We start from the raw sequence: 144179 nt of genomic DNA on the forward strand, positions 1-144179 counted from the left end.
GCCCCTGAAAAAAGATCTGGTGCAACCAATTACCTTCAGAAGTCACATAATTAGTTAAATTAAGTCCATCTGTGTGCAATCCAAAACATTTTTTAAATATTTTTTTATAATTTTTATAAATATAACACTCAACTGGTTGAAGGGGAAACATTTAAATGTTTCATAACGGCCTAGTCAAAGCCCAGACCTCAATCCAATTGAGAATCTGTGGTATGACTTAAAGATTGCTGTACACCAGCGGAACCCATCCAACTTGAAGGAGCTGGAGAAGTTTTGCCTTGAAGAATGGGCAAAAATCCCAGTGGCTAGATGTACCAAGCTTATAGAGACATACCCCAAGAGACTTGCAGCTGTATTTGCTGCAAAACGAGGCTCTACAAAGTATTGACTTTGGGGGGGTGAATAGTTTTGCACTCTCAAGTTTTCTGTTTATTTGTCTTATTTCTTGTTTGTTTCAAATAAAACATATTTTGCATCTTCAAAGTGGTAGGCATGTTGTGTAAATCAAATGATACAAACCCCCCAAAAATCTATTTTAATTCCAGGTTGTAAGGCAACAAAATAGGAAAAATGCCAAGGGGGTTGAATACTTTCGCAAGCCACTGTCAATATAATACATGAATCAAAGCATGTTAACGCCCTAGTTCATGAGTTGTCCATAATTTATGAGTTGAACGCTAGGAGTCTTCACAGATCGTGTGACATAAAACGATACCTTTCTTTCCTTACACTAATTATACTTATTACAGTGTTATATTAAGCATTTAACAATTGAATGGTATATGCTTTGAAAGCATTGAAACCCTCTAAGAATCCTGGATCTTGGCGATATCGCTGTGCTGCACTATAAGTGTAGCTATGCCTACGTAACATGTCATTCTGTTTTGCTGTGAAAACAGTTCTCATGGGCACATAAATCCAAAATATGTAGGCCTATGCCATTGCAAAATGGAATGGTTCTAACCAAAAGAGTCGACTAAGGGCCTAGTCCTAGTGTCATTACAATCCTGAAGAGTCTATTGACGCACCCATGCGTCAATCTAATTAACATGATTTAAAAAAATCTCCATCAAAATCTTTCTGTTGAAGCAAGAGATATGTCTTGCATAGGCTCCTTCTCAATCTACCACATCCTCCTATGTCGGCCTTCTGCATCTGTAGTGGGAAGTGGCAGAGCTACAGTGCTGTTTGTCAGACCAGGAGACATACCGAAAAATCGGTGATGTCTGTAGCATCCGAATGGTTTGGACTCTCATGAACATGATGGTGTTTTGCTCTATGACCCCCACAAGTGTCACTGACTGGTCTGAAGGTAAGCCATACATAGGTAAGCCATGACCATCTTAAACAATTGCATATGTTATCTTAGTAGAACCCCCACCACCCTTAAAGTTAAATAAATGGTCTACTTCTTCTGGCCACGGAGGGCACGGAGAACACCAATACCCATGCGCACCTGAAAACCAAAGCAATGAGCGCTCTAATCAGCTGACTGATAAAAGCAAATGATTATAAATCAACAGATATATCCAATGCAGTGGAATAAAGGCAATGTTTATCAAGGACGCATTGGTGTACAAATGGAGAAATTTGGGAAGTACAGTGGGGGGAAAAAGTATTTAGTCAGCCACCAATTGTGCAAGTTCTCCCACTTAAAAAGATGAGAGAGGCCTGTAATTTTCATCATAGGTAGACTTCAACTATGACAGACAAAATGAGAGAAAAAAATCCAGAAAATCACATTGTAGGATTTTTTATGAATTTATTTGCAAATTATGGTGGAAAATAAGTATTTGGTCACCTACAAACAAGCAAGATTTCTGGTTCTCACAGACCTGTAACTTCTTCTTTAAGAGGCTCCTCTGTCCTCCACTCGTTACCTGTATTATTGGTACCTGTTTGAACTTGTTATCAGTATAAAAGACACCTGTCCACAACCTCAAACAGTCACAGTCCAAACTCCACTATGGCCAAGACCAAAGAGCTGTCAAAGGACACCAGAAACAAAATTGTAGACCTGCACCAGGCTGGGAAGACTGAATCTGCAATAGGTAAGCAGCTTGGATTGAAGAAATCAACTGTGGGAGCAATTATTAGGATATGGAAGACATACAAGACCACTGATAATCTCCCGCGATCTGGGGCTCCACGCAAGAGCTCACCCCGTGGGGTCAAAATGATCACAAGAACGGTGAGCAAAAATCCCACAACCACACGGGGGGACCTAGTGAATGACCTGCAGAGAGCTGTGATCAAAGTAACAAAGCCTACCATCAGCAAGCGCATTGAAGATGAAACGTGGCTGGGTCTTTCAGCATGACAATGATCCCAATGAAGGGCAATGAAGGAGTGGCTTCGTAAAAAGCATTTCAAGGTCCTGGAGTGGCCTAGCCAGTCTCCAGATCTCAACCCCATAGAAAATCTTTGGAGGGAGTTGAAAGTCTGTGTTGCCCAGCAACAGCCCCAAAACATCACTGCTCTAGAGGAGATCTGCATGGAGGAATGGGCCAAAATACCAGCAACAGTGTGTGAAAACCTTGTGAAGACTTTTCTGTATTTTCTTTTCTCATTTTGTCTGTCATAGTTGAAGTGTACCTATGATGTAAATTACAGGCCTCTCTCGTCTTTTTAAGTGGGAGAACTTGCACAATTGGTGGCTGACTAAATACTTTTTTGCCCCACTGTAGGTGGCAGGGAAGTCAGGCGCAGGAGAATTGAACTATATCAATGGATCAATGGAGTAGTTTAGTAACTTAACAACATAGCTCCAAAACCATGGTACATAATAAAAGCAAAGTGCGTACGAGGACCCATCGCGCACCAATACAACCTTCACAAACATGAAAACAAACAATCTCTGACAAGGACATGAGGGGAAACAGAGGGTTAAATACACAACAGGTAATGAATGGGATTGGAACCAGGTATGTAGGGAGACAAGACAAAACCAATGGAAAAATAAAAAATGGATCAATGATGGCTAGAGGACCGGTGACGTCGACCGACGAGCACTGCCCGAACAAGGAGAGGCATCGACTTCGGCAGAAGCCGTGACAATGACATAGAGGTGGGGGTGTTCATTTAATTTGGAAGCTTTTATTTTCATATTTTCATGTTACATGGTAATGGCTGGAGCAAAATAGGTGGAATGGTATCAAATACATCAAACACATGGCTTCCATGTGTTTGATACCATTACATTGGCTCCGTTCCAGCCATTATTATGAGCCACCCTCCCCTCAGCAGCCTTCACTGACCTAATCCCATAAGCCAATAATTATGCTTTGATTTTAAAAACACCTCTCCTTTCCCTTTCTGACAAATTCCTTTCAGGATTAGTTTATAGCCGCCCTCTCCACATCTATCCCCATGTTGAATACAACAATGTACATTGTAGTATGTACAGTACTGTAGTAGTGTTTGGTGAGAGGGTAGTCCAACTTATTACAGGGTTCCATGTCATGTGAAGGCATTAGCACATCGATCGGTGGACCTTAGCTTGAACGGGCTTCTTGGAACTACATTCATATTTTAACAGGCCAAGCATATTTCTGTGCATGACGAGCCAATGTGAAGTGAGAGCTTCAGATCTAAGTCTAATTTATCCTCCTGTTCAGCCTGGTAAAATACCAGGGAGAGGGAGTCGCAAGCCACAACCGCTATGAGGAGAAAGTAAGTTTCTATTGGCCTCGATATGAACGTGCCTGAATAGGACAGTCCCTTAAACTCTTCATATTTAATAATATGTTTCCTATAATATTCTTTATATAGTAAGAAATAGCTTTGGTTTAAAGACACTGGGAAACCTTGGGACTGTGTTGGATGAGCAGTAGACTGGAGCCTCTCCAGTAAGCCCACTGTTCCGTCTGCTACTACAGTCCCTGGGTAATAACCAGGCCCGGCTCCAGGATTACATACCTGAGGGGCCATTTTAAATCCACGGGGGGGGGGGGGGGGGCACAACTAGTATTGCTTTAGAGCCTTAAAAACACAAGGTAGGTTGGTCCTGCCACTATTCAAATGTACAAACATGTACAAATATGTATCTGAAATGTAGCCGTGCACATCGACAAACGTTGGTTTATATGATAACACGAGAAAGATATGGGGCCCACTACAACATGTGTATATGAAATGCAGCACTAGCTGCAGTAGGCCTACATATAATTAGCGCATACAAACACTCACATTTCAGCTCGACAGGATGAGCATCACTAGCTTATCAAAAACTCTTACAGGCTTCATAACTTAAACTTCAATAATTTAAACTATAGGCTACATTTCTGTTGAATTTGTGACATTTCGTATTAAGCGTAACAAGCCAAGAGTTTCAGAAAACCTAACTAAATCAAACTAAGTGAATATTCTATAGTCATAGCTGTTGTGAAATGTCCTACATGGCAGTAGCTCATTTGAATCTGCAGTGAATAAGAGTAAATGCCCATTCTGAGAGCAACACACACGCTATAGCAAGAGAGCAGGGAGGGGGCGAACAAGTAGGCTGTGTCATTTTCATCGTATTGACATGCCTTTTACAGTAGCCTATCATACAATGACTGTGTAATGGAAATGAATGAAAACAGAGTGAACATTTGTCTACTTGTTTCAGTAGGCTACACATGATATTGCTCCTGCAAATAAAATTTAAAAAACTTGTGCCTATCTGAAATTCAAGACAATGGACAGAAGGCTACTGCCAGTCAGCCTGATGAAAGGATGCACTTCCAATTTCAGCGTCACCTCAGAGCAAAACCAATCGGCAACATTGTTCCAATTCCCGTCAAATAACGCAAAGTTGTATATCTATCAATAGCAATTAGACCTGCAAAAGTAAGCAATGACATTAAGAATCACAGATAATTCTAAAATATGCATTGAAGTCAAAAGCAAAGGCCTAAACTGTACATTAAATGTAAAAAATCTGGCAAACAACCAGTAGGCTTACATGAGGGAAAAACTATTCATGAATAATTCTGGCATGATGGCCAGGGACATAAAGGTTGTAGTTTACCATTTAGACGAGTTGCAGCCTCCTCCATTCTGTGTTAAACCTCATGAGAAGTTTGAATTCATTGGCCTTCCTGGCGAAATTTACTTGTCAGGTCTTTCTCAATTGCCAACTGGACAAGCTGGGCTTTTCGTTGATATAACAGGCTGTGTCTGTGTTCACTGAATACGTTCTTCAGAGCGGAGAAGGAATTTTTGCACATTGCTGTAGATGTCCCAAATGTTAATCCAAATTCATGTTTCAGTGCCAACAGCACAGCTGGCATTGCTTGCAAAGGCCCGCCGTATCTTTGAAGAACACTGAGTGGGGTCCATTTGTTGTTGCTGGCTGTGGTTGCGATTTCACTTTGCAAGAATAAAAAAACTCAGCTTCCACTGGTTCTGTTTTTGTTAGATCCAACAGGCCGTCAGGTGGTAGGGGCTGGGGTAACGGAGGTACAGGTACTGTGATGCTACCCTCCTGCTGTTGGTCAGCAGGCAGTGTGGGGGATGGGCAAGTACTACATTTGCTGCTAAGCTCCTCAACCTCGGTGGTCAGGTCAGCAGGCTGCCCGGTGAGCTCAGCATCGCAGTCGACATGGTGGTCCTCAGTTGTTTTGCTCTTGGCAGTGCCCAGCCATTTTCGGATATCCATTCTGATTAGTCGGCTATAATTATTCAGCACACCACTACTAAAACGTAACAGATCTAGTAGCTACTAGCTAGTCTATTATTAGCTGTAGCTCTCTGGTAAGGTAAACAACTTCTTTCCCTCTCTGTGACAAATAAAAACATTACATTTGACCCCGTCCTGGGTGGGATCCAATGAGCTTCATAAATGTTTATTTATTTTATTTTTTATTTAACCTTTATTTAACTAGGCAAGTAAGTTAAGAACAAATTCTTATTTACAATGACGGCCTACCAAAAGGCAAAAAGGCCTGCTGCGGGAATGGGATTATTATAATTTTAAAAAATTCGACAAACACACATCATGACAAGAGAGACAACACAACACTACGTAAAGTGAGACCTAAGACAACAACATAGCAAGGCAGCAACACATGACAAAACAGGATGGTAGCAACACAACATGACAACAACATGGTAGCAACACAACATTGCAGCAGCACAACATGGTAGCAGCACAAAACATGTTACAAACATTATTGGGCAAGACAACACCACAAAGGGTAGAGACAACAATACATCATGCAAAGCAGACACAACTGTCAGTAAGACTGTCCATGATTGAGTCTTTGAATGAAGAGATTGAGATAAAACTGTCCCGTTTGAGTGTTTGTTGTAGGTTATTCCAGTCGCTAGCTGCAGCGAACTGAAAAGACGAGCGACCCAGGGATGTGTGTGCTTTGGGGACCTTAAACAGAATGTGACTGGCAGATCAAGGGTTTTATGTGGAGGATGAGGGCTGCTGTAGATATTTCAGATTGGGGGGAGTGAGGCCTAAGAGGGTTCAACCAGTGTGTCTTGCAACGGGTATATAGAGTTGACCAGTTTACAGAGGAGTATAGAGTGCAGTGATGTGTCATATAAGGAGCAATGGTGGCAAATCTAATGGTCAAATGGTAAAGAACATTGAGAGCACCCTCACCTGCCGATCTATAAAGTATGTCTCCCTAATCTAGCATGGTTAGGATGGTGATCTGAATCAGAGTTAGTTTGGAAGCTGGGATGAAGAGGAGCGATTACGATAGAGCAAACCAAGTCTAGATTTAACTTTAGCCTTCAACTTTGATATGTGCTGAGAGAAGGACAGTGTACCATCTAGCCATACTCCCAAGTACTTGTATGAGGTGACTACCAAAAGCTCTAAACCCTCAGAGGTAGTAATCACACCTGTGGGGAGAGGGGCATTCTTCTTACATGACCTTTGCTTTGGAGGTGTTCAGAACAAGGTTAAGGGCAGAGAAAGCTTGTTGGACATTAAGAAAGCTTTGTTGTAGAGTGTTTAACGCAAAATCTGGAGCGGGGTCAGATGAGTATAAGACTGTATCATCTGCATATACATGGATGAGAGAGCTTCCTACTGCCTGAGCTATGTTGTCGATGTAAATCGAGAAGTGTGTGGCCTAGGATTGAGCCTTGGGGTACTCCCTTGGTAACAGGCAGTGGCTGTGACAGCAGATTTTCTGACTTTATACACTGCACTCTTTGAGAGAGGTAGTTAGCAAACCAGGCCAAAGACTACAAGAATGCAATGGTCTACCGTATCAAAAGCTTTGGCAAAGTCAATACAAATAGCAGCACAACATTGCTTAGAATCAAGGGCAATGGTGACATCATTGAGGACCTTTAAGGTTGCAGTGACACATTCATAACCTGAGTTGAAAGCAGATTGCATACCAGATAGAATAGTATAGACATTAAGAAAGCCAGTTGATTATTGACAAGTTTTTCCAACAATTTTAATAAACTTGGCAAAATAGAAATAGGCCTATAACAGTTAGGATCAGCTTGATCTCCGCCTTTAAATAAATGATGAACTGTGGCTGCCTTCCAAGCAATGGGAACCTCCCCAGAGAGGAGAGACAGGCGGTCAGAGATAGGTTTGGCGATGATAGGAGCAGAAACCTTAATAAAGAAGAAAGGGTCTAAACCATCTGACCCAGATGTTTTTGGGGGTCAAGTTTACGGAGCTCCTTTAGCAGGTCAGACTCCGTCTGCAGGGAGAAACTTTGTAGGGGGGTAGGGGAGAAATAGGGAGGAGCATCAAGGCTAATCACATTAGGAGTGGTGGGAGATGAGGAAATGTTGGACGGGCAAGGAGGCATGGCTTAGTCAAATAGGAATACTGACTTAATGAAGGGGTGATTAAAGAGCTTAGCCATAGCAGTAGCCAGTAGCAACCACATCATCAACATTAAGGGACAAGGGCAGCTGTAAGGAGGAGGGTTTATTCTCCAGGTCTTTCGCAGTTAGACCCACAGAGAGAGAGAGAACTGCTCCTTAAAGTAACTAACTTTGACCTTTTGGATAGCCTGAGTGCACTTATTTCTCATTTTCCTAAACGAGAGCCTGTCAGCCTGAATCTGTGTGTGCTGAGCCTTTCGCCATATGCAATTCTTGAGATCACGTCGAACCAGCGGCTGAACCCGTTTTTATTTCTCATGTTCTTTATGGGACCGTGTTCGTTAACAATACCACTGAAAATATAAAAAAGGAGGTCCAAGCATCTTTGACAGAGGGGATCAATCTGATTTTATATCATTTTACAGAGGACAGTTAATGAATTAAGGCTTGCTCATGAAAGTTTTTTAGCAAGCATCTATGACAAATCAGGACAGGTAATTTCACTAAGCAGCCATTACGAATGCAGGCTGTAAAATAGTGATCACTAAGGTCATTACAGAAAACACCAGACTGATATCTATCAGGATTATTTGTGAGGATAACATCGAGGAGAGAAGCCTTTTCTGTGTGTTTGGAGTCACAGCCTTGTGGGATTGGTAATAATGAGAAGGATGTAGGGAGTCCCATTGCTTTAGGACTTAGTCAGGTGGTTTAAGCATATCCCAGTTTAGGTCACCTAGCAGGACAAATCCAGACTTAGTGTAAGGGGACAGGAGAGAGCCTAGGGCAGGTAGGGTACAGGCTGGTGCTGATGGCGGACGATAGCACCCAGAAACAGTCAACAAAGACCGATTTGATAGTTGAATGCTTAAAACAACCGAGCATTGAAGGTGATCCTTGGTAAAGATTGCCACTCCCCCACCTTTGGAAGATCTGTCTTGCCGAAAAAGGTTATAACCAGAAAGGTTAACATCAGTAACCATGTCTCAGTAATGACCAACACATCTGGATTGGATCTGTGAACCCATACTTTCAATTGATCCATTTTAGGTAATACACTTCTAGTGTTAATGTGCAGAAAACCCAGGCTTTTACGAGAGCAGAAATCAGTGAAGCAGATATCAGAGCACAAGTCAGAATTGGGGCTAGCAACAGTACATGGGCCAGGGTGTACATGTACATTTCCAAATATCATCAGCAGTAATACAATGAAAGCACGGCAGAGTACAGGGAGAGCTCTGCAATGTTGATTTATGACATTTGAATGTTCATTAGATGCCAACAAGATCATATTGTACAGCAATTTCATCAGGTAACATGAATACAAAGCCGGTGAGAGGTGGTTAGAATAGGATGGGAGGCCAAAAGTCTGTGTAACCAATAGAGAGTCAGAGTCCCAAGTGTGGGAACAAACATAGTCTGTCCCACAGTTGGCTAAATAAGAAAGTTCATAGTCAACAAAGCCTTCAGGAGTCATGAGGCAAACAGCAAAATAGCAAAAAGCACAATAAAAAACAGAAAATATATAACGACTTGGGGCCATTGTAAGTTCAGAGTAACTTGCCCCAACAGTGCCTGTGTGCTGGAGGCGAGCGAAAGCTCAGGAGAGAGGAGGGAATGTGGTGGGGTACCTGTACCAGACAGGGGGAGACAGGGCAGACGGTGAACAGGTGGAATCCAAGCAGCAGTGCAGTAGACAACGGGAGTTGGTGTCACAGTCACTTGGGAGAAGCTTTTATTTCTGGAGGCAGATTTCTTGTAGATAATACCAGTGGATGGTCTCTGAACAGCGGCAGAGGGTTTCAAAGGCCTCTGGATTTTGGTGGGGCAAGCTGCAAGAGACTCCTGTCACTTGCTGGGTCCAAAGGCCTCAACACCTCTCACTTCACACCTCAGTGCTAATTGAAGTTGTATCTGGTCTGTCCTAGCAGACCTGGCATCCTTTAGTCAGCATTAAGTCCCCACAAAGTCAAATATATCATCGTAATGTACTTTATTTTTCATTTTTCTTCTTCTTCTTGGCTTTCAAAATAGCATCAGACAAAACACTACTCACTCAGTTCCAGGTTGGATGGTATCCTCAGGTCTCTGCTGTTTGTTTGCCAGAGCACCCTCTGTATAGCATGGAAACAGGAAACCTCACATGCAGCTGTGTCTCTTTCATGACCTCTATCTAAATAAGGTAATGAATGCCCAATCAGAATGCATTTTTTAAATGTAACTACTACATATGGCATTATCACATCCCCCCTCCCTCCACCTCCTCAAATCATGGGGGGTCGATGTCCGGCTTTGCCACCCCGTAGAGCCGACTCAGGTAATAACTGCCATCAGAGCTGAAGTCAACAACTGCCCGCTGTTTTTTCTCAAAACATCTCTCCAGCAAGAACATTTGAACAGCATGAAGTCCACCGGTCAAATAAGAGCTTCCCTGGGATCAGTCAGTCTTGTGGGGAAGTGGAAAACACACATCGCTTGTCCCGGTGACACAACTCACTGCCCAGATTGACAAACGAGCACATTGGCTTGACATAAGTTGTCTGTAGCAATATGTTAGCATTCTGCTCCCTGGGTGGCCTTTCATGTGCTTAAGCTTTGAGTGGCTAGGAAGAATTGGCCCTGAGGACTCCAGGGCTTGAGAGGGCATGGAGGAGGAGGATTTTCCCTGCTTGACTGGTTATGAGACTCTGGAGGAAGAAACAATATGGAGGGATATCAACAAGTATGAGATACAGTAGAGACAGAGGGGAAGTCAGTGGGTTAATGAATTTACTCACAACACAGTGGGAATATGACATAGAGCAGATTGGCCTCTTAAGAGGTATGGCTGGTTGAGATATAATATTACAGAGAAGACAAGCACAAACCACATGATCTTCTCTTAGGAATTCATGGCTGTCAGCAATTGATTCATTTAAACATGCAATGGTAATGGATGTAAACACATGAACATAAAAGCTGTTGTATTGTACATACTGTATGTAGTGAATAGAGATGCTTCTGTTTGTGTCTGTGCTGCTGTTGTTGTAGTAGAGGGACTGCAACTTGTGTTCTGCTGTGTTGTGAGTTTTCTGCAGGACTGTACAGTATGTTCTAGTTTTGTGTTCTACTATGTGTTTAGCGTTGTAGGATTGTGTGTTCTGTGTTCTGTTGTGTGTTGTGTGTGGTCAGGACTGGGCCTTGCAGGAGTACAGCGGGGGTATCCTGTTAATGTCATGGCACCAGTGCTGCTGACATATTACCACCCCGGCCTCCGCAGGCCCTGTGGCAGGTAATAAACCCTGCTAACTGCTAAGCTGCTACTGTTCACCATCCTACCAGCGTGCAACACCAGTGAAATGCTGCATCTACCCTGTATATTTACCAACACACCTTCTATGACAGCCCTTACACTATACTCTTTCTCCACCCACATATTGTCTATGCCCTCTCCTTCCACCGTAACACACACACACACACACACACACACACACACACACACACACACACACACACACACACACACACACACACACACACACACACACACACAATCAGCCTCTGTATCCCCCATCCGGCCCCATAACAAACCCACACCAGCTAGCTCCTGAGCAACAATCTGAACCAACCTAAGGACGAGCAATATAATTGATGTCTTCTTCAGTAGGAGACATTAGTTGAGGCCCAAAACTGTACAGTTGAAAGAGATTGGGCAAAACCGTAAGTCTAGCTGCACATCTGATTGGCCGACGTACAGCAAATTGAGAAATGATGTGACTAAACTCAACAAAAAGAAAAATAAACTGTATTATGAAGCCAAGATCAATGATATAAAGAATGATGGGGAAAAAAACTTAGTAGTACTTTAAATGAAATTATGGGCAGAAAGAGAAATTCAACTCAATCTTTCATCGAATCAGATGGCTTTTTCATCACAAAACTATTGATTTTGCCAATTATTTTTTATAATTACTTCATTGGCAAAGTAGGGAAACTGAGGCAGGAAATTGACCCACAGCGATCAGTGAGCCATTGTATTCATTATTTAAAAAAAAAAGATTAATTATGAAAGAATTTTGTCAAGTTAGTATGGGAGAAGTGGAAACATTATTGTTATCCATCAATAATGACAAACCTGCTGGCATTGACAACTTAGTTGGAAAGCTACTGAGGGTGGTGGCTGACTATAGCCACTCCTATCTGTCATATTTTTTTATCTGAGCCTAGAGGAAAGTGTTTGTCCTCAGGCCTGGAGGGAAGCCAAAGGCATTCCGCTACCCAAGAATGGTAAAGCGGGCATTACTGGCTCTAACAGTCGACCTATCAGCTTGCTGCCAGCTCTTAGCAAACGGTTGGAGAAAATAGTGTTTGATCAAATACAATGCTATTTCTCTGTAAACAAATGAACAACAGACTTTCAGCATGTTTATAGAGCAGGACACTCAACATGTACTGCACTGACACGAATGACTGTGGGAGCGGCACTGTTAGATGTCAGGGATTCTATTGACCATAACCCGTTGGAGAAACAATGTATGTGTTATGGGTTTTCAACCTCTGTCATATTGTGAATTTTGAGCTATTTTTATAATAGAACACAGAGGGTTTTCTCCAATTGAAGCTTATGTTAAACATGTAAAGTGTGGTGTGTCTCAGGGCTTTTTACCAATGACCTGCCACTGGCATTAAACAAAGCCTGTGTGTCCATTGTCATAACTCTCCTGTGATGATCTGAAGGAACAGGTTACAGTGGGTCCGCTCTACAGCGTGCTCTCTCTCATAGAGGGGGGAGAGCGGGAAGTCCGCTGTTTTATGGCGGTCCTAAAATACACTGTATCTATGCTCTGTAGTGTTTGAGATTGGAATGTAAACTGTAACACAGAGAGAGACTTGGACATCAACATTTTGAATAATTAAACATTATTTATATTTTTGAGAATGTGGGAGTGGTCCGTCGACACTTAAGGGACAGTCATGTCGAGTTTGTCTCATTTGGCGATCTCATGAAGGATAGGAAACACACATTACTGTGCCTTTGCCTGTGTCCACTTCTCAATTAGGGGGTTTACATCTAAATGTTGTGAAACGTATATGATTACACATGAAACTATTTGTGAAAAGATGAAATGTGACGTTAGCCTTCTAAATGAGAGTATGGATTTTCATATAAAGTTTAACTAGTCAGTGGTCACGCCCCCGTGAGTACAGAAATTTACATCGGCGTCATGGAATCACCCCCATCTTCCACAGAGTACAAAACCCTCTCGTGACGAAAAGTTATAATAACAATTGAGTTAATAAAGCTTCACACAAACATGGTCTCTTTTTTGCCTTCTAGAGTAAGGCAGTTAAAAAATGCAGGCATTTCAGGCTAGCTCAGTGTTTTTTGGAGGACAAAGAACGCTGAGTTGCATCCAAAGAACACCATACCTACTGTGAAGCATGGGGGTGGAAACATCATGCTTTGGGGCTGTTTTTCTGCAAAGGGACCAGGACGACTGATCCGTGTAAAGGAAAGAATGAATGGGGCCATGTATCGTGAGATTTTGAGTGAAAACCTCCTTCCATCAGCAAGGGCATTGAAGATGAAACGTGGCTGGGTCTTTCAGCATGACAATGCTCCCAAACACACCGCCCGGTCAACGAAGGAGTGGCTTCGTAAGAAGCATTTCAAGGTCCTGGAGTGGCCTAGCCAGTCTCCAGATCTCAACCCCATAGAAAATCTTTGGAGGGAGTTGAAAGTCCGTGTTGCCCAGCAACAGCCCCAAAACATCACTGCTCTAGAGGAGATCTGCATGGAGGAATGGGCCAAAATACCAGCAACAGTGTGTGAAAACCGTGTGAAGATATACAGAAAACGTTTGACCTCTGTCATTGCCAACAAAGGGTATATAACAAAGTATTGAGATAAACTTTTGTTATTGACCAAATACTTATTTTCCACCATAATTTGCAAATAAATTCATTAAAAATCCTACAATGTGATTTTCTGGATTTTTTTCTCATTTTGTCTGTCATAGTTGAAGTGTACCTATGATGAAAATTACAGGCCTCTCTCATCTTTTTAAGTGGGAGAACTTGCACAATTGGTGGCTGACTAAATACTTTTTTGCCCCACTTTAATTTGGTATTGAAAATCACATCTTTTCGATTTAGTGTGATCCTTGTCCCTGCTTTCCATCGCTAAGCCGCGATGGGCTATATTTGGAGACTTTGGAGACTTTGAGCTGCACACAGGCCTCTGAGTGGTCCGTTGTCAGCCGCCTGCGAGGGGGCTCAGGATTGACTTCATGTGTAAAAAGTTCCTTTCACATAGATACGTGGATCCAAATGCTGAAGGCATTGCACATGCAACCTTCAGACTGTCAAATTTCATTGGCAGGCTCTTCCAACAGTGAATAAGGGAGGACCCTTGATCTTTCTCAGTCCCTTCCAGTTCTTTGCACAGCTCCGTGAATTTTGATGACCAAAGGGAGGATGCCTTTAGCTTGATCTGCTGCATTTCAAAGTCCTCGGTACACTCCGATAATGTCAGTACTGATGGTGTGTCGCGTTGACAGCCCTTTGAATTACCTGAAGTAGCGGAACTTTCCACTTTGAATATCCCGCAAGTAGATGTCTAGCTTGGCAACGATTGGCTTGCACCCTTGAGCTCATTGAGGTGACCTGTTATGTCAGTGAGAAACATCAGTTTTACAAGCCAATCCTCCTCCTCAAGCACTGGGTAGTTTTGGCCCTTTTCAGACAGACAGGTTTTAACCGTATCCAAACACTTCACAAACCGTTCCAGAACCTTCCCTCCACTTAACCACCTGGCGCTGCAGTGGAGAGGCAAGTCTTTGTGAATTTGTTCCATCTTTTCCAGCAGTGACCGAAACTGTCTGTGTGTCAAAGATGAGCGAGCAACAAGGAAATTCACGATTTTAACTATAGTATTGGAATTTGAAATCTTGGGACACAGATTCTCTTGGTGAATGATATAGTGAAATTTAACCACGGGGTGGCCAATCTTATCTTCAATCAACTTTGCGAATCCTTTATGTTTCCCCACCATAGCATGGACACCATCAGTTGTAATAGAGAATATGTTTTTAACATCGACACCCTCTCCTCAAAATGATCAGTGAAGGCTTTTGCTACATCTTCCTCTTCAGTAGTACCATGCATGGGTTATAGACAAAGCAGGTCCTCATGTACCTGCTCTGAGTCACAGTATCTTGCAACACCTGCCAGACATGGAATGTCATTCACATCCACACTCTCATCAAGGTATAGACAATCTTGATGGGAAACTATTAAGAATAGTAGCATATCTTTAACCAAAACCTAAAGGAGTGTGTTTGTCCACATGTGGAAGGAAGTTAAAGTAATTCTGCCTAAAAATAGTAAAGCATTATTAACAGCCGCCGATCAGTTTGCTGCCTGTTCTTAGAAAACTGATGAAGATAATTGTGTTTGACCAAATACAATGCAATTTTTTAGAGAGCAAGTTAACTATGGACTTTCAGCATTCATACATCAAAATGTATTTGCCACATGCGCCATATACAGCAGATGTAGCCTGTACAGTGAAATGCTTACTTACAAGCCCTTTTCCAAAAATGCGAGTTAAAAAGTACGAAAAAAGTGCAAATAATTCACAAAGGAAATAGTAACTCAATAATATAACAATAACAAGACTATATACAAGGAGAACCGAAACCAAGTCAATGTGGTAAAATGTACATATTTCTGTCCTGTTGCCTTGCCACTTTGTCACTACTTACAGTACCAGTCACAATGTTGGACACACCTTCTCATTACAGAGTTTTTCTTTATTTTTACTATTTTCTACATTGTAGAATAATAGTGAAGACATCACAACTCTAAAATAACACATATGGAATCATGTAGTAATGTACAAATATTCTTCAAAGTAGCTACTCTTTGCCTTGATGAGAGCTTTGCACACTCGTCACTGTCACAGTCGTCCTCCTCTTCATCTGAAGAGGAGAGGCGAGAAGGATCGGAGGACCAAAATGCGGCGTGGCAGGTGTTCATGATGAATATTTAATAAAAGAAAACACTGAACACTGAATACAAACTATACAAAAACAATAAACAAATAACGACCGTGAAGCTATAAATGAGACCTGCAACTAACATAGACAATCACCCACAAACAAACAGTGAAACCCAGGCTACCTAAGTATGATTCTCAATCAGAGACAACTAATGACACCTGCCTCTGATTGAGAACCATACTAGGCCGAAACATACAAACCCCAAATCATAGAAAAACAAACATAGACTGCCCACCCCAACTCACGCCCTGACCATACTAAATAAATACAAAAACAAAGGAAATAAAGGTCAGAACGTGACAGTACCCCCCCTCAAAGGTGCGGACTCCGGCTTCAAAACCTTAACCTATAGGGGAGGTTAACCTATAGGGGAGGGTCTGGGTGGGCGTCTGTCCGCGGTGGCGGCTCTGGTGCGGGACGTGGACCCCACTTCACCATAGTCTTAGTCCGCCTCATTGTCCACCTCCGTGGCTTCCTTTGGGGGGTGTGTTTCTATGTTTTGGTTGGTCAGGGTGTGATCTGAGTGGGCATTCTATGTTGTGTGTCTAGTTTGTCTGTTTCTGTGTTTGGCCTGATATGGTTCTCAATCAGAGGCAGGTGTTATTCATTGTCTCTGATTGGGAACCATATTTAGGTAGCCTGTTTGGTGTTGGGTATTGTGGGTGATTGTTCCTGTCTTTGTGTTTGTTGCACCAGATAGGGCTGTTTCGGTTTTCCACGGTTTCTTGTTTTGTATTATGTTCATGTTTAGTTTTCTTATTAAAAAACATGAACTTCAACCACGTTGCATTTTGTTCCGCCTCTCCTTCCCAGGAAGAATCTCATGACAGAATCACCCACCACTACAGGACCAAGCGGCGTGGTGACAGGCAGCAGCAGCAAGAGCAGCGCAAGGAGGACTGGACATTGGAGGATGACACCCTCCTGGACGGTAAAGGACCCTGGGCACAGCCAGGAGAATATCGCCGCCCCAAAGAAGAGCTGGAGGCGGCGAAGGTGGAGAGGCGCTGGTATGAGGAGGCAGCACGGCGGCGTGGATGGAAGCCCGAGAGTCAGCCCCAAAAATCTCTTGGGGGGGAGGCACACAGGAAGTGTGGCGAAGCCAGGTAGGAGACCTGCGCCAACTTCCTGTGCTTACCGGGGGGCTAGAGAGACCGGGCAGGCACCGTGTTATGCTGTGAAGCGCACGGTGTCCCCAGTGCGGGTGCATAGTCCGGTGCGGTACATACCAGCTCAGAGTATCGGCCGGGCTAGAGTGGGCATCGAGCCAAGTGCCATGAAGCCGGCTCTACGCATCTGGTCTCCAGTGCGTCTCCTTGGGCCGGCTTACATGGCACCAGCCTTGCGCATGGTGTCCCCGGTTCGCCTGCATAGCCCAGTGCGGGCTATTCCACCTCGCCGCACTGGCAGGGCAACCGGGAGCATTCAACCAGGCAAGATTGGGCAGGCTCGGTGCTCAAGAGCTCCAGTGCGCCTGCACGGTCCGGTCTATCCGGTACCACCTCCATGCACCAGCCCTCCGGTGGCAGCCCCCCGCACCAGGCTGTCTCTCCGTCTCATCCCTACAGGTGCTCCCGCCTGTTCAGCGCTGCCGGAGTCTCCCGCCTGTTCAGCGCTGCCGGAGCTACCCGTCTGCCCAGCGCCGCCAGTCTGCAAGGAGCCACCAGCGCCGCCAGTCTGCAAGGAGCCGCCAGCGCCGCCAGTCTGCAAGGAGCCGCCAGCGCCGCCAGTCTGCAAGGAGCCGCCAGCGCCGCCAGTCTGCAAGGAGCCGCCAGCGCCGCCAGTCTGCAAGGAGCCGCCAGCGCCGCCAGTCTGCAAGGAGCCGCCAGCGCCGCCAGTCTGCCAGGTGCCGCCAATCTGCCAGGAGCCGCCAGTGCCGCCAGTCTGTAAGGAGCCGCCAGTGCCGCCAGTGAGCCAGGATCCGCCAGAGCCGGCAGTCAGCCAGGATCCGCCAGAGTCATCAGCCAGTACGGAGCTGCCCCTCTGTCCCGAGCTGCCCCTCTGTCCCGAGCTGCCCCACAGTCCAGTGGGTTCATTTAGAATGGTCGCCGTGGTTAGGAGGCCACGGAAGCAGACAATGGGGGGTACTGTCACACCCTGACCATAGTTTGCTTTGTATGTTTTGGTTGGTCAGGGTGTGATCTGAGTGGGCATTCTATGTTGTGTGTCTAGTTTGTCCGTTTCTGTTTTTGGCCTGATATGGTTCTCAATCAGAGGCAGGTGTTAGTCATTGTCTCTGATTGGGAACCATATTTAGGTAGCCTGTTTGGTGTTGGGTTTTGTGGGTGATTGTTCCTGTCTTTGTGTTTGTTGCACCAGATAGGGCTGTTTCGGTTTTCCACGGTTTCTTGTTTTGTATTATGTTCATGTTTCGTTTTCTTATTAAAAAACATGAACTTCAACCACGTTGCATTTTGGTCCACCTCTCCTTCCCAGGAATAATCTTGTGACAGTCACACTTTTGTCTGTAGTGTCTTTTTCGTTGTGTAGGACCCCAGTATGACTAGCTGTCATCATTGATGTCAGATAATGACGATTATAGTACAATACATAAATGGACAGGAGAGAGGGTGATGGAGAGAGCAGGAAAGATGGATGTAGAGAACAAGAGGGAGAGAGACTACTGTATATGTACACATCTACCTCAATTACCTCGTTCCCTTACACATCGACTCAGTACTGATACCCCATGTACTGTATATAGCCAAGTTATCATTACACATTGTGTATTCATTCCTCGTGATATAATTAAATTGTTGGGAAGGGCCTGCATTGTTGGGAAGTGCCTGTAAGTAAACATTTCACTGTTAGTCTACACCTGTTCGTTACAAAGCATGTGACAAATAAAATGTGATTTGATTTGATGTAGGTACGTGTAAAAGTAACTAGGCTATCAGGATAGATAAGAAACAGAGTAGCAGCAGCATGTGTGAAAGTGTGTCTATATGTGAGCTCGGACCCAGTGATGTACTGTGCCGTACGCACTACCCTCTGTAACTCCTTACGGTCAGATGCCAAGCAGTTACCATTCCAAGTGGTGATGCAGCCAGTCAATATGCTCTCAATGGTCCAGTTGTAGAACTTTTTGCCAAATCTTTTCAGCCTTCTGAGAGGGAAGAGATGTTGTCGTGCTCTCTTCACGACTCCGTTGGTGTGTTTGGACCATGAAAGTGATGTGGACATCGATGAACTTGAAGCTCTCGACTGCTCAGTCGATGTGAACGGGGTCGTGATCTGCCCTCCGTTTCCTGTAGTCCACGATCAGCTCCTTTGTCTTGCTGACTTTGAGGGAGAGGTTGTAGCCTGGCACCACACTGCCAGGTCTTTGACCTCCTCCCTATTGGTTGTCTCATCGTCATTAGTGATCAGGTCTACCACCGTTGTGTCGTTGGCAAACTTCATGAGAGTATTGGAGTAATGCGTGGCAATGCACTCAAGAAGGGCACACACATTGTAGTGCACTGACTCAGATGACAGATGATTGGTTAAAATAAATGGATAATAAGATGATAGTTGGAGCTGTATTGTTAGATTTCAGTGCAGCCTTTGATGTTATTGAAGAAACTCACTTGCTATGGCTTTACATCACCTGCCATCACATGGTTGGAAAGTTATTTATCCAATAGAACCCAGAGATTGTTCTTCAATGGAAGCTTCTCTAACATCAGATATGTACAGTGTGGTCCCTCAAGGCAATTGCCTTGGGCCATTACTCTTCTCTATTTTTACATGATTTGCCACCGGTCTTACACAAAGCTAGAATGACTATGCATGCGGATGACTCCACACTCTACATGTCAGCACCCAAAGCCAGTGAGCTCACTGAAATAAGGAGTTACGATCAGTAACGGGTGATTAATAATAAACTGGTATTAAATACATATAAAACAATTGTATTTGCTTCAAAACATTCTCTAAGAATGGAGTTTTGTGCATAAAGGGTGTGACCGTTGAGGTAGCTAAACTTCCAGGTGTGTAACGAGTGCGCTGAGAGTTGGGAAGCAAGTTCAGGGAGTGAGTGTTTTAATAAATAAAAGAAACAATGAACAAAACACAACTAACGCACCAACATGAAAACAGAGTTAATAACACCTGGGGAAAGAACCAAGGGGAGTGACAGCTTTAGGGAAGGTAATCAAGGATGTGATGGAGTCCAGGTGAGTGTCATGAGGCACAGGTGCGCGAGAAGATGTTGACAGGTGTGCGGGATAATCAACAGCCTGATGACCTAGAGGCCAGAGAGGGAGTATACGTGACAAGGTGTAACATTGGATGGTCAATTATCATGGTGATATTGACCAAGTTACTGTGAAGAAGTGTGTCTGTTATAAAAAGATGTTCTCTATTTTTTACACAAAAAACAACTGTACTAGTTGTTCAGGCTCTGGTTTTGTCCCATCTTGATTACTGTCTGGTAATATGGTCAAATGCAGCAAAGAAAGACAGGACAAAGTAGCACGCCTTGCCCTTATGTGCACATACAGAACTAACATCACCAACATGCATGCCAGTCTTTCCTGGTAGAGGGTTGATGATTTAACTACATCTCTTGTAGTTTTTATGATAAATATTACTGTGATGAAAATTCCAGATTGTTTGCATTATCAAATAACATTCAGCTCAGACACCCATACTGTACACGCCCCACAAGACATGCCAGCAGGGGTCTCTTCACAGTCCCCAAGTCCAAAATGAATTCAGGACAACGCACAGTATTATACAGGGCCACGGTCGCATGGAACTCCCATCACCAATTACTCAAGCAAACATCAAAATGACCTTTAAAAAATGTATTAAACAACATCTCATGGAACGGCAGGACACAACCACAAGCACCCGCACACACAGACACTCTAACACACATTATCTCTAAGTTGTATTGTTTGTATATAGTTGTATTTAAAATGTGTGTGACTGTCCTTGTCTATCAGTGTATCAGTGTTTTGTTACTGGTCATGTGTTGTGTGCTTTGTGGACTACAGGAAGAGTAGCTTCTGCAAAAGTGAATGGGGATCCAAATAAACCAATAATGAACAAATAAGGTACATATAGAACCCAAAAGAATCAGTGGACTAGCCAAACCTCTCATTATATATCTCATCCAATCCCATGAAGTACTATACGATTACTGAATATGATGAATAATGTAAGAAACTGTAATTACTTTTAAGAGCTCCCCAATGAATGGAAGCCCTAACCAGGGGATGAGGTCGTTTTAATAAGAGAGAGAGTGTGTTTACCGTCTATTATTGTGCAGGACAGCCCAACACATGAACATCAGCCACTCACATGTGAGTGATCCGTATATATATATATATATATATATATATATATATATATATATATATATATATATATATATATATATAGAGAGAGAGAGAGAGAGAGAGAGAGAGAGAGAGAGAGAGAGAGAGCATTCAGTTGTTGAAAGGCAATGTTGGTAAAGTGACCCCAGAGATTCATGGATAAGTAAGCCTACACATCCATAATGCATACAGAGTAAATACTGTGCACAGAAAAGAGAAGTAGCAAATTCACTCCCCCCAAAACACATCCTTCTGAAAATGGTATCTGTTAGGAGACTTGGACATTGTTTTTTAGTTATAGATGTTGATAGTCAGTGGAAAAAGTTGCAAGTCTTGTGTAATAGTACCAAATGCCATTTCAGAATGGAGTGTTCTGCTGCAGGCTCTCTCGCCAAGGCTTCAAAGTAATATGAGGTCCCGTTTACTTGACAAGGGTTTAATATTGCAACACTCCAAGTACAACAAATATTTCTATGCCTGTGAACACAATTTCAGATGTCTTTGTTTGAGAAGTTCTAATGTTAATATCTCAATCAAATGTAATAACATATACTGCTCTGCTTAGAGCATATTGTTAGTGCAGGTGTCATTTTTCATTATCACTCTGATTTCATACATAATCACCAACTCGCTTGTTTCAGGAAGCAAATAAATTGTACTCATCGATGAAATTTGTTCCTATCTAGCATTGGCAGGCAATGAAATAACCGTGATAAACCTCTCAATGCGAAGACAGCTGGCAGGGAGTGGTAACTGTTGTCGTGACTTGACTTTAACATTAATCTGAAGACTTATTTATTTCATGAACTAACTATGTTTAATTGTTACCCGATTAAATTCATCTTATAACAATTAACTCATTAGGATCAGGGGCACCACGAGAGCATTCTTTAAAGAGTTACCATCTCCCGAATTAAACTCTAAAAGGTCTTTACCTATCACATCTATAAACAGTCAACTTATTAATCATAACCTCGTATTATATCATCATTCTGAACAGTCGTAACCTCCTTGCATCTGCAAAAACCTGAGCCTTACTTATGATTCAGTACTACAGAAATTGTTTAAATTATTTATTTACTAGCTAATTAAATGGGAACACAGGAAAAACATACACACTCTGTATCAGGTATCAAGGTAAGACCCAGATGCAGACCATGTTAAAGTAAGAATGTTTATTACAGCAACAGGGGCAAAGGTACAGGACGACAGGAAGGCTCAGGGTCAGGTCAGGCAGAGGTCGGTAATTCAGAGGTGGGGCAAAGGTACAGGATGGCAGGCAGGCTTAGGGTCAGGCAGAGTGGTCAGGCGGGTTGGTACTGAATCAGGACATGCAAGGGTCAAAAACCAGGAGGACTTGAAAAGAGAGACTGGGGAAAAGCAGGAGCTGACACAAAAACGCTGGTTGGCTTGACAAACAAGACAAACTGTCAACAGGCAAACAGAGTACACAGGTATAAATAGACAGGGGATAATGGAGGCAAACACAGGTATAAATACACAGGGGGGTGGAGACAATCACAAAGACAGGTGAAACAGATCAGGGTGTGACACTCTGCACCGGTTATTGACTGGAGACTTAATACACTGAAAACAGGTCCCTAGTGGAATGACAACAACATGGCTGCTTGTTAAAGAAGAGATGGAGATGGAGAGAGAGAGGGACAGAGACACTTGGTACATTCAGAAACAACTTTCGCCTACAGTAACCAAATACGAACCGCTGCCCGCTTTGAGTAAAAAATGAATGTATTTACGTGAAATGCCTGGGTTCGCCATGGATCTCTCGGTGAACAGGGCAGCCTTGGAAAGGGGGTTGGACTTTTTTGTGGCACGCTTGTAAGGCTCTGATTGTCCGAAATGGTTCCAACAAGTCTTCTACTGTTGTCCTTCTTTGTAGTTGTCCGTTATCCGGTGACTTGTCATGTAGTCCTGAGCAGAATTACAGAGTTAATTTTCACGCTTGAAAATTCGCTCTTGAAGATGCATAATTTTTCATATTACATGCACAATGCATAGTATGGAAACTTCATATATGTTGTGGGTATACTTTCCAAGTTACAGTATTTCCTTTATAACATTTTTAATGACATTACAAAATAACAAAGAAAATTACATTCATGTTCTATATGGCCTCTGACTATTCCCCACATTCTACATTAGAAATATTGTTCAAGTATTTGCTTTTGAACATGTTAGAGTTTCAGCAGGAAAAAGGTCTGTTGAGACAAGCACATTCCTTTGGTGAATTTGGAGAGCGCAAGCCTGGATTTTCTCCCTTGAAATACAACAGGACGTGAGTTTTTAATCCTCACAAGTTCTTTCCTTCCCCTCTATGGGTGAAAGGGGGTCTGATTGAAGTTATTCATTGCAAACCTAATCTGACCTATTTGGAGTCTCATGGTCAGTCATGACAATGTCTTCATGAACTCTCCTTCCCAGGATCCACTGGGCCAGCAGTGAAAAAAAATGGTACCCTGCCCCAGATCTGTGCCTCAACACAATGCAATCTCGGAGCTCTACGGACCATTCCTTCAACCTCATGGCTTGGTTTTTGCTCGGACATGCACTGTCAACTGTGGGACCTTATACAGACAGGTGTGTGCCTTTCCAAATCATGTCCAATCAATTGAATTTACCACAGTTGGACTCCAATCAAGTTGTAGAGACATCTCAAGGATCATCAATGGAAACAGGATGCACCTGAGCTCAATTTTGAATCTGATAGCAAAGGGTTTGAATACTTATGTAAATAAGGTATTTCTGTTTTTATTTTGAATACATTTACAAAAATGTTGTCATTATGCTGTATTGCTGAGTAAAACATGTTGTTGTGTTGACTAAACATCCACTTGAGAGGGAAATGGGGTTGCTCACAGATATGTAAAGACGTTTAATGTGATTGAATTATCTCTGACATATAGTACAGTGCACACTCTGTTTGCTTTGTGGAAATGTTTTCATTTAGGGCCCGAATCCAACCAGAGTTTAGCGCAAGTAAATGGAAAGTAATTTATTTTTCATGCACTTTACTCTCTATGTGTATTCTGACCTTGAACTTTAGCATGAGAATAGCGTGCTATTCACCTGCTATTCATTTTGGGAGGATATCTAAAACATGAAGGTGTGGCTGAGGTGTGTCCACCTTATTCTGCACTTGACGTAGCCCTTTCCACCAGTCAATGACCAAAAGTGCCCTCTTTGGCCTCATGTGTGGAATGTTTGAATATTTTTCATAATAAAGTTGTTGTTTTTAAAGATGAAAATCCAATGTTTCTATGTAAAACCATTTTGTTTTATTTCAGACTTCTGTGACGTATATCAAGTGTAATATTGGGATGCAAACTTAAAATTGAATACATTTAAACTACATTTAAACTATATCTGACATGGTACAGGTGCCTTATTCTTTGCAAGCCCTTGTGTGAAGTGTATACTTTTGCTTCAAAGTATACTGAACAAAAATATAAACGCTACATGCAACATTTTCAATGATTTTACTGAGGTACAGTTCATATAAAAAAGTAAGCCAATTGAAATGAATGAATTAGACCCTGATCTATGGAGTTCACCTGATTGGGCAGGGGTACAGCCATGGGTGGGCTTGGGAGGGCATAGGCCCAGCCACTGGGGAACCAGGCCCAGCCATTCAGAATAGGTTTTTCCCCACAAAGGGCTGTAATTACAGACAGAAATACTAATCAGTTTCCTCAGCAGTCCGTGTGGCTGGTCTCAGATGATCCTGCAAGTGAAGAAGCCAGATGTGGAGGTCCTGAGCTAGTGTGGTTACACATGGCCTGCAATTGTGAGTCAGGTTGGACGTACTGCCAAATTCTCTAAAACGACGTTGGAGGCGGCTTGTGATAGAGAAATCAACATTCAATTATCTGGCAACAGCCCTGGTGGACATTCCTGTAGTCAGCATTCCAATTGCATGCTCCCTCAAAACTTGAGACATCTGTGGCATTGTGTTGTGTGACAAAACTGCACATTTTAGAGTGTCCTTTAATTGTCCCCAGAACAAGGTGCAAGACAAAACTACCTAGAATCACTCTGACCCTCATTTAGCCCACTGCAGTAAAAGGTTAATTCCCTAATAATTCTACCTCCTTTACGCACAAGGAAACCATGAATAAGGTCTAGCAAACCTACAGGTTCAAAGTGGAAAAAGCATAGACTAAATTTTTCCCGATATAAATAACACCATTCTCCATGCACTGTAATCTACAACTAGATAAGAGTGTTTGATAAGAACTAGGTAATTGAGTAATCTTGTTTGGATAAGTGAAGGGTAAATGACACTTGTATTAGATATTTGTTTACCTTATAATCGCTGTAAACAAATGTTAAACTAGTCATATGGCAGCCAACTGAAGCATATCAACACATCAACTTTTCCACAGTAAAATGTAGACAATGCTGCAATTGTACAGCCTTTTATCTTGCAGGGATGGGCACTCTTGAATGTCTTAATTATAGGGTACCCCAACTTTCTCGGTTTCCTATTTCTATCCTGTTGTTTTATGATTCATGAATACTTCTCTAACGCTAAATAATAATCTACAAAATCAGAGTATTTTTAATTCTACCAATTGGTGCTGAAACTGAGATGAAAATGATATATTCTATTGAGTCTGTCATCAAAATTCTAACTTAAAGCTACACCATATTTAAAGGGATGGCTTAAGACAAACGTACTGAAAACCCTAGTGAATAAAAACTCCACAATAAAATATGTTGGCCAGCAAGTGGGAGGGATTTCAGTGGTTGAATTACATTTATTCCACATGCGCACAAGGGAACTAAGCCTGCAAAACCTGTTATGCACCTTCACACAGTAAGTCTGAATACCAGCTACTGAGAAGTATGTAGGAAAGACGTGTGTAAGAAAGATGTCATTTCCTAAGTCGGAATCGGGCCCTTAAAGAAATGTAATGCTTGTACCCTATAATGTGCAGGAAAAGACCTATACTGAAGAAAAAAAACTTTTACTTTTGACTGCATTGTACTGCTTGGTTCAATCCATATCATGGAAAGTTCAGCTCTTTTGAAATTGAAATTGAATTGCAATGTTCCTGCGATCGCAGAGACTGCATTCACGGTAAATGATGCATATGTCGCATATGTCAGCTCAATCGAAAATTACCTTTAAATTGCTCAGCAGTGCTGAACTTCCGTGATACGGATTGGATCGACCAGATTCCCTACAGTCGTATTAAGCCGTAAATCAAATCATTTCGTAACATCAAATCAAATTATACAGTTATCAGCCTCTGAGTTATTCCATTAGAGAAGAATTCGGAAATGATTATAGGCTAACAAGATCAGTAGTGTGTCAAATCAAATTTACATGCATTTCACTCTCAAATGGCATGGACAGTACACCAGTAGAATGGTAAATAGAGGACAATACAATACGTAGCCTTCTCCTATATTCCACATTTCTTCATGTTTGCTCAGCAGGTAGTCATCAATGTAGGTTTCATTTGCATTAAATGAGTTATCTTTGTTAAAAGAGAAATAAATAGATGGACGCCACACTCTCTTATCCTAGAGGATCACGCTCATTTCAAAACCTGATTTTGACTGGGTTTTGAAAAGCACATTTATGATATGCTGTTTTTCCCAAAGAGCAGCAAAAACCTTCTAACGCAGCTTTGGAGGATCGCCCGGCAGTGCTCACTCACTCATTCAAATACACACATGCACCAACCCACACACGCACACACAATGCACTTCCACACACTTGGATGAGTGTGAGATGGATGAACCAGTCATACAAGGATTACGTCCTAGTGAAAGTGATTTAATCGCTATCGCTCGATTGCACAGTTGATGGAAAAGCTGTTTTGTCAGGCCCAGGCTCCCTGGTAGGGGTATATCTCTGGTAGGGGTATATCTCTGGTAGGGGTATATCCCTGGTAGGGGTATATCCCTGGTAGAGGTATATCCCTGGTAGAGGTATATCCCTGGTAGAGGTATATCCCTGGTAGAGGTATATCCCTGGTAGGGGTATATCCCTGGTAGAGGTATATCCCTGGTAGAGGTATATCCCTGGTAGGGGTATATCCCTGGTAGAGGTATATCCCTGGTAGAGGTATATCCCTGGTAGGAGTATATCCCTGGTAGGGGTATATCCCTGGTAGGGGTATATCCCTGGTAGAGGTATATCCCTGGTAGGGGTATATCCCTGGTAGAGGTATATCCCTGGTAGAGGTATATCCCTGGTAGGGGTATATCCCTGGTAGAGGTATATCCCTGGTAGGGGTATATCCCTGGTAGGGGTATATCCCTGGTAGGGGTATATCCCTGGTAGGGGTATATCCCTGGTAGAGGTATATCCCTGGTAGGGGTATATCCCTGGTAGGGGTATATCCCTGGTAGGGGTATATCTCACACCGGCGGTTCTTGATCTCCATCCGTGCCATGTCGTATTATTTGTCTCCGTTATCACTTGCTTGCAGTGGATCAACCGCTTGTTCTCACTGGTTTCGTTTAAACCAGTCCAATTACATTAAGCCAGCAGCACCACATCTCTTTGCGTGTCAATTTGTGGGCCCCTGGAGAGCCAAGAGACAGAGCCATTTGGTCTCTGATTTTGGCACTTTAGACAGGAACCACAGGACAAATAGGTCCCGTGTGGGTCAGAATTCATTTCAATGTGCAATATGTGGGCATATGGTGTAGTATCTCACCTGGTGTACCTAATACCAACACACCAGTGGAGCCTGGTGACATGAACAATTTAGGTTAAGCGGGTGCGCTTCTTAACACGCACCCGCTTAACCAGCCGCACCAATGTGTCGGAGGAAAGAGACACTGTTCAACTGACAACCAAGGTCAGAATGCAGGCGCCCGGCTCGCCACAAGGAGTCGCTAGAGCGTGACGAGCCAAGTAAAACACCCCCGGCCAAACCCTCCCCTAACCCGGACAATAATGGGCCAATTGTGCGCCGATCACGGCCGGTTGTGACACAACCTGGAATCGAACCCGGGTCTGTAGTGACACCTCTAGCACTGCGATGCAGTGCCTTAGACCGCTGCGCCAGCCCAAAGACTAATTATTTTAAACTAAAGCAATTAATAAAGACATTTATCGTGCAATGAGAGGGCTACTTACACGGTGTTGGGAAGGGATCACAGCAGTGATTGAATTAAGGTATGAGGCATGAGTTGAGGTGTTCAGAGGCTTGACCTCAGTGCAGGACAGGCTCATCATGGATAAGAAGAGATCAACTCTTCAACTGAGGGCAGGACAGGAATTGACTGGGAAGACAAAAAACAATAACATCATACACTACACAGTTAGACAAAGGAGCCAAGAATGAGTTAGTCCAAGCAAGGAATAAAATCATTGATGTGTAATAATGTGATTGTGTTTCTCTACGTGATTGACTCTACAACAGTAATGACAGAAAATGTGCAGGTCTACTGACAGTGCTTGGAGAGGAATGTGCCAGTGGATGAGCAGGCACATGAGACATGGCTTCAGTTCATGTCAGGAGAAAGTTGACAATGGTAGTGGAGTGGAGTGGTCATCACCTTTTAAATCAGGGAAGAGGAGGGGACTTAGCTGTAAATACAAATAGCAGATATGTTCCATTACAGCAGCGACTTTATGATAGGTTTGGGCAACACGTGTCTCCATGAAGTTAAACTTAGACATCTTAGAATTTCCAATGTCAAACACAGACGGCTCATCTCTCCCACTTGATACATCAAAGTAGTGTCACACCCTGATCTGGTTCACCTGTCCTTGTGCTTGTCTCCACTCCCATCCAGGTGTCACCCATCTTCCCCATTATCTCCTGTGTATTTATACCTGTGTTCTCTGTCTGTCTGTGCCAGTTCGTCTTGTTTGTCAAGTAAACCAGCAGTTTTGTCTCAGCGCCGGATTTTCCCCAGTCTTTCTTTTCTCGCCCTCCTGGTTTTGACCCTTGCCGGTCCTGACTCTGAGCCCGCCTGCCTGACCACTCTTTCTGCCCCTGAGTCTGCCTGCCATCCTGTACCTTTGTCCCATTTCTGGATTACTGACCCCTGCCTACCCTGAGCCTGCCATCCTGTACCTTTGCCCCATTTCTGGATTACTGACCCCTGCCTACGCTGAGCCTGCCATCCTGTACCTTTGCCCCATTTCTGGATTACTGACCCCTGCCTACCCTGAGCCTGCCATCCTGTACCTTTGCCCCATTTCTGGATTACTGACCCCTGCCTACCCTGAGCCTGCCATCCTGTACCTTTGCCCCATTTCTGGATTACTGACCCCTGCCTACCCTGAGCCTGCCATCCTGTACCTTTGCCCCATTTCTGGATTACTGACCCCTGCCTACCCTGAGCCTGCCATCCTGTACCTTTGCCCCATTTCTGGATTACTGACCCCTGCCTACCCTGAGCCTGCCATCCTGTACCTTTGCCCCATTTCTGGATTACTGACCCCTGCCTGCTCTTGACCTGTCTTCTGCCTGCCCCTGTTGGATTATTAAGTTGTTGTTAACGCATCATTGTCTGCAACTGGGTGAAACCTGAAACGTTTCTCAGTAATGCCCTGATCATCCACATACCTGACTATAACTGACAACTGCGAGTAGACTGGTGGCACCATAGGTCCCAGAGTGGTGGGGCATTATTTTTGCTTATCTGGTAACCTAACCTGGGAAATGATGGATCATATAGGGTATGACAGTGATGAATCAGTTGTAAAAAGGTTTTATATAGACTATGATGGGAACAGTTTTTCTAATCCGGTCACATGGTTTAAAAAAAAAAACTATTTTTAAACCCCTTTTAAACTGCAGCAACCTTATACTTGTATGAATTATATTTAGACTAGACTAACAGGGGTTCCTCTACCCAGATACAGATAGAACTCAAAGGGCTGAGCTTCCTTTATGCACGTTTGCATCATCCAGGCCTATGCAACTGTAGACCTAATTAAAAATGTACTCACAGTCCATGTCATCACTATTATGTTGATTGATTAATTCCAGTTAATAATTTTGACTTGGAAAAAGTGTAGGCAGCCAAACCAGCCCAAGCTTTAATATAAACCACATCACATTCACATTTTCTCCTAACAAATGGATTATAAATACATAACGTTACCAATTTGTTTAGCCTGGATACGGCGCATAGGCTGTATACAGCTGCTATTAAAAGTAGCCTACAGTTGATCAGACTGAACAATCGTCTCGTTCTCATCCCATACATGTCAGATCTCTAGTGTTTAATTAGGCTGCTGCAACATTCATGTAATTAGTTTTTGCTCGTCTGTCTGGAGTGATTGTGTTATCACCTTTGCTAAATAAATACTGGAAGAAAGTTGAAAGCCTACTTGAGAGTGCGCAAAAAAAATGTGCTGCGTTAAACTCTCTCTTCAATCTCACATTTAAGGAATGATTCAAATGCATTCTCAATTGATTTCGGCATCCCAGAGAAGTAGAACCGTTCATATGCTTAGCAAGTAAAGAATCGTAATGTGCTTTTACCTCTGCAAGCTCCTTGTAGTTGGCCTTGTTAGCTGAGCTTTCCCTCTCATCATGCCCCTAAGTAAAAGTCAACTCTTGCCGATAAGCTTCTTGCGACACTTTCTTCTTACCTTCTCGTTGTGTTGCAGTTTGAATACGCAGCTGTTTGTCCGTTACATGGTCGATGTGGTTTTTTCCAAGTAGCTTGAATCTGATGTGGGTAATGAAAGGGGTTCTTAAAGAAAAAAATCCACTACTTTGGTTTAAGCATTAGCTAGCTATTCTGCAATTGAAGTCAATGTAGCCACAGGAGGATGATGAATAGCTGTCCTCCGGTTACACCATGGTGCTAGCCTAGAGTGTGAGTCTACTGTAGACATTAATTGAAAAACAGTGTGTTTTAATCAGATATTTGGTGATGTGAATATATTTAGTATAGTTTTATATAAAAACGAAACTTTTTAAGTGTTTCGTTATTTTTTAAATGTTTCTGAAATTCACTGAGTAGGATGGTCCTCACCTTCCTCCTCTGAGGAGCCACTGCAAAACACCCACATGGAGAGCAAAGAAACCCAGATTCCCCTACCATAGCATATGGTTATCTCCTTTTTACAGTACACAATGTATGTCATTGGCAACTTAAGGCATGTATGGGGTAATATGCCCTGTTAGCTGCTGTCTATGTGGTAATTTAATGCAAAGTGATGCATTGACTCTGTTCTGGGTGCACCACTGCCAAGTTACGGGCTGTTTCTTGAAAGGCTTTCTTGTAAAAGACATGGACAGGAAAAAGGAGCTACGGTCTTTCTGTCGGATCATGTCCCTGTTTTTCTGATGAACAGTAATGCTCATGGTATTAAAGTCTGTGCTTTGAAAATCAAGTCTATGAAAAGCTGAGTGTGAAAAGTTAAATATCTACAGTACCAGTCCTAAGTTTGGACACACCTACTCATTCCAGGGTTTTTCTTTATTCTTTACTTTTTTCTACATTGTAGAAAAATAGTGAAGAAATCAAAACTATGAAATAACACATATGGAATCATGTAGTAACCAAAAAAGTGTTAAACAAATCAAAATTTGAGATTCTTCAAAGTAGCCACACTTTGCCTTGACAGCTTTGCACACTCTTGGAATTCTCTCAACCAGCTTCCTGAGGTAGTCACCTGGAATGCATTTCAATTAACAGGTGTACCTTGTTAAAAGTGGATTTTTGTTTGAGCCAATCAATTGTGTTGTGACAAGGTAGAGGTGGTATACAGAAGATAGCCCTATTTGGTAAAATACCAAGTCCATATTATGGCAAGAACAGCTCAAATAAGCAAATAGAAACGACAGTCCATCATTACTTTAAGACATGAAGGTCAGTCAATATGGAACATTTCAAGAACTTTGAAATTTCTTCAAGTGCAGTCGCAAAAACCATCAAGCGCTATGATGAAACTGGCTCTCATGAGGACCACCACAGGAAAGGAATACCCAGAGTTACCTCTGCTGCAGAGGATATGTTTATTAGAGTTAACTGCACCTCAGATTGGAGCCCAAATAAATGCTTCACAGAGTTCAAGTAACACATCTCAACACCAACTGTTCAGAGGAGACTGCGTGAATCAGGCCTTCATGGTCAAATTGCTGCAAAGAAACAACTAGTAAAGGACACCAATAAGAAGAAGAGACTTGCTTGGGCCAAGAAACACGAGCAATGGACATTAGACCGGTGGAAATCTGTCCTTTGGTCTGATGAGTCCAAATTTGGGGATGTTCAGTTCCAACCACCGTGTCTTTGTGAGACATAGAGTTTGTGAACGGATGATTTCCGCATGTCTGGTTGCATGGAGGAGGTGTGATGGTGCTTTGCTGGGGACACTGTCTGTGATTTATTTAGAATTCAAGGCACACTTAACCAGCATGGCTACCACAGTATTCTGCAGCGATATGCCATCCCATCTGGTTTGCGCTTAGTGGGACTATCATTTATTTTTCAACAGGATAATGACCCAAAACACACCTCCAGGCTGTGTAAGGGCTATTTGACCAAGGAGCGTGATAGAGAGAATGCCAAGACTATGCAAAGCTGTCATCAAGGCAGGTTACTTTGATTAATCTAAAATCAAAAATATATTTGGATTTGTTTAACCCTTTTTTGGTTCGTACATGATTCTATATGTGTTATTTCATAGTGTTGATGTTTTGACTATTAACCAACAATGTAGAAAATACAAAAAAATAAAGAAAAACTCTTCGTCTTGGTGGTCCAGCTTGTTTCTTTTTGTATTCAAGGATTGAGGGGAGGGTCTATACCGGTGCAAAATCTAAGAAAAATCTGAACAGACTGGCCTGAACCCACTGTGTTTTTTTCTCGTTTGTTTGTTTGACTCAGCTGTGATTGTGTATGTAATCCATATTGCACCCACATGGAAAGAAATGTGGCGGAGTAGTACTTTCACAGTGTCAAATTGGATTGTGTACAGTGTCACGACCAGAGTTAGTAAAGGCCACACCAGTGTATTTTCCTAAAGTTGAACATACTCACTCTGGGGCCTTTCCGGAGGAAGAAATGTTATGGACTGCTAACTGTCTGGTCTGGACCCTGGTCCACACAGGGGCTATACAGCCTCATGCATTATTCAATCAGTGTAGTCACTTCAACACAGCACTCTGTCTGTGTTACCATCACTGAAGAGGGGGGGAGAAAAAAAGAGAGAGCGAGAGAGAGAAAGAGAGAAATGGGGGGGGGGGTAAAATGAGTGAAAGAAGGGGGAAGAGAGAGACAGATAGAGGTAGAGCCATAGAGAGAGAGAGTGAGGAACGCCACAGGGAATGCAAGGCATATTTGCCATCTGGACCTCTGAGCTGACAGCTTGACACGTTCCAAGAGCAGCGAAACGTAGAAGCAAATTCACAAACTTGGCCCCCTCTTGAGAAAAGTAATGCTGTGGTACATGAAGCGTAATTATTGGGCCGGTGCAACGGCTCGGCGCCCGTGGTAAGTGTCACCATGAACAGTATACGGTCGAACAGAGATCAATGCTCCACTCTCTGAATTAATGGGACTAATAATGGTGATGTGACAGGACCATCACTGAGAGATGTGTGGGGAATAGGATAGACTCTATCGAGCATTAACACAGACCAGACCAGACATATACACATAAACACATACTGTGTGGCAGTCAGTCATTTGCAGTCTCAGTCACACGCATTTCTTGTGCTGATGTCTTGGTTTGCTGGTACAGTAGCTAGCAGGTAGAGTTCATCATACAACTTCATACATTTTTAATACCTGCGTATGGACATAAACACCCCCCCCCCCCCCACCACCACCACACACACACACACTCAAGTATGGCACTAACAAGCTCATTCAAACACGATTGATATTTTCTCAAGTTTTTCTGCTCATGCTCACGTTTTCTTTGATTTTATTAAATGGTGTACACCCTGAAAATCCATATGCTTGAGAACAGCTTTGTAACAAATGTATATGGTTTCCATTAAAGTATGGTAGAAAAAAAGGATCAATGACCATTTCTATTTGAACAATTTCTATTGCTCACCATTGATTCAGTTATTATTTACATTATAAAACAGAACATTTTTCAGTGAACAAATAATACAGTTAATTATCAAATGTTCAATACCTTTATGGGGAGAAAGCAGAAATATACAGTACAAAATAGTTCTCTTTTTATTGTAGAAATCCATTGATACTGTTTTGATATGCCAAATGCCTCCGAGTTCAACCCCATTTGAACACTAATGAAGAAAGCAGTGAATATGAGTCCCCAGTCCTCTCTCCACACACACACGCACACACACACACACGAAAACTGTATTCCCATTCAAAATCCTATTTACCCTAACCTTTAACCCAAAACCTAACCTTAACCACTAAACCTAAAACTAAACCTAACTGCTAATCCTAACACCTAATTCTAACCCTAATCCTAACATTCATTCTAACCCTAAACCTAACCCCTAAGCCTAAAATAGCATTTTTCCTTTTGGGGACCTGCAAAATGTCCCCACTTGTCCACACACCCACCCACCTACTCACCCACACACACACACACACGCACGCACACACACACACACACACACGCACACACACACACACCTACTCACCTACTCACCTACTCACCCACACACACACACACACACACACACACACACACACACACACACACACACACACACACACACACACACACACACACACACACACACACACACACACACACACACACACACACAAATTCCAGACATCCGTTTCAAGGGGATTTGACATATCCTTTTAAGGAGATTTTGATGTAGACACAGCATGTATTCAGCGTTACTCATAATTTGTTAGCAGTGGCATGAACCGTATTTGTGAAACACATACATAATCTCTGGTTCAAAACCACTGTCACGCATTGCAAGCACACTCATGAATGAAGTCAGACACGCTAGACACACACACACACATACACCCACCCACACAGACATGCATGTTGATTTGGCAGAAGAGCATGGTAGTACTATAAGAACGTTGAGGCTTCATCCATCTTCAAAGATTCCAGAGAAATGGAAGGAAACCTCTCTGGAACGTTCATCATCATTCAACATACACGCACACAGATAAAATGCCTCATACAGAACATCCATCTCTATAGTGTTCTCACCCTATGGCACTAGTCTCATATCAGTGAGAATATCCCAGAGGCAACTGCGCTTTGAAATGGTTCTGCTGTGAAATCCTCTGGTCCTTTTAATGAGACAGAACCACCAAAGCTAGAGTTCTCCCCAGTGCCCACGAGACAGAGAGATCCAAAACACCCACCACTAAAGGCCTTTGGTGTCAGAGAGAGATGGTAGCAACAAATAATACTGTAAATAGTCATATACAGTTGAGAAGTTTGAGTCTCAGTTGAATTTTTTTTTTTCCTGTCCTGAGCCAAGATAATTACAGTTGTCTGTGTGACTGGGAATAGATTGAGTTCCTCCACCACCAGGTGTGATTGGCAGGAAGATCAGCTGTTCTCCTGACTAGATCCTCAGACTTCTCAGAAAAGTACCTCCAGCTATTGAATGCAGCTCTCCCCAGGGGACTAAATGAACAATGAGAGCTTTACTCAAATATTACTCAACAGACAGGTACACGCTGTAAACTTATAAAGCAAACGAAATCCACATGAACACTTCTGAGCCGAGAGCGTAGATTGTTTTAAAGCCATCTTGGCAGAATAGAAATTATGAATCTTTTTCGAAACCACAGCTGCAAATAATGGGTTGTTCAACAGCAAAGAAAAACCATGGACATGTATTTTAAATTACACACAGCAGTTTGCACATTATAATTTTGCTAGGCAGTCAGAGCTACTTGTTCAGTGCACATCATCAAATTGTTGCTGGGCTGACACTTCACTGTGAAGCCTGTGGTTCCTAGCCGGGAATGAAGGGACAATCTGCGTCTGGACGGCCATCGCCCTGTCCACTAGTCACCTTCATTAACTGTAATGGTCCATATTCTCCACGGCCCATTTTCACTCCGCCAGCCTCCAGCAGAGTGACATCGCCCATCGTGGCACAGACCGCCCCATCAGAGTCCCAAGTTTCCATGCCAACGGTCAGAGAGGTGCTGCAGACGTGAAGTGTTCCAAACCCCCTCAATCTGGACCAGCCTAATTGGCCAATCAAAGAGTTAACATGGCCAATGCTTTAACAGCAACCTTAGTCATAGTTGGATGAACACTGCTGTAGGGCAGCTGAGAAACTAAGATACAGGAAGAGTGTATAGACCTTGTAAAAGAAAACATAAATATTCGGAGTGATAGAAATCATGAAAGCCATTCTTGTTTCCAAATTACGTTGTCCATGGGCCTGTTGAGGTATAGTTTGACATATGTCTGTAGCAGATGTTTAGAGAGTGCCACCATAATGTCAGGACAGACAGTGATGGGGTAGCCATAGTGTTGTAGGCCCTGATTCCTCTGCTTGTTAGCAACTGTCTGGTAAAACGTACGTGTCTCCTAGTGAATGGTGGGTACGTCTCCAAGCCAAGCTCCAGGTAGTGGACGGGGACATGTGTATTCACTCTGAGGGGAAAATAAAGATACCAAAGTTAAAACAAATATAGCAGTTGGTGAGTATAGTACATTGGTGGTGGTTACAACATAAAGTTAAGTAGAGTTCCTGGTTAATGTGATCATGCCACACTGCAGCCATGACAATGCAGGCAAAGCAAATTAGGATAAGCAATTAAGCAGAGAATGAAATTGACACCGCTTGGATGGTTTAGAAGTTTGAAATGGAGTGGCTTCGCTTAATGATAGAGACAGAACTATGAGACTCCACAAAATTAAAATACTGACTCGTCATCCATGTTCATTTTCAAATATGTTAATTAAATCAAGTTATTCTATTCTGTTCAAATCACCTTGCATAAATTTGACCTTAAACACATTTTTTAAATCCTTTCTGAATACTAATGGTAATGTGTATTGTGAGCAATGATCATTATCTCCATTACCCTCTAGTTCGATAAAGGCCTCAATGTAAAAAAATCGCACTGGTGCTGACCTACTGTATTAGGCTACATGATGTTTCCCCCTTTGAAAGACATCTGTAATTACATGACACATCTCAGCTAGCAGTTTTCCTCTCTGCAGATATGAGAATGAATTAACACATGTTGCTCCTCCACACCACAGATGTGACGACCGCCTTGATTTGGTCTTATGTAGCAAAATTTGGTATTGTGTTTTTTACTTTGGATAAAAGCAGAGACACAGAGCTACAATACGGTATATCATACCCTGCTTTTGAGGAACAATGGGAAAGTAATTCTGCTGTGAAAGTTGATAAACTTGTAACTTCACTTTTGAGAAAATGGCCTTTGGAATGTTTTGGTACCTACTGAAGAGCTCTTCTTTGTCTACACCCATTCAGCATCAATCACAACCTCTTAAGCATTAGCTCCACCCATCTCTTTAAGGGTTGATCCGAGCTTTCTGTCCTAACAACAACAGTCAAGCACTCAAGCTAACTGGCTAACGTGAGAGAACCGTTCACTGACCATTTTACTCGCATTAGCAGAGCTGGTTAGGCTGTTGTTTTATGTTATCTAGAGCGTTGGTGACTGCATCTATGCAGCTGGCAACAATTTAAAAAATGTTGCCAACGTTTACTGACACCGGCCATATTCAACGGGTGTTGTGTGTTTGTAAATGCATCAGTTATTCTGAGCTCTCAGACGAGAGTGCTCTGAAATCCAAAACACGCTCAAGTGTTTTAGTACTATATCTCTTGACACAATGATGAAAATAATCATGGCCTCTAAACCTTCAAGCTGCATACTGGACCCTATTCCAACTAAACTACTGAAAGAGCTGCTTCCTGTGCTTGGCCCTCCTATGTTGAACATAATAACTGGCTCTCTATCCACCGGATGTGTACCAAATATAAAAAACTATCGGCCTATATCGAATCTTCCATTCCTCTCAAAAATTTCAGAAAAGGCTGTTGCCTTTTCACTGCTATGCGGATGACACACAGCTGTACATTTCAATGAAACATGGTGAAGCCCCAAAATTGCCCTTGCTAGAAGCATGTGTTTCAGACATAAGGAAGTGGATGGCTGCAAACGTTCTACTTTTAAACTCAGACAAAACAGAGATGCTTGTTCTAGGTCCCAAGAAACAAAGAGATCTTCTGTTGAATCTGACAATTAATCTTAATGGTTGTACAGTCGTCTCAAATAAAACTGTGAAGGACCTCGGCGTTACTCTGGACCCTGATCTCTCTTTTGAAGAACATATCAAGACCATTTCAAGGACAGCTTTTTTCCATCTACGTAACATTGCAAAAATCTGAAACTTTCTGTCCAAAAATGATGCAGAAAAATGTATCCATGCTTTTGTCACTTCTAGGTTAGACTACTGCAATGCTCTACTTTCCGGCTACCCGGATAAAGCACTAAATAAACTTCAGTTAGTGCTAAATACGGCTGCTAGAATCCTAACTAGAACCAAAAAATGTGATCATATTACTCCAGTGCTAGCCTCTCTACACTGGCTTCCTGTCAAAGCAAGGGCTGATTTCAAGGTTTTACTGCTAACCTACAAAGCGTTACATGGGCTTGCTCCTACCTATCTCTCTGATTTGGTCCTGCCATACATACCTACACGTACGCTACGGTCACAAGATGCAGGCCTCCTAATTGTCCCTAGAATTTCTAAGCAAACAGCTGGAGGCAGGGCTTTCTCCTATAGAGCTCCATTTTTATGGAACGGTCTGCCTACCCATGTCAGAGACGCAAACTCGGTCTCAACCTTTAAGTCTTTACTGAAGACTTATCTCTTCAGTGGGTCATATGATTGAGTGTAGTCTGGCCCAGGAGTGGGAGGGTGAACGGAAAGGCTCTGGAGCAACGAACCGCCCTTGCTGTCTCTGCCTGGCCGGTTCCCCTCTTTTCACTGGGATTCTCTGCCTCTAACCCTATTACAGGGGCTGAGTCACTGGCTTACTGGGGCGCTCTCATGCCGTCCCTGGAAGGGGTGCGTCACCTGAGTGGGTTGATTCACTGATGTGGTCATCCTGTCTGGGTTGGCGCCCCCCCTTGGGTTGTGCCATGGCGGAGATCTTTGTGGGCTATACTCAGCCTTGTCTCAGGATGGTAAGTTGGTGGTTGAAGATATCCCTCTAGTGGTGTGGGGGCTGTGCTTTGGCAAAGTGGGTGGGGTTATATCCTTCCTGTTTGGCCCTGTCCGGGGGTGTCCTCGGATGGAGCCACAGTGTCTTCTGACCCCTCCTGTCTCAGCCTCCAGTATTTATGCTGCAGTAGTTTATGTGTCGGGGGGCTAGGGTCAGTTTGTTATATCTGGAGTACTTCTCCTGTCCTATTCGGTGTCCTGTGTGAATCTAAGTGTGCATTCTCTAATTCTCTCTTTCTCTCTCTCGGAGGACCTGAGCCCTAGGACCATGCCCCAGGATTACCTGACATGATGACTCCTTGCTGTCCCCAGTCCACCTGGCCGTGCTGCTGCTCCAGTTTCAACTGTTCTGCCTTCTTATTATTCGAACATGCTGATCATTTATGAACATTTGAACATGTTCTGTTATAATCTCCACCCGGCACAGCCAGAAGAGGACTGGCCACCCCACAGCCTGGTTCCTCTCTAGGTTTCTTCCTAGGTTTTGGCCTTTCTAGGGAGTTTTTCCTAGCCACCGTGCTTCTACACCTGCATTGCTTGCTGTTTGGGGTTTTAGGCTGGGTTTCTGTACAGCACTTTGAGTTATCAGCTGATGTACGAAGGGCTATATAAATAAATTTGATTTGATTTTGATTTGAAAATCGGAGTAGAACGCTAGAGCAAAATTACCAGCTATGTCTATAAACAGTTGTTGCAGCTACAGTCTATTGAAATGGTTACTTGCATGGTGGGGTCTTTTGTTAAGACATGTAGATAGCTAGCTAGGTAAACAATGAGCCATAATCACAACTCATGACGTTACTACCCTGCATGAATCTGCAGGTAGCTAACCAACAAGGTTCAATGTTAGCCAGCTAGCAGACCAATCTGAACTCATCTCTCGGCATGTCAAGCCCACTCAGTATCTCAGCCAATAATGGCTAGCGGGAAGGTTCCTTACTTTTTCTGTGGCTAATCCAACTAGGCTCTTAATTTAACAATTGTATTCGTATTTACAGATGGCATACAAGTCTGTTATTAAGGTACATGAAAGTTCACGTTCCAGAAGGCATTTCTGCCATAAACTACATTTGATAAAAAAACTTTAACTTAACTTCAAATGGTTCTCGTGTGAAGTAGTGACCCGCGACATACGCCTAGTTTTCTGAAACGAGTCACACGTGTTTTCTCCCTTGGATTAAATGTCCATTAACCTGGTAAAAAAAATATCTTCATTCCTCCTGGAGTGTTTTGAATGCCAATTAAATTCGCTGAGCTCCACTCCAGCTTGTATTTAGGTAATGGAATCTCCACACTTACTCTAACTCCAGAGCCACAAGCTTGCCTCTTTGCCTTTCCCTCCTTAAAACCCCTAGTTTTGCATTTTAAAAACGCTTATTTTGTCTGCTTGGCTCCAGGTAAATCTAGTGTTAATAATGTACATGTACTGAGACACTTTGGATTTTGCAGTCCAAAGCAATTTCTGGACCTCTTAGAATCTGCATGGAATTATGAAGGTGAAGCGTTTTGGTGCCAGAGCTTAGATAACTGTGTGTGAGTGTCAGATCCTGTCTCCCTTTGACGTAAGGCTACATCTAGGACGCCCTGAGCCCAACTTTGATTAAGCCTGTTATCAAACAGCCAGACACAACTCACTCATCTCTCGTTGAATTTAATAATATAATATATGCCATTTCAGTCTCTCAGGTGGGGGATCTAACGGTGCACTGAGTGTGGTGCACTTCATGCAAGTTCAACTTTAACACACCTCCTACAGCCAGAGGGACACACACACACACACACACACACAGAGAGACTTTGATGACAGACATTCACAGAGACAACCTTTACCTCAGGACACTATAACAAATGAATTCACTGAAGCAAACATGTGACAGAAATGTTACTTATGCAACAGAGACAGATAACTCAATGGGGGTTCTTGTAAAATAGCCTTCCCATTGTTGAATTCAGACATACAGTTGAAGTCGGAAGCTTACATGCACTTAGGTTGGAGTCATTAAAACTCGTTTTTCAACCACTCCACAAATTTCTTGGAAACAAACTATAGTTATGGCAAGTCGGTTAGGACATCTACTTTGTGCAGCACACAAGTAATCTTTCCAACAATTTTTTACAGACAGATTATTTCACTTATAATTCACTGTATCACAACTCCAGTGGGTCAGAAGTTTACATACACTAAGTTGACTGTGCCTTTAAACAGCCTATAAGCCTATCAGAAGCATCTAAAGCCATTTTATGGAATTTTATGGAATTTTCCAAGCTGTTTAAAGGCACAGTCAACTTAGTGTATGTAAACTTCTGACCCACTGGAATCAACCATTTGTGGAGTGGTTGAAAAACAAGTTTTAATAACTCCAACCTAGGTGCATGTAAACTTCCGACTTTAACTGTATGCATAGGCACCCGCCTCGTGTCTTACCAGTTCTAACAATAGAGTGTATAACCCTTCAGCTGTATGTTCTTAATGTCGTCGTTTAGCCACTACTCGGTGAAACATAAGATATTACAGTTTTTAAAGTCCCATTGGTAGGATATACACACGGGACATAGGTATAAGCTTTCAGCTTGTCCCATTTATTTTCCAGTGATTGAACATTAGCTAGCAGGACGGAAGGCAAGGGCAGATTAGCCACTCGTCATCTGATCCTCGCAAGGAAACCTGATCTTTTTCCACAAAATCTCAGTTTCCTTCTCCAGCGAATGACGGGGATCTGAGCCTGGTCGGGTGTCTGTAGTAGTATATACCGCCCGTCCAACTCATTGAGGAACTCTTCATCCAGTTCGAGGTCAGCAATAGCAGTTCTGATGTCCAGAAGCTCTTTTCGGTCATAAGAGGCGGTAGCAGAAGAATTATGTACAAAACAAGTTACGAACAACGCAAAAAAATAAAATAAATAGCATTGCTGGTTAAGAGCCGATAAGACGGCAGCCTTCCCCTTCGGCGCCATCGTAATAATGTCATTTAATTTACAAACCCTGCCATGGGTGTTAGCTGTGTTACAGATGTAGGATCTTAATTTTCTCACCTTGTTGCTGGATAACTTTCGTGCAATGCAAGACATTTCATATTGGTAGTGTATTTGAGGTTTAAAAAGGTGTCTAAAGTTTGTACTTTACATTTTGACATCTCAGATTTGATTTTCCCTTACTAAAAATGTATCAACCCCTACAAAAATGTCCATTCATTATAATCCACATCATTATTCTGCAGGATAAATTTTCTGCTGTAGCAATCTGGCTCAAATTAAGATTCTACACCTGTAGCTATGATGTAAGTGATAAAAACAGAGCACAAAGACGTATTCATCACAAACAAAGTACAGTTTAAAGATTCCTCACTCCAAAATGTCAACACTTCTTAGACAGTCTTCTACTTTACAGGAAAAATTTAGAGAGTTTGCGACACTGTGTAATTAGCCTGTTAGAGTGTTCACTAATTAGGATGATATAAACATGAGGTAATTAGTTTGCTCTGTGCCAGAGTAGCGGGAGCTAACAAAGACATATAAAAGGCTCTCTTTCTGGGAGCACAGGGTCCTTTCCCTCTCTCCCTCCACACTGGGCTCCAATTAGCCACCAATTTCTTGTACTACTTTGACTGAAGCTTTCACTCTTCTCCTATTCAACATTATGAGACGAAACAGCAAGCAGAAGAAATTAGAAGAGCTAAATCATGCTTCAGTGACCTGTGCATGGATCGTGGAGCGGGTTGAGGTGGCAGTGGATGAACACGGCCAATGCTAGGTCTTTGTAGGGCATGTGATTAACAAGGTCTACTAGGACTGGGGAGGAGGTGAGTGTGAGGAAGCACACTGGGGACTGTGTGATTCACCCCCGCCAACAAATGAGATCATTATGGACGTGTGGCAGCTCTAATCTTCTCACCAGAAAAGGACAAAAGAGAGAGGGATGAAAGGGGAGTAAAACTGAGCTTCTCTATCTCCTTCCCTCTGTCTGTCTCTGTAGAGGATAGCACATTGTTAATGATGCATCCTGCTGGTCATATATTAATATACAGTAAAACTCTGGAGCTTTTCACCTCAAATCTTTTTTGGATGCTCTCTCTCTCTCTCTCTCTCTCTCTCTCTCTGTATTGCTCTCTCTCCCCCTTTCTCTTTCACTTTACACAAATTAGCATATTGGAAATATCAAATATGTGACTAGTTTCAGGAAACAAGGTGTATCTCGCACGCCACTACTTCAATCAAATCAATCAATCAATCAATCAAATGTATTTATAAAGCCCTTTTTACATCAGCTGATGTCACAAAGTGCTGTACAGAAACCCAGGCTAAAACCACAAACATCAAGAAATGAAGGTGTAGAAGCACAGTGGCTAGGAAAAACTCCCTAGAAAGGCCAGAACCTATTAAGAAACCTAGAGAGGAATCAGACTCTGAGGGGTGGCCAGTCCTCTTCTGGCTGTGCAGGGTGGAGATTATAACAGAATATGGCCAAGATGTTCAAACGTTCATCGATGACCTGCAGGGTCAGATAATAATAATCACAGTGGTTGTAGAGGGTGAAACAGGTCAGCACCTCAGGAGTAAATGTCAGCTGGCTTTTCATAGCCGATCTTTCAGAGTTAGAGACAGCAGGTGCGGTAGAGAGAGGGTCCAAAACAGCAGGTCCGGGTCAAGGTAGCACGTCCAGTGAACAGGTCAGGGTTCCATAGCCGTAGTCAGAACAGTTGAAAATGGAGAAGTAGCATAACCAGGTGGAGCCAGGTAGTCCTGAGGCATGGTCCTAGGGCTCAGGTCCTCCGAGAGAAGAGAGAAAGAGAGAGAGAAAGAGAAAGAGAGAGAGAAAGAGAGAAAAAGAGAGAGCGAATTAGAGGGAGCACACTTAAATTCACACAGGACACCGGATGAGACAGGAGAAATACTCCAGATTTAACAGACCCTAGCTCCCCGACACATAAAATATTGCAGCATAAATACTGGAGGCTGAGACAGGAGGGGGAGACACTGTGGCCCTGTCCGACGATGCCCCCGGACAGGTCTTATAACAAAGGGTCTGAATACTTGCAGTATGTAAATAAGGTATTTCTGTTTCTATGTTAAATACATTTTTTTTATATCTAAAAACCTCTTCACTTTGTCATTATGTGATATTGTGTGTAGATTGATTAGGAAAAAATACAATTTAATCAATTTTAGAATAAGGCTGTAATGTAACAAAATGTGGAAAAAGGGAAGGGGTCTGAATTCTTTCCGAATGCACTGTATGTAGACATTTGATCGTTGAATATCTCATTCCAAAATCCTGGGCATTAATATGGAGTTGGTCCCCCTGTGTTGCTATAACAGCCTCCACTCTTCTGTGAAGGCGTTCCACGAGATTTTGGAACATTGCTGCGGGGACTTGCTTCCATTCTGCCACAAGAGCATTAGTGAGGTCGGGGACTGATGTTCGACGATTAGGCCTGGCTTGCAGTCGGCGCTTCAATTCATCCCAAAGGTGTTTGATGGGGTCGAGGTCAGGGCTCTGTGCAGGGCAGTCAAGTTTTTCCACACCATTTCTGTATGGACCTCACTGTGTGCACGGGGGCATTGTCATGCAGAAACAGGAAAGGGCCATCCCCAAACCGTTGCCACGAAGATGGAAGCACAGAGTCATCTAGAATGTCATTGTATGCTGTAGTGCTAAGATTTCCCTTCACTGGAAGTTAGAGGCCTAGCCTGAACCATGAAAAACAGACCTAGACCATTATTCCTCCTCCACAAAAGTGGGGGACCATCCTCCTCAGTGAAATTTCATAAAAATAGTGAAACACGAAAAAAATGAGATCAGAGAATGAACCCAGTATGTTGTATTGGGGTTGTGCCGCAGAGCATTATGGGGGGGGGGGTTGTATGTGTTGAGAATCTTGGTGAGTTGGTGACATTATTGTACAGGGATTGAAAAGTGATAGTTGAGCATTTTTTTTATATTATTCCTTTCAAATTAGTTTCTTCAAATTACAGGAGATGGAATAGGTAGATTATAAATTGTTTTCTTGGTTTGATAACATTATTTTTGTGTCCAGTTAGTGCAATTTATTTAAATGTGCCTTGCTAACTTCCATAGCAGTAGCTAGCTAGGCACCAGCTGTAGAGTGCACCTTTCGCCACCACAAATGTTGTGGACTTTTTGTTGAAGAACCCCTTTCATTCTCTGGGGTGCACGGAAAAGGTGCAATTTTTTACAAGGCCTAGAGTTGCATAAGCCTGCATGATGCAAACATGCATAAAGCCCTGTGAGTTCTATTGTCTATCAGTTGTTGTCTCTGTGTCTGGGTAGAAATACCTCTCCTAATCTAGTCGAAATACTGTATAATTCATATGAACAAGTGCAAGGTTGCTGCAGGGTTTTCATTTTTCACCCCACCCTTACTTTTTTTAAACCATGTGACCTGATTACGAAATATTGGTCCCACCATAGCCCTTATTAAACGTTTTTACATCTGATTAATCATAGTCATACCTTATAGGGTCCAGAGTTAGGTTAACAAAATTGCCCCCCCCCCCCACTCTGGGACCTATGGTACCACCAGTCTGCTTGCAGTTGTCAGGTACGTGGATGATCAGGGCTTTATTCAGGAACGTTTCTTGGGCTACTTTGATGTGTCAAGTGGGCAAAATGCGCAGTCTGTGTTTAACTTCATGGACAAACTTGTTGTTCAAACCTAATATAGCGCAGCTGAAATGGAATGTATCTGCTATTTGTATTTCCGGCTAAGTCCCCTCCTGTTACCTGATTTAAGTGATGACCACTCCACTACCATTATCAACTCTCTCCTGACATGAACTGAAGTCACGTCTCATGTGCCCGCTCATTGAATGTTTCCTCTCTAAGCACTGTGAGTACTCCTATCAATTTTCTCACATTAGTCAATCACATTCACAAACACATTATTACACATCAATGATTTTACTCCTTGCCTTGACTAACTCATTCTTAGCTCTTTTGTCTAACTGTGTAGTGTGTTGTGTTAATTGTTTTTTGTCTTCCAGAGGCAGTTTGGAACTCTGTTATGAGTGTTGCAACTGAGGACAGAATCTTTTTTCTCTATGTGCCACACCACTTGGTGGTCATTTTCTGTGAGCTTGTGTGGCTTACCACTTTGCATCTGAGCCGCTGTTGCTCCTAGACGTTTCCACTTCACAATAACAGCCCTTACAGTTGATCGGGGCAGCTCTAGCAGGGCAGAAATTTGACACTGACCTGTTGGAAAGGTGACATCCTATGATGGTGCACATTAAAAGTCACTGAGCTCTTCAGGAAGAGCATTCTACTGCCAATGTTTGTCTCTGGAGATTGCACGGTGGTGTGCTTGATTTTATACACCTGTCAGCAACAGGTGTGGCTGAAATAGCAGAAATAGCCAAAGCCCCTTTGTCTTTGCCTTGTGTTGACCACTGTTTACTTGGAAGTAATCAACAAACATTAAACATTTCTGCCCCGTTATGCACAGCACGTCTTCATTATTAAAGTCACAAACATTCTGTGATATGTTTACTGATGAGGGGTGGTCGTTTGACCGCAGACCCATTACAGATGCAGGCAATGAGGCAGTGATCACTGAGATCTTGGTTGAAGACTGCAGTGGTGTATTAGGGTGCCCGTGTTTAAGGATTAGGGGTTGTACCTGGTAGGTTCATTTATAATTTGTGTGAGATTGAGGGCATCAAGTTTAGAGATAGCCTGCAAAGTAATGTCATACTTTCCAGGTCCATACCAGAACATTTCGAACTTCTAATTTTAAAAATGAATCTCTCCAGAAATAAGTCTCTCACTGTTGCTGCCTGCTACCGACCCCCCTCAGCTCCCAGCTGTGCCCTGGGCACCATTTGTGAATTGATCGCCCCCCGATCTAGCTTCAGAGTTTGTTCTGTTAGGTGACCTAAACTGGGATATGCTTAACACCCCGGCAGTCCTACAATCTAAGCTAGATGCCCTCAATCTCACACAAATCATCAAGGAACCCACCAGGTACAACCTTAAATCTGTAAGCAAGGGCACCCTCATAGACGTTATCCTGACCAACTGGCCCTCCAAATATACCTCCGCTGTCTTCAATCAGGATCTCAGCGATCACTGCCTCATTGCCTGTATCCCCTACGGCTCCGCAGTCAAACGACCACCCATAATCACTGTCAAACGCTCCTTAAAACACTTCTGCGAGCAGGCCTTCTAATCGACCTGGCCCGGGTATCCTGGAAGGATATTGACCTCATCCTGTCAGTTGAGGATGGCTGGTCATTCTTTAAAAGTAACTTCCTCACCATCTTAGATACGCATGCTCCATTCAAAAAAGGCTGAACTAAGAACAGATATAGCCCCTGGTTCATTCCAGACCTGACTGCCCTCGACCAGCACAAAAACATTCTGTGGCGGACTGCAATAGCATCGAATAGTCCCCGCGATACGCAACTGTTCAGGGAAGTCAGAAACCAATACAGTCAGTCAGGAAAGCAAAGGCCAGCTTTTTCAAGCAGAAATTTGCATCCTGTAGCTCTAACTCCAAAAAGTTCTGGGACACTGTAAAGTCCATGGAGAACAAGAGCACCTCCTCCCAGCTGCCCACTGCACTGAGGCTAGGTAACACGGTCACCACCGATAAATCCATGAAAATCGAAAACTTCAACAAGCATTTCTCAACGGCTGGCCATGCCTTCCTCCTGGCTACTCCAACCTCGGCCAACAGCTCCACCCTCCCCCCCGCAGCTACTCGCCCAAGCCTCCCCAGCTTCTCCTTTACCCAAATCCAGATAGCAGATGTTCTGAAAGAGCTGCAAAACCTGGACCCGTACAAATCAGCTGGGCTTGACAATCTGGACCCTCTATTTCTGAAACTATCCGCCGCCATTGTCGCAACCCCTATTACCAGCCTGTTCAACCTCTCTTTCATATCGTCTGAGATCCCCAAGGACTGGAAAGCTGCCGCGGTCACCCCCCTCTTCAAAGGGGGAGACACCCTGGACCCAAACTGCTACAGACCTATATCCATCCTGCCCTGCCTATCCAAGGTCTTTGAAAGCCAAGTCAACAAACAGATCACTGACCATCTCGAATCCCACCACCGTATCTTCTCTGCTGTGCAATCTGGTTTCCGAGCCGGTCACGGGTGCACCTCAGCCATCGATAAAAGACAGTACTGTGCAGCCGTCTTCATCAACCTGGCCAAGGCTTTCGACTCTGTCAATCACCATATTCTTATCGGCAGACTCAGTAGCCTCGGTTTTTCTAATGACTGCCTTGCCTGGTTCTCCAACTACTTTGCAGACAGAGTTCAGTGTGTCAAATTGGAGGGCATGTTGTCCGGTCCTCTGGCAGTCTCTATGGGGGTGCCACAGGGTTCAATTCTCGGGCCGACTCTTTTCTCTGTATATATCAATGATGTTGCTCTTGCTGTGGGCGATTCCCTGATCCACCTCTACGCAGACGACACCATTCTGTATACTTCTGGCCCTTCCTTGGACACTGTGCTATCTAACCTCCAAACGAGCTTCAATGCCATACAACACTCCTTCCGTGGCCTCCAACTGCTCTTAAACGATAGTAAAACCAAATGCATGCTTTTCAACCGGTCGCTGCCTGCACCCGCACGCCCGACTAGCATCACCACCCTGGATGGTTCCGACCTAGAATATGTGGACATCTATAAGTACCTAGGTGTCTGGCTAGACTGTAAACTCTCCTTCCAGACTCATATCAAACATATCCAATCCAAAATCAAATCTAGAATCGGCTTTCTATTTCGCAACAAAGCCTCCTTCACTCACGCCGCCAAACTTACCCTAGTAAAACTGACTATCCTACCGATCCTCGACTTCTGCGATGTCATCTACAAAATGGCTTCCAATATTCTACTCAGCAAACTGGATGCAGTTTATCACAGTGCCATCCGCTTTGTTACTAAAGCACCTTATACCACCCACCACTGTGACCTGTATGCTCTAGTCGGCTGGCCCTCGCTACATATTCGTCGCTAGACCCACTGGCTCCAGGTCATCTACAAGTCCATGCTAGGTAAAGCTCCGCCTTATCTCAGTTCACTGGTCACGATGGCAACACCCACCCGTAGCACGTGTTCCAGCAGGTATAGCTCACTGATCATCCCTAAAGCCAACACCTCATTCGGTCGCCTTTCCTTCCAGTTCTCTGCAGCCTGTGACTGGAATGAATTGCTAAAATCGTTGAAGTTGGAGACTTTTATCTCCCTCACCAACTTTAAACATCTGCTATCTGAGCAGCTAACCGATCGCTGCAGCTGTACATAGTCCATCGGTAAATAGCCCACCCAATTTACCTACCTCATCATCATACTGTTTTTATTTATTTACTTTTCTGCTCTTTTGCACACCAGTATCTCTACCTGCACATGACCATCTGATCATTTTTCACTCCAGTGATAAATTGTAATTATTCACCTACGTCCTCATGACTTTTGCACACAATGTATATACACTATTTTTTTAAATTAAAAATTTAAAAATTCTACTGTGTTATTGACTTGTTTATTGTTTACTCCATGTGTAACTCTGTGTTCCTGTCTGTTCACATTGCTATGCTTTATCTTGGCCAGGTCGCAGTTGTAAATGAGAACTTATTCTCAACTAGCTTACCTGGTTAAATAAAGGTGAAATAAAAATAAATAAAAATAGATTGTAGGATGGCCGGGGTGCTTGTTATGGCTGGGGGCAGTATTGAGTAGCTTGGATGAATAAGGTGCCCAGAGTAAACTGCCTGCATCTCAGACCCAGTTGCTAATATATGACTATTATTAGTAGATTTGGATAGAAAACACTCCGAAGTTTCTAAAACTGTTTGAATGATGTCTGTGAATATAACAGAACTCATATGGCAGGCAAAAACCTGAGAAGAAAATCCAACCGGGAAGTGGGAAATCTGAGGTTTGTAGTTTTTCAACTCTTTGCCTATCGAATATACAGTGTCTATGGGGTCAAATTGCACTTCCCAAGGCTTCCACTAGATGTCAACAGTCTTTAGATCCTTGTTTGATGCTTCTACTGTGAAGGAGGGGGGAATGAGAGGGAATTGAGTCAGAGGTCTGCCAGAGAGGCATGAGCTGACCACGCGCGTTCACGTGAGCGTTAGCTTGAGTTCCATTGCATTTCTGAAGACAAAGCAATTCTCCGGTTGGAACATTATTGAAGACATATGATAAAAACATCTTAAAGATTGATTCTATACATTGTTTGACATGTTTCTACGAACTGTAATATAACCTTTTTGACTTTTCATCTGAACTAAGCGATCGTGCATTGAGCATTTCGATTACTGGGCTAAACGCGCAAACAAAAAGGAGGTATTTGGACATAAATTATGGACTTTACCGAACAAATCAAACATTTATTGTGGAACTGGGATTCCTGGGCTGGGAGTGCATTCTAATGAAGATTATCAAAGGTAAGTGAATATGTATAATGTTATTTCTGACTTCTGTTGACTCCACAACATGGCGGATATCTGTATGGCTTGATTTGTTGTCTGAGCGCTGTACTCAGATTATTGCATGGTGTGCTTTTTCAGTAAAGCTTTTTTGAAATCTGACACAGCGGTTGCATTAAAGAGAAGTGTATCTATAATTCCATGCATAATAGTTGTATCTTTTATCAATGTTTATTATGAGTATTTCTGTAAATTGATGTGGCTCTCTGCAAAATCACCGGATGTTTTGGAACTACTAAACCTAACACGCCAATGTAAACTCAGATTTTTGTATATAAATATGAACTTTTTCGAACAAAACATACATGTATTGTGTAACATGAAGTCCTATGAGTGTCATCTGATGAAGATCATCAAAGGTTAGTGATTAATTTGATCTCTATTTCTGCTATTTGTGACTCCTCTCTTTGGCTTCAAAAATGGCTGTGTTTTTCTGTGACTAGGTGCAGACCTAACATAATAGTTTGGTGTGCTTTCGTCGTAAAGCCTTTTTGAAATCAGACACTGCGTGGTGGGATTAACAACAAGTTTATCTTTAAAATGGTGTAAAATACTTCTATGTTTGAGGAATTTTCATTATGAGATTTCTGTTGTTTTGAATTTGGCACCCTGCACTTTCACTGGCTGTTGTCATATCGATCCCTTTAGTGGGAATCAAGCCATAAGAAATTATTAAGCATGTCCCAGTTTAGGTCACCTAGCAGCATGAGCTCTGAAGATAGATGGGGGGCAATCAATTCACATATGGTATCCAGGGCACAGCTGGGGGCAGAGGGTGGTCTATAACAAGCGGCAACAGTGAGAGACCTGTTTCTGGAGAGGTGGATTTTTAAAAGTAGAAGCTCAAATTGTTTGGGTATAGACCTGGATAGTAAGACAGAACTCTGCAGGCTATCTCTGCAGTAGATTTCAACTCCGCCCCCTTTGGCAGTTCTATCTTGTCGGAAAATATTATAGTTAGGGATGGTCATTTCTGGGTTTTTGGTGTCTTCCTAAGCCAGGATCCAGACACGGCTAGGACATCCAGGTTGGCAGAGTGTGCTAAAGCAGTGAATAAAACAAACTTAGAGAGGAGGCTTCTAATGTTAACATGCATGAAACCAAGGCTTTTACAGTTACAGAAGTCAACAAATGAGAGCACCTGGGGAATAGGAGTGGAGCTCAGCACTGCAGGGCCTGGATTAACCTCTACATCACCAGAGGAACAGAGGAGGAGTAGGATAAGGGTACGGCTAAAGACTATAAGAACTGGTCGTCTAGTACATTCAGAACAGAGAGTAGAAGGAGCAGGTTTCTGGGCGCGATAGAATAGATTCAAGGCATAATGTACAGACAAAGGTATGGTAGAATGTGAATACAGTGGAGGTAAACCTAGGTATTGAGTGATGATGAGAGAGATATTGTCTCTAGAAACATCATTTAAACCAGTTGATGTCACCGCATGTGTGGGTGGTGGAACTAAAGGGTTAGCTAAGGCATATTGAGCAGGGCTAGAGGCTCTACAGTGAAATAAGACAATAATCACTAACCAGAACAGCAATGGACAAGGCATATTGACATTAGGGAGAGGCATGCGTAGCCGAGTGATCATAGGGGTCTAATGAGTAGTTAAGCTGGCTAGAGACACGGCGATTCAGACAGCTAGTGGGCCTAGGCTAACAAGCAAGCAGAAGGGCCTTAGAGGGACATCGCGACGGAAGAAGCATGTTAAAGCCTCCTTGTTGCGGTTGCGTTGGCAGATCAGTCGTGATGGATTAGTAGGGTTCGGTGTAGTAAAGGGGTCCAGTCCAATTGGCAAAATAGGTGTAGTGGCCCAAGAAATTGGCCGATGGATCTCTTCAGCTAACAGTCCAATATGCTCTAGACAGCTAGCGGGCTGTGGCTAGCAGGATAACAGATGGGCATTCAGGGGACTACACGACGTTGTAATCAGTTGAAGAACCTCCTCTGGCAGATTACGTCGGTAGTCCAGTCGTAAATGTTCGGTGGGACTCCGAACCGGCAGTAAAAGTGGTCCAAGCCAATTGGCAAAATAGGTATTGTATCCCAGGAGTGGCTGATGGACCTCTTCAGCTAGCTAGGAGATGGGCCTAGCATGAGCTAGCTCCAGGCTAATTGGTTCTTGCTTCGGGACAGAGACGTTAGCCAGGAGTAGCCATTCAGATTGCAGCTAGCTTGCTGCGATGATCCAGGTGAAAAGGTTCAGAGCTTACGGTAGGAATCCGGGGATATGGAGAGAAAATAAGTCCAGTATGTTCTGGTTTGAATCGCGTTGTGCAAACTGGCGAGAGTTTTCCGAGCTAAAGGTTGATGACCGCTAGCAGTGGTTAGCTGACTACTAGATCGTTATCTGGCTAGCTTCTGTTGGGGTTCCAGTTCAAAAGTAAAGAAAAATACTTTAGAAAAAGGCAGATCCACAGCACATTAGGTGAGGCGGGTTGCATCAGTGTTCTGAAGTTGAGGTTTAGAAAAATATTAGAAAGATAAAATATATATACAAGGGACAAGAAAAGACAATGACAAAGACTTCTGAATGCTTTGCCATCTTGGTGGTTATGTTGTGTCTGTGCTCTTGTAGAATACTTGTTGAGGGGTGGAGATGATGTAGTTCATTATTCCTTGCCCACGGACATTCAACCACCCCATCAGAGATGATTGCAATACAGTCTGCTTTCTCTATGATTTGCTAGACCTTCACTTGAACTCTGTTGAACTCTGCATCCAGCCAATTAGTAGATAAAGCATGTCTGGTTGGGTGTATGCTGGGCAAAGAACATTCAGAAATCTCTACCAATACACATTGACTGTGAGCATCAGAGGTGAACCGGTTGCATATACAGCTCCTCCATTGAGTCAAAAAAACTTCTGATTTCAGGAGGACCATGAGCTGTTGCTATCGATAAGGTGTATGATTCATCATTCTCACATCAAATAGAAGTAGAGGGACTTTTGTCAGAGGTTTCTTGTTGTGAGCGCTGAGGGAACTTTATGCACTTGGCCAGATGATTCTACATCTTTGTTGCATTCATAACTCAGCAAAAAAAGACATGTCCTCTCACTGTCAACTGCGTTTATTTTCAACAAACTTAACGTGTAAATATTTGTATGAACATAACAAGATTCAACAACTGAGACATAAATTGAACAAGTTCCACAGACAAAATCAAAAGTAACAGTCAGTATCTGGTGTGGCCACCAGCTGCATTAACCTCTAGTGACTCCCCATCCCGCATGCGGGAGCATAATCATCGCCTGACACTAATTAGCATAACGCAACAGACATTAATATCCCTAGAAAATATTCCTATTCATGAAAATCACAAATGAAATATATTGAGACACAGCTTAGCCTTTTGTTAATCACTCTGTCATCTCAGATTTTCAAAATATGCTTTACAGCCAAAGCTAGACAAGCATTTGTGTAAATTTATCGATAGCCTAGCATAGCATTTTGTCCAGCTAGCAGCAGGTAACTTGGTCACGGAAATCAGAAAAGCAATCAAATTAAATCTTTTACCTTTGATGAGCTTCGGATGATTTCACTCACGAGACTCCCAGTTAGATAGCAAATGTTCCTTTTTTCCCAAAATATTATTTTTGTAGGCGAAATAGCTCCGTTTGTTCTTCACGTTTGGCTGAGAAATCGCCTGGAAATTGCAATCACGAAAATGGCGATATTCCAAATTAGCTCCATAATATCGACAGAAACATGGCAAACTTTGTTTATAATCAATCCTCAAGGTGTTTTTCAAATATCTATTCGATAATATATCCATCGGGACAATTCGTTTTTCAGTAGGACCGATTGGAGTAATGGCTACCTCTGTATTTTATGCGAGAATCTCTCTGGCAGCATCAGGTGACCACTTGCGCAATGTAGCCGCAAACGGGTATTCTTCAACATAAATGCGTAAAATTACGTCACAATGCTGTAGACACCGTCGGGAATACGGAGAAAGAGTAATCTGGTTGATAGCCCATTCACTGCTCAATAGGGACTCATTGGAACGCCACGCTTTCAAAACATAGTGCACTTCCGGATTGGATTTTTCTCAGGCTTTCGCTTGCAACATCAATTCTGTTATACTCACAGACAATATTTTTACGGTTTTGGAAACTTTAGAGTGTTTTCTATCCCAAGCTGTCAATTATATGCATATTCTAGCATCTTGTCCTGACAAAATATCCTGTTTAAATCGGGAACGTTTTTTTCCCAAAAATGAAAATACTGCCCCCTAGTCACAACTGGTGAGACAAAACCGCGACTCGTCAGTGAAGAGCACTTTTTGCAAGTCTTGTCTGGTCCAGCGATGGTGGGTTTGTGCCCATAGGTGACGTTGTAGCCGGTTATGTCTGGTGAGGACCTGTCTTACAACAGGCCTACAACCCCTCAGTCCAGCCTCTCTCAGCCAATTGCGGACAATCTGAGCACTGATGGAGGGATTGTGCATTCCTGGTGTAACTCGGGCAGTTGTTGTTGCCATCCTGTACCTGTGCAGGTGTTGTTACACGTGGTTTGCCACTGTGAGTACGATCAGCTGTCCGTCCAGTCTCCCTGTAGTGCTGTCTTAGGCGTCTCACAGTACGGACATTGCAATTTATTTCCCTGGCCACATATGCAGTGCTCATGCCTCCTTGCAGCATGATGAGCAGGGACCCTGGGCATCTTTCTTTTGGTGTTTTTCAGAGTCAGTAGAAAGGCCTCTTTCGTGTCCTAAGTTTTCATAACTGTGACCTTAATTGCCTAAGCTGTTTTATTTTTTTAAATGTTATTTAACCTTTACTTAACCAGGCAAGTCAGTTAAGAACAAATTATTATTTTCAATGACGGCCTAGGAACAGTGGGTTAACTGCCTGTTCAGGGACAAAACAACAGATTTGTACCTTGTCAGCTCGGGGGTTTGAACTTGGAACCTTCCGGTTACTAGTCCAAAGCGCTAACAAATAGGCTATCCTGCCGCTCCAATAGACATTCATCCATGAGCAGTGGACCAGATTCAAACCCATGCCAACCACTAGGCTACCCTGCCCTTAACGACCGTTCCACAGGTGCATGTTCATTAATTGTTTATGGTTCATTGAACAAGCATGGGAATCAGTGTTTAAACGCTTTAAAATGAACATCTGTGAAGTTATTTGGATTTTTACGAATTATCTTTGAAAGACAGGGTCCTGAAAAAGGCATGTTTCTTTTTTTGCTGAGTCTATATGATTTGGCGGGGCCGTTTGGAAAAATGTTGGTAAATTAGAGTATACCCACTTCTCCAGGAACCACTACACCATAGTATATTTCTATTGTACGGAATGCTTGTCAAATAGCTCAATTGCACTTAGTTTGTTCAAAAAGGACAAAATTGTTCAGATTACAATACCAATCAGAGGGCGAACATAAATTGAAAGACTGGTTGCAAGCAGGACTTGTGTAACGGCACGTGTATAACTACAACCAGTTAGCAAGTCGGACATTTCAGAGTTGCCTAGTTCTAGACTTCTTGACTAGCACATGATCGAGGCATAAGGGTAACACCGTCATCATCTTTTAGGGAGCGGTAATAAGGTCAACAATAATGTTTGCAAATGATATCAGCCCGTGCTGATGATTTAATAAGGCGTCAGATGGCGATAATCTAGTTCCATCGATGGTTGCAATAGGCTCCTTGTTATTTGATTAGCCTACCCATTGTCACATAATGAAAGGTGTGAAAACCCATAATAGGCTACAGATTGTGTGTCTCTGGCTGAGTTGATAAGTTGATTTGGGCCATCAGTTGATTGACAAATGTAGGCCTACAGTAGATTGATCAACTTTCCTCCAGTGTGGATACTAGTCCACGTTTTATAGTTCAGCTATGTATAATTTGTTAATATAGTTCTGTTTTTTGGTGAGGATTGAAAGCATGTATTGTGTGGCTTTAATATTTCATTTCGTAAAGCTGTCAAGATGTTTATGCATGTGCCTATCCAAAGACAATTTTGTTGAGGGTGAGACACTTTCGTTTGATGTGTAAATTATCATATTCATTTTACTTCTTGAAAATATTGAAACAAACTTGTGGGCCTAATGTAGGCTCAGGCTGGTCACTATATCGGCCAGCAGTGCGCGCAAATTCGTGAGGCTCGGACCCAGAGGGCACTTCTTCGACCACTGCGCCAGGGCAGTTCACGATGCTCTAGCAAGCATGATTAATATTGATGAAACGGAGGCATCGTTTTTAAAATAATTTTGTTTGTCAGCCTTCCCCAAACCATACCCCAGGGGTAGGCAACTCTGTTCCTAGAGTGCAGGATGTTCCAACTAGGCACCACACCTGACCAACTGAGCTAATTGATCAATTCAGTGATGGCTTAAATTCAACACACCTGGTCTTCCAGGTCGGTTAAATCAAAAACATGAAGTGCCTGTGGCCCTCCAGGACCAGGGTTGCCTACCCCTGCCATATCCCTAACCTTAATCACTCAGAATTAATGTATAACCTGTTAACCTTTGAGTTGTTTCTGTCTTAACCCAGCAACCACGCAGAATTAACCCTGTAACCACGCAGAATTAATGCATCAGAAATAGACGTTCATCCATGAGCAGTGGACCAGATTCAAACCCATGCAAACTCTGTCATATGTGTGCTGGAGTCAGTGGCTGTGGGTATTGCGTCCCTTCAAAATATAATTAAACAATTGCTTGAACAAAAACCGATTTTCCCAAACAAAAATACATCTACCCCTACAAATATGTCAATTTATGATAATCCACATAAACATTAACACGAGACGTGCTGTAGCCTGCAAGTAGCCTACATAAGGTACAATATAGGTACAGTGTGCATTGTATACGAACACCGCTTCTAGCTACCCCCTGGCGGCAATTCAAAATATTGATTCAGATATTCAAATCCTCCTGCTGCAGGACTATTTTCCTGCTGCAACGAAACGGGTCAAATTAGGATCTGACATCGGTAGATCTAAAAACAAACAAGCTAAATGCTAAATCAACCATCTGTAACTATACTGGAGGCAAATGTGATGTTTATAGGAACTGTTTTGATCACATTCTCATGGAGGTCCCTACCTACCGCCCAATATACTGTGCTATTACAGGAAGTGTGATCACATCATACGATGTCTAAACATAGTGTTGAATTATTGCCTTATTTTGAATGTACACCATTTTCCCCCCTCCTTAAGAAAATAATAAAAGCACAGATTAATTGTAGTGCTGAAAGCATGAATGCATGAATATATCAATCTTGACAGCAAGAGTAATATTTTGCCCAGAGACGTGTATCATGACTCAAACTGGAACGCAAACTTCAGCGTGACAGGGTGCACAAATCTCCAGGAGCCTTACAAAGGTAGGCAGGCAGCCAGAACAGGCAGTAGCTGAGATATATTGGAACAAATTATCATATATAGGATTTAACTTTGGACTGCTGCAGTCACTAAGTATGTGATAGAATAGCGATAAGATTCTGGTGGCGGTGGAGAATGACTGTGTATATACTGTACATGCATCGCAGAGGAGAGCAGATTAAAAAAGACACATAAGCCATGCTTTAGGAATGGTGGTGGCTCAAGGATCTCTCAAAGAAAATGGGATGCAATTTACTTGTAGGATCCAACCAAACATGTCACAATGAAATTGTGTGTGTGTGTGTACCTGCGTATGTGTGCGTTATGATTCATGATTTATGACAGTGATTGATGACACCATTAGGAGCGGCAGCTTCCTTCCAACACAATCTCACTCTATCCCTCCCTCTCTCAGACACATGCACACACAAACAAATATCTTTCAAAAAATCCAACAAACTCTTCATCCCAACAAAGAACAAGGCAGTTACTAACTCACTATTCCCCAGTAGGCCGTCATTGTAAATAAAAATGTGTTATTAAATGACTTGCCTAGTTAACTAAAGGTTAAATACAAATTAAAATATATTTCAAAGAGGTTCAAATAGTTTTCTGTCGCTGACTGAGTGTACCTCTTTAATCCATGTATTTATCCACTTATTCATGTTTTATCAAACAACCTAAATAGGGATAAGCTCTCCACCTTGAATATCTAACAAAGAAATCAGCCTTCTTTAGCTGTAATTCCGTGGTTAAATTAGGGCAAACAAGGCTATCTCCTCCAACCATTATTCTTCAAGCGGCATCATTAATTTGTACACAAAGAAGGATCGTATTGTAATACCACTAAGTAGAAAAGTGGCTTTGCTGGAAAACAGGCGAAAATAAGGAAAGAACACAGGAAGCGTGGGTTGTAATTCTCACTGTGATAGTGACTGTGGCCTAACACAAGCACCGAGTGAACGTATATGCCTATAGGGCACGTTTAAAAAATATGTGGATCTCGACAAATGTCTCCGTTCCCCTCTGAAAACCACCCTTTAATAATTCAAACATTTGCTAAGAAAGAGAGCCAAAGTCTTTGTGAATTAAAATTCATGTGACAACAGAACAAAGCTGCAAATAGGTTCTGTAAAAACGTTATGGGCAAAACATTGTCCCCGATATAAAACATTTTAATCTTCAAAGCAGAAGTTAGTCGTGTTGATGCCTGCTGGTGCTGTTGATCTGGTTTTCAATGACAGTCTTTCTATTCATTAATTTGTCTTCAGGACATGACAGAGGTGACACAGGGCATTGTTTAGTTCATTGCTTTCAAAGGAATTGAAGCCCTCTAATATGCCTCCACTCAAGCAACCCTAGGAATGGTACAGTCAAATCATTTGATGTACAGTTAGTGGCTAGGAGGTGGTTCCGACAAAAACACTGTTGCTTCATTTTAGAATCTCCTTATTAAATGATATTGTCTCCATGAGACCTTGGTGCTCTGGACTCCTTAGCTTTGGGCTCTACAATTAAAATAACCACACTGTGAAGATGCCAAAATGTAACTATTCAGACAATACTACCACAAATGCGGTATGTGTATCTACGTATGAAAATACCTTACTTTGACTTTTCAGAAAATAGGTGAAAAGACAAATCATGTTTCAGAAACTGCCGTATGTGACAAGTAATTGTATTCAGCAAGTAAAAGGGAAACAGCTGTATCCGCTTGTCAGATGAAAGTCCTTTGTGGTTCCCAGTGTTAACTGGTAAGGTTCACTGTCCTGTAGACCAGGCGTGCCTAGACGCAGATCCATATCTCCTCCTTTACCCTTCAGCAAAGGGACAGACTGAGCTGTAGGACTTAAGCCTCTCTCAAGCGCTGTTGTTTCCTGAACTTTGATCACGTTTCCCTGATCAAAGTTCATTTAATGCCATCTCCTAGCTGATGGCACATTATCCTCCCACGTCATCTTGATATAAATAGAGTCTGGAGTGCAGGAGCCGCTCATTCTTTGCTTTCAATCACAGCTGAATCCCTGCAGGCTTTTCCCCTCTGTCCATCAGCCCATTTAATTGACCTCTCCTTGCTTATGGACCAGACGGATACAAGGAAGTGGGGAGGAGAAGGCAGCAAAATAAATGAGGTTGGGGTTTCTAATATGACAAATGGCTTGACACTGAAGACCTGCGTGGAGGCACTTGGACAATACTCTAAAGTAGTTTTTGTCAGTTTGATAGAATAACACACTCTCAAAATCACCTGCTGTATGCGATTGGACTTTGTGTGTGTGTGCGTGCATGCGCAAGCTTGAGTGCTAGCCTGCGCGCACACGTGTATATGTGTGGGTCTGCAAATCTGCGTTGCAGTATGTAGACTATAGCAGTGTGTGTGGGTGAGCTGGAAGGTGGGTGCATGTTACTGTTATCCGTGGACACAGAACAAGGTGTCTGCCAGCGCCGGTGGCAAAAGGAAACAGAAGCAGGTAGAAGATTACAAAATTCAATTTAAGGTAATGTAGCTTTGATATACGGTGCCACACTGCCACTGCGTTTGTTTCCTTTTGGTGTCACAGCAGCAGATCAGTCTTAGAATCTCTCCCCTCACTGTCTTAGTCTTAGATTTGCTATAAAACAGGCCTACTTTCTCTCCCTATTTGTCTTAGCTTCAGGGCCCGTACGATCTACAATTAAGACTATCCTACCAACGGGGCATTACAAACTGTAATATCTTATGTTTCACCGAGACTTGGCTGAACGACGACACGGTTAATATAGCGCTGTCTAGCTTCTCCATGTATCGGCAGGGCATGCAGTGTCACACCCTAATCTGTTTCACCTGTTCTTGTGATTGTTTCCACCCCCTCCAGGTGTTGTTTATTTACCTTAGTGTATTTATCCCTGTGTTTCTTGTCTCTCTGTGCCAGTTCGTCTTGTATGTTTTCAAGTCAACCGGCGTGTTCTTCCTGTGCTCCTGTTTTCTATTCTCTTTTTCTAGTCTTCCCGGTTTTGACCCTTGCCTGTTTTTCTGGACTCCGTACTTGCCTGCCTGACCATTCTGTCCACCCTGACATCGAGCCTGTCTGCCACTCTTTACCTTTTGGTCTCAGAATCTGGTTTTAACCTTTTGCCTGTCCACGACCATTCTCTTGCCTACTCCTTTTGGATTATAAATAAACAACAAATCTGCCTCCTGTGTCTGCATCTGGGTCTCACCTAGTGCCCTTATAGTACAAACTGGCCATGACAGACCCAGCAGACATGGCTCAGCTCCGCCACGCTGTCTCCATGCAGGGAAACACTATTGGGAGACATGAGGAGCTGTTACAGGACCTTCTGGGAGGGCTCTGTTCCTTGACGGAATGCCACGACCAAGGGTTTAAGGAGATTATGGAGTAAATCAGGGAGTTAGCTTGGAGGCTGTCTGCTACCGCTGAGAAAACCCAACCAGCCATTAATATTTCCCTATTAGTGGTGAGCTTGTACAGCCTACACCAGCTCCCCAAAAACCCTGCTTACCTCCTCTGGAGCGATATTCTGGGGATCCTGGTACCTGCCGGGGTTTTCTTTCTCAGTGCTCTCTTATTTTTGAGATACAGCCATCTTCGTTTCCTTCAGACCGATCTAAGATCGTGTATGTTATTACGCTAATGTTGGGAAGGGCACTCTCCTGGGCTACGGCAGTTTGGGAGCAACAATCCGCCATTTGTTGTCATCTGGAGAATTTCATGGCAGAAGTGAGGAAGTTATTCGATTCTCCGGTATCCGGGAGAGAGGCAGCCAGTAAACTTCTTGAATTACGTCAAAAGTCCCGTAGTGTGACAGACTATGAGGTAGATTTTCGCACGTTGGCCGTCGAGAGTGCCTGGAATCCGCAGTCTCTTTTCGATACTTTTCTTCACTGATTACCTGAGGTGGTAAAAGATGTGCTAGCTTCTCGGGAACTACCGGTGGACCTCGACTCCCTCATCGCCCCCACCATTAGAATTGATGGACGCCTAAGGGAACGCAGGAGTGAGAGGAGGTCTGGTCTCGGGCACACTCGTCCATCCGCAGTGGCTCGCTCACCTCCGAGGGAGGTGACCGAGGGATGTTTTTTCGAGAGGATCCGAATCACCTGAGCTCCCTCGAGAATCATCAACGACGGGTGAGTCGGATACACCAGAACCCATGGAACTGGGAAGAGCTAGATTATCGGCTAGGTAACGTTCGCACAGCCTAAGCTCCAACAGTTGTCTGTATTGCGGTGCTGCGGGGCATTTCATTGCTACCTGTCCAATGAGGAGACCTAGATCATTAGTAGGTACAACTACTCTGGTGAGTCAGACTGGGAATTCCCTAATTCCTATTACCTGTACCCCTTTTGCTGTTATTCAGCTGTAGGGAGACCAGTCAATGTTTGGATGCGCGAAGGAGACAAGTGGAAGACTGCTTTCAATTCAGCAAGTGGACACTATGAGTACCTGGTCATGCCATTTGGACTCACTAATGTTCCTGCTGTCCTCCAGGCTCTGGTTAACGATATGCTCCGGGACGTTGAATCGGTTTGTTTTTGAAAACCTTGATGACATTGTTTTTCTCCCATTCTGCCCAGGAACACGTTCTCCATGTTAGACAAGTTCTTAGCGCCTTCTGGAGAACCAGTTGTTTGTTAAAGCGGAGAAGTGCAAGTTCCACCACTCCACAATCACTTTTCTGGGATACATCATCTCTGAAGGGAATGTTCAGATGGATCCTGAGAAAGTGAGAGCGGTGGTGGATTGGCCCCACCCCACGTCCAGTGTGCGGTTACAGTGGTTTCTGGGGTTTGCTCTTTTTAAAATGTTTTATTCCCGCGTGTTTTTTCCCATGCTCCTCTTTTCTATTCCCTTATTCTAGTCCCATGACTGTTTTTCTGGACCCCGTACCTGCCTGCCTGACCCTTCTGCCTGCCCTGACATCGAGCCTGTCTGCCACTCTTTACCTTTTGGATTATAAATAAACGACAGACTCGAACCATCTGCCTCCTGTGTCTGCATCTGGGTCTTTCCTTGTGCCCTTATATGCAGCTACGTCTGGTAAGACGAGGGGCGGGGGTGTGTGTCTATTTGTCAATAACTGCTGGTGGCGATGTATAATATTAAAGAAGTCTCGAGGTATAGCTCGGCTGACGTAGAATACCTCATGATAAGCTGTAGACCACACTATCAACCAAGAGAGTTCTCATCTATATTATTCGTAGCCGTCTATTTATCACCACAAACAGTTGCTGGCACTCAACAAGCTGTATAAGGCCATTAGCAAACAAAAAAATGATCATCCAGAAGCAGCGCTCCGAGTGGCCGGGGACTTTAATGCAGACAAACTTAAATCAGTAAAAAAAATACAAAATATTTAACCTTTATTTAACTAGGCAAGTAGGTTAAGAACAAATTCTTATTTACAATGACAGCCTACCCCAGCCAAACCCTAACGCGGACGACGCTAGGCCAATTGTTCTCTCCCCTATGGGACTCCCAATCACAGTGTCACGCCTTGGTCTTAGTATTTTGTGTGTTCTTTAGTTGTTTGTTCAGGCCAGGGTGTGACATGGGGTTATTGTATTGTCTTATTGGGGTTTTTGTAGGCATTGGGATTGTGGTTGATTAGGGGTGTGTCTAGTATAGGCTTGGCTGCCTGAGGCGGTTCTCAATCTGAGTCAGGTGATTCTCGTTGTCTCGGATTGGGAACCATATTTAGGTAGCCTGAGTTTCACTTTGTATTTCGTGGGTGATTGTTCCTGTCTCTGTGTAGTGTTCACCAGATAGGCTGTATTAGGTTTCACGTTCCGTTTGTTGTTTTTGTATTTATTAGTTATTTCATGTATCGTTCCGTTTTTTCTTCATTAAAGACATGAGTAACCACCACGCTGCATTTCGGTCCGACTCTCTTCCTTCTACAAACGAAGAACGCCGTTACAGAATCACCCACCACACACGGACCGAGTGGCGTGGTTACAGGCAGCGACAACAGGAGCGAATGGGAGGTACTTACGAGACGCTGTTATGAGGACGTTATGGACAGCAGAAGCATGGAGTATACGACGTGGGATGAAATAGACAGGTGGGCGGCCGACCCAGAGAGAGTGCCTGAGCCCGCCTGGGATTCGCTAGAGCAGTGCGAAGAGGGCTATAGGCGAATGGAGTTGGAGAAACAGACACGGCGGCGCAGAGCAAAACCCGAAAGTCACCCCAAGAAATGTATTGGGGGGGGCTCAGAGGGAGAGTGGCTGAGTCAGGAGATAGACCTGAGCCAACTCTCCCTGTTTATCGTGAGGAGCCAAGGAGGAGACCAGAACCAGAGCCGGTGTTGGAGGTGAGCGAAACAGAGACTGTGAAGGAGTTAATGGGGAAATTGGAGGAGAGAGAAATGAGGGAGTTGCTGTGTTGGTGCTTTTTGCATGGAATTCGCCCGACGGAACGTGTCGGGGATTTGATGGCACCTGGGTTAGCGCTCCATACTCGTCCTGAGGTGCGTGTTAGTCGGCTGGTGAAGTTGGTGCCAGCCTCACGCACCAGGCCTCCTGTGCACATCCCTAGCCTTGCACGTCCTGTGCCAACACTGCTCTCAAGATCTCCAGTACGCCTTCACGGTCTAGCCCATCCTGTGCCACCTCCACACTCCAGTCCTCCGGTAGCAGCTCCCCGCACCAGGCTTCCTGTGCGTGTCCTCGATCCAGTACCACCAGTTCCAGCACCACGCACCAGGCCTTCAGTGCGCCTCGCCTGTTCAGCGCAGCCAGCGCTTTTCTCCTCTCCTGCGCTGCCGGAGCCTCCCGCCTGTTCAGCGCAGCCAGCGCTTTCCTCCTCTCCTGCGCTGCTGGAGTCTCCCGCCTGTTTAGCGCAGCCAGAGCTTTTCTCCTCTCCTGCTCTGCCGGAGCCTCCCGCCTGTTCAGCGCAGCCAGCGCTTTCCTCCTCTCCTGCGCTGCTGGAGTCTCCCGCCTGTTTAGCGCAGCCAGAGCTTTTCTCCTCTCCAGCGCTGCCGGAGCCTCCCTCCTGTTTAGCGCAGCCAGAGCCTTCCTCCTCTACAGCGCTGCCGGAGCCTCCCGCCTGTTTAGCGCAGCCAGAGCCTTTCTCCTCTCCAGCGCTGCCGGAGCCTCCCGCCTGTTTAGCGCAGCCAGAGCCTTTCTCCTCTCCTGCGCTGCCGGAGTCTCCCGCCTGTTCAGCGCAGCCAGAGCTGCCAGCCTGCATGGAGAAGCCAGAGCTGCCAGCCTGCATGGAGCAGCCAGAGCTGTCAGTCTGCATGGAGCAGCCACAGCTGTCAGTCTGCATGGAGCAGCCAGAGATGTCAGTCTGCATGGAGCAGCCAGAGCTGTCAGTCTGCATGGAGCAGCCAGAGCTGCCAGTCTACATGGTGCAGCCAGAGATGCCAGTCTGCATGAAGCAGCCAGAGCTGTCAGTCAGCATGGAGCAGCCAGACCTGTCAGTCTACATGAAGCAGCCAGAGCTGTCAGTCTGCATGGAGCAGCCAGAGCTGTCAGTCTGCATGGAACAGCCAGAGCTGTCAGTCTGCATGGAGCAGCCAGAGCTGCCAGTCTACATGGTGCAGCCAGAGCTGTCAGTCTGCATGAAGCAGCCAGTGCTGTCAGTCTGCAAGGAGCTGCCAGTCTGCAAGGAGCTGCCAGTCTGCAAGGAGCTGTCAGTCTGCAAGGAGCCGCCAGTCTGCCCAGCGCCGCCAGTGCTGCCAGTCTGCCCAGCGCCGCCAGTCTGCCCAGCGTCGCCAGTCTGCCCAGCGCCGCCAGTCTGTCAGGATCAGTTAGAAGTGCCAGTCAGCCAGGATCCGCCAGAAGTGCCAGTCGGCCAGGATCTGCCAGTAGTGCCAGTCGGACAGGATCTGCCAGTCGGCCAGGATCCGCCAGTCAGCCAGGATCTGCCAGTCAGCCAGGATTCGCCAGTCTGCCAGGATCCACCAGTCAGCCAGGATCCACCAGTCTTCCAGGATCCGCCAGAAGTGCCAGTCAGCCAGGATCCGCCAGAAGTGCCAGTCGGCCAGGATCTGCCAGTCGGCCGGGATCCGCCAGTCAGCCAGGATCCGCCAGTCAGCCAGGATCTGCCAGTCAGCCAGGATCCACCAGTCAGCCAGAATCTGCCAGTCAACCCAGATTCTTCCAGATCAGCCAGTCTCTTCCAGATCTGCCAGTCAACCAGAATCTTCCAGATCTGCTAGTCAACCAGAATCTTCCAGATCTGCTAGTCAACCAGAATCTTCCAGATCTGCTAGTCAACCAGAATCTTCCAGATCTGCTAGTCAACCAGAATCTTCCAGATCTGCTAGTCAACCTGAATCTTCCAGATCCGCCAGCCAGCCAGGATCTACCGGAGCCTACTACCTACCTGAGCTTCCTCTCAGTACTGGGCTTCCTCTCAGTACTGGGCTTCCTCTCAGTACTGGGCTTCCCCTCAGTTCCGGGCTGTCCCTCAGTTCCGGGCTGCCCCTCAGTTCCGGGCTGTCCCTCAGTTCCGGGCTGCCCCTCAGTTCCGGGCTGCCCCTCAGTTCCGGGCTGCCCCTCAGTCCCGAGCTGCCCCTCAGTCCCGAGCTGCCCCTCAGTCCCGAGCTGCCTCAGTCCCGAGCTGCCCCTCAGTCCCGAGCTGCCCCTCAGTCCCGAGCTGCCCTCTCAGTCCCGAGCTGCCCCTCAGTCCCGAGCTGCCCCTCAGTCCCGAGATGCCCTCTCAGTCCCGAGCTGCCTCTCAGTCCCGAGCTGCCCCTCAGTCCCGAGCTGTCCCTCAGTCCCGAGATGCCCCTCAGTCACGAGCTGCTCCTCAGTTCTGTGGGGTTCTGGGTGAGGACTATTAGGCCATGGTCGGCGGCGAGGGTTGATTATCCCAGGACGCGAAGGGGAGGAACTAGGACATTAATGAAGTGGGGTCCACGTCCCGAGCCGGAGCCGCCACCATGGACAGACGCCCACCCGGACCCTCCCTATGGTTTTGAGGTGCGTCCGGGAGTCCGCACCTTAGGAGGGGGTTCTGTCACGCCTTGGTCTTAGTATTTTGTGTGTTCTTTAGTTGTTTGTTCAGGCCAGGGTGTGACATGGCGTTATTGTATTGTCTTATTGGGGTTTTTGTAGGCATTGGGATTGTGGTTGATTAGGGGTGTGTCTAGTATAGGCTTGGTTCTCAATCTGAGTCAGGTGATTCTCGTTGTCTCGGATTGGGAACCGTATTTAGGTAGCCTGAGTTTCACTTTGTATTTCGTGGGTGATTGTTCCTGTCTCTGTGTAGTGTTCACCAGATAGGCTGTATTAGGTTTCACGTTCCGTTTGTTGTTTTTGTATTTATTAGTTATTTCATGTATCGTTCCATTTTTTCTTCATTAAAGACATGAGTAACCACCACGCTGCATTTCGGTCCGACTCTCTTCCTTCTACAAACGAAGAACGCCGTTACACACAGCCAGTTGTGATACAGCCTGGATTCAAACCAGGGGCTGTAGTGACACCTCTAGCACTGAGATGCAGTGCCTTAGACTGCTGAGCCACTCGTGAGCCAAATTGACCTACTTTCCACCAGCATGTGAACCAGAGGGAAATCACTCTAGACCACCTTTACTCCACACACAGAGACGCATACAAAGCTCTCCCTTGCCCTCCATTTGGCAAATCTTACCATAAGTATATCCTCCTGATTCCTGCTTACATGCAAAAACTAAAGCAGGATGTACCAATGACACGGAAATGGTCAGATTATGTGGATGCTACGCTACAGGACTGTTTTGCTAGCACAGACTGGAATATGTTCTGTGATTTATCCAATGGCACCTCAGTCACCGGCTTCATCAATAATTGTATTGACGACGTCGTCCCCACAGTGACCATACACACATTTCCCAACCAGAAGCCATGGAATACAGACAACATCCACACTGAGCTAAATGGTAGAGCTGCCACTTTCAAGGAGCGGGACACTAATCTGGACGCTTATAAAAAATCCTGCAAAGCCCTCAAACAGGCAAAGCGTCAATACAGAACAAAGATTGAATCCTACTACACCGGATCTGACGCTTGTCGGATGTGGCTGGGCTTGAAAAATATTACGGACTACAAAGGGAAACCCAGTCGCGAGCTGCCCAGTGACGCGGGCCTACCAGACGAGCTAAATGGCTTTAATGCTCGCTTCGAGGAAAGCAACACTGAAGCATGCATGAGAGCACCAGCTGTTCCGGATGACTGCGTGATCACGCTCTCTGTAGCCGATGTGAGAAAGACCTTTAAACAGGTCAACATTCACAAAGCCGCTGGACCAGATGGATTACCAGGACGTGTAATCAAAGCATGCGTGGACCGACTGGCAAGTGTCTTCACTGACATTTTTAACCTCTCCCTGACCGAGTCTGTAATACCTACACGTTTCAAACAGACCACCATAGTCCCTGTGCCCAAGAAAGCAAAGGTAACCTGCCTAAAAAACGCCATCAACCCTAGCCATCAACCCTAGACACACCCAATTCGCATACCGCCCCAACATATCCACAGATGACACAATCTCAATCGCACTTCACACTGCCCTTTTCCACCTGGACCAAAGGAACACCTATTTGAGTATGCTGTTCATTGACTACAGCTCAGCGTTCAACATCATAGTGCCCACAAAGCTCATCACTAAGCTAAAGACCCTGGGACTAAACACCTCCCTCTGCAACTAGATCCTGGACTACCTGACGGACCGCCCCAAGGTGTTACGGGTAGGCAACAACACATCTGCCATGCTGATCCTCAAAACTGGGGCCCCTCAGGGGTGCATGCTCAGTCCCCTCCTTTACTCCTTGTTCACTCACGACTGCGTGGCCAAGCACGACTCCAACACCATCATTAAGTTTGCTGACAACACAACAGTGGTAGGCCACCAACAACCATGAGAAAGCCTGTAAACAACTCCGGTCACCCAAGTCATAGACTGTTCTCTGTGCTACCTCACGTCAAGCGGTACCGGAGCACTAAGTCTAGGACCAAAAGGCCCCTTAACAGCTTCTGCCCCCAAGCCATAAGACGGCTGAACAATTAATCAAATGGCCACCTGGATTATTTACATTGCCCCTCCCTTTTTGTTTTTACACTACTGCTACACTCTGTTTATTGTCTATGCGTAGTCACTTTACAAATGACCTCGACTAACTTGTACCCCAAGACATTGACTCAGTACCGGTACCCCCTATATATAGCCTCGTTATTGTTATGAACTGTCATTTCCTTGTGTTACTCTTTTTCTGTTTTTATAGATTATTTAGTAAATATTTTCTTAACTCTACTTCGTTGTTGGTTAAGGGCTTGTAATTAAGCATTTCACGGTAAGGTCTACACCTGTTGTATTCGGAGCATGTGACAAATAAGATTTGCTTTGATTTGTAGTGTGGGTGGATTGGGACGAGGGAATAACCTGCATAGGCCTGGGGTATCCTATCCATCCAGCCACAGTCTTCACACTGGGCGTCCTGAGGAGCTACTGCACACTGGCACCAATTTGAGGTCATGCCTGCAATCTAGGCAAGGAGGAACAAAGCCATGCCCCTAAGAAACAGAGCTGAGGAGTTCAAGCTTGGGATAACAACATTGGCATGAAAGAACCATCAGGTGGATCATGCGTTTGCCTCACAGGCCTCAATGCTATTTAGGCTTGTTTCTGTCAGTCACTGTCTTTTTATAGACAGATTTAGACTCTCCTTGGCAGTGTGATGTAGAGATGGATGGAGAGTGTTCAGGGACTAGTTCATCATCCTCCACCTAAACCCTCCAACCGTGAGACTATCCCACACCCCTATTCTTTACGGAGACAATATTGACCTGATCACTGAATCAATTAATGTATCAGTTAATTTATAATTAAAGCGTAAGTGAAAAAGATCAGATGACGCACACATTAAGCAGCTCTCTTGCAGACCATAGATCCCGTTAAGAGGGATGAGACGGGATTTGATAAATGGGGACAAAATATCAAACCAGAACCTATTGGATATTCATTAAGAAGCCTCAGTGGAATGTGTGCGTTTAAGCACTTAATGGCTACTTAAAGCCGATGAGGCAGAGAAAGCGAGAGAGAACGGGGGGAGAAAGATGGAGAGGCAGTGGAGAATGAAAGCATTCTGTAAATGGTGTTTGGAGGAATGCCTGTCAAGTCGAACGGGACTTGAAGGGAAATTGGCCAAGGGAGGCCTTTGTCGGGCTGCGTGACATGCCCCCAGTCTTCAAAGCTGTTTTAGGGGAGGAGGGGCATCTCTGAAAGTCACTCTGTGCTGCAGGGTAGTCCTGGTATGAAAGGGGACCAAATGGAGGACCCATTTATTTCCCCTAACACAAGATAGACATGAACAATCCCTCAATAGCGGCACTGATTTGACACTGATTTTTATTCATGTGTCTGCCTGATGTAATATTATATTGGAATTTGGATCACAATGCAAAGATTCCGATATATTGTACAAGATCATGTCAGCAGCGATATCTAGAATCTAGATAAATATCCAGGGGTAGGAAAACAAGATGATAGTTTATTTGAAATTAAAGAACATTTGACCTTCTTACATACATAGAGGGCTTTGAATAGGGGGCAGCTCCCTTTGAGTAGAGAGGCAGATCAAAAGGTAGTTAGTTATACCTGACTTGAAATCTTATGACATGGAAATATCTGACACAAAAATCCTAATACTGTACATGTATTTTTCAGTTGAATTTCCACGGCCGTTGAGGTAGCCTGTAACCTGTTCCTAGCACTCATATTGAGCAATATGTTCATAATCATAACAAACAAGATATCACACTAATAAACATACTGTAGCAACCTTAACCCAACACCTAGCGACCTCGTCAAGCCTGCTGCTGTCAAGCCAACATCTTTGGGCTACCCCCCGAAATTCACTACATTGGTGTCAGAAGTGGGATGGTGCCCTTGAGGCCACCGGAAAGGCGTATACATGTGAGGGACTTGGTTTATGAGAAGCAGTTCAATTTAGGTTTCAGATTAAAGGGAACATAAAACTGCTCATACGCTGGTGACTGTTAAGTGCCTTTAAACGGCCTATTCTGACCATATCCATCGAGGAAGCAGACAATGTTCAATCACTTAACAGATGACTGAAACAGTTCTATCCAGTAGTGGTGAGCGGAGAGTAGCTCATAATTTCCTGATGAGGAAAAGTGGCTTACTCAATTGAAGCAATGCACCATACTAATACTCAAACTATCATGCTGATTGAATGCTTATCATGATAAGCACTCTTCAATGTAAAATTATTCCATTAATTTCACCTAACCGCTGTTTTTCATCATAAAACCTTGTCTGTTATTTCCTGAGTGGTTCATTGTGTTTCAGCCAATAAGATCAAATACATCTCTGTTATGACTTGTACCATATGAAAAGGTATTGTGACTATGCTCTCAGTTTGCTATATCTCAGTGCTATTTTCCATTACCACTGCCAAGAAACACTCATTCTCTCTATTTGAAAAGAAATGTCAGATAGGGGCATTGTACAGGTAATTAAATACAAATTCTAGTGTTTTGGAGCTGCCTGAATGTAAATCTCTTCTATTTGAGCTCTTGGGGCAAAATGCATGGTCGACTTCTTCTCAATTATTAGAGTTTTGAGAAGGAAGAAGACTTAAGTCTGATTTAGTATGCAAGAGATGTGCCTCCTTACAAAAGGTCGTTCCACAAAATAAGTCCCTTTTGTGACCCTTTACATATCTTAAGTAAAACATTGATTTTAAAAGCCTGTTATATTAAATTAAGTGTCCTTTAATATAGACCATATTAAAAAAACAATGATATGAATAAAGACTTGCTAAAGTCCCGAAATTCAGCATTTTAACATGTTCCTCTGTGCAGACTCTTGTGACTACTCTGGATATTTTAACCTACTTACCCTCAACATTTCTCCAGGTTTTCACCATCATTGTAAAGCCCTAGTTATGTTGTTGCTTTGACATAGTCATTTCTGAAGATCATAATTATTTAATGTGCTTTGTGATTCATTTTAATGTAAAAAAACAAAAATATCCCTCATTTTAAGGTCAACCCTGTTACGTGAACTGAACTCTTGTTTTTTAAATTTTATAAATACAAATAAAAAATGAATTTCCTGAACCAACACTTCTAGATCTGCTGATTTATTGAGGAAAAGTGTACTTACTATGCTTGTGATATGTGGTTGTCCCAGCTAGCTATATTAAGATGAATGAACTAACTGTAAGATGCTCTGGATAAGAGTGTTTGCTAAATGACTAAAATATCAAATATAAATGTAAAATATGGTGAAACTATTTATTTTTAAAGGGAAAATCCAAAAAGTATACATCTATTTTTTTCCCCAATAGGTCACTGTTGATACAGTCCCAAAATGTTTGCATGTCAGCAGTCAAGTTTTCAAGATATTGTACTTAGAAGAAACAAAGTACCACCGGCCACATCATCATGATGATACAAAACATCATCATTCTGAATGAAAGTTTTGGTGAGTCCGAACATAACCAAATTGAAACAGCCACAGAGGTCAAAATCACACCATCTCTGATACTTTCTCCTCTGTGCTTTAATTGGGCTTTGACTCGGTATGCAGCATTCCTCTCTCATCCTGACTGTTTCTTATTTCATCACAGGCACAGTTGAGAGCATGCCGCAGCTCCCAGTCTCTCACCGTTTTCCGTTGGGACTGCCTACACCGCACTGAGCCATAATGAAAGGCACAGCCAGCTGTGCCGGCCGGCAATATGGCTCTTTCATCAAGTTAAACCGAGCTGACGCCTGCTCCTCAATTATTAAACGTTCACCGAAATGAGCAACAACATAACATAGAAAAGAACCTTCTGCAGACCCCCTTTAGTACTTTGCAGAGAACAGGGAGAAGAGTGTCTGTGTTTGAGGGGATGAGATTCACATTGTCACTGTAATCGGGAGAAACACATTTGTACTTCGAATCACTGCCATGTTTCCATGAAAAAAAAATCAAGTACAGGGCTTGCCATCCACTTACGGGAAAATCTAGGCATTGTCTGAGAGAAACTCAGATTGAATTAAATGAAGTTCCAATCAGAAATAATATGCCAGCCTTTAAAGTTGAGTTAATCACACTGCAGGTAATAAGAGGTCTTTCTATCTCCATGGATTAAGGGCATAACGCGTTGACATAGTGCAAAAATAATTAGTTACGCAACAGCTCTCCTTGTCATGGAGTTGCTTTGCCAGTCAGAGGAATTATAATGAATGGCTTGGTAGCTTGGTGCCTATAGGTGATTCATGTCATATTTCTGAAATAACTAATGAAACGTTAGGCATATAGAAATGACTAGAAAAGGTTTTGAGCAGAATACAAATTTGACATCGGTGCCATGGGAGTTCTGATATTAAATAAACGCCTTATTCCTTCAATACAATTAATGATGTTGGAGGTTTACGGAGCAAAAATCTAAACTCTTGATAAAAGAATTGAGCAAACTGCAGTCAGCAGAAAGGCTAATGTTGAATGTGATAATTAATATGGATAACATGGGCTCTGTGGACTTGTTTTGTTTTGCAGCACTGTCATGGAATCATTCATTCAACCTGTAAAACCACTGAGTGTGTCAATTCATTTCCTCGTTATACAAACCAAACATTTACAGGGTTTTAATTTCTGCTTCCTGTGATCTTTGGTTCCTTCCAGTGGAGTGTAATAAACAGATTACTTTCTGTCCTTTTTTCTCTCTCCTCCTTCCGAAACAGTTCCTCTCTGAACATAAATAATCCCCTTTTACGAAATCACTTCAGGTGAATATCCTGTTATTAAACAGCACATCTGTGTAGGAAAACATGCTTCCTGAGATCAAACGCAGACGCGGTGCGATGGCTGGTGATTGTAATTACCCTGGTATTGGGTATAAATAGGTGCCTCATCTTGGCAGGCCGGGGGGATCCATCTGCATTAATGAGCATTTCATATGATTTGGGATTACACATATCGCTATGGCTCTTTTGAGATTACCATAAATCTTCCCAAAACAGGTGGGAGCTAATGCCCCTTCCACTATGCCCTCTACTATTTTACTAAACAGACTGTTGAGTTAAGTGGCTAAAGAGATTAGGCTAAAGAGGGTCGTAGCTACTGCAGCCTGGCAGGCAGGTGGACCATGTGGCTCGTACAGGGCCACTGAGGAAGTGAAATAAGCCACCAGTAATGGGCATGCTGCCATGCAGACTGGGACATCTTCTTTTTCTACTCTGCCACATAAGAGGACAGGGAGCTGTTATGGGGCATCCAACTGATGTTGATCAATACCTCATTAATCTATGTTGTGATTTGGCTTGAATAGATTTTGAGTTTGTTTTTTTGGCATCTCATGAGGTAGAGAGCTAACCTTTCCAGTTTAGTCAAGACGGGGAACGCTAGTGGCCTTAAGCTAACCCCTGCCCTGTCTTTCATTTTGGCCTTGAAAGAAAAGCACCTATGGACGAAACACGCACACACACAGACATTCACTTACTCACACACATTGAGTGTACTACACATAATAAAACACTTCTACAATCATACACAAACACATATACAGTACCAGTCAAAAGTTTGGACACACCTACTCATTCAAAGGTTTTTCTTTATTTTTACTGTTTTCTACATTGTCCTGTTGAAAAACAATTGATAGTCCCACTAAGCGCAATCTAGATGGGATGGCGTATTGCTAAAGAATGCTGTGGTAGCCATGCTGGTTAAGTGTGCCTTGAATTCTAAATAAATCACTGACAGTGCCACCAGCAAAACACCCCCACGCTATCATACCTGCTCCTCCATTCTTCACGGGGGGAACCACACAGGCAGACATCTGCGTCTCACAAAGACACGGCAGTTGGAACCAAAACTCTCAAATTTGGACTCATTAGACCAAAGGACAGATTTCCACAGGTCTAATGTCCATTGCTCGTGTTTTTTGGCCCAAGCAAGTCTCTTCTTATTATTGGTGTCCTTTAGTTGTGGTTTCTTTGCAGCAATTCGATCATGAAGGCCTGATTCACGCAGTCTCCTCTGAACAGTTGATGTTGAGATGTGTCTGTTACTTGAACTCTGCAGCAGAGGTAACTCTGGGTCTTCCATTCCTGTGGCGGTCCTCATGAGAGCCAGTTTCATCATAGCGCTTGATGGTTTTTGCGACTGCACTTGAAGAAACTTTCAAAGTTCTTGAAATGTTTCGCATTGACTGACCTTCAAGTAATTACCTTAAAGTAAGGATGGACTGTCATTTCTCTATGCTTATTTGAGCTGTTCTTGCCATAATATGGACTTGGTCTTTTACCAAATATGACCATCTTATGTATACCACCTCTACCTCGTCACAATACAACTGATTGGCTAAAATACATTAAGAAGAAAATACATTCCACAAATTAACATTTAACAAGGCACACCTGTTAATTTTAATGCATTCCAGGTGACTACCTCATGAAGCTGGTTGAGAGATACCTTTGATGACAGCTTTGCACAATCTTGGCAAAGGGTGGCTACTTTGAAGAACATAAAATATAACGTATATTATGATATGTTAAACACTTGTTTGGTTACTACATGATTCCATATGTGTTATTGCATAGTTTTGATGTCTTCACAATTATTCTACAATGTAGAAAATAGTAAAAATAAAGAAAAACCCCGGGAATGAGTAGGTGCGTCCAAACTTTTACTGGTTCTGTATATCAAAGCATCCAGTGAGCCATGCCATGATGTCGTAGCAATGACTTGTGTGAGACCTTGAAGCAGGAACAGTGTGCAAGTATACAGGATCTGTCACTGGAGCCATAGAAAAAGTGTGTGCATGATTAAGAATTGTGCTTCAAAATGCTGCTGAAGTGTAACGCTGAACAAAAATAAGCTGATTGGCAAATAAACTATACAAACCAAAAAGTGAACAAAATGCATTTAAGCCAATAACACATGTGGCAGTGCAATAATGTAGCTCTCTGAACCTGAGCTAGGTTACCGTTGCCTCCTGGTTCTCAATGTCATTTTCATGTTTCCAGTGTCCAATTCGATTTATGAATGAAAACTGCAGAAATAATTGGAAACATTCAAAGTTCTAAGTCGAGCGTGTTATGAACCAAGAGTCAAGGGTGCTTAGCCCTGATTCAAAGTCTCTCTACACAGTTCATGCCTGAAAAAGGATTTACCTCTCTCTCTTGAGCCTTTGTGTTTTTGCTTTTTGGGTTTTGTTTTTAAAGGCTGATGCGATGGGTCATACCTCGCATTCCCTGGAGCCGGAGATGGTGCAGGTACAGGAGCCAGTCCCGTTGCCCAGCACCTCCAAGCCATCCGGGGTGGCGGCTGGATTGTAGCTCATGTAATACTCCTGCAGCTGGGAGCTCAGGTTCTGCTCAGGCTCCGGGCTCTTTCTCCGCCGCTTGCGGCCCACCACAGAGCGCTGCTGCAGGAGCCGTGCCGCATTCGGGTAGCGCCTCCATAACACGTAGATGACGGTCAGGATGAGTGACATGGTGAAGAAGAGTGCCACGCTGCCCACCACCACCTTGTGGAAGGACATGTGCTCCAGCTCTGGGGGCTGAGTCACCACCAGGCTGCGGAGGGAGGGCGGAGCCCGTGGAGGGGAGTCTCTAGGGTCAATCCTTACCCGGCTGGGAAAAGTAGGCCGGGGGGGGGACTGAGGCCGAGGTGGGGGTAGGGGGGCCAGGGTGGTAGGTGGAAGCAGGGGTGGAAGTGGGCTGGTGGGGGCAGGGGTTGGGTCAGGTGTCGTTTCAATGAAATCCGGGGTTGGTGAAGGGGTTTCTGTCTGGAAGTAATCAGTTTCCTCACAAATTCCATTGTTCCTCGTAGCCTCCATGATCTTCTCTCCCTGGAGCTGCTTTGGGCTGCTGCATATCATGGTTGTGTCTTTAGTGCCACGAAAGTTCCTCAGCCAGGCCACCAGGGGGCAGATGCCTGTCCCACAGTCCCACACGTTACCTGCAAGGTTGATAGAGTTCAGGGAGATCCATGCAGACACTGCCTCCTGGGACACATTGGACAGCTTGTTGGACTCCAGGTTGAGGGTCTGGAGGTTAGGCAGGCAGTGGAACACGGCAGGGTCCAGGGTCTGGATCTCATTGCCAGACAGATCCAGTTTCTGCAGTGTGTGCCAAGTCCAGGGAAGGCCCTGATTGACTGCTCGGATGCGGTTCCACTGCAGGTAGAGCGCCCGCAAGTTAGCAAGACGTGGAAACAGAAAGAAGTTGATCCGGGAGAACTGGTTGTGCTCCAGGTGCAGCTCCATGAGCCTCTGTAACCCCAGGAAGGTGGTCCTGGTGAGGGCCCGGAGTCGGTTGTAGCCCAGGTCCAGAAACTCCAGGCTGCGGCATTCCAGGAAGGCCCGGATGGGGACTATGGTGAGGCCGTTGGAGCGCAAGTGGAGGTTCTGCAGCTTCTTCAGGCCGTGGAACTGCCCCGGCTGAAGCACCTGCAGCTTGTTGTAGGACAGGTCCAGGCTGCGGAGGTTGGGCACCCCGTGGAAGGTGGCGTTGTGGAGCTGAGAGATCTTGTTGGAGCTGAGGATCAGCTCTTTAAGCCTGCGAACCCCCTGGAAGACCCGACTGTCTAGAGAAGAGATCTGGTTGTGGTCCATGTAGAGCCAGAGGAGCTGGTTGAGGTGGGCAAACTGGTAGGGGAGCAGCGTGTGCAGGTCATTGTAGCGAAGAGAGAGGCCCTGGCAGCCCACTGAGATGTTCTCAGGGACGTCCAAGAAGCCAGCTGACTCGCAGTGGACTATCTTCCCCTCACAACGGCAGCTGTGAGGGCAGGTGCGTTCACCAGAGCAGAGCGGCAGCATGGCCTGGAGGACGAGGAGCAGGAGGAGGATGAGGTGCGCCGGTCGTCCATCACATAGCCTGGAACCTACAGATAGAGAGACAGAGAGAGAGAAGAAGCAGTCATGTTAGAGAGGAATTTTTACTAATGGTGATCCATGGAAATACCCATAAAAGGATAAATACTAATAACTGTATAGTTAAATTAGAGTACGTTTATGATGGCCACATTCAAGAAAGCTCCATACATTGTAAATGTTTTGATTTGAAATGAATACATATACTATAAGTAAACACTTATACCTCCTGTTTTTAGATTCACGTTGTAATCCATTTTAAATGGATGAGAAATGAGTACATTATGTATCCCATACCTTCAAGGTCTGTTGCTAGACAGCAGTGAAAAAACATGCCTACTTCATTTGCTATGACAAAGTGCACGCACAAAATGTTTGTTTTGGGTAACCGGTGTGCTCTCTTTTCACCCGGTAAACCTGTGCAGGGGTCTTTGTCTTCTGTTACAGCTTTTTACATTTCTAATGCTGAAGCAGACATCACACAGACTAAGCACATGCCCTGATAAACAGGAGACAAGACCTTACAAATAACACCCCTCTGTGATTCAACGCTTTGATCCTATTCTTTCTTTGCTTTGTTCTCTTTGTGCAGCAGACTGTAACGGGTTGTCCCCATTTTAAACCGTTTGCTGGGAAACAAGAACACCCGTAGATTTAGCTCTAATTGAGACACATTGCTGCCTGCTGTGTGATGTCGTCCCTTTGCACATAAAGACAGCGTGAAGTGACTGTGAGCAAAACGGCTGTGCAGGCAGGCTGAGGTAGCAACAGGATGGGGCTGTTCAGCTGAGCTCTCTCCTTAGACACACTCCGACCTGACACCTTCTTATTCTAGTCTCTGGCCTGGTTGGTTTGGCAGTGGAAGGAACCACATACTAAGGAGAATAGGGAGAGGTACTCTGGACTGGTTTGACAGTGGAAGGAACCACTTACTAGGGAGAATGGGGGTGTACTCTGGGCTGGTTTGACAGTGGAAGGAACCACTTACTAGGGAGAATGGGGGTGTACTCTGGGCTGGTTTGACAGTGGAAGGAACAACTTACTAGAGAGAATGGGGGGTAAAATTATGTATCCCTTTTTCTCCCCAATTTCGTGATATCCAAATTGGTTGTTACAGTCTTGTCCCATTGCCAAAAAAGTGAAAGTGAAAGGTGAAAGTCGAGAACCATGCGGCCACCTGAAACAACCTCATCAAGCTGCCACACTGCTCGCTTCTTGACACACTGCTCGCTTAACCCGTCAGCCAGCCACACCAGCCACACCAATGTGTTGGAGGAAACACCATACAGCTGGCGACCGAAGTCGCCCATCACAAGGATTCGCTAGAGTGTGATGGGACAAGGACATCCTGGCCAGCCAGACCCTCCCCTAACCCAGACGACGCTGGGCTACTGCGATGCAGTGCTTTAGACTGCTGCACCACTCGGGAGGCCCCATACCCATTGATTCTTCTTTAATATAACTTATAAATGCCTCATGGGTTTAGTTCAACTGTCACACACCATGAGAAGCCAAAATAAAAGCATATTTTACCACAATGTTTGTAAACAATGTAAATGTAAATAAACAAACACTGTATAGCCTTAAAACATGGTTAAAACTATAATTTTGAAATCATGGATGGTCAAATCAAATCAAAGTTTACTGATCACATAAACAGATTTGAAGACGTTATCGCAAGTGTAGAAAAATGCTTGTGTTTCTCGCTCCAACAGTTTAGTTATAACTAGAAATCCAAAACAATACACAAAATCCAAAAGTAAAAAGGAATACATTAAGAAATATCAGAATGAGCAATGTCAGAGTCTGGAATATATATAAAATGGTGTGTATGAACAGTATAGAAAAGGTGTGTACAGCAGTAGTTATATAGGGTGACCCATGACTAGAATACAGTATGTACACATTATTAAAGTGAACAGTGTTCAATGACTCTATGTACATAGGGAAGCAGTCTCTAAGGTACAGGGTAGAGTACCTAGTGGTAGCTGGCTAGTAACAGTGACTTAGGTTTAGGGCAGGGTACTGGGCGGATGCCGGCTATTGGTGACTGTTTAACAGTCTGATGGCCTGGAGATAGAAGCTGTTTCTCAGTCTCTCTGTCCCAGCTTTGATGCACCTGTACTGGTCTCTACCTTCTAGATGGTAGCGGGGTGAACAGGCCGTGGTTCGGGTGGCTGAGGTCCTTGATGATTTTCTTGGCCTTCCTGTGACACAGAGTGCAGTAGATGTCCTGGAGGGCAGGCAGTGTGCCCCCGGTGATCCACCCCCTGTAGAGCCCTGCGGTTGTGGACGGTGCAATTGCCCTACTGGGCGGTGACACAGCCCGACAGGATGCTCTCAATGGTGCATCTGTAGAAGTTTATGGGGATCTTACGGGCCAAGATGAATTTCTTCAGCTTCCTGTGGTTGAAGAGGCACTGAGAAGCTGTTTATCAGTCTCTTGTACCCAGCTTTGATGCATCTGTACTGTCTCTGCCTTTTAGATGGTAGTGCTTCCTCTCCTCTGCAGCCTTGTCGATGTGGATGGGATCGTGCTTTCTCTGCATTCTCCTGCAGAGAAAGCTCCTTTGTTTTGTTTATTTTTCTGGCACCAATCTGCCAGGGGTCTCACCTCCTCCCTGTAGGCTGTCTCGTTATTGTTGGTAATCAGGCCTATCACTGTTGTGTCGTCAGCAAACCTGATGATCGAGTTGGCCACGTAGTCATGTGTGAACAGGGAGTACAGGAGGGGCCTGAGCACTTACACCTGTGGGGCCCCCGTGTTGAGGATCAGCATAGCAGAGGTGTTGTTGCCCACCTTCTTCACTTGGAGTCGGCCCATCAGGAAGCCCATGACGCAGTTGCACAGGGAGGGGTTCAGACCCAGGGTCCCTGAGCTTAATGATGGGCTTGAAGGCTGAGCTGTAGTTGATGAACAGCATTCTTACAAATATATTTCTCTTGTCCAGATGGGATAGGGCAGTGTGCAGTGCAATGGCGGTTGATACGTCCATGGATCTGTTAGGGCGGTATGTGAATTGTAGTGGGTCTAGGATGTTGGGTAAGGTGGAGGTGATATGTTCCTTAGCCTCTCAAAGCACTTCATGATGACAGATATCTTCACTATTATTCTATGTAGAAATAGTTTTTAAAAACTGGAATGAGTAGGTGTGTCCAAACGTTTGACTGGTACAGTATGTCTCGTGACTGAGCCGCTGAATTGCGACTCACTTTGTCCCTATACTGTGGTTTTGCCTCTTTGATTGCCTTACAGAGGTGAGAATGCTGCCATCTATCCACAGTTTTCCCAGTCCGCGTAATCAAAACAATCTTGAAGCATAGATTCTGAGTGGTCAGACCAACGTTGAACAGTCCTTACTTTGTGTGCTTCCTGCTTAAGTTTCTGCCTATAGGTGAGGAGGAGCAGAATGGATGCAATGGCTACAGTGCGGGGGAGGGCCTTGTAGCTATTCCTGAAGGGAGAGTAGCAATGATTCAGTCCATGATGCGCGTGTAGGACAGGAGGTGTCTTGATAGAATTTAGGGGAGCTTTTTCCTCAGATTTCGTTTATTACAGTCCCAGGTTACAATAAATATGGCCTCAGGATACATGGTTTCCAGTTTGCACATAGTCCAGTGTAGTTCCTTTAGAGCCATTGTGGTGTTGTCTTGGGGAGGAATATACACGGCAGTGACAATGACCAAAGAAATTATCTTGGGAGGTAATGTGGTCGGCATTTGATGGTGAGAAATTCCAAACCCGGAGAGCAAAAGGACTTGAATTCCTGTACGTTACCACAATCACACAATGAGTTGTTAATAATGAAACAAACCCCTTTGCCTTTCTTTTTCCCAGAATGTTTGTTCTTCCTGTCCCGGGGATAATATATCCGGAGAGACCCATGATTCCGCAAAACAGAGTATGTTACAGTCCCTGTCGTCTGTCTCTCTGTAAGGGGATCTTCACCCTGAGATCGTCTACTTTAGTGTCCAGGGACTGAACGTTAGCAAGTAATATACTTAGAAGTGGTGGACGATATGCACGCCACTTGAGTCTGACTAGGGCCCTACTTCTTCTTCCTCTTTTCCGGCGTCAGTGTTTCGTTGCAGTCCCTGGAATGAATAGAGTTGCCTCGGGAAGTTCAAACAAAGGGTCCAGTTCAGGGAAGTCAAATTTCTGGTGAGTGACCACCGATCTAATATCCAAAAGTTATTTTCAACTGTAGGTAATAATACAAGTAACGTTCTGAGCAAACAATGTAAGAAAAAACACACACAAAACAAATACTGCAAAGTTGTCTAGGAGCTAGAAACAGGGTGAACATGTCTATCAGCACCATCTTGTGATATTACAGTTCTTTCATCCATAGCTCTGTCTATGAATTTGAATGTTGTTACATTTCTCTAGGCCCATCCCTCAGATTTATACCAAAACAGAGGCGGGATGCCCGCTTTGTGATTCAATTAAGGATTATAGCCTCAGACATGTCATTGGATTCCCTTGAGCACTGATGTGTGTCCGTGAAGTGGCCCCTTCAGCTGAATTGCTGCTTCAGTTATCAAGGAGGTCTGTAGTCTACGGATGGTGGCTGCGTGTGAGATCAGATGCTCTGTACAGTACCTTGACATGGTGCCTAGGCTTGGGTGGTATACCGCTGTATATACAGTATTCCCAGGGTATTTGGAAATAGCAATGGGATGGTTTTTCAATACCTTCAATACCATTTAAACTATTTATTTGAAGCTTTAAAAATGTATTTGAATATTTGTAGCTACTTGTAATGTAAATACCTAGTCAACTTGTGCAATACGTTAGGAGATAAAGCAGATTGCGTTCTTCATTTCACCTATCACATAATTTTTTCAATTTCAACTCTACCGGTAGTTTTACAAGCACACAAGGACAAGAGACCAGGTCCTTGTGAGTCAGTCACTGCAGCACACGCCAGGTGATCTACCTACAGTATGGAATCGTATAACTATTAAGTTAACTATTAAGTTAACTGTCTAAAATGTGCTAAATGCTCTGCAGTTGTGCATTTGGTTTGCTTATTTTGTAGCTAGTTGTCTAGCTAAGTGGATAGCTTCTTGCAAAATCAAGCTTCTCTTGGTAACAGCAGGGAATCCCCTCCCTTGCTATCTAATATTTCTTTGTGTGCAGCAAACTCCGAGTAGATTTTTTAGTTATTTGTATAACTTTAGGAGCTGGGATGTCTGTCCTGCAAAGAGTTTGTCAGAGACTGTATAAAATGATTGCAATGCACTCTTTAGCATTTAGCTAGCATTCGCTATAGAATTGTACATGTACTTGTTAGTGTTGCTAATCTTCGGATTACAGTGGCACAGTGGGGATTGAAAATAGCACCCCTTGTGTTCAGTGCCGGTATTACCAAGTATCCTGAGATGGCAAAATGTCAGTATGAAGGTATGACAAGTCTAATGTGGCCCCTGATCAGAGCAGCCAATTTTCTAGAGCAGTGGTCCTCACTCGATATCCGTGAGGACATAAAGGTGCAACTATTATCTATTGACTGTCCTATTTACCACACCATGCCACTGATGAATGCTAGATATCATGCCCTCAAGGACTTGTGCACAATGAAACTATTGAATATTGAAACTTAAATGTAAAATGTACATTTAAGTCATTTTAGCAGACACACTTACGCAAAGCAACTTACAGTTGGTGCATTCATTTTAAGGTAAAATATTTTCTTTTGCAGCTTTTTAAGAAAATTAAACTTAAAAAGACTATTTCCAGTAAGTGCAGGTTTTACTTTTTCCAATGGAATATCAATCTCTCATTTGAAATGTCCCAACCTATATGGTAAAACCACAGCTCACTGATGAAAAGATGTATTGTTTTCATGATTTCATGTTTTTTTAAATGCAGTACGTGTCTGGGCTTTGAATTGCATTTACATTTACATTGCATTTACATTCTGTGCTCCCTCAGTATGTTCTGACCTTGGTGGTTTGAGAGGCCAGACTATTGCCGTACATTGGATTTAGTGTCTATTAAGTTCTTTCTGTTTCTTTGTGTCCAGTGATGTTAGTAACAGAACTGGACATGCACTAGACATGAAGAAACAGAAGCCTGTTAGTAGCCTGTTTACCACTCTGATCAGAGTTCTTGCTTGGTCTTGGATGAATAAATGCGCTGATGCCTTGTTTTATCCTTCATCTCACAGTCCTTTGGTTCTGGCTTTCAGTTGCCTTTCACCCATGTAAACTTGTTTAAACTCTGACTAACAAGTATGGTCACAAAATGATCAGTATCCAATTTGAGGCTGCATTTGATCAGTCACCCATTGCAGCCCCGAATAATCCTGATATTCTGAGGCATCAAAATTAAATCCATTACAGGAGAGGCAATTTCCTCCTATAATCTCTTTTCCCATGATTCTCTGGCTCATAGTTGGAGGAAAAACTCCTCTGTGAGAGAAAATCATGCAGCCTCCAATACTCCTTGCAGTTTATGAAATGATGATTCAAACTGTGTATTGGAAATGATGATTCAAGCTGCTGTGTAAACGAAGCCCTGAGGTCATTAAACCAATACAGTATGCCAGCGCCCTCACCTTCATTAAGAGTACACCAACAGAGCTGGCCAAGCATCCACTGCAATTTACAGACTCATCACTTTCAACTAAATGGTAATTCCATTGGTACGGTTAGCATGTCCCTCCGTGAGCCTGTCCCTCTTCTATTAGATCACTTACACACCATTTGGTGGCATGCATCAGCACACATGCCGCTCCATAGGGAGGAAATCAATAGACACACCTGGACATCCGGGAACATTCCACAGATGTAACATGTAACCTGGGGCAGGACCATTTTTCCCCATGCTTTGGGCTCATTGACATCTCTGCATGACGGCTACGCTAATTAGCACATGTCGGCACAACATCTCTGAACGGACGTGGAGCGATAAAACGCACTGGAAGTGTCTTTACCGGGCTCCCTCTAGGGCTTTTAAAGAGCGCCAGGCAGAGAGACGTGGCCACGCGTCTCAGATTGATCATCAGGTCATTACTGGTCATTAAATGTGACATCCTGTTCAGCCGTCCCTTATCACATGGATCTGACATAATATAGGGCCTGCCAGGAGTCCACCTTCCCAAGGTGGGGCTAATGCTCTCTAGAAACCACTTGCCTGACAGAGATGAATCAACAAGCCTATTAGATAAATAGAGTAAAACAAATTGTTATGCCCCTGCCTGCCTCTGTAGGCATACCGAGGGGAATTAAGAAAGAACATGAGAGGTGCAATGAAAAAGGACTACAATGACTTACAGACACAGAGACATGCACACACACACACACAGAGAGCGCACACACACACACTTATTTTATATTCATCACGATGCCTAGCTAACATAACCATGACATAAAATAGTCTGAGCCAGGTTTTTATCTGGCACCCTCTCTATCCAATGATATAATGCTACACTTAGAGACTACGGCTACTTTTCCATCTGATTTTGGGATGAACACATTGAGCTTGTACCTCCCAGTGCTCTACTTCTGCCACAATCATCAGTGAGAGGAACATCTCATAAAAGGATGAACACTGGCAGCTCAACTTATTCTAATGCCATTTTCAACCGCAACATTCTACTTCAAGGCCGTTGCAGAATGTTAGTACACTCCACAGAACCTTCTTTACATAGTCGAAGGCATGAAACGAGGTTCTGGTGTAAGCATAGCAACACATCAGGGTTGCGCCGCAAATGAAAAGGTATCCAAATTCCTCCAGCTTTTCCCTGTTGCTAAAATACTGTACATTGATGGCATCGAGCTCCTCCAAGGTCAGTTCATTTAAAAGCAACTAATTTAAAATCATCTAAAACAGAGGTTGGCTCTTTCATAAGACTGAGTTGGATTCTGGCGGCCACGGCAGAGTCAGCTGTCATCTTCCTTGGCGGGGCGACAAGTTGATATTTCATTTGAATGCACCGTGCTCTTGTGGTGCGCTGACACGAAGGCTATTACCCAGAGTGCCCATGTTAATAGAGCGGCCAGCACCGTGCGAGCTGCACAGTGGAGCACTTCAGAGAACCAAAACATATTGCATATAGCCTAAGCCCTCAGCATATAGCCTAAGCCCTCAGCATATAGCCTAAGCCCTCAGCATATAGCCTAAGCCCTCAGCATATAGCCTAAGCCCTCAGCATATAGCCTAAGCCCTCAGCATATAGCCTAATCCCTCAGCATATAGCCTAAGCCCTCAGCATATAGCCTAAGCCCTCAGCATATAGCCTAAGCCCTCAGCATATAGCCTAAGCCCTCAGCATATAGCCTAATCCCTCAGCATATAGCCTAAAACCTCAGCATATAGCCTAAGCCCTCAGCATATAGCCTAAACCCTCAGCATATAGCCTAAGCCCTCAGCATATAGCCTAAGCCCTCAGCATATAGCCTAAGCCCTCAGCATATAGCCTAAACCCTCAGCATATAGCCTAAACCCTCAGCATATAGCCTAAGCCCTCAGCATATAGCCTAAACCCTCAGCATATAGCCTAAGCCCTCAGCATATAGCCTAAACCCTCAGCATATAGCCTAAGCCCTCAACATATAGCCTAAACCCTCAGCATATAGCCTAAACCCTCAGCATATAGCCTAAGCCCTCAGCATATAGCCTAAGCCCTCAGCATATAGCCTAAGCCCTCAGCATATAGCCTAAACCCTCAGCATATAGCCTAAACCCTCAGCATATAGCCTAAGCCCTCAGCATATAGCCTAAACCCTCAGCATATAGCCTAAGCCCTCAGCATATAGCCTAAACCCTCAGCATATAGCCTAAGCCCTCAACATATAGCCTAAACCCTCAGCATATAGCCTAAACCCTCAGCATATAGCCTAAGCCCTCAGCATATAGCCTAAGCCCTCAGCATATAGCCTAAGCCCTCAGCATATAGCCTAAACCCTCAGCATATAGCCTAAACCCTCAGCATATAGCCTAATCCCTCAGCATATTTAATTTATTATTATTTTTTGGACGTTGAACTACTGGCAACAGGGAAATAAAATGTGGTCTTAAGATAACATGGCTCAAAATGGATTATATCTAATGTGTCTTTGAAATGAAGAATAAGATACTCAAGTTGTATGTTAAGAGCTCCGTAAAAAACTTCAATGTCAGTGATTATCAGTGGTGTGATGTACGTACGTGCTTCTACACTTCATCGCTTGCTGTTTGGGGTTTTAGGCCGGTTTTCTGTACAGCACTTTGTGACATCAGCTGATGTAAGAAGGGCTTTACAAATGAATTTGATTGATTAAGTAAAAATATGTTGTCGTTGTTTGGGGTATCTGAACTGTACTTTACTATTTATATTTTTGAAAATTGTTCTTTTACTTCACTACATTCCTAAAGAATTTCTGTACTTTTTACTCTATACATTTTCCCTGACACCCAAAAGTAGTCGTTACATTTTGAATGCTTAGCAGGACAGGAAAATGGTTGAATTCACACACTTATCACAAAAACATCCCTGGACATCCCTGCTGCGTCTGATCTGGCGGACTCACTAAACAGATGCTTTGTTTGTAAATTAAGTCTGAGTGATGGGGCGTGCCCCAGGCTATGTATAAATAAATAATAAATAAAAAATGGTGCCATCTGGTTTGCTTAATATAAGGAAATGAAAATGATGTATACTTTAATTTTGATACTTACGTATATTTAAAACCAAATACTTTTAGACTTGTACTCAAGTAGTATTTTACTGGGTGACTTTCACTTTTACTTGAGTCATTTTCTACTAAGGTATCTTTACTCAAGTATGACAATTGGGTACTTTTTCCACCACTGGTGATTATGAACCAGGTCATTTTGGTCCTGGATGCTGATTGGCTGAAAGCAGTGCTATATCAAACATAAACAACTGGGTGGTTCGAGACCTGAATGCTAATTAACTGACAGCTATGGTATATCAGACTGTATACCATGGGTACGACAAAAAATGTAGTTCTAATGTTGGCAGCCAGTTAATAATAGCAATAAGGAACCTCAGTGGTTTGCGGCATATGGCCAATATACCACTGCAAAGGGCTATATCCAGGCACTCTGCGTTGCATCGTGATTAAGAACAGCCCTTGCTGTGGTATATTGGCCGTAGAACATACCACCTCGGGCCTTATTGCTTAAGTAGAACATCTCTGGTATTCTACCCTGAGCTCTTGCACACATATAAACATCCTATCCTCTATAGTGGGTAGTTACCAGGGGTTAAAAGAAGAACAAAATGGAGGACTATTAAAAACGGCAAGATCAAACACTTCCTTTATAGTACATTACCCCAGGCTAACTCAAGGTCTCTGGTGTTAAGGTTAGTGAGTGGATAAGGAAAGGAAAGGCAAGAGAATCCCTAGTCTAGAATCATTCTCTGACCATTGTTAGTGTCTCCTTGCGACACAAGAGCAGACAGCTTAAAGTATGTGTTAGTGCTGCACAATATTTTATTGATGCTATTTTATTGATGCGAAAACGGTTCGGTACTAGAATTGTTGTTACTTTCGGTACTTCTGTCAAATGTGTCTCACGTCAGATACGGATTGAGAGGATCGAGTCTGTCTAGTAATTTGTCTGAATCTTTTCAGGGGGATCAATAGTAAGCTAGCCAGGCTACTTGTACATGCAGTTGACACAGCAAGAGCAACTTTTGAAGAGCAAGCGAGAAAGGGAGAAAATGTTGACAGCATGACTTCTAACAAAAACATTATCTCTCGCCCGCATCTTGTTTACAAAAGTGTCTCCAGAAGTGAACTACGGTAATGATGATGAGGGCCAGCCCACCAAAACAACTAAGAAAGAGGTGTTACAAAGCAGTGCAACAAATGACATTTGCACTGTAACGTTATTCTTCTATATTAAAAAAATGTCAACGCCGACAGATAATTGGTTCGTATGACAATTACAATTAGTGCAATCATCTTAAGATAACTAGGTGAGACAACAACACATCACAATTGTATCAAGTACATTTTCCCTCAACAAATATTTATCAGCAAATTCAGTGTAAGTGGGATTAAAGGAGTACCTTTTTGGGGGGGGTACCTCTTTATTATTTAAGATACTCTTCAAAGAGATAGGGTGTCAGTTATTTTAGAAAGATGGACAGGGACTCCACTATCCTCACTTTAGGGGGTATCTTGTTCCACCATTGGGGTGCCAGGACAGAGAAGAGCTGGGCTGAGCGGTAGCTGCCCTCCTCTAGGGGTGGGCGGGCCAAGAGACCAGAGGTGACAGAACGGAGTGCTCAGGTTGGGATATGGGGTTTGAGCATAGCCTGAAGGTAAAGACGTGCAGTTCCCCTTGCCACTCCAAGTGGGGAGCCAGCCAACAGAGATTTGCAGTAGGCTAGACGGGAATTGACAAGTGCCTGGATTAGGACCGCTTCCAGTTTGAGGAAAGGTCGTACTCTACGGATGTTGTAGAGCATGAACCTGCAGGAGCGGGTCACTGGTTTGATGTTTGCAGAGAACGACAGGGTGTTGTCCAGGGTCACACCAAGGTTCTTTGCACTCTGGGAGGGGGACATCGTGGAGTTGTCAATCGTGATGGAGAGGTCTTGAAGTGGGCAGGCCTTTCACGGGAGGAAGAGCAGCACCTGCGTTTTGTCAAGGTTGAGGTTGTGGGCCGACATCCAAACTGAGATATCTGCCAAGCGTGCAGAGATGCGTGTCGCCACCTGGGTGTGAGAAGGGGGGGGGGGGTATTTTTGTGTCTGACACCATAGGCTGTGTTGATCTCTGCACCAGACAGGATGCTCTTGCCAGCATACTTGGGGTCCAACATGTACGCTGCGGCGTGTATGGGCTTCAGGCAGAAGTCTTCACTCTTTTTGATATTTCAGATCTGCAGTTTCCTCTGCTTGGAGCAACAGTGAAGTGGGCAGGGCAGTACAGATTTCTTCTCTTTCATCTGCAAGCAGTGTCTGAACATCAGACAGGATGGCATTGTCTCCCTCAATCTGTGCAATGGCTACTGCTATGGGTTTCAGAAGTTTCAGGCTGCTTACCACTCTCTCCCAAAATACACCATCCAGGAGGTTCCTCTTGATGTGGCTGTCCATATCGGCAGATCGGCACATGATCATTTCTTGGAGACTCCTTCCTCTTCAGGAGACTTTCAAACATGATGACAACACCACGGGTGTTGCTGGGCAGCTTCAATGTGGTGCTCTTATTCTTCTCACTTTGCTTGGTGAGGTAGATTGCTGCTATAACTGGATGACCCTTCACATACCAAACCATTTCCTTGGCTCTCTTGTAGAGTGTATCCATTGTTTTATGCACTTGGCCAGATGATTCTGCATTTTTGTTGCATTCTCCACATATGATTTTGCACAGTATTTGCAAATGTACACAGCTTTTCCTTCTACATTAGCTGCAGTGAAATGTCTTCACACATTAGATAGTGCCCGTGGCATTTTCCTATATAGATTTTAAAAAGGAGTAATAAAAAAACGAATACAATTCCATGTACAGATAAATAGTTAAGCAGTTAGATTAAACAACTGGAAACAGGTGAATTAACACTGTTCAGTTAGCGGGCTCAACCAATCTAAAACCCACATGGTAGCAAAGAGTAACTAGCAGAAATTGTTAACAAGCTAGAAATGATTTGAACACACTGCTGTAGGCTACCATTTACTAGTTCATGTAATCATGTATGTCATATAAAATATATTCACCACACCCAGAATGCAAAACTTACCAGAACGCATGTAGTCCTTGGCTCAGACAGAGTAGTAGTGTGGGCTCAATAGCATCTCATTAGTGTGCAATATCTTGAGAATCAGCTGTACATGCGATGAAAGAATGCACTGTGCATGCAGAGGGTTGCAATTCCATTGATTTGGGGATAGTTTAACCAAACTATGCAACAATACCCAGAATTGCCGTATGTGTATCCCACAAAAAAAGGTTCACTGTTATAAGCTAATTTTTTGATGAATTTAAGCAAAATTCCCCAAATTTCCGGGCTTAACTTCCCATGGAAAATTCCCCGTATTTTCCAAGAAAATTTCCGACCCTTTGCAACCCTAATGGAAACACATCTCTGCTGGGAAAAAATGTGTTTTTATGCGGATTTTAGAACATTTGCATGAAAATCTGTCACCAATTAGATGGAAAGCTAGCTACTAACTGCATGACATTCATGTGAGCATTATAATATGATTACAACAAAAAAAGTCATGTGAAATACTCTCTATGACAACAATATACTGTATTTAGACTACTTTGCATTTCTCTGGGCTTTCTAACAGTACCCAGCCAGCAGCCCTGTGAAGGCATTGCACCCTGGGAGTTGAAAAGCACTGAAAAGAATTGTAGTATCCTGTGTAAAAATCCATTGTAGACTATTGCAATATCGAAGCTTCAGAAATCAGCTTCAAAGTGTTTTGTTTATGTTGTTTTGGAACTAAACTCTTAATTTAATACATTAAATCATGTATCTGTAATGAATAATGAATCTTAGGTCTAATACATGTAATTTGACCCAATGTTATGGCCATAGATTAGCAAATGAACCCTGCTATGTTTCAAATTACATTTTTAAACAGTTTAGATGTAAAAATTAAAAATAAAATACTTTGTATGCTCTGAGTCCCAGAAATATTGTTCTGTTATAATATGGCATTTTATTTTTTTAAGAAATTGAATGTAGAAGATATTCTATTGGTTATTTTAGTGGTTCTACCAGTTATCAACATATTGTGCAATGTTTAAAAAAATAAAGCCAGTGGTTATTCTGTGACTAGCTAATACGTTTTCTTTATTTTTGGTGTGGTATTGTTTCGGCATTGAATATCGTGGTACTAAACCTAGTATCTGTATCGCAGTCAACATTCGGGTTTCACGACCACACTAATGCTGAGCCACGGTCTGGCTTAGCAGCACTGTATGTGATATACTGCAATACTGAGTGTATTCACTCAGATTTAAGACACATAGAATGAAAATGACTTTCAAGCCACATAAGTCTGGGACATATTACCAATGCTGGACTGCCATCATGCAACACAGATTAATTGGTCACACTTAAATTGCAATATTGAAATGAAGTACCCCTTACACACTTTAAACCCATTATTTTACACCCATTAATTTAGAAATTGGATAGAGCTGTAATTCCAGTTCACAGTAGAAGAAGGAAGCAGTATAAAATCGACTGATTTATGATAAAAACATATTTTATAGGTAGAGCTTACAGAAGTGTAGCAGCAAAGGCAGAGGTTGTGGAGGCAGAGGTAGTGGAGGCAGAGGTAGTGGAGGCAGAGGTAGTGGAGGCAGAGGTAGTGGAGGCAGAGGTTGTGGAGGCAGAGGTAGTGGAGGCAGAGGTAGTGGAGGCAGAGGTAGAGGAGCTAAAGCTACATTCCTCGAAAAAAGGTTCTCCAAAAGGGTTCTCCTGCCAAAAGGAGAACCCTTTTTGGTTCCAGGTAGAACCATTTTTGGTTTCAGGTAGAACCCTTCTGGATTCCATGTAGAACCCTCTGTGGAAAATGTTCTTCATGGAACCCAAAAGGGTTCTTCAAAGAGTTCTCCTATGGGGACAGCCAAAGAACCATTTAAGGTTCTAGATACTGTAGCACCTTTTTTTCTACGAGTGTATAGCACAGCAACAGCTTTAGACGTATGGTATAGGAGCTGGTTAATCAGAGAGAGTAATTGTGAGAGAAATTCAGCCTGGATTACAGTGCATAAATTATAGCCTTAAATGAAAAGAGAACCAACATCCTTAACCTCAACGATTACTATTTTTATTACCTTCATTTAACTAGGCAAGTCAGTTAAGAACAAATTCTTATTTTCAATGACTGCCTGGGAACAGTGGCTTAACTTCCTTGTTCGGGAGCAGAAAAACTGATTTTTACCTTGTCAGCTCAGGGATTCGATCTTGCAACCTTGCGGTTACTAATCCAACGCTCTAACCACTAGGCTACCTGCCACCCGATTCTGTGTGGCTGGAATGAGCCAGATTTCTAACATCTCTGACCTGCTGAAGCAGAACTGAGAGAGAGAGGCCAACCCACACACATCCCTGGAATCAGAGTGGGAGGCTGGGGAAGGGATTTGCACAGCATAATAAATTATATCAGAAAAAACATATCGGGGAAGGCTCAAGAGAAGAGCAAGACCTGCCTTATGCACTCTCTTTGACAGCCTTTGGGGGGAACTAGCTTGCATTTAACTTTTTATGTTCCTGTGCCATAACTGTGCTTATTAGTATTTGTCAGTGCAGATGATATAATGGTATAGTAGTGGGTCAATTTTTCCATATGATACTCTAAATTATGCAAAACGATATTTGACAGAATTCCATAATGAGTAGAAAACAACTCAAGGGTTAAAAGTTAATGCCAAGATTAAACTGCACAATTATGAGCATTAAGTGCTGATTAGCTAATATAATCACAAGAATGAAAAGATGATATATAATTATAGGGTTTCATTACCCATTATCAATGAGCAGCCCTGCAGCTGAACCAACAACTTGTTTTTTTTTTAAAGCAGACAGGTATGAAGCCTATAACTTGTTATAAGCATCTATGAGGGGGTCATACATGCTTGACAAGTTTTACAATGCATTATAACCACATTATAATAACCACATGCGTTATACCTGTTTGCTTTAAGTTCATACAACAGAGCTTTAGAGTAAATAGTAAAGAATACATTACAACTAAATCAAAAATAGACCTCTCCATTGTTTCTTTGAAATCCCGACCACAAAGTGTGTTAAAAATGTCCATAAAAGAAAATATCTGTAAGTATCTTTATCCAGTAGGAGATGAAGTAGGTGGCTACATTAAGCCATATGTGATCCCAGGTCTCAATGAAGCTGAAAGCAGTTTCTGCATGTCTTGTTTTAGTACACATGCAAGGCGGAGGGGATTAAGCATGGATCCACACTACACTTTGTTTAACAAGCACAATGAGCCAGGAACAAGTAACTGAGCATGGCAGCAGACAGATAGAGCCATAGAGGAACCATTCTACATCAGACAGCTGGCGATTAGACCATGTCTTCTTATGGCCCCAATGATCTCTCCCACCTCTCTGTCATGGTTTTCAACAGTCACTTGTAGGTAAGACCCACCAATGAAATGCTGATTGGTCTTACATTTCCCACCACACCAACTCTTAAGAGGCCCTTGAGACATGCGTCAATGGATCTGTACATTCGTTGGGTAGGGATGCGATTTTAAGGAGAAGGTAGTAAAACTATTTTCATTTGCTCCATCCCAGTTAAAGGTAAAAGGGCTTGATATACAGGTCTCAATTGAAAAAGATTATTCATCTCAAGGGACTTTCTGGTTAAATAAAGGTTCAATAAAAACTGCTGTTTTTCATGTGTATATTGATTTGTCTCATTGTGATGCAGGTTCCTATATGTATGAAGCATTCCGAATTCATACAAAGCGAAGCAAGTATATTTATGAAAGTTTCCCAGTGCTACTAATGAGATCCAATTAGTTGGTTGGATTTCAGTCCATCTTTCCTCCTGACACATGAAGCTATGACACACGAGGCGAGTCAAATGTCACCATTATTAAAGCACATGAATTCCTCATTTCTAGGACTTCCACTAGACTACAGTGCTGCCAGGTGTACAAAGATCAGGCTTCAACAGCCAAAATCAGGTCATATCAAAATACTCCCCCCTTCCTCCAGTCATGCAACCTTACCAGCACTTGACATTTGTGACAGATGGGACAGCTCTTTCCACCCTTAATGTGGAGCCTGTCAGATCACTGGAACTTACATTTTGACGCACAGGTATCAGTTGGAATAACATATCCCATCAGAGAAGCTATCCATGGCATTGGTAGGTAGAAATGTATGCCTAAAGCCCCAGTCAGACTCTCTCTCCCCTGCTATCCATACTGAGGAGTTAGAGTGAACTTAATGTGCAGTGATGTGGCCGGCAGCAGCTGATAGATTCCTCACGGAGTTATCTCTAGCCACTGATTAAAGGAGTCGATAGCCGAAGCAGTAATTGGGTTTAAAGGTTCAATGCAGCCGTTTTCTTTTATCTCAATAGCTTCTTAGAAAAATATTATTTCTCAAGGAAGAATTTTGCTAGGACTGTCTGGTGTCTGGGAGTAGTCAGAGAGTGGCTTAATTGGAGGAGCCTTGTGTTCCATTAATAAATGGAACACAAGTCACTGTAATAATGTAACTTCAATCATGTTTACATATTTGGCATATATCGCACTCATCTCATATGTATGTACTGTATTCTATACTATTCTACTGTATCTTAGTCTATGACGCTCTGACGTTGCTCGTCCGTGTATTTATATATTCTTAATTCCATTCCTTTACTTACAGTTGAAGTCGAAAGTTTACATACACTTAGGTTGGAGTCATTAAAACTCGTTTTTCAACCACTCCATACATTTCTTGTTAACAAACTACATCAAGGCCTACCTTCAAACTCAGTGCCTCGTTGCTTGACATCGTGGGAAAATCTAAAGAAATCAGCCAAGACCTCAGAAAAAAAATTGTAGACCTCCACAGGTCCGGTTCATCCTTGGGAGCAATTTCCAAATGCCTGAAGTTCATCTATACAAACTATAGTACGCAAGTATAAACACCATGGGACCACACAGCCGTCATACCGCTCAGGAAGGAGACGTGTTCTGTCTCCCAGAGATGAACGTACTTTGGTGCGAAAAGTGCAAATCAATCCCAGAACAACAGCAAAGGACCTTGTGAAGATGCTGGAGGAAACAGGTACAAAAGTATCTATATCCACGGTAAAACGAGTCCTATATCGACACTACCTGAATGGCCGCTCAGCAAGGAAGAGGCAACTGCTCCAAAACCGCCATAAAAAAGCCAGACTATGGTTTGCAACTGCACATGGGGACAAAGATTGTACTGTTTGGCCATAATGACCATCATTATGTCGGGGTGCCTTGCTGCAGGAGGGCATGGTGCACTTCACAAAATAAATGGCATCATGATGTAGGAAAATTATGTGGATATATTGAAGCAACATCTCAAGACATCAGACAGGAAGTTAAAGCTTGGTCGCAAAATGGGTCTTCCAAATGGACAATGATCCCAAGCATACTTCCAAAGTTGTTGCAAAATGACTTAAGGACAATAAAGTCAAGGTATTGGAGTGGCCATCACAAAGCCCTGACCTCAATCCCATAGAAAATTTGTGGGCAGAACTGAAAAAGCGTGTGTGAGCTAGGAGGCCTACAAACCTGTCTCAGTAACACCAGCTCTGTCAGGAGGAATGGGCTAAAATTCACCCAACTTATTGTGGGAAGCTTGTGGAAGGCTACCCGAAAAGTTTGACCCAAGTTTAAAAATGTAAAGGCAATGCTACCAAATACTAATTGAGTGTATGTACACTTCTGACCCACTTGGAATGTGATGAAAGAAATAAAAGCTGAAAGAAATAATTCTCTCTACTATTATTCTGACATTTCACATTCTTAAAATAAAGTGGTGATCCTAACTGACCTAAGACAGGCAATTTCTACTAGGATTAAATGTCAGGAATTGTGAAAAACTGAGTTTAAATGTATTTGGCTAAGGTGTATGTAAACTTCCGACTTCAACTGTAGATTTGTGTGTATTGCGTATATGCAATTGTTAGATATTGCTGCACTGTCGGAACTAGAAGCACAAGCATTTCGCTACAGCCACAATAACATCTGCTAAACACGTGTACGTGACCAATAAGATTTGATTTGGGCATTTATTGTCATGAGTATTGTCCTGGAGGCAGAACTGGGCGATGTCCCCTTGGAGAGGCCAGCTGCAAAGTCACAATTGGCTAAATTGTATAAATTCATGAAAACAAAAATGTGCTTTTTGGTCTCAAGGTTAGGGTTGGGCATTAGGGTTAGCAGTGTGGCTAAGATTAAGGTTAGGTTTAAAATATGATTGTATGACTTTGTGGCTGTGCTAGCTAGTAACCACTCTGCAGAGCTGCCTCCAGAACAAGATTCATGACGAAAGACGCTAACCTGCCAGAGAGGAGGGAAAACTCTCTTTGTTATTCGTCTATTCACTTACACTGAGTATACTATATGAGTATACTATATACCAAACATTAGGGACACATTCGTCAGGACATGGACGCTGCAAGGTGTTGAAAGTGTTCTACAGTGTTCTGGCCCATGTTGACTCCAATGCTTCCCACAGTTGTGGCAAGTTGGTTGGATGTCCTTTGGCTGGTGGACAATTCTTGATACACACTGGAAACTGCTGAGTGTGAAAAACCCAGCAGTGTTGCAGTTTTTGAAACATACTAACATACCCCGTTCAAAAGCACTTAAATATTTTGTTTTGCCCATTCACCCTCTGAATGGCACACATACACAATCCATATCTCAATTGTCTCAAGGCTTAAAAATCCTGTTTTAACCTGTCTACTGCCCTTTATCTGCACTGATTGAAGTAGATTTAACAGGTTAAATCAATAAGGGATCGTAGCTTCCCTATCTGGATTCACCTGGTCAGTCGTTGTCATGAAAAGAGCAGGTGTTCTTAATGTTTTATATACTCCGTGTATACTGCCTGGTGATGCCACCCAGACAAAGAAGCTGAAAGAAGCTCTTTTCAAACAACTCTCACACTAAATGTGCATTATCATAATTTTCACAATTTCACAGTATTATCCCAACCTCATAGTGTGGAAATACATATAAAATACAAGAAAATAACGTTTTTGACTGCATTGCCCCTTTGACCTGCTGGGTCCTGCCTCACTGCTTAGTGTTTATAACCTAGGAACGGGCTTTACCAGGGTGCTGCAGACTGGCAGGGATGGCTCATCAGCTAGGTCCACACTGGATGACTAAGGGGGGCAGAGGTTAAAAAAATAATCTATATCTATATATACACTTAAAAAATACAAACGAGACCAAACAGACGTTTTAACAACTAGGATTAACAATGGGGAAGCAGGTAGCCTAGTAGTAAAAACGTTGAACTAGTAACCGAAAGGTTGCAAAATCGAATCCCAGAGCTGACAAGTTCAAATTCTGTCGTTCTGCCCCTGAACAAGGCAGTTAACCCACTGTTCCTAGGCCGTCATTGAAATTAAGAATTTGTTCTTACCTGATTTACCTAGTAAAAAAGTGTAATCCTCATGCAGAGCAACACTTTGGCAGAACTAGAAAATCTCAAAAACTGTCCATAACGCATTAGTGCATAGCCTATGCAAATGCAAATGTACAAGTACATCGTTAAGCAATTAGCAACATCCAAGGATCTGTAAACAAGTGCACCACACCCGTTATAGCCTTCCAATTAAAAGCAGGAGACATGCGCATTTTTAAACAGTGGTATAATGGTTCATATTATGTCCATTACGCTTCGAATCTTGATAATGACAAAATATCCATCTCATACCCCTCAATCTCCCGTTACCTGTACAGACTGCAGCCACTCTACCCTTGTGAGAAAAAAATGTTCACTGACTCAAATCATCAGCTCTTGATTGAAAGATAGTGCTTGACTATTAATTTATTAAATTGAACAGTAGGCTACCAACGGGTCCCCGCCACAATCGTTTCGAAATCGGACGGTATCCACTCACCCATATCGACGCCCCTGGCTTGTCTGCGGTGTTGGGAGGCGTAATCCCCAGCACAGATCACTTCGCAGTTCTCCACCGTTCTCCAACACTCCGCTTCGTTCTTTCCGCGGGAAATGCGCGCAGCGCCTCACTAGACAAACACGAAGACTGGCTCACCTGCTCTCATGTTAAACGATTAATCTAAACGTTATTAGTTTATATACCCCAAATTCAAGTGTACCCCCATGACTATAGGCTATCCACGATTTGTTAACTTTCAGTCATATTCAGAATTTCGTCCAAGTTAGGCATGAATCTAGGTTATTTTCGACGTAGACTAAATACATTTTATTACCGACGCACTGAACTCATATTTTTGTTCGGATGTGGTTTTACCCACAGCAGGAATACACAAAATAACGATAATGCTAAAGGCAGGATGAAAAGTTTAAATACAACTCTCTACATTTTGCTAAAAGAATAAGAACAGCCTTTGTCGATGCCCTCATAGCTGTCTTGCCACAAACATCCAGATAAATCGTCGAATTCTGAGGGAGAGCAGAGAAATCAGGGCTGGCATTGTTGTGTGCAGTCTGATGCGAGCGTGCGGCCGTGATTGCGCGCGCCTGAGCTTGTCTGTGTCCCTGATGCCTGTGTTTGTGTGTGTGTGTGTGTGTGTGTGTGTGTGCTGTGTGCGTGCGTGTGCGTGTGTGTGTGTGGGTGTGTGTGTGTATCAGGTAGAGCTGCAGCAGTGGAACCGACAGTTTAGTCTGCAGATGTCTCTGTCAAAGAGCTGCTCCACACAGCTCATGGTTTCCGATTTATGTTTTATGCAACCCTTCTCTTTCTACCTCCTCTTCCCAAAACACTCTGTATCGACCTACCGACTTGATTCAGAAGATAAACTCACACACATTGAGGAGTACTGAAGGCTGTTTATATGTATGTCATCATTATGATTTACATGAAGCGATCATTATACCATGGGTCATCATAACTCACCGTAGGTAATTATAGGGGATGAAAATTGTAGACCTGCGAGTCAAATCTGAACAAGGATAGACACATGCTGTTTGAAAAGCATCAAGGGCCAAATTATTCTCATTAATCTGCCGGTCAGACAAGCCATCTTATTTCCAAGCTGTTTCTGTGATCTGAGAGCATGTCAAAGATGATCTAAACTCAAGTTGAAAAGGTTAGGAGGAGAACAGGTGCAGAATGCAGAGTTCAGTATCAGACTGGCAGCTTTGACATTAGAAGTTGATTAGATGTACAATAACCCCCTTGGTGTTAGTTTCCTAGTTAATTAGCCACCATCATCTCATGCAACCAATCATACACATGAACAGGTGTCATATCAGGGACAGGGATACCACTTTGATTCAAGTGTCTATGAATCATCTCAAGGCCATTGTTACATCATACATCACATACTGTACAGTACCAGTACTGCAGTGCACAGAGAGCTTACTATCAGTATTTGTGGATGGTTCCATTCAGGCCAAGCAGGATTTAGCCCTTTCCTGCAGTCAATTAACAAAAGTGCCCTCTTTGGCCTCATGGGTGAGAATGTTATTAATATTTTTCATAATTTCATAATTCACTACGATTATCACAAATAAAATGACGAATATCATGTGTTATATGTTAAACAGTTTAGTCATATTTCAGACTTCTGTGATGTATATAAAGTGTAATATTGGAATGCAAACTCAAAATTGAATACATTCCAACTCTATATCTGCCATGGTACAGGTATCTTCTTTTTTTGTAGTTGCCCATAACCATGTGTGGGAGGTGTATACTTTTGTTTCAAAATAGATTTGTGTCCCTGTTTTAGCCCACTGCAGTAAAGGTTAATAGCTTGTGTTTGAGGATTGACTTGTGAGGCTAAATGGCACATGTCACATGCATTTTACATAAGTAAATCTATGGGCACTTGTGTTATCTGATACTCTTGACATGAGCCAGGATCATTCAAGCACAAAAGGTCACAATTAGCATAATTAGCCGTTGTTATCATCGCCAACCATTTCCTTCAGAGTGGGTTTATTCACAGCCATTAAAACTGAAGTCGAGTACAATGGTTTTTGTCTCCGTTATTAGCTTATTCTCTCATTATTGAGCATTATTAGCTCTAGGCTTTGTTTTGAGTAGGCTGAAACAGGCAGCTTACTCCCACTCTTCACCTTAGTTTCACATTTCAGCATAAAGCATAAAAGAGAATGAGATGGCTTGAAACAAGGTCTGTTGTATTGTGGAGAAAGTGTTTGTTTCTATCTTTACTTACACATGCTTGCAATGTACTGTTATTTATAGCAATAACTGCAACTAGTGTCATTCAATTAAATGTAATACATTTCAACTGAATTTAATGAATTTCAAAATAACTTTGTCTCTGAAGGGTTGTTATAAAGCATAACACACATCAAAGCATAGACGTTTACCATTCACAGAGTGTGACTAGAAACGACTGACATAGAAGGTTAGAAGAAGGTTTGTGTCTTCTACAAAGTAATGAAGTCTCTTTCATCAGAAGCTCTGCTAATGTTAACTTTTCACAACAACCTCACTGTCAGCGTCACTCAATATAAAAAATTTAAAAAAGGATTCTTAAGCACATCGCACTCTCATAGACCCAGTGAAAACATTTTGGTTGAGTAAGACAGCTGTTGAAAGGCAGAAGAAAGAAGAGGATATTTAAAACCTCCTTCATTGCAGCTTGTGGCTGTTGTTTTTGTATTGATTGAGAGGACACAATGTATGAATCAGAATGATTGGGTGATTGGGTTGGAACGATAGTGAAGACTGAAATTTCACTACATATGAGAGGCGAACCTGTGACCTGTTCAGATACTCTCAAGTCAGAGCAGACCCAAGGGGTTCCCCTCTCATCCCTGTCAGTAAACTGTCCTTACTAACATGAAATATCACTTCAGCAGTGCCATGTGTGTACTGTATGTGTGAATGTCCTTCTTTCTTTCTTTCTTTCTTTCTTTCTTTCTTTTCTCACTAGAATCTGAGGAAATGGAATGTGGATGTGTTACTGTCACGCTGGTATAAAGGATTTGGAGACAGGCGCAGGAATACACAAAAGGTTTTTTTAATACCCCTAAAACAAACACGTATACAAAAACACTGGGCTGTACCCAAACAAAAGAGCGAGGGTAAACCTTGTTGAACGACACGGGACAATACCCGTAATACACAATATATAAAGCACGCAGCATAACAGCTGCACCAACGTATAGGTACTCACACCACCAACGCATAGGTACTCACACCACCAACGTATAGGTACTCACACCATCAACGCATAGGTACTCACACCACCAACGTATAGGTACTCACACCACCAACGCATAGGTACTCACACCACCAACGTATAGGTACTCACACCACCATCGCATAGGTACTCACACCACCAACGTATAGGTACTCACACCACCAACGCATAGGTACTCACACCATCAACGTATAGGTACTCACACCACCAACGCATAGGTACTGACACCACCAACGTATAGGTACTCACACCACCAACGTATAGGTACTCACACCACCAACGTATAGGTACTCACACCACCAACATATAGGTACTCACACCACCAACGCATAGGTACTGACACCACCAACGTATAGGTACTCACACCACCAACGTATAGGTACTCACACCACCAACGGACAAGGGAACAATAACCGACAAAGACAGAGGGAACAGAGGGTGCATATATAACACACTAATCAGGGGAAATGGGAACCAGGTGTGTGTAATAAGACAGTCTGGGGTTGATGATAATGAATCCCGTTCAGTGAAGCCTAGAAAGCCGGTGACGTAGACCTCCAGAACTGGTGAACAGAATGAGCAGCAGTACCGGGAGGGGAACCGTGACAGTTACTTTATGAACTATTCTCTCTGCTGAAGATTTGGGGGATTAGAAATCGTTGATACTACCCATAAAACTATAGGCTCGTAATTGAAAAAATGTTATCACATTTGGAAAGTTAAAGCAGAAAAGGAAAAATGATTTACTGTGTTAGTGTGTGTTTTCAGTGAATTTATGTAAATCACGAAGCTCATCTGCATTTCCTGCAGTGCAGCAAAATTGTCAGCAACAAAAACCTGTATATGATCTGATTCTAGGAATTTCTCACACTTATTGTTCAAGGTCAAAATCTCTGCAGCATAAAATATCAGAAAATAATTGACTTTGTTTGTCTAATTGCACAGTACTGTACTTTACAGTACAACATCATGTAAATTGTTTATCTGCATTGCAACAATACTTCTACTGTTAAATCTAATTAGTAGTTTATTGACATGCCATGGATTCAAAATGACTGAACATAATTGCGTTCTGATGAACACAATAAGTCGTTGTACGTTTGTTTACTAATCTATTATTAATTAAGAGTAGAGCATAATTACTTTTGATATGAATAAACCACTGTGTGCCAGCCAACCTATCGCTCTACTGTTCCCACACAGCAGCAGAGCACATTATCTAAGAGCTCTTTTCAATCTATATCGCTGAAGTTCAGCGCTACACTGTGATTGTATCTGATGGAGTTCAGATGAAGGTAAGTTGACGAAGGAGGAATGTAAACAATGTCTTCTGTTGTGGACGGCCCTGATTCTCTCTCCTCTGAGCCTGTGTGTTTCTCATGCGTTCACTTCTTTTACACTGAACCTGAATGGTTTTACCCATCCCAAAGGTGTTCAGACTTATATAGGCCTTGTAAACTCATGAATTAGTAAAGACAGAGGGAGGCAAACGTGCTGTAATTCCATTTAACACATCTCTCCTGGCTCCTTGACAACATGGTTCTCTAACCAACAACGACGAGTTAGCCTATAGGGAGGGGGTAAATGAACTGGCATTATGGTGCCAGGACAACAACCCCTCCCTCGACGTCAGCAAAACAAAGGAGTTGACTGTTGACTCCAGGAAGCAGAGGAGGAAACATGCCTGATCCACATCAATGGGACTGCAGTAGAGAGAGTCAGCAGTTTTAAGTTCCTCTGCATCCACATTACCGAGGACTCCACATTACCGAACAACACCAACACTCTTGTCAAGCGGCTCCCAGGTGGCGCCGCGGTCTAAGGCACTGCATCTCACTGCTAGATGCGTCACTACAGACCCTGGTTTGATTCCAGGCTGTATCACAACCGTCCGTGATTGGGTGTCCATAGGGCGGCGCACAATTAGCCCAGCATTGTCCGGGTTAGGGTTTGGCCGAGCTAGGCCGTCAATGTAAATAAGAATTTGTTCTTAACTGACTTGCCTGGTTAAATATGATTTTTTTCTTAAAAGCATTTCTACTTCCTAAGGCAGCTGAATAAATTTGTTATGCCACCCTGTGTCCTCTCCAAACACTACTGCTGCACCACCGAGAGCATCTGGTTGCATCACGACCTGGTATGGTAACCGCTCCTCTCACGATCGCAAGGCCCCCCAGCGGTTGCTGAAGATGGCCCAGTACATCACTGGGACCGTGCTCCCACCCATCAGGACATCTACTCAAAACGGTGCCAGAGGAAGGCCTGCAGCATCATCAAGGTCCCCACACAGCCCAGCCACAAGCTGTTCACTCCGTTTGATACCAACAGGCTCAGAGACAGTTCCTATCTACAAGCCATCAGACTGCTGAATTCCTAAACTGGACTGACCACCTGCTCTGATTCTCCGCACCTTAGTACACATGCACTGACTCATCGAGGGACGAAACAAATCAAATGTAATAACTGCTGCTATACTCTTAATTTACGACACTCCAATCTTTCTCTCATTGGACATTCACCAGATAGTGTTGGTTGGAAAGCACTTAACTGTAGCACAGTTACTCTAATTCTCAGAGTAAAAACTAAACAGACACTATGAAAGCTTAACCCAAGTTTATTCTTCCCAGAGGGTCAATACAGCTGCATTTAGACAAATACATTTTTCATGCAAACACTGATATTTAACCCTTTCTCAATGCTGAGTCTCCTCTCACACATCTGAACAAACATTGTATCTTTATTGCTTAAGCAGGAAACTAAGTAATAAGGGCCATAAACTTTTATTTCTCCTTTAACGTGACCTGACCTGATCTCGACCCCCCCTTCATCACTAATCCATGGCTCTCTCCCCTTATCAATTCCTGCCACGTCATCGCTTTCCCTACACTCAGTACATTCCAAGCTTAATTGCCCCCACCATATACTTTCCTCCTATAGATAACCATTCACTTCTGGTGTAGACCCTCTCAACCTGAGCACTCCCTCACTGACATGAATAAGTATATTTCTTATTCTCAGAACCCAACAACAGTAAATGGCCTACATTGCTGACATGACCACATCAGAGTAAACCTTGATGACCTAAGGTCTCTTATTGCCTGTATCATTTGTGGAAATTCGTCTTATTCTGTGATTAGTGACAGACTGTGTTTGTACAGTATGTGCACTTTGCTCATAACTTGATTTACTGATGGCAATGTGAATACAACCTAAAGTGTGCATATTAGTATTAGACTTGTACAATTATTTTTACTGATTGCTGGTAAAGAAGCTTGGTGTAGACACATTGCATTTGATGGTTTTCATAATATCAGGACACATAGGCTTCGCCCTGACCCGGTTCCTGTCCAACACATAATGTACTTACAGTCCTTGGGACCAATACTGTAATCCCTGTTTCTCCCTACTGCTTTCATGAAAATCCTCTGTGTGTGTTTGTGCCTTACAGCCAAGTCTCCTTCTACAGAATGAGATTAAGACTGGGAATGGCAGTGGAGCCTCTGGCCCCCCTGAGACCAGTCTGACCCGTCATCTGGGAGATGTTGCAGGGGCTAAATGACTCCCTGGGGGAATTGGCCTCCTGGTAGCTCTGACACCCAGCCTGCCTGCCTACCTCAGTATCTGAGAAGAGAAGCACAGCACACATCCGAAGGGGATTCATTTCAGTCAGACACACAGCAAGAGACAAGAGACAAGGGGTAGCCGGCATTGATTTCTCAGCCCTTGACTATGGCTAAGAGCAGAATCATGCCCTGAGATAACAGGGTTGGAGCCTGACCTTGCTGCTGTCGAAGGGAATCTGTGTGTCGAAAAGGAAGGGAATTGCGTGTTGCTAGCACAGAGCACAGTGCAACACAAACAGAACAGGTTGACCTGACTCCACACCCTGACCTACACTCTACTCAGTCTTGCTCCTAGGCAAACAGATGTTGAGCTGCAGAACTCATCTTCAATGTGAGATGCAGAAGAGACCCTGCAGAAAGTGTTCACGACAGATGGTGGCCGACTAAGAGGTACTGACTATTATAAGGTGGACATGGGTGGCAAAGTGATTGGTTACACTTGAATCAAGTCATCTGTGATTGGAGGGTTTGAACTGTGCATGCTTTCTGCTAATTGTTTGTTGTTAACAGATCTGGACAATTCCACCTCAACCAGGTCCTAAAAAGAAAAGGACCCTTATTATCAGCTGTCAGAATATTGTTTTAACCATACCAGAGCCTGGGACTGCACTCTCAGTCTCAGAATACTGTATATCCATCTCCTGAGTACATCATATCACCATAGATAGGCCTCCCCATTGTTTCAATATGGATCACCACCTGCTGTCATGAATAATTTGAGAAACAATTAAATTGCACATGCATTCACTTCTGTTTCTGGGCGGATTGGATCCCAGCGGTCGGCAGATTGTACCCACGGCAACATGAGCCACTGTGGAGTGGTACAGTACATATGACTGTGGAACATAAAGACAGGTTTGTATTGCATGGGGTTATTTACAATACCACTGCAGGTGTAAGTAGGGATCAGGGTACTGCATGTGTACTGCTTCCTGCCTGGAGGCTGTATGAGGCTATTTCTAGTGCTACAGTGCTAGAGTGCGTCCAGTGGTGGTCGGTGCCATTTAAGATGAGGGACCATTTTGTTATTTTCATGAGCATGGCCTTATTTCTATTATTGCATATTGGATGACTGTCATTCATAATCCATTAACCCAGTTCAATGTAACATTGATAGGTTTAGGCTACTACATAATACTTACATTTTCCCTATTTCCATCATGAGGTTGCTACCAACTAGCTTATTAATGAAAGTTTACAATGTTGATTCACATAGGTCGAGAGAAAAATTGGAGGTGACACATGGACAGACAGTGACATATTCAATACTGCCTTGCACACTCTTGCCTGCATCTAGCTGATCTAAGGTGTAATCATTAGTCCACCAGTTGCAAACAAGAGTTTCTATTGGAGAAACGTAGGTATGTTTATCCCAGTTTCGTTACGTTTGTTTCCATTTCCGTTTTTTATTTATTTTTATCTGCGGAATAAATACACCCCTGATCATGCTTAAACACAGTTCACTTTCATAGCAGCCACATTGTATTCCTTCTTGCATCTATGTGCTCTCCTCCTCTCACCTTTTCCCTTTGTTTGTGGACTTCAATGCACAACACATCAGCTATATGTGACCAGGTGAAAAACACTTTCTAAGCCAAACCATATCATACAGCCATCACTAACACAGAGAGGCTGCTGCCTACATACAGACTCAAATCATTGGCCAGTCTAATAAATGGATCACTAGTTACTTTAACTAATGCAACTTTAATAATGTTCACATATCTTACATTACTCGTCTCATATGTATATTCTGTATTTTATACCATCTATTGCTTCTTGCCTATGCCGCTTGGCCATCACTCATCCATATATTTATATGTACATATTCTTATTTCATCCCTTCATATTTGTGTGTATAAGGTAGTTGTTGGGGAATTGTTAGATTACTTGTTAGATATTACTGCATTGTCGGAACTAGAAGCACAAGCATTTCGCTACACTCACATTAACATCTGCTAACCATGTTAATGTGACCAATAAAATTTGATTTGATTTGAGCTAAAGTAATGTCATAGTCAACATAGCTAATAGAACACGTTAGTAACACGCTACAATCATGCAGTAATGTTACAGTGTATAGTCAGTAAGCAGATTACCAGTTACACCGTCGGGCCCCGGTGGCAAATTCTTTTTTTCAAACCAAAAGCTTATCTTGACTTTGAAGAGTTCCAGTGTTGTGTTGGATAGTCATAGCCAGCTAGCTAACATAGCATCCCTCTGTTTGAGTAGGCAAAACTAGTTAGCTGCATTTGCTAGCTAAGTAAGTGAAACTGAAAGTGAAAACAATGACAAACTCCGTCTCTATTTTCTCTTCAACTATTGTCTTTCTCTCTCCTTGAGTCAATTACTCACCACATTTTAATTAGCTGCGGTTTATACTTTCAGTACTAGATTAATTATCTGATCCTTTGATTGGGTGGACAACATGTCAGTTCATGCTGCAAGAGCTCTGATAGGTTGGAGAATGTCCTCCGAACATTGTCACAATTACTGTCTATGGAAGGGGGTAGGAATCATGAGCCTCCTAGGTTTTGTTTTGAAGTCAATGTACCAAGAGGAGGACAGAAGCTAGCTGTCGTCCAGCTACACAATGGTGCTACCTTACCGAGTGCTGTTGAGGCTACTGTAGACCTTCATAGCAAAACAGTATGTTTTTATCAATTATTTGGTTATATTCAGTATAGTTTTATCTAAAAATTATAACTTTTTGAATGTTTTACCATTTTTATTTTTAGGAAATTCACTGAGGAGGATGGTCCTCCCCTTCCTCCTCTGTGTCTATTGCACTCTTGGAAATGGTTTGTGCAATGCTATCTATTGCCTATATAACTACTGTATATACTGTATATATAGTAATATTCATCTTGTCATGTCAAATATCTTTAATGATATCATATGAATCTGTTTTGGCCATGTTTAGGCATTTGAATCTAAACTATATTGAATGTTTGGGCATGATCTCACAATACGCATTATGGTCAACTGGATGTTGCTTATGGTGTTGAGGCGATAGGGGCTCTGGCAAGTGGACTTCGCTGTACCTCTGGGCGTCTTGGCCTTTCACCAAGATCCTGCATGGAATCCAATGCCTAACTGAGCATGATGCACTTCAGCACCCCACAGCTGTTGTCTGGTGCCAAATACTAAAGGAGATGATGTTATCGTCCACTTCCCTTGACCATGTATACATGGTAATGACATGGTATTCTCTAAACTTTCCTTTAGTAAAAGTCCAAGAGCCCTGGAGTTTCCAAACTGAAGATTTAAATACATATGACATTTGGCACAAAATTGTGATTTCTATTACCATAATAACTTTCAAACCAAATTTGCTATACATTTTTAGGTCATTGTTAATTATGTATTTCCTCTAGTGATAAACAATGAGGTAATCCCTTTCTTCCTGGTTAGTGCGATGGCTGTTGCGAGTGAGACTATTCCTGCCCTATGTGTAAATCATTTTCTAGAGACAATTTGAACGTTTTTTTTGTTGATTTAGTCAACATTAGACACACACAACTCCCATGAAATTCATCTTCATAACGAATACTAAATCCTTACATTATATCGGGGAATGTTATTAGATTAAAACGTGTCTCATGCACTACAGTGTCCAGCAGTGTCAGTGGGGGGAAGTACTGTATATGAGTAGCTGGGTGTCCATCCAATTTGTGACAGATTTCCATATAAATATTCTAAAATCTGCATAAAATAATGTGCATTTCCCCATCAAAATGATGTATAAGTCTGTGCGTGTTAAAGTAGTGCACATAAAAATAACATTTGCAGATAAAAACTTAAACCTATAAAAAATACAAGTTAATTCTTAAAAGTCTAAGTAGTTGGGGGAGGGGTGGGTTCTAAGCCAACATATTGTATTGTTTTAAAATGGTCATGCAATGGATTCTTTAGCTATTTGATTTAGAAATTTAGGACCCCTTTATGTATAAACAACTATTATATATTGTTATATTATATTTTACTGTTTTGTAAAATCTTTAATTTGGCCTTAACTGCTAAAATAACCAGTCCGTCAATAACTGCAGGCGCCTAAATCAGTGTTTCTTGGTAGTCTTAAACAAATCTAATTTGAAACAAAAGTATACACCTCACACACATGGTTATGGGCTTGCTGATGGTGTATTCAATTTTCAGTTTGCATCCCAATATTACACTTTATATACTGTATATATACTGAACAAAAATATAAATGCAACAAGCAACAAGTTCAAAAATGTTGCTGAGTTACAGTTCATATAAGGAAATCACTCAATATTAATAAATCCATTAGGCCCTAATCTATAGATTTCACATGACTGGGCAGGGGCGCATCCATGGGTAGACCTGGGAGGGCATAGGCCCACCTGCTTGGGAGCCAGGTCCACTCACTGGGGAGCCAGGCCCAGCCAATCAGAATAATTTTTATCCCCACAAAAAAACTAAGAGGCAAAGCACCACTCACTGGCACCCTGTGAATGAGGCGATGGGCAAAAAAGCACGGTGCGTGACCACTCTGTAGGGACGGCGACCTTCCAATTGCTCATTGATAACTGGGATAACATGGTGTGACTCCAAGTTAACTTCAATATAATGGTTAATGTATCAATATTTGCTCATAAAGGCTTTTCCTCCACAATTTCCTGCATAATTACATTTACAGACACCAAAAAAAAACACCACGTCCAACGAACAAATTGTCTGTCGGCATTTATAAAATTGTACCGGCACATCCTGTTTCCATTAGCCCGGTCGTGATTTTTTTCATGCATCAGGTAATTCATCCTCATGAAATGGTTGGATGGAAACCTGGTTATTGTCACACTATTGGAAAATAATGTATCTTTACAACACATCTCTCTCGAAACAAGTAGTGCATTATTTGCCAATGTTGATAAGACTAAGGGATAAATTCAATCCGTATCACAGAAGTTCAGTGTTGCAGTGTGATGAACATTTAAAGACAATATTCCTACGTTAGTGGGTACTGCATTCACGGTAAACGCTGCAAATGTCGGCTCAATCAGAAATTACCTTTACACTTCTATCGCGCAATCTGTGACGCTTCAGAGATACAAATTGAATAGAGCCCTTAGGGCAGTGACATTATGAGCACGGCATTTTTATCATTGTGCTGCTGAAGAGTGTATTTAAAGAGAACGTGCTAAAAGAATTGTGTAATTATGTTAATTTAGAAGGATCTTATTAACAATATCTTACTGAACATTACCAGATATGAGGAAAAGCCTTGGGTATCCTGTTATATAAGGTCTATCTCTATATCTTGTACACGCATCTAAAGATATGGCTTCACAGGCTGTTAGTGACTGTATTTTTGTGCTACTTACTTTTTTATGAACCGAAACAATCTCTAGCTTTTTTGGGGGAAGATTTTGTGGACCCAAAGGAAAGTTAAAACATCCGAATCACAGTGTGAAATACTTCTTTAATTCTGTGAAACGCATACTTAAGAAAACCCACGAGGGTACAAATCAGTTTCTTAAGCTGGAAATCATAACTTTTTGGGGTCCAATCAATATTTAATGAGATGTCTTTTTTGCCCCAATCTTAATGCATATATTTATCTCTCTACAAGATAAGAAAATTATATTGCCATCAAATATGATCTTATTGTCAACAAAATGATATTGAAACATCATGCAGGCCAGTACAGTGTAGATCTTCCTACATGGAAGTGTGGTATTTAAATAATATGAAATTCTTTGAAAACTATACTTGAAAAAAATCACACCTTTTTTGGTTTATTTTGGGAATATCCCCACTATGTTTATGTAAAACCGAATACCACTGAATGACTAATTAAAAACATCTCAAGCTTACAAGCAAGCCAAGGTAGGGTGTATATTGGCAAGTGATAAGACACCTCTGGTAGCTGTACTGCTCTGACTCAGGTAGCATGTAACAGAATGTGTATGGCTTTCCTCCCTCAACTGAGAGGATGATAAGTGGGTGAAGTAGGCTGTAACACATTTGATTAATAACTTAACAGACTTCTTCTTTTAATTGACCCTGACACTCTCTATTTTCTGCTCTGTCTACATTCCCTCCCTTCCAGGCTTGTACAATCTGCAGACATCTCCCTGGAAACTAGTCATGAGACAGGCCTTTTCAGGGCATACATTATGAAGAGTTTAATTCCAAAAAGCTATATCCATTTCAAGAAATGTTGAAAGAAATTGGTGTGTTTTTTCACTATCTAGTCATGGCATATGGTTGTTCAATGACATACTGTACGTATTTAATACGGTAATATGAGATCTGCATGTAAAACATTTACACTTGACATTTTAGCCATTCAGCAGATGCTCTTATCCAGAGTGACTTGAAGTAAGTTCATTCATCTTTATTGAGATAGCTAGGAGAGACAACCACATCAGTCAAATATACAGGATACAAACCTTTCATTCTATCTAAAACAATGGACATACAGCGTTTTGCAAAAATCACGTTTTGATACATTTCTAAAATCTATTAATACAAAATCTGGGAACAGTAATATTTTACACTCACATGAAGGTACCCATAAGCAACCATTTCTGATGACAAAACACAAATGTGAAAAATTGGTGGATGTAGCTTTTCGGAAATGTTTATTCATATTTAATTCTTAACAGTCTAAACAAATGGTGGGGGTGTTACGCTAACATATGGAATTGTTTTAAGATGGTCTTACCAAGGATCCTATAACTATTTGATTTATAATTTTAAGACCCCTTAAGGTATCGAAAAAATATATTCCAAAATTATGGGATGAAATATTTAATTTGGCATTAATGCTATTAGCCATTAATAACACATTCACTACTTGAACAACAGATAGTCGCAAAAGACATTGAAAGGAGGTTTGTTGTGAAATGTCTGTCCTATATCTGAGAGACATAAGATCAGGAACCTATTTTTTTTAGGCACTAAACATTAGTATCTCCATATACAATACAGTGCATTTGGAAAGTATTCAGACCCCTTCACTTAATGCACATTTTGTTACAGCCGTATTCTAAAATTGACTGAATAAAAATTTGTCCTCATCAATCTACACACAATAATGTCAAAGCAATAACAGGTTGAGAATTTTTGCAAATTGATACATTTTTTAAAACACAAGGATTCAGTTTCCATTGATCATCCTTGAGATGTTTCTACAACTTGATTGGAGTCCACCTGTGGTCAATTCAATTGATTGGATATGATTTGGAAAGGCACACAGTTATCTCTATAAGGTCCCATAGTTGACAGTACCTGTCAGAGCAAAAACCAAGCCATGAGGTCAAAGGAATTGTCCGTAGAGCTCCGAGACAGGATTGTGTCGAGGCACAGATCTGGGGAAGGGTACCAAAAAATGTCTGCAGCATTGCAGGTCCCAAAGAACACAGTGGCCTCCATCATTCTTAAATGGAAGAAATTTGGAACCACCAAGACTCTTCCTAGAGCTGGCCGCCCAGATGAACTGAGCAATCGGGGGAGAAAGGCCTTGATCAGAGAGGTGACCAAGAACCCAATGATTACTCTGCCAGAACTGCAGAGATCCTCTGTGGACATGGGAGAACCTTCCAGGAGGACAACCATCTCTGCAGCACTCCACCAATCAGGCCTTTATGGTAGAGTGGCCAGATGTAAACCACTTCTCAGTAAAAGGCACATGACAGCCCGCTTGGAGTTTGCTAACGGGCACCTAAAGGACTCTCAGACCATGAGAAACAATATTCTCTGATCTGATGAAACCAAGATTGAACACTTCGACCTGAATGCCAATCATCATGTCTGGAGGAAACCTGACATAATCCCTAAGGTGAAGCATGGTGGTGATAGCATCATGCTGTGGGGATGTTTGTCAATGGCAGGGACTGGGAAACTATTCGGGATGAGGGAAAGATAAACTGAGGAATGTACAGAGAGATTCTTGATGAAAACCTGCTCCAGAGTGGGGCTAAGGTTCACCTTCCAACAGGTCAATGACCCTAAGCACACAGCCAAGACATCACAGGAGTGGCTTCGGGACCAGCAAGAGCCTGGACTTAAACCTGATCGAACATCTCTGGAGAGACCTGAAAATAGCGACGCTCCCCATCCAACCTGACAGAGCTTGAGAGGATCTGTAGAGAAGAATGGGAGAAACTTCTCAAATACAGGTGTGCCAATCTTGTAGAGTCATACCCAAGAAGACTTGAGGCTGTAATCGCTCCCAAAGGTGCTTTAAAGTACCGAGTAAAGGTCTGAATACTTGTGATAATTCATTTTTTTGTCATTATAAAAGCCAGTTTTGGCTATGTCGTTATGAGGTATTGGGTGTATATTGATGAGGGGGGGGAAACAATTTCAGAAATTTTAGAATAAGGCTGTAATGTAACAACATGTGAAATAAGTCAAGGGGTCTGAATACTTTCCGAATGCACTGTATACTTCCATTCTTTTTAAAACTTCATACGGGTATTGTGAGGCTTGTGAGCAACCTAGAGCAAAATGGAGAACACCCTCATGTTAGTGAGAGTCTCATAGAGTGGTCATAATAGTTTGTAGGCCACACTGTTTGGACGCTACAGATGTTTTCATCAGAAGACCCATTTTCTGGATGTCTCATGGTCTTACAAGCATCGCTTTAGCTCTGCCACCTTTCACCACAGATGCGGAAGGGCGATATCTGTGGATGCCGTGGATTGAGATGCAGGCCATGCAAACTGATATCTCCCTGCTGCTATAATGGTCGCTTGTTCCCTAGTTTATTGGGTAACATGACTAAAGGCCTGCTTCTCTTTCATGTTGCATTCAGCATTGCACAGAGCCAGGGAGACTGCAAATCCCTTTTTCCACAGTGGGAGAGAACCAGGCAGGCACCCCACTCACTGGGCATGGTGCATGTTCCTCTGTGTGAGAAGTGGGATTGATAACCATGGAGTGTGGGAGCGACCCTCTCTGCATGCATTAGCGACGTCTTTGAAGGAATTGTGCTACAGCTTATCGCTACAACGATAGGTGATGCACTGACAGAGCTCCCCGGCTCTGACTTGACCTCCTCCCTCAGCTGGTAGGCTGAACAGCGCCCACACTGCCTCACTGACTCAAAGAGAGCCTCTACACGTTCTCTACTGAAAAGATACACCATTTCACCAAGGCCCAAGACTTAATTATTTAGAAGGAGATGCATGGTCCTTGGAGGAATGCCAGCATGCTACTGTATACAGGAGTATATTCATGCATAACATAATACTTTATTAATCTGTGTGTAAACAGACTTGAACTTTCGTTCCAACTGGAATGTACAGTATGTGGACAATCCAAAAGTGTTTTCTTCTTCAGTACTGTAGTATGATTGACTTCCTGTGACCAACAACGTGTGTCATCATACCATTTAGGCATCCTAAAATTATGTTCCACTAATGTATGTCCATGGTAAAAAAGTTGCCAATTATGATTTTATCCAACGCTATTGACATTATAGAAATTACCATGCGTTTTTCCGTTATTTCCAGAAAAGGAGCATAATTTACTCCATAGCTCATCACGGACCTGTGCACAGAGCCAGCTGACCTCATGGTGGAGGGCATTAATGCCTGATTGGGCCCGACAGAGCAGCTACTGAACCACAGAGCCTGCGGTCTCTCACCCTCAACCTCCCTCATCCTCCAATCATCCACTTGGGCACCCAGAGCAAGGTCACTCTCAGAGGTGTGCTCCTCTCTGCTCTCACAGTTTACCTAGGGATTAGAGGGCTTTGACCTCTACAACCTACTGCCCCCCAGGCTCATCTTGTAGCCGTTTCCCTCTAGTGACAGAGCCCTCCCAGCCTGGCCCCAGATAGACAGGACCCTATGGTCAGTGTGGTGTATGCGTGGCAGAGCCATGCTATTCCAGACACCTCATTATCTGCCCAACCTTATTCACCCAATTACCACAACCAATTACTTCAATTTCGTTACTTAGCGCACAATCTGGTTTGGCCCTAATTCATTTATCATACCACTTCATGGCGATGCATTCACTAGAGCAGTTTAACTCTGGGAGCTATTTGGTCACAGGCCTGTGCGTCTAACTGTTAGACCTTTGCCACATGCTAATGAAAATTGTGTTGAAAATGTCACAGTGCCTGTCCGATCTACTGCAGTAGAGGAAAACAAGTCTCAAAATAGCAGATGTGAGAAAATGTTCATTTAGCAAATCGTTTTCAATTTAAAACCGAAGGGAACATTTGTAAAATTGGCTTTCTCATTAAGTGTAGGCCCAATACTACCAAAGACTGCTTGTGGCTTTTGAATTAAACATCTGTCTTGTCACTGCCAGTTATGGTAACATTATGTAGGCCTACTTAGACAATCAATCATTATCAGCAATAACCTATTACTGATACCAGTTATAACATGCTCTACCAGTCATGCCCCTCTCAATCCTTTAACGTGCAACAATGTCAGGCTGTGAGATCAGGCTGGATATTACATCAATGCAGCTCTTGAGGCATTTGACAAAGTTTAGGAGAGGGAGGTCAATTTGTGTGTGTGTGTGTGTATGGATGTGCACTTATTCTTCTCTCCTTGTGGGGACCTGAAATCCCCAAATGTCCCCACAAGGATAGTAAAAGAAGGAACATTCTCCCTGGTGGGGACATTTCCCATGTCCCCATTAGAACAAAGGCTTTAAGCAAAATAGGATTTTGAATGGAAATAAATTTGAGGTCCCCACGAGGATAAAACGTGTGTGTGTGTGTGTGTGTGTGTGTGTGTGTGTGTGTGTGTGTGTGTGTGTGTGTGTGTGTGTGTGTGTGTGTGTGTGTGATTTCACTTTTTCATAAGCCTCCGGGAACTTTATAAATAAATTATAAACTTCAAAAATGCCTACAAAAAGGTTGATGTAAATCGCTACATTAAAAATAAGTATACATTGTTCAAATGCTAATTCACTTGTGCGGTCAATGAAACTGAAACTCTTTTGTTTATCACTAAATGGCCAATGTGTTTTTATATTCAAACCACTACCCACTCCTGCTTTGCAATTGCCTTCAAGGATCAAGAGTGCTACAATAACATTTGTTATCTCTTGAATAATAGAAAAATGTGAATAAGTATTTTGTACATTTTGAGAGTTGAATGCACAAATATTTTTCTGGGATTTATTTTTCACTTTTGCAGTGAGCAGAGATTCTCATAAGTCTTGTTCATTACCGTACTTACATTTTAAAAAAAAATCTAAGTCCTAAAAACACAGAAAGTCATCAAGGTTCCCATAAAATCATTACAGTTTATCGAGATTTTAACCCGTCAACCATACAATCAAAGGACTAAGATGCTTCACTTACTCCTGTACCTCTCTCTCTCTCTCTCTCTTAAATGTTTTTATTTTGAAAATGACATAAAAGGTACACCCCTGGAACTCACCTAATAGTTTAATCAAAGGATTCATAGAACAAATGTTCCTTCAAGGCCATCAGGCTTTTATTTATTTACATTTAACCTTTATTTAACTAGGCAAGTCAGTTAAGAACAAATGATTATTTGCAATGACAGCCTGGCCAAACTGTAACCTGGCCAGTGTGTAAGCTCTGTACCATTAGTTTACCCAAGATCATTCTGTTCTATCCTTTACTGCACTAGTCAGAGGTAAGATGATACACATCCTACAAAGAGCAGCTTTAAAAGGTTTCATTGTGTAATCTGTCCTATAGGGTTGGAAAGCTACTGGTAATTTACTAAAGTTACCAGAATCTTCAGTCATTTTTGGTAACAGAAAAGCTTTGGAAATCTGTCATAACTTTGGAAATGTTATACTTGAATAACTTTTTTAAAGTTTTTATTAATTTATTAAATCTGTGACCATATTGTCCATGAGTTTCTAGTAGAAGGATCATATGGTTCAAGAGTTAATAGTCTAATTAACGACGAAAGCATCCAATCAGCAATGGCATTGTTTTCAATTAACTCTACAGCTCTTCCTACTATTGACTTTTTTCACAACTGCCACCAGTTTGACGGCAAAAACATTGACAACGAATACATATCGATATAGTAAAATAAATAAAGATGGTACAAATGTATAAAAGATATTTCATGCTGAAACCCTCTATGCTATTCACTAGGTTGATGGTTTATATTTATTTACGTAAATCTTTTACAGTTTTGTCATTTTATTTATTATTTCATTTATTTGACATGTGATAAGGCCACACAGAGGGCCATTTTGGTAGTTTACTGGTAAACTTCTAAAGTTTACAGTAGTATACCCTCCCTGTGTAACCCTAGTCCTACTTAATTTGTATGGTTTGAAGGGAGATCATCCATTGACTGCAACAAACCCTAAAACATATATATTGTTTTATAGTCAACTCAGTGATGGATCAAAAGTGTTTGTGCTGAAACCCGTTGATTTAGTATAGTAAAACAAGTCCAGTGTGTTAATTACTGCAAACATTATTCCGAACATTAATTCTCATCTAACGGGGTAAAGATATTGTTTAGAATCAAGCACGTTTTATATTTTTATTAGCAATCATCAGGAAAAAGTTAAGAAGCTCTCAGCCATTCTCTATCGGCTTCATTGAACAAACTAGAGGCAAATCCTTTCTCCTCGCTCATCACATCTGTTTGATGCTTAAGGACAGCTTTGCATGGATTCCAACATGTAAATGTGGGATGATAATAACATGAAAAGAGAGCAGAACCTTTCACCCTGCTGTGTCTAAAACTAGAGGTGCCGCTGTAATCACACAGCACAGTGAGAAAGCTCATGAAGATGTGATTCAGGGAGACAGTTCCTAGAGTGATCTTTCCTTGTCCTATCTAACAAAACAGAGAGGTAAAGCCTGCCAGTCACACTGCTACAGCAACACCTGAACCCCCTCACCCTGTGGAACATTACGGTCAACAGCACTACCATGGCTACCGGTGGGCATAGAGGTGGAATAGTGCCATAAACACCACCATCAGTGTGTTCGTAAGAGAACTCTTGCGAATCTGAGGAAATGATTCGATGTTTACTCAAGAGTAACAGAATGACATGAAAATGTAATGTTGTAGCATTGTTAATGCCACCTTACCAGGCACGCCACTACATTTGTAGGGTCTTGTGGTGTATTTGAGGTTTAAAAAGGCTTCCGAAGTTTGTCATTTCAAATTGGACACTTCAGACCTGTCTTTCCCTTACAAAAATATTATCAACCCCTACAAAAATGTCCAGAGAAAAAAAAGTTGACGTCCATGCCCCTGTGCAAATCTAATTAGCATAAAACACAGGACGAGTCTAAAGGTAACTCGGTATATGGACAAAAAATGAATGGAAGTGAATGGGGCATTTCCTGGCAGATGAGCAAATTTTGACAAAATTTTTAATTGAAATTAAACATGAATTTTGTTTAAATGAAATTTGTTTGGCATATTAGTAATGCCATTTAGTAAAATGAGCATGTGGTTTTCATTATCGGAATCCTTTATTTTTAAACCCAGAAGTGAACTTAGCAAAACCAAACCTCATTAACCACACATTTTGAGTAAAAAATGGGAAATTACAAGACTGTAAAATGTTGTTGACCTCTGAAGCATCACTTTGGAGTGATTTACATGTTTTATCATTTTATGAACTCTTGAAAAATATGCTCCACCAGGCAGTTGAGTTGCCCATTAAGAAAATGCAATTTAGTCAAAACTAGCTATTTTGGACTATGGAGAAATATTGCTATGGTATTTTTTTTTTGTCTGTGCAAATATAAAACTATTTTCATTATCATTTCAGTATTTACTGTCTGCCTGCTCTTAAATATGTTTCACAATAGTATTATTAAATATGTTTCACAATATTATTCAGTACATGACGTTTTACAGGTATAATGAGTTTATATATCTTTTTTTATTTAATTCACCTTTATTTAACCAGGTAGGCTAGTTGAGAACAAGTTCTCATTTGCAACTGCGACATGGCCAAGATAAAGCAAAGCAGTTCGACACATACAACAACACAGAGTAAAACATATAAACAGTAAACACATTCATTTACATATTTAAATGTTCATTTTCATACAAATTATATTTTATTAATATTTGATATCAGTCCTCATTTAACGAGACATGTATTCTAGTATAAGTAACTGAAACAGACATAATGTTAATAATGTCAATGGAAATACCAATACAAAATGAGTTAACCCTAAATGGGCAACTCAACCGGCTGGTTGAGATTTTTGAGATGCGTTATCTATCAAATTTTAAGTCAGGCAAATAAAACATATTAATTTATGCCCTACATTAAGGCTAAACACACATACACTATATAAACAAAAGTATGAGGCCACCCCTTCAAATGAGTGGATTTGGCTATTTCATCCACACCCGTTGCTGACATGTGTATAAAGTCGAGCACACAGCTAAGCAATCTCCATCGACAAACATTGGTAGTAGAATGGCCTTACTGAAGAGCTCAGTGACTTTCAACGTGGGAGCGTCATAGGACGCCTCCTTTCCAACAGGTCAGTTGGTAATTTTTTTGCCCTGCTTGTCAAGTGTAAGTGCTGTTATTGTGAAGTGAAAACATCTAGGGGCAACAACGGCTCAGCCCCAAAGTGGTAGATCATACAACATCACAGAATGGGACCGCAGAGCTCTGAAGAAGCGTGTATCGTGTAAAAATTGTCTGTCCTCAGTTGCAACACTCACTACTACTTCCAAACTGCCTTTGGAGGCAACATCAGCGCAATAAATGTTAGTCGGGAGCTTCATGAATGGGTTTCCATGGCCGAGCAGTCGCACGGAAGCCTAAGATCACCATGTGCAATGCCAAGCGTTTGCTGGAGTGGTGTAAAGCTCGCCGCCATTGGACTCTGGAGCAGTGGAAACGCGTTCTCTGGAGTGATGAATCACGCTTCACCATCTGGCAGTTCAATTGACAAATCTGGGTTTGGTGGATACCAGGAGAACGCTACCTGTCTGAATGCATAGTGCCAACTGTAAAGTTTGGTAGAGGAGGAATAATGGTCTGGGGCTGTTTTTCATGGTTCGGGTTAGGTCCCATAGCTCCATTGAAGGGAAATCATACAGCATACAATGACATTGTAGACAATTCTGTGCTTCCAACTTTGTGGCAACTGTTTGGGGAAGGCCCTTTCCTGTTTCAGCATGACAATGCCTCCGTGCACAAAGCGAGGTCCATACAGAAATGGTTTCTCAAGATCGTTGTGGACAACCTGACTGGCCTGCACAGAGCCCTGACCTCATCCCCATCGAACACCTTTAGGAAGAATTGGAACGCCGACTGTGAGCCAGGACTAATCGCCCAACATCAGTGCCCGACCTCACTAATGATCTTGTGACTAAATGGAAGCAAGTCCCAGGCAGCAATGTTCCAACATCTAAAGGAAAGCCTCCCCAGAAGAGTGGAGGCTGTTATGACAGCAAAGGGGGGACCAACTCCATATTAAGTCCCATGATTTTTAAGCCCCCCCCCCCCCCCCCCCCCAATATTGAAATCCTGAAGGGCCAGTTAAAGGGTTATATTTCTCAGATATAGGTCAGACAATTCAAAACATACTTCCTTTTGGAGTATCTGCTTTTCCATGTATAAATATGTTATTCAATGAGTGTATATATATATATATATATACATACTGTAAATATAGATTTTCTTCTCTCCAATTTTATGATTACTCAATGAGTTTTTATGTACGGCCAAATTCAATGTTTCATAAAATACATTATTATGTTTTTTTTGTTGTTTTCTTTACCTACAAGGGTCATAAAACTATATAAAATAGATAAATGATCCTTGGTATGACCATCTTAAAACAATGACATATGTTAGCTTAGTAGAAACCCAGCCCTGGGCTCTTAGACCAAACTCTTGTTTGGAGAGCCCAGTGGTGAAAGTGGTGAACACAAGCCAAAAGCCGTCTTTGTTTTATGTGTATTACATCATCAAAGTGGGTACTACATCATCCATGTCGTATGTTATGTTACCTCCTGCAATTAATATAATATGTTACGAATCTGAATCATACAATATGTTACAAATTTTTTGTGCTTCTGATCCTGGAGTGCAGATTTATTTACAATCCACATAATAATTCACATTTCCTATTGCTTCAGGATTATTTTCCGGCTGTAGAAAACTGGCTCAAATTAAAATCCTACATCTGTACATTGTGAACTACTGAATTAGTTACATGGTTTTGAAAGGAGTTAATCTACCACCAAGTTACTGGAAAATATGTTGTGAAATAGGCCTACTACAGCCTGAAAGGACTGCTTCAGCAAACAGACTTTCTGAAACTTCGATCTCTTGCTGTCTGTATTGTGAGTGCTCACTAGTTTTAATTACAGAAATGTCAACAACTATGCATCTGATTGGATGATAGCTGCAGGCATTTATTGAATAAGGCAATACCTAATCTCCTCCTTGTACTCATTAATTAAATACTTTTTCAGGAATGTTCACACATTCAGATATGCAGTGAGGCCAGAATGTAAGTCTCGACAACAATAGAAGATTTGACTACAGAACATAAAGTATGGGAACAGGCTAACACCCACCGTATGAAGACAACAATAAAACCCTGCATAAACATGAATGTTCACAATGTGAATCCACAGGGATTTCCATACTCTCTTCTGCTTACACATTTAGTATTTTTTTATGGCTACACAATATTGACAGAGGAGGTTCAGAGAGAGTGTTTTTATTCCCTCTCCTCAGCTAACAGAGGGTGAGTTTGGTTTGTGGGCAGTGTTCAGAATCCTCCACCGCACCGTTCCATCTCTTCAGCTCAGCGCCCACAGACTGCTGTGGTGGTGGTTTCTATAGGGGAGGGCATGTGGGAGGAGGCGTGTATGTGCTCTTGTGTATGTGCACCTGCGTGTGCGCATGCCTTTATATCACATCTCCCTCATTGCAGATCCATTGTGGAGCCAGAGCTGGGGCTGGGTTGGCGAGCAGAGGAGAGAGAGAGAGAGAGAGAGAGAGAGAGAGACATTAACAGGCAATGTGCTGGTGCTGCATCTTTGTTTTCTCTCCAATTTATTTTGGGCTGTTGCTGTGCGATTCCAACCAGGAGCTGCAGAATGAAGGCATGGCTTCTCCATTTTTCTCTGTTTCTCTATGACAGAAATATACAGGGGAGAGAACAGCCAAGGGCTATTCCCTTTTGCCTAGGTTGTAATGAGAACAGATAGTGTAGGGGAGGTTCCTTGGTGCTAATGGCCAGGTCTACAAGCCATACTACTTGTATAGATCCATTCAGCACCATTGTTTACGGAGTGATGTGTTTGTCATGGTGTCTTCGGGGCTAGATTCAATCAGATCAAGCGTTAACCCGCGCTAGCCAACACCCTCATAGCTGGTGTTTTGGCGGTGATGGAGGTGTAACTGCATTGGAGCGTCAAATCTGTGAGCAGCTGCTCTTGATCATTGTCATGAAGCCACACCGGTTTCACCCGCGTTAGAAGTTCAGAACGAGAAAGTGTAGGCCATATAGAAATAATGACACTCAAATTCTAAATATTTAACTAAATAATAAGAATTTAATATCAGGCTAATCTAAGTGTAGATTACATCACACATGCCAGTGTTCAAACTTGAAACACGGTTGAATGGGATTTCTACTAATGTGACACGATGCATCCAATGGCAATGTCGACTGCATGTGAATTTGACAGCTCTAAGGCAGTTCCACCTCTGACACCGCCAAAACAACCACTATGCAGGTGTCGGCTTGCACAGATATGATTGAATCTAGGCTTTTATCTCTTCAGGCAGAATATATTGAAGCTGTTGACAAGCTGCCCAAATGCAGGGTGAGCTCTCCGATCATCTGTCTGATCTGAATCCAGCATCAAAATTTTATTGCCACACCAGACTACTAAAATGGTTACAAGACTTGTTTACTTCTCTTATGTTAGAAATAAGTAGAATTCTGTATTTGTATTGATCTAGTTTATACTCTTCAGTCATCTTCAGGAAGTGCTTACAGCATTCTTCAGCAACAGGTAACTGCCAAAATAATGGAAACTGGAGTAAATAAGGGATGCAAAGTATATTGAAAGCAGGTGCTTCCACACAGGTGTGGTACCTGAGTTAATTAAGAAGGCCATTATTTTGGCTACCATGGCTATGCCCCCATACGATGACAATGCCCCTATTCACAGGGCACGAGTGGTCACTGAATGGTTTGATGAGCTTGAAAATGATGTAAACTATATGCCATGGCTGTCTCAGTCACCAGATCTCAACCCAATTGAACACTTGTAGAACATTCCTGTGAGGCGCCTGTAACAGCGTTTTCCACTTCCATCAACAAAACACCAAATTATGGAATTTCTTGTGTAAGAATGTTATCGCATCCCTCCAATAGAGTTCCAGATACCTGTAGAATATTTGCCAAGGTGCATTGAATCTGCTCTGGCTTGTGGTGGCCCAACGCCCTACTAAGATATGTTGGTGTTTCCTTTATTTTGGCAGTTCAACTCTACAAATGTTGATACTAAAGTACATTCCAGCTGACCTACACATGCTTGCCTGTAGAGCAGGTGTCACCATACTACAGGGAGTTCTCAACTGGTGTTGATCGAATCCAGGTACAATCACCAGAGACCTATTTATCTCCAGTAATCTTTGTTATATGTATAATTTCTCATCCCAAAAGACCTTGGTTAAGCTGTTGCTGCACGTATGCTGTTGAGCTGCCCTCAGTGGGCACAGTGATAGCATGAATAGTCCTAATGAATACTGCTGTTTGTCTCTGCAGAGAATGCACCCAGTGTTTCTTCATCTCAAAGGAGGCAGGATGCTACTTGCTATTTAATGCCAGTTACTGCATGTAGGACTTGATGTAGAGAGCTATCTCCCAGGGATTAATGTATTTCAAGAGCCAATTAATGGAAGGCACAAGTTTAAACTGAGGCAAGCAAATAGCTGAGAGCCAAACAAGTTATTCTAATCCACGCTTTTTATTTTGCCTAATGAAATCACGCTCCCTAACAGGAAACAATTACCAGAGTACCCAAGGCCATAGAGGGGCGGAGAGGAAGTGAGAAACATGCTTTTGGAGGAGAACAACAAGACTGTATACAACGTTGAGATTCCTTTATTCCTGTATAGGGGTACAGATACACAGGTTTAAATGCATAAATTCCATCCTCCAAAGATGGAGGTGAGGCAAATGAAAAGACAATTTCTTATCAACGGTCGTATTTTAACAATCTGTAGCAAGGGATTACATGCATATTTTGTTCAGACGGACTCCTAAATCCAATTAATCTCCAGACTTCATCACGTGAAAGAAGCCGGAGCTGAAATCTTTGTATCCAAATGAGTTAGACACTCGCAGTCAAACTCTCACAAGTTTTTGCATGACATGTAAGCAGACGTGTGTGAGTTTAAAATGCACACGTCACATCGGTTATGATAGAGAAACGCCATTTTTCAACAACGTCTCATCCTCTCACTCTCATTAAACATGGATAACTACAGTGCCCCATTAAGACGCACAAGGAGTCGCAAGTCATTTGTCTGTAAGATACTTCATCATCAAATTCAATTAACATTAAGCGAAAGCCTGTGAGCTTGTATCTTCACTACCCCTCTTTGCATAATGCACAACTATTAGTTGTTTTGACAAATTGAAAGGGAAGGCAACATGCTGTCGTCTAATGTAAAAAGAAATGAATGGGAGAGAAGAAAAGAGGAAGAAATCTTCCTCTTCTGTGAATTTAGTGTGTTGAACGTATCTTGACATACTTTACAGCCATCAGTGTCAGTTGAGTGGAGGCCGTATGAAAAGGCTCATCCCGGCTCATCCAGTCTTTAGAGCGGCTTGTTTGCAGGTCAGTGGATACAGATGTGGCACTGAGCAACGGAAATGAAAGACAAACTGTACAGACATGAAATCATAACATGAATACAATTTGAATTTGGTCTGAACTGCACACACAGAACTAACATCAACAACATTAATGCCAGTCCTTCCTGGTTGAGGGTTGATGAGACATTAACTGCTTCTCTTCTAGTTATGAGAAATATTACTGTGATTGTCTGCATAATCAAATATCATACTGCTCAGACACCCATTACATCCCCTGCCAGACATGCCACCAGGGGTCTCTTCACAGTCCACAAGTCCAAAAACAAAATCCCGGCAACACACAGTATTATACAGAGCCACGATCGATGTAGTTGTATTGTTTGTATAATTTTTCAGTTGTATTATTTGTATATCATTGTATTTTAAATGTGTTTGACAGTTCTTGTCTATCATTGTGTCTGTGTTTTATGTTTGCTGTGTTTTATGTTTTGGAGTGGACCCCAGGATTAGTAGCTGCTGCTTCTGCAAAAGCTAATATGGATCCGAATAAACCAATAACCCAAGCAATTTCCTTTGTCCTTTTGTGTAAGGATTTTCATTCAATAATACATAATGGTTAGTACTATTGTAACACAATGGGAAAAAATACAGAAGGACCGAAGAGGTTGTGACGGCTTAGTTCGTTGTAACAATTTGTTTTCCGACACCACAGTCGTAGATCATTTGATTTGCACTTTCTTTGCGTCAGGATTTTCATTCAAGAAGGCTTTTATATAGAAGGAACCAACCAATATAAACATGATGTATATTACTACTGTAACACCAAGGACAAACAGCAGGACAGAGGTGGTTGTCTAGGCTTATTTGGAAAGTGTACAACACCAGAGTTGAGGATTTGATTCCAGCATCAACCAGATAGTGAACATAATAGGTGCTAACTCTAAATCGATCTGAATAAAACATGTCTCCTAAATAACCATACGTGTGGATGATTCAGTGAATGGGGTTGTTAAAAGGTAAGGAAGAAAAAGGGGCGGATCCTTAAGAGGTTTTAATAAGGGTGGACAGTAAACATTTTTGGGGGGGGGGATCACCTAAAAGAAGGTGCAGAAGAAGTGTACTGTGTGTGGCAAGAAATGTGTGTGGGCAGAAGAGTGTGAGTAAAAGACATGGCATTTATCATAATGTTTGTGTTTGTTGATTTTGCACAAAAGCAACTTATTTAAACTCAAATGAACACAATTCCACCTCAATTGGAATATGGAGTTCGTTCCAAAGAGATGAAAAAAGAAACTCGAACAACAGTCGTAGACACATCATTATAGCCTACATTATTCAGTTTAATCCTTAAGAGTCTATTCACACACCTGTCAATATAATTAACATAATACAAAAATACCCATCGGAATCTGCCAGTTAAGATAGATACTGTATCTTTTTTTTGTTGTTGCATGGGCTGCATCTCAAATTATCCGACTATGTAGGCCTCCTGCTTCTATGGAAAGAGGAGACTCTCACGAACATGATAGTTGTCACGTTCTGACCTTTATTTACTTTGTTTTGTATTCATTATTTAGTATGGTCAGGGTGTGAGTTGGGGTGGGCAGTCTATGTTTGATTTTCTATGATTTGGGGATGTCTATGTTGATTGCTTGTTTCGGCACAGTTCTCATTAGCTTCACGGTTGTTATTTCGTTTATTGTTTTTGTATAGTGTTTCAGTGTTCAGTGTTTTCTTTATTAAAATTCATGATGAACACAAATGAAGAGGAGGACGACCGTGACAATAGTGTTCTCCGTTTTGTTCTACAACTCAAAAGTAATCAAGTACCAATTTAAAAATTAATGGAAGCAGAGAAGAAGAGGATGAGAGAGGCCTAATTCTGCAGAATATCTGTCTCATTCCAGTAAGTGCTGTTTTTTCATTGTTTTGCTCATGGAGGTCAATGGGAGAGTGTAGAATGTTGTCAACAAAAAATGTAATGGCTATTGCTACTTTTTTTAAATGTTTATCTAATATAAGTTTTGTAATGCTTAAATTGTTACAAGTGTACTGATATAAGTAGGACATGTGACATCCCGGCAACTTTGAGAAAAAACACTTTATGTCGTTGTCTTGAGATGGCTATGCATATTCATAATATGAGGCTAGTAGCATAGCATCCATCTCAATTGAATACAGGCGGTTGACATCAACAACCCTCATCGAATATACAAAAAAGGATTACAATAATGATATTTATACTATGGCATTCTTTAATACTCATTTCTGATTGGCTTCAAGAGCATTCTAGAGTGTGCATTATTTCCCTATAACGCACTGTATATCAGCACGATAAAATTCAATGGCTATGGTTCATTCTTGTTCCATCAAATTAAAACATTATTGGTATTGTGGAATTGGATTTTCATAATAGCAAGCTAGGACTGATGGTTTGGTTTGGTAAACTAGCAAGTCTGTTTGTTTGGTTACCATGTCAACTACTGTAGCTATTTACATAGTAAACTTGCTAGCTACTTCAGTCGATGTTGAACACATTTCTACCTGCAAATGAACACATATCGGGCGAAAAATGTGTTAAATTATAGCCATGGTATAAGAGGGATTATAAACTGGGTGGTTCGAGCCCTGAATGCTGTTTGCCTGACAGCCGTGGTATATCAGACCGTATACCACTGGTATGACAAAACCTTTATTTGTGCTGCTCAAATTGCGTTTGTAACCAGTTTATAATAGCAATAAGGCACCTCGGGGGTTCGTGGTATATGGCCAATATACAGTACCGCGGCTAAGGGCTGACTCCAGGCACTTCACATTGCGTCGTGCATAAGAACCGCCCCTAGCCATGGTATATTGGCCATGTACCACGCCCCCTCGTGCCTTATTGCTTAATTATCAACTCCCTTGTTGATTATCACTTACGTATCCACCAATCCAAAGAAAGGATATGCCAGAGCTAGACAGCCCCCTGTGCCGCTTTGTTGACAACAACTCCCATTGTTAGGGTAGAGAGACTTTTATCTTGTCAGTAAATCCACAATCTTTGACGGAAGTATGGAGGTAGTTTTGTGCCAAGAAAACAAAATAGGTTAAACATGTGCTCATAAAACTTAAATATTTCCCGAGCTTTCTTACAGTATAACTACTAGATATGGGACAGACACTTCAAAACCTTATTTCTTATTCAAAAGTTTCTTCATGTGCCTTTGTTCCAGACGTAGAAGCACTATCATAAGTTGAGATGAGCTATGAGCACTGTATGGAGACCAGGCCAACAGGGCTAACATAAGTTAGGTCAAGAGCCTCTCAACTAGTTGTGCCAGGGAGCTCGGAAGGCTTTTAGATCCGAAACAAACCTATAGAGGAAAAAGGATGTCCTTGTCAAAGAGAGCGGCACCTTAGCACTCATGATTATTTTGGAGTTTTGGTAGATTATACCAAATCAAATCAAATCAATTTTTATTTGTCACATACACATGGTTAGCAGATGTTAATGCGAGTGTAGCGAAATGCTTGTGCTTGTGCTTACAATGCAGTAATAACCAACAAGTAATCTAACTAACAATTCCAAAACTACTGTCTTATACACACAAGTGTAAGGGGATAAAGAATATGTACTTAAAGATATATGAATGAGTGATGGTACAGAGTGGCATAGGCAAGATACAGTAGATGGCATCGAGTACAGTATATACATATGAGATGAGTATGTAAACAAATCGGCATAGTTAAAGTGGCTAATGAAACATGTATTACATAAAGATGCAGTAGATGATATAGAGTACAGTATATACGTATACATATGAGATGAATAATGTAGGGTAAGTAAACATTATATTAGGTAGCATTGTTTAAAGTGGCTAGTGATATATTTTACATCATTTCCCATCAATTCCCATTATTAAAGTGGCTGGAGTTGAGTCAGTGTGTTGGCAGCAGCCACTCAATGTTAGTGGTGGCTGTTTAACAGTCTGATGGCCTTGAGATAGAAGCTGTTTTTCAGTCTCTCGGTCCCGATGATAGCGGGGTGAACAGGCAGCGGCTCGGGTGGTTGTTGTCCTTGATGATCTTTATGGCCTTCCTGCAACATCGGGTGGTGTAGGTGTCCTGGAGGGCAGGTAGTTTGCCCCCGGTGATGTGTTGTGCAGACCTCAATACCCTCTGGAGAGTCTTGCGGTTGTGGGCGGAGCAGTTGCCGTACCAGGCGGTGATACAGCCCGCCAGGATGCTCTCGATTGTGCATCTGTAGAAGTTTGTGAGTGCTTTTGGTGACAAGCCGAATTTCTTCTGCCTCCTGAGGTTGAAGAGGCCCTGCTGCGCCTTCTTCACGATGCTGTCTGTCTGTGTGGGTGGACCAATTCAGTTTGTCTGTGATGTGTATGCCGAGGAACTTAAAACTTGCTACCCTCTCCACTACTGTTCCATCGATGTGGATAGGGGGGTGTTCCCTCTGCTGTTTCCTGAAGTCCACAATCATCTTCTTAGTTTTGTTGACGTTGAGTGTGAGGTTATTTTCCTGACACCACACTCTGAGGGCCCTCACCTCCTCCCTGTAGGCCGTCTCGTCGTTGTTGGTAATCAAGCCTACCACTGTTGTGTCGTCCGCCAACTTGATGATTGAGTTGGAGGCGTGCGTGGCCACGCAGTCGTGGGTGAACAGGGAGTACAGGAGAGGGCTCAGAACGCACCCTTGTGGGGCCCCAGTGTTGAGGATCAGCGGGGTGGAGATGTTGTTGCCTACCCTCACCACCTGGGGGCGGCCCGTCAGGAAGTCCAGTACCCAGTTGCACAGGGCGGGGTCGAGACCCAGGGTCTCGAGCTTGATGACGAGCATGGCGGGTACTATGGTGTTAAATGCCGAACTGTAGTCGATGAACAGCATTCTCACATAGGTATTCCTCTTGTCCAGATGGGTTAGGGCAGTGTGCAGTGTGGTTGAGATTGCATCGTCTGTGGACCTATTTGTGCGGTAAGCAAATTGGAGTGGGTCTAGGGTGTCAGGTAGGGTGGAGGTGATATGGTCCTTGACTAGTCTCTCAAAGCACTTCATGATGACTGAAGTGAGTGCTACGGGGCAGTCGTTTAGCTCAGTTACCTTAGCTTTCTTGGGAACAGGAACAATGGTGGCCCTCTTGAAGCATGTGGGAACTAGTCTCTCAAAGCACTTCATGATGACTGAAGTGAGTGCTACGGGGTAGTCGTTTAGCTCAGTTACCTTAGCTTTCTTGGGAACAGGAACAATGGTGGCCCTCTTGAAGCATGTGGGAACAGCAGACTGGGATAGGGATTGATTGAATATGTCCGTAACCACACCAGCCAGCTGGTCTGCGCATGCTCTGAGGGCGCAGCTGGGGATGCCGTCTGGGCCTGCAGCCTTGCGAGGGTTAACACGTTTAAATGTTTTACTCACCTCGGCTGCAGTGAAGGAGAGGCCGCATGTTTTCGTTGCAGGCCGTGTCAGTGGCACTGTATTGTCCTCAAAGCGGGCAAAAAAGTTATTTAGTCTGCCTGGGAGCAAGACATCCTGGACATCCAATAATCCATAATAATGGCTTCTGTGGTGTGTACTGTATAATGTCCTATGTGCAACCAATGAGCTAGGCCTGCTAGCTACCTAGAACTACTTGGAACCCTACTAAAGGCTAACTTGCTAGCCCCGGTCTACTAACTGCTAGCTTGCCTGCCCCAGTCTGCTAACTCCTAGCCCCTACTAACTGCTTGCTTGCTAACCCGGTCTGCTAACTGCTAGCTTGTTTAGCCCTGGCATACTAACTGTTAGCGTGTTAGCATCAGCCTGCTAACTATCTGAATCGCCGTGTCCCCCAGTCAGCCCAACCACTCACTGGACTCATATGTTCATATGGCTACGCATGCCTCTCTCTAATATCAATATGCCTCGTCCATTACTGTCCTGGTTAGTGATTACTGTCTAATTTCACTGTAGAGCCTCTAGCCCTGCTCAATATGCCTTAACCTGGTTTAAATGTTTCTAGAGACTATATCTCTCTCATCATTACTCAATGCCTAAGTTTACCTCCAATGTACTCACATCCTACCTTACCTTTGTTTGTACACTATGCCTGGAATCTATGCTATCATGCCCAGAAACCTGCTCCTTTTACTCTCTGTTCCAAACGTGCTAGACAGACAGTTCTTATAGCATTTAGCCAAACCCTTATCCTACTCCTCCTCTGTTCCTCTGGTGATTTTTGTCATTTGTTGACTTCTGTAACTGTAAAAGCCTTGGTTTCATGCATGTTAACATTAGAAGCCTACTCCCTAAGTTTGTCTTACTCACTGCTTTAGCACACTCTGCTAACCCGGATGTCTTAGCTGTATCTGAATCCTGGCTTAGGAAGACCACCAAAAACCCTGAAATCTCCATCGCTAACTATAACATCTTCCGCCAAGATAGAACTGCCAAAGGGGGCGGTGTTGCAATTTACTGCAAAGATAGTAATACAGAACTCTGCAGGCTATCTAAGTCTGTACCCAAACAATTCAAGCTTCTACTTCTAAAAATTAACCTTTCCAGAAACAAGTCTCTCACTGTTGCCACTTGTTATAGACCTCCCTCCGCCCCCAGCTGTGCCCTCGATACCATATGTGAATTGATAGCCCCCCATCTATCTTCTGAGCACGTGGTACTAGGTGACCTAAACTGGGACATGCTAAACACCCAGGCCATCCTACAATCCAAGCTTGATGCCCTCAATCTCACACAAATGATCAATGAACCTACCACGTACAACTCCAAATCCGTAAACATGGGCACCCTCATAGATGTCATTCTAACTAACTCGCCCTCCAAATACACCTCTGCTGTTTTCAATCAAGATCTCCAGGACTGTTTCCAGGTATGGCCGTTTAGATTCGTGGTTAGTGGACATATTCCCAACAAAGTGGAGTGGTCGTTCGCAACGACGTGATGTGCCATTTCTGTTCAAGGTGGAAGCAGATTGACTTTTTCGATTTTGAGCTTGGCTTGGCTTGGCTTTAACGAAGCATTTGACCTTTTTCTTTGTCACCTTTGTATCACAGTCTATAGACAAAGCCCGGGGGCTTGTTTCTTGATCAAGCGGGCCCTGGATAGGGTCTTGAATGAGAGCGGGAGAAATTTCAACTTTAACGTCCTTGCTATGAGGGTTAATTCCTGCGGACCTGGTGTCCGGTAATTCCTCATCTAGTCCTTGTGACTTATCTTTTACCCTTTTCTCAAATTGTTCTCGCTTTAGTTCAACCCTTTGTCACCCTTATGCTCTGACACTTTTTGTGGGCTGGGTGCAGTAATGTAGAGAACAGGTCGATTGTAGCGGTAGTCATGTTGATGGCGACGTACTTTACAGTTATTTAGACCGCGGAGTTTACTGTAATCATGGTTTCGTGGTAGAAACTGTTGTTGTGCGTCATCTCTCAACGCTCCAATACCTGATAATGCACCCTCTAACGGGAGTGAGTGCTCCTGGTCAAACTTCAAAACCGAGTGGTCAGGGCTCTTAGTGTTGTGAACTTTTGATGCCTCAAAAGCTGTGCTTGCAAGCTCTCTGAGTTGTAAGATAGGCAAGCCAACGTGGGCGACAGGGCCGAAGTAGGTAATGAAGGTAGGATACATGTTTGACGGGAACATTTGTTTAAAAGGTAACAGGTCTTCCATGCCTATTTCAGTGAGTAGGCCAAAGAAAGCTGAACGAAGCGTATGGTAGTAAGCTTGTGAGTGTTCGTTCCGAGCTTGTTTGAGGGTGTTAGCCAGTGAGCTATCGTGTTTGCGAGTCGCAGAACCACTGAATTCTAATTTCAAAGCTGTGGCAAGTTTAGCGTAGTCGTTTAGCACGTGTTGGTGTTGTAGTCGAATGAACCTTGTCACGTGTCTATTCGACGTTCGCTTCAACAGGTAAACCCTGTCAGAACCCGTAGCATTCGGGTAGCCATCCAACACGTCCTCTATGTCAGCTAGGAACATCTCAGTATCGTTTGGCTGACCTGGAACGGGGTCAAAGGTGGGGAAATTCTTGATGAGTTTGTCAAGGTGTTCCGCGCCAAGCGAGCAGAGAGGGTTGTCTTCATCCTGTGGAGAGATTGGGGCCGAAAGGCCATGAGGAGAAGCCAAGCGTTGTTGTTGTTGGCAAAGAGGCGCAATATTACTCAGTGCAGAATGGCCAAGAGGAGAGGACTGAGGGACACATGAGGGAGGCAAGGTCTGAAACCTATCGTCTTTACTCCTGTGAGTACAGGGCTCCGGTTGTTTGGAATGGTAGTCATGCTGTAGAGCGTGACCATTCTGGACTTCCTCCAGTTGGTACCTAAGGGTGGTATTCTGCTGCATTGCAGAGTCCACTTGAGCGCTTAGAGTACTGATTTTGGACACGTGAGTGTCACACTTGCTCCTTTCGGTCTCAAACTTATCTGTCATGGTTTGCAGATAGAGGTCTTGAGTACGGAGCGAGAGATTCACTGATGAGATTTCCTCCGCTTGCTTAGAAATCAATATTTCCATCTTCATCACCTGAGTTCTCTCATCATTCATTTGGTCAGCGACTTCAGTGAGTTCTGCTGATTTGTCATCCAACTTTGTCATTGTGTTCATTAACTGATCGTCTTTGGTCTGCAGCGTTTTGAGTAGAACCGTGTTACTTTGAGTAACGTTCAACAAAACTGCATGCACGTTATCAAGTTGAGCGCTCCTGTTTGTAGATAACTCGTCAAAATGATCTAGTTTGGCGTGGACATCATCATATTTAGTTTTGGCTAAATCGAGTTGTTCCTGTAGCATATGATTTTGTTCCTGTAGAAGAAGATTTTGTTGAAGAGCTTGTGCTTGTTTATCGTCAATAAGTTTTGGCAATTACATTTAATTGTTCAGTTTTCAAGCGCAGTCCCATAGCTAGCAGAATTTTTCCCTTTTCTGCATTTGTCATTGGTTTTCCGGTTCTCTCCACCTGTCCCTTTATGTCTACCATTACCTGCTCGTGCTTCAGCTGTGTACTACGGGTTTGGACAGATGCCAATCTCGGATGGCAAGACATTAGGGCTAGACTGGAGAGAACCTTTACGAGGCCTGTGCCGATGGTTGGTTTTGGAAAGCGTTGTTGTCTGCTTTTCCACTAATGGCATAATTAGGGTTGGTATCGCTGCTGAGGTCAGAGATCAATCCATTTGCAGGTGGAGGTTCACTAATTAGCGGGCGAGTGGGGACTACCCCCTCTGATAGCTTGCACATTATTAAAAAAATTGAAAGGAAAATTGTTTTTCCTAATTTTCCAAAGTTTGGTTTTGGAATATATTGGGAGCTGCAAAGACGATTTTAATCTATTTATAGACGTTAATGAACCATCAGTACTGGACAGTACTGTGGAAGATGGACATGAATGAATTTGCAAAAGCAAATTGAATGAATCAATGATAATGATTAATCATACCTGGATAGGCTATCTGGGAATTAAACTTTAAATTAACCTGGGAAGTTGGTTCATCTAAATTACTATTGCAAAGATTAAGGTGTCTCATTTAACTGGAAGAACCTAGAAAGGTATGTTTGTCAATTTAAATAAATAAATTGAATGAGACGATAATACCCAAGCAGTTGAGATTGTTGGATTATCATAAAGGTAATGTTAGGTACATTTACCACTATGGTACACTTTCCCCAAAGTGGCCAAAGCCATATGGGATTCCCACTGGAGGCGGGACTGATTGATTGTGCTTTGCAGAAGCAAATTTTACTGATTGATCCAATTTTTATGAATAATCAAACCTGTATAGGCTATCTGGGAATTAAACTTAAATTAACCTGGGATGTTGGTTCATCTAGGTTACTATTGCAAAGCTTAAGGTGTCTCATTTAATTGGAAGAACCTAGAAAGGTATGTCCGACAATTTAAATAAATTGAATGAGACCCAAGCAATCGAGATTGCTGGATTATTTTAACGTGATCCACATTTGGATTTCCAACACTTCTTTTAAGAGATGTACTTATGATTCTTCACCACCAGTGACGCAGAAAGCTGAAATCAAATGGAAGTACAAAGGGCGGGACTTCCGTCGGGCAAGGCGGAGGAATTTGAACAGAACACAGGAAGTGAATAATGTTCCCGCTCTGTTAGCTTAGCCTCTCGTGCCAGCTAATCCTACGTTGTTCAGAAATATCACGTTGTAAGTACAAAATAGGGTCCTCTCACCATGGAAAGGGAGGGTTTACTAGTGACGTCTCACACACCATTCGGCATACTTTGCTAGCGTTATGTTGGCCGGAGCGACACGGTACATAATACGGGTATGCCTGTAGTCTGTCCACACTGGTTTAGTGCGGTAGGCAGCTAAATACTTTGGCTCGAACACCGAAGATCTATCCTCTAAATCTGAACCTTACTGGTTCTATGAATTAATATTGACTGACAGAAATAGTACCGTTTGGCCTAACGGACTAAATCTGGAATTTATCACTCATTGCTCTGAAGCTAACGACCACTACCAGAGGCGCTCTGTAGCCTCTTCAAAATGGGAACACACACACACAACCAATTTGAATGTATACAAAGAAGTCTGTTTGTCCAATTCTTTTTGCACAATTGATATATAGAATTCCACAGTGAAGTCTAATTCTATCTTAGATTCCTCACAGGGGGCACCATAAATGTGTCTTTACTATCAATAAATTGAAGACTTATAGTTTTATCAAAGATTCTCTGTAATTATTATTATGCGATCAAACTGGTTAATCGTGTAACTGTAATTAACTAGGAACTCAGGTCACCAAGGAAAATATTCAGATTAAAGTTATCATTTCCTAAAATAACTTTTCAGATATTTTCATATCTGATCCATAGTCTTCTGATTAATGAATGATTTACTTTACTTCAGGTTAGTCTCATTCCAAACGTGGTAAATTGTTGGTTAACTGCACGAACCCAGTCTTCACTTTGAGTCATCCATACATCAATAGTCTTAAATCATTGATTTATTACTAACTAGGTAATTCACAGAAATGCATAAACAAACAGTAAATATGGCTACAAGAAATGATAGGAGAATGTGAATAGGGTGTGCTAGGCCTTCCTTTTCCTGTATTCCACAGTCAGTTCCTTTGTCTTTCTCACATTGAGGGAGATGCTGTCCTGGTGTCCAGCCCTGAGGTGGAGGCGAGGGGAATCTGATGGGTCATGGTGTCGAAGGCAGTGGATAGATCTAAGAGGATGAAAACAGAAGAAAGCCTCAGCTTTGGCACTGTAGGAAGCCTCCGTGACACAGAGGAGAACATTTTCATTTGAGTGACTTGTCTTGAAGCCTGACTGGTTAGGATAAAGAAGATCGTTATGAGAGAGATAGCGAGAGAGTTGGCCAGAGACAGCACGCTCAAGTGTTTTGGAAAGAAAGAATATAGATACCAGTCTGTATTTTTTGACATAAAAGTATTGGTTTCTTGAAGAGGGCAGTGACTCTGTACATTTTGAAGTCAGAGGGGATGTAGCCAGTGGTCAGGGATGAGTTGATGAGGGAAGTGAATAATGGGAGAAGGTGTCTGGAGAAGGGGATGGGGTCAAGCAGGTTGTTGGGCGGGGAGACCTCACTAGTCACAGAATTTCTTCTGGCGAGGGGGCAGCAGGTAGCCTAGCGGTTAAAAGCATTTAGCCAGTAACCAAAAGGTTGCTGGAAGTCTAGGGACTGAAGGGCAGCATAGGCTGAAATGAAGTCAGCGTTCTTGACCGCAGATCAGCAGTTCCAAATGTTGCAGAAGACCAGGAATTCCACATGGGTTGTGCACGCAGGGCACACTAAATTAGAAGGGTTGCAGCCAAGGGTGGGGACCGTCTGTAAAGCCTACTGGTAGAGGAGCAAACGGGTATAGAAAACACACAAAGTTGACAAAGCTACAAAATAGAAAAATGAGATAATTTGAAAATAACTAGGTAAAATACTCAAGTGAGAGAGTGGTATGCCTTCCTCTCTTTCTTTCCTTGAATAGCTCTGCAGAACCGCCTTTGTTTCAGCGACAGTTTTGGTGATGAGGCTGCCGCTGAGAAACAGGGTAGACTGAAGTACTAACTAACACGAATTACTAATTGCCTTGCAGAGGTGAAGAGCACACCTCACGGTACTAATTGCTGATTGCCTAGGGGAGGAGAAACCACTCCCCCTCCAATAGAGCCACAGATTACCAAAAACAACAATGTCACAATTTCCCTAGCCCTTAATCCTGGTTGATGTTTCAACAATCAGCAGTTCACACACCAAGTAAGATACTGGAAAGACAGACAGCACACAAAAAGACAGAAGGCCACTAGACAACAACAGATTAACAAAACAGTTATACTTATCACTCCAAGAGATATCAGGAGTCCTATAGCTATAGATTGAAGCACCAATTATGTATACCCAGATATCTTTATGTGTTCTAATAAAAAATTAGGTAACTCTATATCACAGTTATTTAGGCCTGACTGTTACGGTTTTCTTCCGTCGAAGGAGAGTCTGACCAAAATGCAGCGTGGTTAATAATATACATCTTTAATGAAGAGGAACACGAACAATACAAAACAACAAACGTTACAGCCTATCTGGTGATAACAAAACACAGAGACAAGAACAATCACCCACGAAACACTCAAAGAATATGGCTGCCTAAATATGGTTCCCAATCAGAGACATCCTCTTCATTCTCTTCTTTGGTGATGGCGGCAGTGGAGAGATACCACCCTCCCCCCCCGCCAGCTCCTCCACCATACCCCTCATCTCTTCCACCAGGGCACTTTCCCCACACTCCACTTGCTCTTCCACCGTCTCCTTCTCCACCACTCCTCCCTCGCTTTCTTCTCTCTCATGCTCCTCCACTCGGTTGCCTTCTTCCGCTGCTTTTCCTGGTTCTCCTACTCCCGTGCCTTCTGTTTCCTTCTCTCTTCCATCCGCCGCTTCTTGCTCCTCCTCCTTCCTTGCGGCCTTCCCCTCTGGACCTGTACTCTGGTCATGAGGCGTGCTTCCTTCCCCTCCTCTTCTTCCCCCATCCCCCGCTCCTGCTCCCCCCCCAGCCGCAGACGCATATGTCCTCTGACGAGCCGGGCACCCCCGCCACAGGTGTGCTGACGAGCCACACCCATGGCACGCCTTAGGCTTGTCACAATCCCTCGCCTCGTGTTCCTCAGATCCACAAAATCTGCATTTTCTTGTGCTGCACGAGGCGAAAATGTGGCCGTAGGCCATACAGCGCCTGCAAAATGGGGGCTGACGTGCATAAAACGTCCCCCTGTCAGCCCCTAGGGAGAACATAGCCGGAGGATGGAGGTAGCCACCATGTCCCTTTGGGTCCTCCCTGAGGAGGGCCTGGAAGCCTCTCCTCCCATTCCAAAACCCAAGGGAGTCTTTGAGGTGCCTTGCTGAGGAGACGTTATCCATGTATCTCCCCAGAAAGGCCCTCACCTCTTCGTCCTTAACGTATGGGTTGTAAATATTGACAGTTACAACCCTAAAGTTGTTCTTCGCCAGGCTTGTTATTTCATAGTGGCTCATCGGCCTCTCACCTCCCACTGCTCTTGCCCTTCTCAGGATATCATTGTGTTTCTCCTCTGTTTATAGTGCCACGTCGTATGCTCCCTCCAACGAGTTGCCTTGGAAACAAAACACGTCCTTCACCGTCAGCTTTAGAATCCCCATCAATATTATCCTTCCAAAAGTTTCCCGTCCTAAAGGCTCCAACTCCTTTTCCTTTCAAGCAAACCGAATCGTGTTGGCCAGCCCAATCCCAGGGACCGACCGTGTTGATGTATTTTGCACCATCTCCGCAAGGAGAATGGCGCTCGTTCTCTTCTCTTCTCTTCTCTTCTCTTCTCTTCTCTTCTCTTCTCTTCTCTTCTCTTCTCTTCTCTTCTCTTCTCTTCTCTTCTCTTCTCTTCTCTTCTCTTCTCTTCTCTTCTCTTCTCTTCTCTTCTCTTCTCTTCTCTTCTCTTCTCTTCTCTTCTCTTCTCTTCCAAAACAATGAAAAAAGTAAAACCAAAGTGACTGAGCCTATCTTGTGCAAACTAACACAGAGACAGGAACAATCACCCACGAAACACTCAAAGAATATGGCTGCCTAAATATGGTTCCCAATCAGAGACAACGAGAATCACCTGCCTCTGATTGAGAACCGCCTCAGGCAACCATAGACTTTGCTAGAACACCCCACTAAGCCACAATCCCAAAACCTACGAAAAACCCCCATACATAAACACAACACAAAATAAACCCTGACCAAATAAATATAGAAATAAATATAGAAAACACAAAATACTAAGACCAGGGCGTGACACTGACTCATGAAGTACAAATTCTCTCCCCAGTGTTGGACAGGTAGGAAGTGCTTACTCCCTGACTCTTAAATAGGCTTTCCAAAAGGAAAATGTCTCATCTGACCTGAGCAGGGTGTGACTCAGCGGTGCACTCTCTCTCTCTCTCTGACAGGCCCATTGGTTTGCATAAGGGCCTGGCTTTCCTCTGCTCTAAGATGGGTTGACTTATTATGGTGGCCCGAGGTCCCATGCTTTTGCAACTCTCCCGAGTGGTGCAGTGGTCTAAGGCACTGTATCTCAGTGCTAGTGGTGCCACTACAGACCCTGGTTCTGACTACAGACCGGCTGTGATTGGGAGTCCCATAGGGTGGCGCACAAGGCGCACAATTGGCTTAGCGCTGTCTGGGTTAGGGGAGGGTTTGGTAGGCCGTCATTGTAAATAAGAATTTGTTCTTAACTGACTTGCTTAGTTAAATAAAGGTTAAATATATATGTGTGTGTGCATATATATATATATATATATATATATATATATATATATGGTCTATATATATATATATATATATATATATATATACAGGCCTATAGATAGATGGAGATTCTTAAACTGGCCTAAAGTTTAAAAGATGATCATGTAAAAGTTTTGTCAAAAATAAACTTGGTCCTACGACCATGGAAGTGTGTGTCTTATCTGTAGTGGCACTACACAGATAGTCTAGAATTATAAAATGTTCAATTGTTTGGAGCTACTCTACAGTATAAAAAGTGTGCACTTTCTTTTTATACAGTTTATTCTCCATTAGTCTGCACCTCTACAAACGTTTTTGGGTGTGTGTTATTGTGAAGTGGAAACATCTAGGAGCAACAACGCTCAGCCACGAAATGGTAGGCCACACAAGCTGACAGAACGGGACCGCGGAGTGTTAATGCGTGTAGCATTTGTTCACTACCGAGTTCCAAACTGCCTCTGGAAGCAATGTCAGCACAATAACTGTTAGTCGGGAGCTTCATGAAATGGGTTTCAATGGCCGAGTAGCCTCACACAAGCCTAAGATCACCATTCGCAATGCCAAGCGTCGACTGGAGTGGTGTAAATTTTGCCGCTATTGGACTCTGGAGCAGTGGAAACTCGTTCTCTGGAGTGATGAATCCCGCTTCACCATCTGGCAGTCCGACAGACGAATCTGGATTTGATGGATACCAGGAGAACGCTACCTGCCCGAATGCATAGTGCATTGTGAAGTTTGTTGGAGAAGGAATAATGGTCTGGAGCAGTTTTTCATTGTTCGGGCTAAGCCCCTAAGATACAGTGAAGGGAAATCTTAATGCTACAGCATACAATGACATTCAAGACGATTCTGTGCTTCCAACTTTGTGGCAACAGTTTGTTGGAGAAAGAATAATGGTCCTTTCCTGTTAAAGGCCCTTTCCTGTTTCAGCATGACAATGTCCGGTGCACAAAGGGAGGTCCATACATAAAAGGTTTGTTGAGATCGGTGTGGAACAACTTGACTCACCTGCACAGAGCCCTGACCTCAACCCCGTTGAACACCTTTAGGATGAATTGGACCGCCGACTGCGAGCCAGGCCTAATTGCCCAACATCAGTGCCCGACTTCACTAATGCGCCTTTGGATGAATGGAAGCAAATGCCTGCAGCAATGTTCCAACATCTAGTGGAAAGCCTTCCCAGAAGAGTGGAGGCTGTTATAGCTGCTGGGGGTACCAAATCCATATTAATGCTCATGTTTTTGGAATATTCGACGAGCAGGTGTCCACGTACTTTTGGTCATGTAGTGCATATTGAGTTATGTATTGCTTGAATAATTCCCATATCTCTATGGAATACTATGGCTTTTATGGTTGCATTGAGGGTCAAACTCATCACCGTACTGTCCTTGATTTTTCTATACTTTAAGAATGCTTTTTAACTACTACCCTGCAGACTGGTATGCTGGTCTTTTACATACAAGGTTCATTGACATTGTATGGGTCAACACTGGATGTTATGCAGAATTATTTTCATGGGTCAATGATTGCCAACTATCAACAACACATGATAAGCTATGATATGAAGGTCAGTACCCTTGTCACCACCAACTTTCAGCTTTGTTATGCAAGTGTAATAGCATACAGACTAAATAAATGTATGAATAGTGAATTTTCCTGCTCAGATCACAAGCTCCTCAGATACAAGTACTTATTAACATCCAGCACTCTACTGAAGTATTCAATACACCATTGTTTTTTGTAAACACGCACTACACTCTACAGGAGGGCTCTCATACTCGGGTAGAAACCATGTTGTTTTTCTCAATCAGGCACAATCAGTGTCTGCACCTGCACTGGTTATCCTCTATTACATCTTGTCATGACTGTCCTTGATCTGAGGCCTCAGATCAGCTTGGCAAAAGGGTAACAGATAGCCAGACCCCCCTCTCTCCCACAGGAGAAGAGAGGGGGTAATGGACCTGATTTATGACACCTCTTAAGCAGCAGAGAACCCTCTCCTGTTCTTCAGTACCAACCAAAGGAATGCCTTTGTCCTCCAGGAAACCTTTGCCGCCAAAACTATAACGTCCCAAAAAGTTAATATTGTATCACTATTTCTAAGATAGGAATGCTAGGAATGGTTAGTGGGGATCTAAAGAATAATCATGTCATATTGCTTTTCGTTTTGTAATGTTATTAAAAACTGTATGAACCAAATTCTGTAACTTAGGAAGGTAACCCCCTTCGGCTGTTAAGTTTCCATCCAGTATGATGTAAATACAATATTGAGAACAATGCAACCATTTTTGTTAAGATAGGAATGTGATTATAGTTTTATAATGAGATCATAGTTTTCATGTCCCTTGCACATTAACTAAGCCATGCCCGAATGAGGTCAGAAGAGAGTGTCAGTGTGATGGAACCGCCCTTTTCGACCAGAGTGCTCTTACAGCTACCCCCCTACTTTTTTTTCAATTTCCGCCTGAAGACATACCCTAATCTAACTGCCTGTAGCTAAGGCCCAGGACCAAGGATATGCATATTCTTAGCTTCATTTGAAAGACAACACTCTGAAGTTTGTGTAAATGTGAATTGAATGTAGGAGAATATAACACAATAGAACTGGTTTAGATAATACAATGAAAAAAACATATGTTTTTTCATTTTTATTGTTGTATCATCATCTTTAAAATGAACAAAACAAAACAAACATTCAGATAGGATGATGGGGACCATTTCAGTGAAAAACATAAGAGGGCATCAGTACTTGTGCAAAGTTTCAGAATGATAACTTCCAAAATGAGTGTGCTACATGACATTTATCATGAAGTCACCCAGGTGTCCCACACAAGTAGCCCAAATGTACCCAAGTGGCCAAATTGGTGAAGTTATACATTTTGAATGGAATAACTATATACAAAATACCCAAATGGTATTCTAACACCCCCCCAAAAAAATTTTGAGAAAAAACATGAAAAAAAATATTAACATTTACAAAATAACACTTTCAATATTTGAAAGACCCTCAATATTGTGCTGCTGATGCCAGGTGCCATAGCAGTCTCTTTCTGCTGTAAAGCAAAGGGTCACCAAGCATGTGGTGCAGGTGATGGGGGACTTCATTTTGCAAAGAACACAGCGACGCCTCCATGCTGTGCCCTTTTGGCACATCCATGCCTGCAGAAATACATTTGGGCAGATGAACACCACTTGTGGCAGGAGCTGGATGAACCAGCTTCAGTGGGGGATGGACACCTTGGCACTGGGGGCTCCCATTCGGTGTCAGTGTCACTGTGAAAGAAAATGTTCAGTTAGAATAGTTTCACATATGAGCCCTGTATCAACAGGTACAATAAACAGATATATATAGAGTACAGGGAACATAAGGTTGAATATATTATTATAGACCTGCTAGATCTACTGTCTATTTTATATTATGACATTTCAGCTAGATCTACTCTTTATTATATTACAACAGACCAGCTGTATCTACTGTCTCCATTTCACTTTGGCCATTGTTGTGGGCCTGCCCTCCCTTCAACAGCCTCAAATAGGCTATTTCATGTGGGGGCGGGGTGGGGTGGAGCGGCAGACACACGCATCTCGGCCATGCACCCTCTAATCCACAATATGTATATGTACACACACAAACATAGGCTATGGGTCATAAACATACATACAAACATACCCCCACCCACAATGTATAGCCAACATGTACTTTACACATTTCATTACATTTTTATATATTGCTACCAAAATATAAAAATCACAAATAATAGTTTATATTATTAATTTTAAACAACGGCATTAGCATGAGAAGAACTTACCAGTCCAAAACAATGTCCTCTCCATTCAAAAAATATCCCTCCATTTGGGAATCGCTAAATGAATCGTCCTCCAACAATCTCTGTCTCACTTTCCCGATCAATTTCTTCTAAAATGGTGTGTACATCTGTATATCTAGACTTGGATTTAGCTTTCCCTGACTTAGTCGCCATACTGATTGATATATAAACACCTGAAGATGCGCTTTACCAAAACAATGCTGTGCGTAACATGAGTGGCTCCTTCCAGTATGAATCTTCAATGGCGAATGACCCTTTTTTAGCCGGAGTTTACTACATGGGTTGGTCTTCCAACACATAAACATGACATATTGCTGTTTACCTCAGCTCTTTGGCTATCTAGCCAGGTAAATTTCAAGACAATCAGTGTTCATTGCGTTAAAATACAGTCAATCAACGAAACAGCGGTCATATCATTGG

The 144179-nt window shown here is 42.8% G+C and overlaps 1 protein-coding gene across 1 annotated transcript; it reads right to left on the reverse strand.

The window, feature by feature from the left end:
* Positions 1-34281: 34281 nt before the first annotated feature.
* LOC109874344 (leucine-rich repeat transmembrane neuronal protein 4) lies at positions 34282-99097 on the reverse strand. Its single transcript, XM_020466213.2, has 3 exons — positions 98497-99097; positions 76299-77941; positions 34282-36683 (listed from the first exon to the last, which is right to left on the reverse strand). The coding sequence occupies exons 1-3, from the start codon at positions 98498-98500 to the stop codon at positions 36618-36620; spliced, it is 1713 nt and encodes a 570-aa protein (XP_020321802.2). The 5' UTR covers positions 98501-99097; the 3' UTR covers positions 34282-36617.
* Positions 99098-144179: the final 45082 nt, after the last annotated feature.

This window comes from Oncorhynchus kisutch, linkage group LG29 (assembly GCF_002021735.2).
Source record: "Oncorhynchus kisutch isolate 150728-3 linkage group LG29, Okis_V2, whole genome shotgun sequence".
Lineage (NCBI taxonomy): Eukaryota > Metazoa > Chordata > Actinopteri > Salmoniformes > Salmonidae > Oncorhynchus > Oncorhynchus kisutch.

What these genes read in the sequence shown, in the direction of transcription:
- LOC109874344 (XM_020466213.2), bottom strand. An exon ending in CCGGCTCCAGGGAATGCGAG is followed by an intron (nt 36,684 to 76,298) that starts GTATGACCCATC and finishes TTTTCCCCTCAG; the next exon opens with AGTGAATACACATGTCCCCG.